This window comes from Mus caroli, unplaced genomic scaffold (assembly GCF_978045245.1).
Source record: "Mus caroli unplaced genomic scaffold, Mus_caroli_1 scaffold_6, whole genome shotgun sequence".
Lineage (NCBI taxonomy): Eukaryota > Metazoa > Chordata > Mammalia > Rodentia > Muridae > Mus > Mus caroli.
In genome coordinates this window covers 27,263,710-27,367,744 of record NW_028227261.1, presented here as the reverse complement: position 1 = coordinate 27,367,744, position 104,035 = coordinate 27,263,710, and the positions used below count along the sequence as shown (strand labels likewise).

The window sequence follows — 104,035 nt, the reverse complement described above, 5'->3', positions numbered from 1 at the left end:
AATATATAATGCATAATATGTGATCTACAATATGTGAGATACAACATACAATGTAATATACAGTATACAGTATAGCATAATATACAATATGTAATGTGTAATATGTAATATATATACAATATGTAATGTGTAATATGTAATATATATACACAATATGTAATGTGTAATATATAATATATAATATAATATAATATAATATATATATATTATAGTCCTTTGGAAGATCAATACAGGATCTTTTTTTATTTTTTTTTTGGTTTTTCGAGACAGGGTTTCTCTGTGTAGCCTTGGCTGTCCTGGAACTCACTTTGTAGACCAGGCTGGCCTCGAACTCAGAAATCCGCCTGCCTCTGCCTCCCAAGTGCTGGGATTAAAGGCGTGCGCCACCACGCCCGGCTCCAATACAGGATCTTAAGTGGAGCTTAACAGGAACGTGAGGCTGTGCCAGGATTTTATTTTTACATGTGGGAGCTCTAGGTTTGAACTCAGGTCCTGATACTTGCCCAGCAAGCACCCTTCCCTGCTGTGTCACCTCTCCAGCCCCTTATTTCATAATTCTTTCATTTTTTTCATTTTTCTTTTTAAGTGTGTGTGTGTGTGTGTGTGTGTGTGTGTGTGTGTGTGTGTGCCTGCTGAGGCCAGAAGCATCAGATCCCCTGGAGCTGGAGTTAAAGGCAGTTGTCAGGTGCCTGCTGTGGGTGCTGGAACCTGAATTCTGGTCCTTTGTAAGAATAATACGGGCTCTTAATTGCTCAATTGTCTTGTTAGCCTCTAGTTTTATGATGTTGATGCTACTTCTCCTCCTCCTCCTCCTCCTCTTCCTCCTCTTCTTTTGATTCTGTGTACCCTGGCTGCCCTGGAACTCACTCTGTAGACCAGGCTGACCTCAAATTCACAGTGCCTGCCTCTGCACTTGAGTGCTAGGATCAAAGGTGTGTACCACACACGGCTCACTTTTATGCTTATCAATATAACCTGAATTTTTTTTAATATAACTTGTTTTTGTTTTGGTTTTGGTTTTGGTTTGGGAGTATTTTTTGTTTGTTGTCATTTGCGATTTGTGATTTAAGTTTCTTTTCTCTTTTTTTTTCTTAATTGTTGTTATTGTTTTAAATTTTATTTTAGGGGCTAAAGAGCGCTTCTCCTACAAGAGGATCTGGGTTAAATTCCCAGAAGCACATAAGGCAGGTTACAATGACCTGTGACTGCAATTCCAGGGGATCCAGTACCTCTGGCCTCTTCAGGCACCAGCATGAATGTAATATACATAAACTCATGCAGGCTTAGAGGCACACACAATTATATATATAATTCTAGACCTTTGAAAGAGCAATACAGGCTCTTAAATGCTAAACTATCTCTCTGGCCTCTAGTTTTATGCTGCTGCTGCTGCTCCTCCTCCTCTTCCTCTTCCTCCTCCTCCTTCTGAGACAGGGTTTTTGTGTGTAGCCTTGGCTCTGTGTGTGTGTGTGTGTGTGTGTGTATGCGCATGCACATACTCATGTGCACACCCCCAGAGACTAGCAGAGAGCATCAGGTCCCCTGTAGCTGCAGTTACAGGTGGTTTTATGTCTCCCAACATGAATGCTGGGTCTAATTTCAGGTCTCAGAAAGGAGCAAGAAGCACTCTTCGCCGCTGAGCCACCTGTTCAGTCCCTTATGTTATTCCTATTACGTGTGTTTAGTTTGAGCATGTGTGAATGTGAATGTGTGTGGGCACACGCATCACAGTGCACATGCAGAAGTCAGAGGACAATTTCAAAAGCTCGTCTCCCCTCCCACTGTGAGGTTTCAGGGACCAAACTCAGGTCAGTAGGCTGTGCCCAGGCACCTTTACCTGGTGAATCATCTCGCTTTCCCTTGTTTTGAATTTTGAGATACAGTTGGGCTATTTAGCCCTAGCCTGGAACATTTTATCAATCCTCCCGCCTCGGCCTTCCAAAGGCTGAGATCACAGTTATGCAGTGCCAATCTCAACTTCACAATATTTCAGTAACTCTGTGACTAAACAAGAGTTTTGTTTTGTTTTTTTTTTTTTACATCGAACCATCAGAAAGCAAAGGGATCATGCAGACATGGTAATACACACCCATCATCCCGGCACTGGGGAGACTGAGGCAAGAAGTGTGCCAGGAGTAGGGGTCCAGCCTGGGCTACATAGTGAGCACTGGATCTGAGTGCCAGAGCTACATAGCAAGTCTCTGCTTTAGACAAATAAACAAACAAATGAAGGTTTCCAGCAGAGCCTGGTGCCCAGGACCTGTGATACCAACTACTTGGAAGGAAGGCTGACTTGGGAAAACCAAAAGTCGAGGTATTCCTGGGCCACAGAGTAAGTTCTAGGTCAATCTGGGTAACTTTGTGCAACATTGTCTCAAACCCAGAAAGTATGGTGAGCATGGTGACACACAGTTGCCACCCTAGCATTTGGGGACAGGAAGCTCCCCAGTTCCAAGTCATTCGCAACTACACAGTGAGTTTGAGGCCAGCCTAGGATCCATGGAGACCTTGTTTCAAAAATAAACAAATAAATAAGCAAGTAAGCAAAAGAGGGCTGGAGAGATGGAGAGGTGGCTCAGTGGATAAGAGCGCCGGCTGTTCTTGCAGGGGCCAGGAGTTTGAGTCTCACTATCAATATGGCGGCTTCCAACCATCTATAACTGCAGTTCCAGGAGAGCTGACATCCTCTTCTGTCCTCTGTGAGCACTGAATGCATGCGGGGGCATAGATATAGATGCAGGCAAAAACACCTATGCGCATAAGTTATCTTTTTAAAAGGTGTAAGGTTGTAGACCAGGGCCAGACCACAATCCAGCTTATACAAAGCTCTCAGGTTTTATCCCCAGCACTGGGGGGTGGGGGTGGGAATCCAGGGGCTAGAGAAGATAGCTCAGTGGCTAAGAGGATCTGCTGCCCTCTATAAGGACCAGAGTTGAGATCTCAGCACCCACGTCAGGCAGCTCACAGATGAGTGTAACTCCAGCTCCAGGGGGCCCAACACCCTCTTCAGGCTTCTGAGGACACCTTTGGAGGTGCGCATACCCTCCTACAGACAGACAGACATATACATAATTAAAACAAATCAAAGTAATAATGGATATTTTTTACAGAAATTAAAACCACTCATAGCTCACGGGCCAAGTAAAAAAATCACTGCTTGATCTGACTTGGTTTCACAGGTCGACACAAACGCTGGAAACAGCCAAAGGCCAGGAAGTGGCTGGTCTGGGAGCAAAGTGGTATCCTGCTTGAAGGGTGGCTTTTTTCCTTTATTTGATTTTATGTTTTAGACTTTTAAAATTTTATGTATTCCTTTTACATCACATATCAGTCCTCCTCTCCTCCCAGTGCACCCGCAGGTTTCTATATTACACATACGAGTGTTTTTCCTGCATGTATACATACACGTGTGTGTGTGTGTGTGTGTGTGTGTGTGTGTGTGTGTGTGTGTATGCCTATGTGTCCTGGTGCTGGGGAGATTGGGTCTCCTAGAACTCCAGGTCAGTGCTGGGAACTGAACCTGAGTCATGTTGGCCTCAAACTCATGGAGAGCTGCCTCCCAAGTGCTGGGATTAAAGGTGTGTGCCACCCCTGTGGCTATCCCAGAAAGTATTTTTAGTAAAGCATTAACTTTTATTAATCCATGAGAAGAAGCAAGAATTATTTTCTTGCCGGGCGTGGTGGCGCACGCCTTTAATCCCAGCACTCGGGAGGCAGAGGCAGGCGGATTTCTGAGTTCGAGGCCAGCCTGGTCTACAAAGTGAGTGCCAGGACAGCCAGGGCTACACAGAGAAACCCTGTCTCGAAAAACCAAAAAAAAAAAAAAAAAAAAAGAATTATTTTCTTATTGATCCTCATTGATCTAAAGACACATACGTTCTCACAGCAGAGCGGAGATGAGGAGGAATCTGGCCTCAATGACAATCAGTACCCAGTGGAGGGGTAGGGACACTGTCAGCCACCCAGAATATGCAGCTTATTGGTGTCAGAAGGCCCAGCTCAGAGGCCAGCTCTGCCCCTAACTCTCAGGGTGACCTTTAGAAGTCTTCTAGTCTGGTCCAAATGAGGACGAAGTGTAAGGTGCTCCTAACCTGGCTCTTTGGTGCCCCCTTGTGGAAACATTGGTGCATGACACCATCTGCTTCCAGTCCTGACCCTAGAGAAACTCAGGTGTCCATGCAGTTCACTTCCAGGTCTCAAGAGGAAGAGAAGGATGTCTCGGTGCCAGAGAAACCCTCAGATTCGTTCCTGTCACTTACTCTAAATCTCTCTGAACCTGTTTCTGTTCTTAGAAAGGAATGAGTGGTCTGAGCCCATAGGTTGGGGTGTGGCTCTAAGCAAAGTTCTCTAGCACGCAGGAAGTTTGGTTGGTTCTACAGCGCTGCCCAGACCCAGCATGCTGCACTCTGCAATCCTGGAATGCAGAAGCGGAGGCAGGAGGACCAGAATCTCAGAGTCAAATGAAGTTCAACAAAACAAAACAGGATCAGCCCAGGGTTTATGACCTAGGTTTAACCCTTCCTGATATCATTAAAAATAATTAATAAGGCTGAAAATTGTAGGTCACACCGTTGACCCCAGCTCTTGAGAGGCAGAGTCAGATGGATATCTGTGGCTTTGAGACCAGCTTGGTCTACACCAGTGGTTTTCAACATTCCTAATGCTGCGACCCTTTAATACACTTCCTCATGTTGTTGGGGCCCCCATCCATAAAAATCCATAACTTTATTTTTGCTGCTGTTGTGAATTATAATGTGAATATCTGTGTTTTCCAGTGGTCTTAGGCCACCTCTACAAACAGCCCTCAAAGTAGTCATGGCCCACAGGTTGAGAACCTCTGCTCTATATGGTGAGTTTCAGATCAGCCAGGGCTAGACAGTGAGACCACCTCATCGAAGAAGAAGAAGAAGGAGGAGGAGGAGGAGGAGGAGGAGGAGGAGGAGAAGGAGAAGAAGAAAGAAAGAAAGAAAAGAAAGAAAGAAAGAAAGAAAGAAAGAAAGAAAGAAAGAAAGAAAGAAAGTCAGGTGGTGATGGCCACATGTCTTTAAGAAAGAAAGAAAGAAAGAAAGAAAGAAAGAAAGAAAGAAAGAAAGTAAGTCAGGTGGTGATGGCCACATGTCTTTAATCCCAGCATTCCAAAGGCCAGTAGATCTCTGTGAATTCAAGGCCAGCCTGGTCCACAGAGTGAGTTCCAGGATAGCCAGAGCTACACAGAGAAATTCTGTCTTGAAAATCAAAAAGAAGAAATGGCACAGTGGTTAAGAGCTCTGGTTGCTTCCCAGCAACCACATGGTGGCTCACAACCATCTGTAATGGGGTCTGCTGCCCTATTCTGATGTATGTGAAGACTCACATAAATAAAATAAATAAAGCTTTAAAAAAAAAAAAAGAAAAGAAAATCAAAAGGAAGGAAGGAAGGAAGGAAGAAAGAAAGAAAGAAAGAAAGAAAGAAAGAAAGAAAGAAAGAAAGAAAGAAAGAAAGAAAGAAAAAGAAAGAAGGGAGGGAGGGAGGGAGGAAGGAAGGAAGGAAGGAAGGAAGGAAGGAAGGAAGGAAGGAAGGAAGGAAGGAAGACTTGTTGGGGTAGGTGGGACAGAGGTACATCTGGACCTCAGAAGACACCCTCAGCTTCTGTCTTCAGGGGCATTCTGCCTTTTGATTGAGACTGTCTCTCACCAGCCTGTCTTCACTATAGAGGCCAGGCTAGCCCACAGGTCTGCACAGGCTCACCTCTCACTGGGAAGATGGAGCATGATATCGCTTTTTTTTTCCCCTGTCTCTTTTTCGAATTTTTGAGGCAGGGTTTCTCTGTGTAGCTACGACTGTCCTGGAACTCTCTCTGTAGAGCGCACTGGCCTTGAACTCACAGAGATCCTCCTGTCTCCACCTCCGAGTGCTGGGATTAAAGGTGTGAGCCACCATGGCCCCACTCACATTTTCCTTTTTTTCCCCCTAAGACTTATTTATTATATGTAAGCACACTGTAACTGTTTTCAGACACACCAGAAGAGGACATCAGATCTCATTACGGATGGTTGTGAGCCACTATGTGGTTGCTGGAATTTGAACTCAGGACCTTCGGAAGAGCAATCAGTGCTCTTACCTGCTGAGCCATCCCGCCAGCCCTACATTGTGTATTTTTTTTTCCCCCTGGGAACACAAGCTCAGGTCCTTGAGGCAGGCGCTTTGGCAACTAACCAAGCCACCTCCCTAGCCCAAGGCTTGGTTTCTCATGGCATTACCAAACTGTGCGAGCTCAGGATCCCAGGGCCCCACTGGTTCCAACATTCAGGAATTGAAGCGGGAACTAGGGCCTTAGGGAGATTAAGAGCTGTGGAAATAGGCTCCCACCGGGGTGGGGTGCCTCTTATCTATCACTCCAACCCGTGGAGGCTGGCATAAGGCTTCATCTGAGGGCAGCATGGGCATTATCTAGTGAGCTCTAAGCCATCCAGGGCTGCAGTGTGAGATCCTGTCGCAAAAGACAAAAACGATCATCTCGCAGGGCAACAGAAGACCACTTAGCATTGAACACACCTCCACACCTCCACACCTCCACACCTCCTCCCTGTCTTGTTTTGGAGGTTAAATCTAGATCCATGTGTGTGCTCAGCAAGCTTAACAGTGAGCCAAATTTCCAGGCCCATCTATTTTTTAAAAAATAATAGTTTTTTTGGTTTGGTTTGGATTTCTGTTCGAAATGGGGTCTCACTGTTGCCCAGGCTGTGTTCAACGCCAGACCTTGCAGTCAGTGCTGGCCATACAATAAACGGCGTTCAAGACATAATCTTTACCCTTTGCAAGCTAACCAAAGGCACTTATTATTGCAAAGATGTTTACACTCTAGTCTGAACAAACCGCAACGGGAATGTGCACAAATTAAGTGTGTCACTGGGGTGAACACGGGCAGTCAATGACTATGGCGGGCGGAGTGGATCTCAGAGTAGGTTACGGAGCTGGGCCGCAGCCAAGGGCAAGGCAGGGCTGCCCAGACCTAATAATGAAAAACAAACTCACATTCTGATATGCAGGAACAAATCTATGGTGCCTCGTTGGCCGGCTTGGATCATGTGGTTCCTGGATCAATCCTCGAAATAGGAAGAATAGTCTTTGGGAAGTCCAAATTACAATCCTGGCCTCAGGGCCACGCCCCCTGGGCGGGGCTAGGGGGAAACTAGGTTATTGGTGAGGCACCATAAAAACCAGCGCTCCCTTGGTTTCCGCCACTGAGAAAGTCCCTTAGACCTGGAAACATGCCACTGTGAAGTGTCTATGACTGACCACAGGCTCCTCAGTGGAAATGCTATTGACATAAAAATACCAACCACAACCCGGGAGGTGGCGCTCGCCTCTGATCCCGGCACTTCGAGAGCAGAGGCAGTTTGATCTCTGATTTTGAGGCCAGCCTGATGTAGAGTCGTTAGAAAAGGAAGCTCCCAAACGGGGTTAATGGGGGGACTTCCTGGGGTCCCCACGGGGAGCTGCGTCTGTTTTCTGGGGGTTGTAATGTTCCTTGGAAAGGGCCACAGTGGTGGATTAGACACATGGCTCAGCAAGCCCCTTATGGTGGATTAAATAAGGGAGATAGGGTCCCCCCAAACTAGCTCTAGAAATCCCCTTTTGTATGTGTATTGTATGTGTCTGCACGGACACACATATGCTCACCATGCGTGTGCAAGCCAGAGGTTAATGTCCGCCCACTTTCCCTTCTTGTTTTTCTCTTTTTTTATATATATCTTATTTTATTTTATTATGTGCACTGTGTGTGCCTGGTGTGAGGCCAGAAGAGGGCATTCGAACCCCTGGAGCTGGAGCTACAGATGGCTGTGAGCCACAAGCAGAATGGATACCGGGAATTGAACCCAGGTCCTCGGGAAGAGGAGCCAGTGCTCCTAACCACTGCGCCATCTTTCTAGCCCCAGGCTGTTTTCCTCCATCATCAACTTTAAGTCTGGAGTCCACCATTTCACCTAAAACGGCTGCCAGCAAGCCCCTGGAATCCACCTATCTTAGCCCTTACCGCCAGCTCTAGAGTAACAGGCCCACACTGCTGTGAGGATTTGACATATGTGCTGGGGACCTAAACGCAGGCAGTCAGGCTTGTGCAGAAAACACGTGACCCACTGAGCCGTCTCCCCAGCTCCACAGACACCCTCCTTGTCAGGTAAAATGACAACTCTACTTTGAAAGAAATAAAATAAAGGTTATTTTTCTGAGCCAAGGATGATCAACCATGGCCCAGGAACACAGGTTCGCGGTGTCCGGAATGGGACTCAACCACCGAGAGGCTGATCAGGATGAATGAATGCTTTCTTTGGTCTTAAAACCAAAAGAAAGTTATAAGTTAACATATTTACCAATCATCTGGGTGAGAGAATCAAATAAGGGGGTGGGTGGACCGCAGCACACCAAGGAGATCTCTTCTGGGTTTCAGACTTTGTTTACTTGGTTTCTTTGCCTTAGGGCTGGTGCAGGCTGGAGGTCTACAGAGAAATTTATCTGTTAAGTCATGGGAATGTCAGGTCAGATATAAGTTAATAGGGCTTTTCAAGGAATTCAAGATGGCTGGTGGTAATTCTTTCTTTAAGAAATTAAAATAGCCTGTGGTAATTTTGTCTTAAGGGTATCAAGATATCTGCTGTAATTTTATCTTAAAGAAATTAAAATGGCTCCTGGATAATCTTATCTTAAAGAAATCTTGACAGTCCGAGGTAATTTGGGCTCTGGATTTGAACGTTCCACATCTCCACAATGTGCTCAGTCTGCAGCTTCTTCGGCGATTTCCAGGTCACACTCTCCACCTTAAACTCTTCACGCATGAGCAATGCTATAAAGAACGCAGTACTATCACTGCGCCCTTCTCCTGGGGTTTCTGTCCTCCCTCCAGTTTCCTTATCCAGCCCTCCTGGGGTCTTGGGCGTTCCCTCTCACTTTATCAGACAAACAGGGAGAAGGCCAAGAAAGGAAAACAAGGACTAACCGGTCAGCTCAGAAGGACATGGCTGCAATGCCTCCCCTTTAACAGAAGGGGGCGCGTCGACCACAGACACCACAAAATGCTCGGCTAGGGAGGTGCTACACTACTCCGGGCCTGACTCAGCGCTGCTGGGTTGTTTGTTTGTTTGTTTGCTTGCTTGCTTGTTTTATTGTTGTTGGTTTGATTTTTAAGACCAGATCTCGCTATGTAGTAGCCTCAGCTATATACCACGCTGGTCTTGAATTCCCAGAGATCAGCCTGCTTCTGCCTCCTGAGTGCTGAGATTAAAGGCATGCACCTCCACACTCAGCCCCTGACCTTGTGATTTTCACATCATTTGGCCAGAGGACAAGGACAAGGACAAGCAATCCAGATTCCAGTTGGGAAGACCCGGGTCCACAGAGGGACAGTGGTGACCCCAGACTGGAGACCTGGGGTTTCAAGATGGTCTGAGCCCCACCTCCTTTTCAAAGCAACGTTGGCTCACAATTAGCTAAGAGCCCCATTTTCTGCCTGAGGGTGCCCAAAGTCTGCTGCCCGGTGAACAGGACTAGGGAAGGGACTCCAGACTGGGCTGCATCAAGCTGTGAAGCCCAAAGGATTTACCTTTTAAATTTTTTATTTATTCGTATGTGTGTATGTGTGCCCCACCACCACCCCCTAGAGTTCACACAAATACAGGTCAGAGGACAAATTCCAAAAATTCATTTTCTCTTTCTACTGTGTGGGTCCCAGGCTTTGATCTCACATCATCTGTTTAAAGCACGTACTTTTACCTGCTGAGTCATCTCAGAGCATAAGAATCAACTTTTTTTTTTTTTTAAAGATTTATTTATTTATTATATGTAAGTACACTGTAGCTGTCTTCAGACACTCCAGAAGAGGGCGCCAGATCTCCTTACGGATGGTTGTGAGCCACCATGTGGTTGCTGGGATTAGAACTCTGGACCTTCGGAAGAGCAGTCGGGTGCTCTTACCCACTGAGCCATCTCACCAGCCCCATCAACTTTTTTTTTTTAATTAGATTTTTAAAAAAAATTTTATATGTGAGTGTTTTGCCTGCATGTAAGTCCATGTACCATGAACATATTCTTGGTGCCCAAGGAGGTCAGAAGATGGTGTTAGATCCTCTGAACTAGAGTTGTGGGCAGTTGTGAGCCACCGTGTAGGTGCTGGGAGAGGAGCAGCCAGAGCCCTTAACCACGGAGCCATCTCTCCAGTCCAGGGACTTGCTTCTTAAGCCATACACACACACACACACACACACACACACACACACACACACACACACACTAGCGAAACCAATCTTCTATTCTCCCAGGTCCCCTGTGTCATGCTCAAATTATCCTCAGCCTTGGGGCTGGAGAGATGGCTCAGCAGTTAAGAGCACCGACTGCTCTTCCAGAGGACCTGAGTTCAATTTCCAGCAATCACATGATGGCTCACAACCATCTGTAATAAGATCTGATGCCCTCTTCTGGTGTGTCTGAAGAGAGCAACAGTGTACTCATACAAAATAAATAAATAAATAAATAAATAAATAAATAAATAAATAAATCTTTAAAAAAAAGAAAAAGATTATCCTCAGCCTCAGTTAAACTATGGATATGGTTGAAGGGTGTATATCTGCCTCACTTCCCCCTGAGAACTCAGACAACACTGTCCCAGAATTCTCCTCTTAGACGCTGAGACCATCCTGGGCCTCTTGCGTCATCCCAGCCTCAGAGAGGTGCTGGGTACAATAACCAGCATATGACACACATGTGCCAGCAGGACAGGAACAGCTCAGGGAGAAGCCTCCCCTAGCTAAAGATGGCAGAAGTGGTGGCCACACACACCTGCCTTGACCACAGACTAGCACTGTGTACTCTAGAACAAGGACTCTGGGCACTGGTGGTCTCTACCCACTGGCACTTTCCCAAGGTACAATCTTGTTATAGCACCCCTGGAGGTCAGACACAGTGCTCCCTACTCTGAGACTCTGGTACCTCACTTGAGGCATTGTGTGCCTGGTATGGTACCGGGCCCCAAGCCAACAGACAATTAGAATCGGCAGAGATGCTGCATACACATGTGTATGTGTGCTTGTATCTGTGTGTGTGTGTGTGTGTGTGTGTGTGTGTGTGTGTGTGTGTGTGTGCAAGTGTACACATGTGAACCTATGTGTGTGTGTGTGTGTCTGTGCACACACACACGTGTGAGTGGTCTGATCTGTCTGGAAGTCAGGGCCAAGGGGACAGGAAGAACATTAAGATACAGCCCCAGCCCAGGGCTGGTGCCCAGATCAACTGATACTGTGTAAGTAGGAGCTAGGGTGGAGTGTAGGTCAAACAGTCTGGGCCCCCAGCCCTCAGAGGCTGTCAGTCAAGGCAGAAGGGCCCTGCCTGCATGCTGGCAGGCACTCCCGGTATTCAGACCTCAGTAACCCTCCGTGGCCAGAGAATATTTTGGGCTGGGGCTAAGCATCATCTGCTCCTTTGGCTGCACTTCTAGGGCAAAGGGGAGCCTGCCAGCCTGTCCGCCGATGAGGGCTTAAGATAGGGACACTGGAAAAATCTGTCCTCTCTGCGCTCTGCTCTGTGTTACCCTCTTCCCTACTTGGACCTCCCTGCCTGCAGCAGCAGCAGCCAGAGCTTGAAGGATTTAGGAGCGCATCTGGTCCACCCTTCCAAGGAGCTGGGAGGACAGAAAGGAAGAGACAAGCCCAAGGTCACAGCGCAAGGCAGCAAGGCAGGAGGAAGGGGCTCGGCACAGTGGCTGAGTCCTACAACCTCAAGAGCTGAGCCGATGAGTCTAAATCCTGGCTGTTTCATGAGCACAGAGCAGGAACCATGTCTTTGCATTATTAGGCCATCTTCAGGACCACTCAGTAAAGGACAGACATGGCTGCCACACGGTTGTTAACTACCATTGTGTGGTAGGGACACCTCTACAGGGACTCCAGGCCTGCTTGTCCCCCACTGTCCCAGGAACATGTTCCTTCCTCCTGATACCTATGTCTTTGTTGACTGTAGAGCCCCTGTAGGCTGCTTTCAGGGACCTCTGAGGAGTCCAGGGCAGCCCAAGCCAGGATGCGAGCTTATGTTCTGCATGTGCTTCCTGGAACACATGTGACCCTGGACCGCTCTGAGACCTCCTCTTGCTGGCCCTCTCCCTCAGGAACACAGCGATCACTCGTCCTTGGGAACCAGGCCTGGCAGCCTCCTGGAACTTCCTGGATTCTTGTAGACTCCTGAGCAGGCTGTTCTTGAACAGAGCACACTTTGAGATGGGAACACTGAGATATCCCTTGTCTACATGGAGAGCAGGGAGGGAGGCCACGGCCCAGGGCAGGTGAAGTTCGATAATTTGTTTGTCTTTGAGACAGGGTCTCACTATGTAGATCTGGCTGGCCTAGAACCCACTTTGAACTCATGGAGATCCCCTTGCCTCTGTTTCTTGAGCACTGCATCACCACGCCCAAGCCAAAAGCTGCTGTTTTATAAAGCATTCGATTTACCTTTCTCCCTCACTTCTGGGTGAACATCTATACCATACTGACAACGTCATATATACAATGTATCTTTGCTCAAAACCAAACCTAATCCCCCTCCTACATCCCTAGAAGCCCCACACTCCTCACTTCCAACTGCATTTCTTCTTTTTCTTCTTGTCCCACTGAGTCCCATTAGCAGTGCTGCTAAACCCCAAAGAAAAACGACTCCCCATCCCCTTAGCAGCCACTAACTGTTACTGGCTCTTCATCTCAGGGAAGAGGCTCATGTGTCCCTCTCCCATCCATGCTTGAACACTGGCTGTCCCATCTTGTATTGAAAGTTTGTGAATGCAATGGCCACACCATGTCCAGAAGACAGCGGTTCACAGCACTCTGCCCCACCCGCTGGCTCTTACTTGAACCCTCTTCTGCACTGTTCTGAGAGCCTTGGGGGGGGGAAAGGGCTGATATAAATATCCCACTTTGGGCTGAGCACTCAATGATCATGAATTATCTGATTGCTCACCAGTTATGAGTCTGTGTGCTGACTGCTGCAGGCTACGGTTCCTAAGCATCTCGGACAGAGCTTAAGGGAGGCGAGGCAGAAGACAGGTTTGCCTTTCTGTTTACTTCTAGTCCAGTATCAGGGGGTTTGATTTTTGCAGAAGAAATCTTTCCATTGGAGAGCTTGGTGAAGGAAAGAGGAACCAGCACGTGTCCCAAGCCTGAGACCTGGTTTCACGACTTTCTGGCAACAGCCCTGTCCCCCAAAGAAAGCTGCCTTTCAGATCCAGACTGGCTGAGCAGCCCAGGGGACAATTGTCACCTGGGAACACGTGGGACCTGGGGATGGGGTGTGAAAGGAGGACAAGAGACAAGATCCCCTGGCAGGGGAAAGCTAAGCTGGTGTGGGAGGCACAAACAGAGAGGACACGGAAGAAGGTCATCCAGATGGATGGCTCAGTGGACAAAAAGCCCTTTGCTGCCCCACAAGGCTGACGACATGAGTTTGGTTTCCAGACCCAGGTAAAGGTGGAAGGAGAGAACTGACTCCACAAAGCTGTCCTCTGTCCACATGTGTACTGGTGCATACGTGTTCACATATACATCATGTGTGTGCACGCATGTGTGCTCACACTCAGTAACGGTAATTAATAATAGCAATCATAAAAATAGTGTAAAAGGACTTAGTGTCTCTGTGTGTCTGTGGGTGCGTGTACCACACAGCACACCTGTGGAGGTCAGAGGATACCTTGCAGGAGTTGGTCCTTGTTGGTCCTTATTGGTCCTGAGTGAATCCAAGGATTCACTCAGGTCAACAGGCTGGGCAGTCAGGATCTCTAAGGGCTGAGTCACTTGGCTGGCCCCAAAAGAAAAAGAAGAAGAAGAAAGAGAAGCAGAAGATGGGGAGGAGCCAAGAGCACAGGGGTTTGCTCTGCTCTGGTCAGTTCATCAGATAGCCAAACACTTGCCAGGAAGGCCCTACGGACAGCAGGGAGGAACACAGACCCACCTAGCTAGAGAATGGCTTCCAGTGAACAGCTAAGACAGAGCCACGGAGCCCCTCAAAGCAGGATAAAGGCCATGACAGTTAAGCTGAGAAACAGGTCTTAACTAAATGAGGCAGGGGCTGGATGGGATGAGCAAGGAGGCCTACAGTGGAACAAAGCACGCTACCCCCTGCAAAGCCCAGGGTTGTGGTGCTGGACCTGGGAGAACCCAAGGAGGAGGGCAGGAGCAAGGGGACTCATGCTATACAGCTAACATGAGAGTCTTGACGATGGTCTTTGTTCCACACTCCCTGTGGGCCATTTCTTGTCTTCTGAGTCCTCAGAGGGCCAGCTTGTTGATGATCTTGATGGCATTTTACAGAGAAATAAACCAAGACCCAGGGAGGTCATGAGGTCCCGCAGCTGGTCCATTGCACAACAGCCTCGCTTTATGGCCCCCATACCTAGAGTGGTATGTTGAGCTCAAGTGCCCTAAAAAGCCACACCCGTGCAGATGACTGAGCCATCAGAACCTGGTGACTGTAGAGGGTTGGAATGTTACAGATCCAGAGCCCAGAATACCTAGGGATTGTTTTCAGTCCCTAACCTCCTTGCAACTATGTGGAAAAATCTCTTGGAATGTAGTCACTCAGCTGACCACCAGCTTCCACCAGGGAATGTTATCGGACAGCACCTGAGGACAGCCAGAGCTTCTCATCTTCGGCCACACCTCTTCGATTTGGCAACTGCCTCCTCCTTAGGACTTTCTTTTGTTCTGTGACTATCACATTATCATGGGTCTGTATAGGGCTAAGGAGGTGGCTCAGCGGGTAAATGCCTTTGTACTGCAAGTCTGATGGCAGAGTCCATCGATAAATCCCAGTATAATAAGACAGAGGCAGAGACAAGAAACCAACCTGAAGCCATCAGGACCACCTCACCTGGAGAATACAGCACAGCAATAGAGGAACTAACTCAAGAAGGTGGATGGATGGTAACATGCACACACATGGAAAAATACATTTAAAAACATTTGGGATAAGCTGAATCCATGTTCCCAGGACCGTGGTTGGTCATATCCAATGTAGAATAAATCACCTCTTCTTTGTTTTAGAGTGGGTGTATGTTGACAATAGCTAGATTCGCTCGCTCGCTCGCTCAAGCATTCAGCCTCTCAATATGTGAGCCCCACTTCCTGCCAGACACTCCTCTTCTTTTTATTTTTTAGTGACTTTCATTTTTATATGCACTGGTGTTTTGCCTGCCTGCATGTCTGTGTGATGGTGTCAGATCACCAGGAACTGGAGTCACATACAGAGCTGCCATGTGGTTGCCAGGATTTGAACCTGGGTCCTCTGTAAGAGCAGCAAGTGCTCTCAACGGCTGAGCCATGTCTCCGGCTCCCAAACACTCTTCTTATGACAGGATTTTATTAAACTAGAAAAAGGAGGGAAGAGAGAGGGAGAGAGCAGGCCAATGTGTTTGGGTTTTGTTGTGTGAGCCACCAAGAGACGGGCTATTATTTCCTGGAAGACACAGTGTCCCTCGTCTCTGAGCTGGGTCTCCCTGAACAGGGAAAGGCACTGTTCTCTTTCTGAGCATCTGCCACTGGCTGCGGTTTCTCCGAAGCACGCACTGTTGAGTACACCTGTGCGCCTTTATTGTCACTTCTCTAGAACTCTTGAGGAACAGGGAAATGGGAAACAGATTTCCTAGTGGCAGAAGGAACTTTCCCTTCCGCCCTGCCTCAGTGCCAATGTTCCCCTACACTGTGTAGGCGTGCGCGCATGTGCACACACATTCGGGAGGCACCTCTGGTTGCTGCTCTCCATTTTTCGCTTGGATCCCTGCTGAGCTCAGCTCAAGTAATAGTTTTTTTGTTGTTGTTGTTTTGGTTTGGTTTGGTTTGGTTTTTCGAGAAAGGGTCTCTCTGTATAGCCCTGGCTGTCCTGGAACTCACTTTGTAGACCAGGCTGGCCTCGAACTCAGAAATCTGCCTGCCCCTGCCTCCCGAGTGCTGGGATTAAAGGCATGCGCCACCACGCCCGGCTCAAGTAACAGTTTTAAAAGGACTATTTAGAGGCGAGAAATGCAGAGATGAGGGAACTTAGTCACAGTATCTAAAGCCGGCTGTATGGCCTCAGTGAGAAACGCTATAGATCCTTTCCTTCTGACTCAGAGTCGTAAAGTAACTTTACGACTGGACAGGAGAAATAAAGGAAATTTCTATTCACTGAATATTAATATGTTGGGATTTCTATTTATTTATGTTCATTTCCCCCCAACCTCCTGCAATGTAAGAATCAAACCCAGGGCCTCATTTAAGCCAGACAAATGTTCTGTCAGTGAGCTGTACTCCTAGGCTCAAGCTCTGAGAATTTGAAGGCCTTCCTTTATGAGGGGAAAGGAGGCTGGGGGTCAAGAGGCTTGTCTCAGTATTCTACACAGTAAGAGGCAGGTCTGGGATGCACCAAGCAGTCCTCTTTCCAAAAGCAGACGTGCCACTCACTAAGAGGGGTGGCAGAGCAGTGGAGAAAGCTCAGACTCACTGTGGCAGGCACAAACACCACCAATGCCAGAAGAGCTCCCTGTTATATGGAGTAGGGAAGGGCAGAAGGGGCGTCTGCATGCCTCTGGGTTGGGGGAGCCCTGGCTCAGCCTCTTTGGCCTCTACCTGTAGGTTCTTCCCCAAGCTACTGAACACTCACACATAGAGGCATCAAGATGGCAGGAAGGCCCCCTCCCCTCTGAAACAGCTGGAGATGAGGTGCATGCTTCATCTTCCCCCTCCCCCAGGGGCCACAGATGAGCCAGAGCTACAGCCCATCCCATAGCTCCCTCCTGATTACTCACCTCTCCTCTTCCAAGGCCCAGCCTGTGGTTGTCATGGAAACATAGAATCACTATAGGGGGAAGATTGGGGGAGATGCTGCTCTTGAAGGGCACCAATGCCTGCCAGATGTGATAGCCACATCTGGATCTAAAAGGGTGAGAGGCTAAAAGGGTGAGGAAAGAGACGAGACCCATCCCCCAGCCTCTGGTGTAATGAGCATAACGGGGCGAGTTGAATGTATTCCCTCAGAGAAGGAAGTGTGAGCCGTACACACTTGGAAGGGAGAATGAGCTGAAGCAGGTGGTGCAAGCCTGGGAAAACTGAGGCAAAGCCTACCTGGGCTATAGAATAAGTTCAAGGCCAGCCTGGGCAACTAAGTGAGATCCTGCTCAAATTAAAACAAACAAACATAACTGAGGGATGGGGATATAGATCTTCATGAGAAAGCATTTGCCTAGCATTCAGGAGGCCCAGTGGATAAATGTGTTTGCTGTGAGCGCCTAATGAACTGAGTTCTAGTCCCAAAACCCAGAGTAAAAGGAAAGAAGCAGCCTGAAAGTTGTCCTCTGCCCTCCACACACTCATGCCTGCAGCTCACACACAACGGTCATGCGCACAAACAACAACAACAACAATAAACCTAGCAGAAGGAAAGAGGGTGTGGCTGGAGATCAACCCTCGTGGCCCAGGCCAGCGCTTTGCACAGGTCTATAGCTCAAGTTCTCAATTCAAGATCCTGTGCTGCTCAGCTCAGGCAGGGCTCAGCACAAGAACACAAGGATAGTCAGCACCGTGTCTTACGGCCCTGAAGCCTAAGACCTGGCTTCCCTTCAAGGCTGTAGGGATAAACATCAGCCAGGTGTGACAGGTGTCTTCTGTCACTCTCCACCATTCCCTTGAGACAGGGTCTCATTAGCAGCCCTGGCTTCCTACTTCCTACTTCCTCCGGGATAGAATTAATGAGGTTAAAGGTTTGTTCTTTTTCTTGCCTACTTTATTTTTGAAACAGGGCCTCTCACTGAACTTAGGAGCCTGCCATTTCTGCTACATGGACTTACCAGCAAGCACCCTTACCCAGGATCTACCTGTCTGTGTGCCCTGTTCAGTGCTGAGGTTACAGCATGAACAACCATACCTGGTTTTTATGTGGGTGCTGAATGTGTGCATGGTAAGCACCTTACCCCACTGAGCTATCTTATCTCCTTTCAGTGGCTATTCTTGAAAGCAAACTGGCCAGGTGATGGTGCACACCTTTAATCCTTGGGAGGCAGAGGCACGTGGATCTCTGAGTTTGAGGCCAGTCTGGTCTACAGAGTGAGTTCCAGGATAGCCAGGGTTGCATAGAGAGACCCAGTCATAGGGAGAAGGAGGAGGAGGAGGAGAAGGAGGAGGAGGAGAAGGAGGAGGAGGAGAAGGAAGAGGAGAAGGAGGAGAAGGAGGAGGAAGAGAAGGAGGAGAAGAAGAAGGAGGAGGAGAAGGAAGAGAAGGAGGAGAAGGAGGAAGAGGAGGAAGAGGAAGAGGAGGAAGGAAGAAGGAAGAGGAGGAAGAAAAGAAAGAAGATCAGGGCCAGGCATGATGGTGCATGACTTTGATCCCAGCATTCAGGAGGCAGAGGCCAGTAGATCTCTGAGTTTGAGACTACCCTGGTCCACATAGTAAGTTCCAGGGTAGCCAGGGGCCAGGGCTAAATAAAGAGATTCTGTAAAAAAAAAAAAAAAAAAAAGCAAACCAGAGGTTTTTTTTTTTTTTTTTTTTTTTTTGGTTTTTCGAGACAGGGTTTCTCTTTATAGCTCTGGCTGTCCTGGAGCTCACTCTGTAGACCAGGCTGGCCTCGAACTCAGAAATCCGCCTGCCTCTGCCTCCCGAGTGCTGGGATTAAAGGCGTGCGCCACCACGCCCGGCTCAAACCAGAGTTTTTAATGTATTTTCTCTAATGATTTCCAAAATATCTCCCATTTCAAAGATGAGACTGATTCCAAGTGACTTAAGTGAACTGCTCAAGACCACACGGCACAGCTAGTACAGCTGAGATCGGGTCTAGAACACAGATCTTTTCGCCAGCAGCTGTCCGCCAGCCCCAGATCTCCAGCGCTACATTCCACACTCCATGTAAGCAGACTGCTCTGGTTCCTGGGTCTCGGGCCTCTCAGGCTTTGAGAGAAGAGGCTCCTTGCCTAAAGCCTGTGACCTTGAATCAGAAACCATCCCATGCCCTCCTTCCCTTGGCACCTGCTCTATCGCTGAGGTCACCAGGGCTCCAGGCCCAGCCCTGAGGCCCGTCCCTGTAGCTTTGGCAGAATTGGGCCTCTCAGCCTTTTGGCAACTGGACTCTCCAAAGGAATCAAGACAGGGGTGAGAGGACTTTACCTCACTGGCCTCCTTCCCAGAACAGCCCATGGGTGGGAGGAAGGAACTTCCACAGGGACAAACAGAGACCCAGGAAGGAGGCGCCTTGCCACACTGCAGGTATACTGGTCAGGCTCCAGAGCTCTGGTGACAGTTCCAGAATGACTAACCTGCACACCCTTCTAGAGGCTGAAGTTCTGTGCATACTACTCCGTCCCATGTAGAGAGCTCAGCAATTCATTTATGTCCCTCTTCCTCTGAATCCCCAAGTCCCTCCTAGAGTCACTCCCAGAGGGAGTACTTTAGCCTGTACCTTGTTCCATGTGGTCTTCTCCAAAGCAGGGACTGCACAAACCAGGAGCTTACTTTGAGAAAGTATCTTGCCTTGGCTCAGACTGGCCCCCAACTCAGGAATCTCTTGCCGCCAGGTGCCCTAATAACTGTTGGCTCAAGCCAGAGCAGCGGCACACAGCTGTAACCCAGGAGACAGAGGCAGGAGAATCTTTAGTTCAAGGTCAACCCCGGCTACACATTGAGATGCTGACTTTGGTAATGATTAAACAGAAACTGCTGAACTAAGGAGTAGGCTCCACTCAGGTTCCCTTACTCACCTGTAAAAAGGGGATGGATGATACCACCTACCAATGAAAAAGTTGAGTGTGACCATGCCCTGAAGTAGGCTACAATCATCAATAGTGGGGTCTTATTTAATAACGTACTTTAAGGTGACAAGCAGTCTAGTGGCAGAAGTCAGGGGGAAAAAACTGACTACTGCAGAGGATCGCGACTTTCCAGGAGTTAAGGTGGCCGAGGCCGGAAGAACCCTCTGAATAGACAAATTGTCTTCGCGGAGTGAAGAACGACCCTGGCACAAGCTCAGAGGTCAGTAAAGCCTGGAGCGCTTTCTGGCAGCGGCGACGGGTGGGACTGCGGAGAAAGGCGCAGGCAGGAGACATTCCGCAGGGAGGGGCTAGCACGTGTGGGGCTAGCATGAGGGAAGCAAGGTCACGTTCTCCGCCAGCAGGTGAGGCGCCGGGCAGCTCAGCCATCCGCGGTGACCAAGGCAACTCTTCTCCACTTGTCTGGGAGGAGCAAGAGGGCTCAAAGGCCACTAGACCATGCTCTCTGTCAGGCCTCGAATTCATTTTTACTTATGGAGACCGCGTCATTCCTCTCCGAGCCTCTGAGTCTCCTCTTCTTCAAGAAGGGGACATAGGGCCGTTGAGATGGGTCATTGGGTAAAGGCCCTTGCTGTCAAGCCTTGACGACCCCAGTTTGATGCGTGGGACCCACACCGTGGAAGGAGAGACGGGACTCCCGCGAGTTACAACGCCCCAGTCTCCCACCCCTTCCCCATAAGTACGCCTACACGTGCATGCACAATATAAGAATAAAACCACAGCGAATTAAAAAACAAGGCGGCAGAAGGATCAGGCGGCGTTTCCCCAGCGTGGCACCAGCTCAAGGGCGAGTTTCCTTTCAGTATGGCCGGGGGATGCTCTACTTGGGTTGTGGGAAGCGCCCCGCAGCCAGGCCAGGGATGGGTTAGATGGCACCAGCAGGACCGCGGGCGCCGCTGACGTAGGCGCCGGGAGGGCTGTGGGGGATGGGCGCCAGCCCTTTGCGGGAGTGCAAGCCCCGGCTTCCTATTTCGGGAGCGAGGGGTGTGGGCCACTTTCATCATGTGATGCGAGGGCTATTTAAAGAGGCTGTCCGGCCGGGAGCTGCGGTTCTCAGTGCCTGCACGCTTCCTCACTCATCGCACCATGGCGGACGCCTTTGTCGGTACCTGGAAGCTAGTGGACAGCAAGAATTTTGATGACTACATGAAGTCACTCGGTGAGCGAACGAATGGCGCAGGATCTAGGGTCAGGAGGGCCGGCAAGGCGGTCTTGGCGCTGAGCTCCCAGGGAGAGTGCCCCATGTGCCTCCCGCAAGCTCCTCGCCGGTCCAGACAGGGAATACTGAAGCGCGGAGGGTGGCCTGGGCTGAAGCCACTCCACTCCACCCCACCCCACCCCGGCCTCCTGGGAAGGGGGTGTCGCGGTCCAAGCTTGGCGAGCCTCGTAGCTGGAGGGGAAGGCGTAGAGGCAGCTGTGGCCGCAGAGGTCACGTAGAGGGATGGGAGGCTTTCTAGAAAGCAATGTGATCTGGAGGTGGAAAGGGGAGGGAAAGAAGGGCGGGAGGCTGGTCGCAGGAGAAAGCAAAGAGGAGCGTGGTGGTCCAGAAATTGAATCCCGAAAGGGAATAGAGCAGATAGGAGTGTACTGTAAGAGGAAGTACCTAGGAGCCTGGAGGAAGACTAAAGAAAATCAGTGAATTCCATCTGGGAAGAGGTGAAGACACAGGCAGTCAGGCAGTAACAAGCCCTACCCCTCCATGTTGGGGTAGTGAAGAGGCCTCTCTCTGGAAGATGCCCTGGGATCAGTCGGAGACGCTGCTGCTAGAGCAGGGCAAGATGACCACTACACATAGGCTTCCCAGTCTACACATAGCACCAGTCGGCCACCCGATCAGTGCCGGGGATAGGGTGAAGAAAGCCATTGCCTGGGATAGAGCAGAGGGTGCCAGAAGGAAGGTGAAGAGCTGTGAAAGGGGAGGTGTGGCTTGGGGCTGGGGAAGAGTAATGCTTCAAAGAACCGCACATGTAAGATCTGGGGAAATTGTGTGGTGTGGACGGTGACACAACGCCTTTAGCCAGCACTCTGGGAGGCAGAGGCAGGCGAATCTCCGAGTTCCAGGCCTGGTCTATACAGAGAGAATTCCAGGACAGCCAGGACTACACAGAGAAACCATGTCTTGAAAAAAAGAAGAGTCCCATGATTTGCTTAATAGGAAACCAGCTTGGTACACATGAGCTCATCACCTCATAGGAAAGCCCAGGATTTCTTTTTGAAGACTGAACTTAGCCTTGTGCATGCCCCCTACTGCTGAGTTATACTCCCTTACCACACACACACACACACACACACACACACACACACACTCTTTTTACTCTGTGTAACAGGTTCTCACTAACTTGCCCAGGTTGGCTTTGATCTTGTAACCTGCCATCTCGGCCTTCCAACTAGTTGAGTACCCAGAACTACCTAGAGTTCTTCCCATTTCAACAGAGGCCTGGGAGTGGGGTATGTCACATGAACCACTTATCCAAGATGGGCTCCAGCCCTTCCTTTCTTGCCTTGAGCTTAGATAAAGACCCTTGCCTGCGGAGTCCCTGGCTAGATCATCCTGGTCTAGGAGGCTGGGGCAGGGGAAACGGGACTGAGTCATGCCTGAGCTAGCTTCCACTCCGTCTTCCCCAGGAAGGAGGGCTGGAATCGGACATGTTGAGGGATGTGTGTAGGTGCCTCTCACCTACTTCCGGCTCTTCTCTGAAACAGGCCCACAAAGCAATTTGTCCTTTTGGTTTGGGGAATGGAACCCAAGGCCCTTTGCCCATGCTAAGCAAGCATTGTGACTGCTGAACAGGGCTCCAGACAGGGCTCCCACCGGCACCTACCCTACCCTGAGGACAGCATAGCTCTCCAGGAGGCAGCTGATCTTGTCTTTTGTTTTGAGACAGGGTTTTACTATGTATCCCTGGCTCCCCTGGAGCTCCCTAAGGAGACCCGGTCCTCTTGTCTCTTCCTCTCCCGCACTGGGGTTAGAGGCATGCGCCCACGCCCAGCTAGTTGGCTATGAAGTTAGGGAGTACTAGAATACCTGGGCTTAGTTCTGTTTCACTGAGCTGCTTTCTTAGACTTCTTTTTGCCTCAGGGCATGTTGTCTTCAGGCCATTGTTCTGTGGGTGCTGACAGAAACCAGGGCCTTGAGCAGGCTGTGCATGGGATTCTCCCAAGCTGCACCCTCAGCTTTAGTTAGGGGACTGAAATTCTATTTAGCCTAAAAATATCGACAGGCTGAAGGCCAGTAAAGTCAAGGTGCACCCCAGCTTCCAGCAGTAACTGGCTTCACTGGCACCCTACACCTATAGGTGGGTCCTGGGAAAACAGCTGGTTCACTGCTGAAGCCCAACTCACCCAGATAGCAGTAGGCAAAGCCAAGTTTCTCACTTCTTGCTGTGTAGCCAAAGCTCTTGACTTATCCTATAGAACCAAAGGTTCTTAGGACAGAGCAGCCCAGCCTAGTTTAAGTGACTTTAAGCACAGATGGTGGCTTGAAGGGTTGAGTATGTTGTTCCAAGAATGATATAGTGAGACTAAAAAGAAAGTTTGGGAATCTATGCCACTAAACTCGGATTATTTATTTACTTAGCCTTTTGGAGACAGGGTTTCACTATAGCCCATACTCTGGAGCTACGCAGCCCAAGCTGGCCTTGAATTCTCAGCATTTCCCCTGCTCCAGTCCCCTGCCTCTTGAATGAGATTCTAGGGGAGTCACCATGCTTGGCCCGTTTGACTTTGGCTAAGACAGCACCGTGTCTGAGCCTCGTTTGTAAACGGAAACTATAAAGCTTAGGTTTAGGGCTGTCCCAAGGATACTTGGCCACCACTTAGAGCTTGTGCAGTGTACACAGCTTGCAGCAGATGCACAATACCATAGCCTTATATTGGGCTGCCTCCTGCCACATCGCTGAGGATGGCTCAGCGTGTGCTGGGGCCAGACGACAGGTAGTCAACCATGGAAGACTCCAGGAAAGCTAGCAACCCAAAGCACCAAAGGCTCGACCTAAGGGGTCTGTGTACTTTACCTGCTTGAGGGACACCTGGGACCTTGCCTGGGACTCAGATCCAATGATTATGTCAGGAGTCTCCCCAGGGACTTCCAAGTCATGCAGTTGTCGCTACTATTTCAGCCCCCTACGTCTGTGGAAGACAAGACTCCTTTGTATCTCTAACCAGGAGGCTTTGAAACTGACGCTGCCACACAGACGGCAGAGAGCACTACTGTCTCAGTTTTCTGGGTGGAAATGGGAGACGACCCTTGTCCTGGGGACTCTAGAAGGCAGTTGACGATCTCTTGGTTCTTCAGTCCTGTTCTGAGTGTTCAGGAGACTAGAAGCCAGCGGGTACCCAGCTCTGGAGCGACACAGTGCTTAGCAGCTTCCATCTGAATTGTGACCCTGTTCACATCTACAAAATCTTCCAGGGACAGGACTGCATGAGGGGCTGGCTATATGCCTCACACCCCTTGGTACCTTCCTTGCCACTGTTGCCGACCCTCCCCTGAATCCACATGTCTCATATTTGACATGAGTTTAACGGCTGCTGAGCTAAGGGAAAGACTGAATGAGAAAACGGCCCCACACAAAGACGTGGGCCACTGTGGATTGCCTTCCCCATGCCTAGGCCACAAACTTCTCTTTGGGTCTGTACAACACGTCTCTACCCTACCTAATGTGTCCTCAACTATCTGCCCCTGCCTTAGGTGTGGGTTTTGCCACCAGACAGGTGGCTAGCATGACCAAGCCTACTACCATTATCGAGAAGAACGGGGATACTATCACCATAAAGACACAAAGTACCTTCAAGAACACAGAGATCAACTTTCAGCTGGGAGTAGAGTTCGACGAGGTGACAGCAGATGACCGGAAGGTCAAGGTGAGTCAGAGAAAGGGGATAGAGGGCACTGGATGGAACACCACAGGGTAAGAGGCTGGCCCTCTTAGCTCCTTGGCTTTTTAACCCCAAGGGGCAGGTTCATAAAGCCTGCTCAGTGCTGTGATGGCCCAGGGACTAAGTATAAGCTCTGGCCTGTGTTCTTCTCACTTTCCTGGGAAGGATCTATCAGCTGTCACTGGAGTGGGCAGCAGAGCCAAGTTATTCTTCCGACCTTGTGCCTCCAGCTCCAGCCAGGTGACCTTGTACACCAAGGTACGCAGTGGCTCTGAGGACATCAGCAGCCATGGCTGTGACCTGAAGTGTTTTAGGAATGATGCCCAGAAGTCAGTGCCCTACAGCGAGGTCATCCTGGCTCTGGCAGCAGAGGAGGCAGCTGGGAACAACAAGCTGAGTTCTATCCACAGGTTTCCTGCTCTGTAGCTCCCAGGCTAGACCACTGACCGGAACAAACTGTTTCCTGTGCCACCAGTTGACAGGCACCTGCATTTACCAACAGGAGTGCTGTTGGGTGTCCGTAGTCTCTTCAAGTATTTATTTAAGGGTATGGGAGGGAGTGTCTACCTCCAGTGATGCTCAGTTATCTCATGGTGGTTATCTTCTTAGCAGCTTGTTCGAAATCTCCCAGCACTGGGCCACGCACAGAACTAAGTAACATCTGTATCTATAGGTTGTCCCTATACCAGTATCTTCTACATCACAACCCTAAAATTCATCTCTTCAGTTCTTTCCTCCTCACAGTTGCCCCCAGAAAGAACAGGGTAGGTACCAACCAGTCTTGCAGTTACAGAGGAGCCCAGCCCAGGACCACACAGCAAGCTGGCCGTGAAGATGGGGAAGGCGCCCTGCTACACCCTGCTCCACCACATGTCCCTACCTACCTACATCCTTGAACTTGCCATCTTCCTTGAGAGACCAGATCTCACATTAAATACAACAGTGGTCCACTGGGATGTCTGAACAATGGGGAATGAAGATTCCAGAAGGTGGAATATAGACAGGAAAGAGACAAGTGACAGCCATCACCTTTCTAGACTCCTATGGACAAATCCTGCTTAGCTCTCCTTCTGACTGCAACTCCCAAATTCCTAAAGAGCAGCTGCCCAACACGAACTAGCTGAGATAGGCTGGCAGCACCAAGGACCGAATGGTCACTGGAGCTAGAGCTAGAGAACACTCCAAGGATACTTGGGTCCTCGGTCCAAGGACCTTGAAATTGCCGCTCTTTCGCCAGTTAAGGGAGGTCACATGATAGAAGCAAAAGTCTAATTTGCCAATATATCAAGGCTGAGCTGCCTGTCATGCGCACTGCCAGAGGGTCCCGCCCCTGCAGAACAGGAAGCCTGGGCAGCTGGGCTGGAGGTGGGCTGTCTGCGTGCTGATCCCAGCACCATCACTGATTAGGCTCATGGTTTGTCCTGGCTCTGGTCACAGCTTAGGCTCTGTCTCTCTCCACAGTCAGTGGTGACGCTGGACGGAGGCAAACTCACCCATGTGCAGAAGTGGAACGAGCAGGAGACAACACTAATTAGGGAGCTAGTTGACGGGAAACTCATCCTGGTAAGATGGGCAGTGACGGGCCTTAAAGCAACAAGTACCACGCCTTCTCCAGCCCGACTAGGACAAGAGAGGCAGGGGTGGGGTCGTGGCTGTGGATTTATACAGGTCTTGGTTCAAGCCTCAGCCTAAAGGCTATCTGACAACACCATAACCTTCAAGGGTCACTGAAATGGGGGCTGCTGGGAGGCCAGTGTATTTAGAGTCCAAAGCACTGGCCAAATGGGAAGAACGCAGCAGGCACCCACAAACACTTCCTCCTGCTTGCTGTTCCCTGGGAAGAGGCAGAAAGCAGGACCAGTAGATCCCAGGCTGGAGAGGAGCAGCTGCCATCCTCTCCCCTCCTGGGTAGAAATGCAGGAGTCTGCAGGAGCAAGTGTGTGCCTGGTGGGCACTGCCAGGGAGCAGCCACCTCCTTACTCACAATTTTGTCTACTGTTCCTGGCTTCCTGAAAATATCTATTGTCTAGCTAGGAGGTGATACAACCAGGCCTGCAGATCTGCTTTGGGACAAGTTTGAAAGCATCCCTGGAATGGTCCCTACATCCTTGTAGGACTGTACCTGGGCCAGGAGCATGGACCACAATGTCAGCATCACAGACCTCGGTGGCTCAGTGGAACCCACTGATTGCATATTCACATGAGACTGGGGTCCCCACTGAGTTAGAAGTAAAGGGCCTAGCTCTGGAAGGGAGGTAACAAAGAGATGTTCACTGGGCAGCTAGAGTAAGGTGAGGCTGTGGCTGGGCTCTACAGTGCCAGAATACTGCATGTTAGGGGAGGGAGGAAAAGTTGGCAGCTTAGCAGTTTCTCAAGGCTCTGTTCTTATCACCTGCTTGTCTGCCGCATGCACCAGGCACCCCCTTAGGCAGGCGCTGAACACAAAGGAGAACAGGAATGTACTGGATCTTGACCAGTTTACCTCCTCTCTCAAGGGCCTATTTCCCCCCCCAAATCTCTAAAATGGTAATTATAACATCTTAAAAGATTTGTATCAGAAAAAAAGTAAAGTGCCTGGCACACAGTAGGTACTCAAGTGCTGATCAGGATGAGGGCGGGGAGCACTCCCTCCCCTGCTCTGCCCCATCTGACCCTGTCTTTCTTTCTAGACTCTCACTCATGGCAACGTGGTGAGCACTCGGACTTATGAGAAGGAGGCGTGACCTGGCTGCTCCTCTGCCAACTGGCCACCCCTCAGCTCAGCACCATGCTGCCTCATGGTTTTCCCCTCTGACATTTTGTATAAACATTCTTGGGTTGGGATTTTTCTGGAGATTCGGGGCATCAGCCTGGACCCAGTACCTACTATGTATGTGGTTTATTTTTTAAAACTGTATCCAAAGGGTGCTCCAAGGTCAATAAAGCAGAACCAAGGCCACCCAGTTGTCTGTCTTTGGTCCTCCTTTCCTGTGTGTCAGGTTGAAATGAAGGCCTATAGGCCTATAGGGAAGCAGCACTGTCAAGGAGCCGAGTGGACAGGCTCAAGGGTCAGTTAAGGAACAGCAGCACCTATGTAATGCCCTTACACTGACCTGCCAAGGCTCAGAGAAGCTAGCTGTCATTCTAGCATCTATGCAAGCCCTCACACTGGCCCGCCCAAGGCAGAGCAGCTGGCTGTCACTGTGCAGCTACTTCACATTCATCCTGCACAGAACATTCCTGGATTTGCTGTATGGTGTGCTGTGGTCACCCTCCCTCTATAGAGTACAGGCTCAGGACATCAAGGTCCAGGTGTGAACAACTGTGGTGGGAGGTGATTGCTAAGAGTCGCCCACGCGTGCCCAGCAAGTCCCCAGGGCTACAAATACGAGGGAAGGCGGTCATCACTATGGACGAGAGGGTTTATGAGTAATCTCAAGAAAGCTGTGACCTGCTGGTGGCCTTGGCTGTGTGCCTCGGCTTGGCCTCTTTCCAGGGTCTTGGATAACATAGTAAGTGTTTTATGTGAACTAATGTGTTAAGTCTGTAAGTCACCCAGGAAGGATTATAGGAATAAAGCCTTTTTGGAAAGTTTAAAACCAAACACATTTCCATTTATGCCAGGAGTTTAAGCAGAGGCTTGAAATGGAACCAGTCACTCACACCATGACAGACAGGAAGCAGAGCAATGACCTTGGCTGCAAATCTCTGGTTCAGCAGTCACTGGAGTACAGGCCCTGGCTGAGGGGATGGAGGCTGCAGAGTCTACCCACAGCCACCGCAGACAGCAGGCAGGTTGGGGCTGCTCTCTCTCTCTCATGGCCAGGCTCCCCTCCACAGCAGCACCTGTGGCTCCAGCATGGACTCCTGCAGAGGAATCCAGCTCGGGCAGTGGCAGCCGGTTGGGACTAGAACCTTCTGCTGAATGAAGACACTGAGTGCATGAATGCAATGGCTGCAGGGGTCGCTTGCAAAGGATCAGGAGCAACAAGGGAAAATCATGTTGGGAGGGGCCCTGCGGGGCCCCAATCTGCTTGCTGCAGGAGGAGAAGCCATCTGAGACCATGGGGACAAGTCAGTGGGTAGGAGGCAGGCCACACTCTCACTAGTGAGTCTTTGCAGGAGTCAGGGCTGCTGCAGCTTGTTCCATCCTCATTCCTTGTGCTTCTTCTTGTGCTTCTTCTTCTTCTTTTTCTTCTTGGTAGCCTTGCTGTCTTTTGATGAATGCCTCGCCTTCTTGCCCGTGTCACTCTCAGAGTCAGAGCTATCACAGTCAGATGACTTCCTGTCTCTATGTTTCTTTTTCTTCTTTTCCTAAAAGGGAAATGTAAGGTTTCAACATCCTTGTGTCTCTAGGTAACATGAAAGCCACAGCAGGTGATCAGCAGCAGGTGACTACCGCTGTGTGTGGTGCAGGCCCACAATTCCAGCAGTGGGAAAGTGGGGACAAGGACATGAAGAGTTCAAGGTCAGGCAGGACTGCACAAGCCCTTGCAAAAAGAAACCCGGGAAAAGTGGTGCAAGCCCGAAACCCCAGTGCTCCAGAGGCAGATCTGGGAGGGCGCACACCATGAGCTCCAGCCCAGCCAGACTAAAATCCCAAATGAGAGGGTACGCTAAGACACGCAACACTCGTAGACTTTTATCCTATTTGAACCATGGTGAAAGTGTGCTGATGTATAAAACACAGACAGACAGACAGACAGACAGACACATACACACACACACACACACACACACACACACTCATACCCTCACTTGTGCATGGTTAATGCCCTGGGACTCCCTGAGGCTGGAGTTAGTTGTGTGTGGTTGTGAGACACCCAGTGTGGGTCCCGGGAACTGAACTCTGTGAACTTGAGTAGCACTTTCCAGTCCAGTGGTTTGTTGTTGTTGTTTTAAAACAAGCATCTCGTCTTTGTCATTTGTCTGTTTTTGAGACAGGGTTTCTCTGTGTAACCCTGGCTGTCATAGAACTCACTCTGTAGACCAGGCTGGCCTGGAATTGAGAGATCTGCCTGACTCAGCTGGGGTTAGGGTGTGTGTCACCACTGTCGGGCTACTAGCAGGGCATGGTAGACCTCAGTGAGTTCTTGGCCAGCCTGGTCTATATAGTTCCAAGATGACCAGGGCCATGGAAAGAGACCCTGTCTCAAAACAAATAAGTTTAGGTCAATCTTTTTAATGTTCAGAACATCAGGGAAAACAAGTATTTTGGGGGGAAGGAGTTTTTTGAAGCAGGGTCTCATGTAGCCTAGGTTTCTCCTTGAACTCCTGATCCCCCTGCCTCAGCTTCCCGAGTGCTAGAACTGCATGAGTGTACTACCATGTCGGCTATTTGCATTCTTTGGAAGAAATATGTATTCCTCTACTGTAATTATTATAATTTATGTGTGCGCATGTGTGCGCATGTGCACTGCACTCCATAGCCCACAACCAGCAGTTAGAGGACAACTTTCAAGAGTCACTTCTCTCCCACCTAGGGATCCAACTCAGGCCTCAGCGTGGCAGCTGCACTCACCTGCTGAGCAACACCACTGGCCCCTCTGCTATCGTTTTCAATAAAAAATATCTTCATAAGAAAGCTGACTTCACACTCACACTAAATAAAATAAATAAATTAAATAAGGGCTTTTAAGATTCTAGATAGTGCCGGGCGTGGTGGCGCACGCCTTTAATCCCAGCACTCGGGAGGCAGAGGCAGGTGGATTTCTGAGTTCGAGGCCAGCCTGGTCTACAAAGTGAGTTCCAGGACAGCCAGGGCTATACAGAGAAACCCTGTCTCAAAAAACCAAAAAAAAAAAAAAAGAAAGCTTACTCGACAGAGCATGGCTTGGGAGGTCCAGAACCCTGGAGGGGTGAGGCACCGCCACAGAGGTTGGGGACAGTCCTGATCTCCTGGTGGCTGCCAGAATGTAGACTGTAGCCCCACTGTGATTCAAACTTGACCTTACAGTGGCCCCACTGATGTGCTGGCAATGGGACAATGGTCTCTCTTCCCCCAAAGGGTACTATGGATCTGTGGCATGAAGGAGCTTCAGGAGGGAGCATGGTCACGTGACCTTCCCTCACCCTCAAAGAAAGGGCAGGAGCAGAATGTGCCAGAAAGTTGCAAAGGTAAACAAACATTTCACATCACTCTTTTTTTCCCACGGGGGGGGGGGAATCCTAAAGTTAGACACACAACCACACAATCATGTCACCAGAGCTAACAGCATAAACCCACAGAGTTGGCAGGCTGGCTCCTAGGCTCCTGTGGGGCAACCTGGGGAGTTCTTCACACTGGATAAGCTGCCTCAGCAGAGTTCCTAAGAGGAGAGGGAGGGAGGGAGAGCGGAGAAGTGAGGCTCTTACCCCTGAAGGCTTTGTAGCCAGCATCCTGCAAGCCTGTTTGTCTGGGCGGGAACAGGACAGCGAGCCAGGTGTCAGGCAGACCTAGGCCTGAGCTCTACTTACTGTTCTGCAGCCTGGCCAGTCATCTCACCTCACTGAGGACTAGCCCTTCAAATGGAAAACAGATAAGAATAGCAGCCACACCACATGCTGTGATGACTCAATGAAACAGTATCCATGATGTGGAGAAGTTAGAAGCTGTCCCAGGTCACAGAGGCAGGGTCGAACCCTGCATGTGGACGGTGGGACGGATGTATCTCCTGAGAGCACTGTCCGTCAGTACGGTGGTCAGAACCGCAATCTTAGAATAAGACAGTTAAATTCCAGGTCTGTCACCTGACTCACCCTGTCGCTGGGACAGGAGACTTATTTAACAGTGTTGACTTTGAAGGAAGCTCTAAGGGTAAGCTTTAAGCCTGACATATTACAGGCACTAAGCAATACCTAACAGCCCCCTCACTTCCAGTGCTGGGGACTGAGTCCACAACTTCATGCACACCAGGCAGATGTTCTACCATAGATTTACTCAGTTCAGCAACTCCTAGGTCTAGCCCTTCAAATGGTCTCCTCACAGTCTCAGCAAATAAGTAGAGCCAACAAGTTAAAGATTTCTTCAAAAAAGTAGAGAGTAAAAAAAAAAAAAAAATGCCTTCCAGACCTGCGTTCCCAAGTTCTAGCAACCGTGGCTAGGGGTGCATCCATGTGACTTCATGAAAGGTGGTGAATCCATGGTTTGGTTTCAGAGCCTGGTGAGGCTCTGTCCCTTCTTAGGCAGGGCAGTCCTGGGAAGGTAAATGAGCTGACATCCCAACCCGCCAACAGAGGCAAACAAGAAGCACATGGCTTCTCTGCCTTGTGTGAGAGTATCCCACAGGGCTTAGCTCTGCTTTTGTTTTTTCAGACAGTCTCACTATTTGCCCTGGCTAACCTGGCACTCAAGATGTAGCTCAGGCTAGCCTCACACTTGAAGCCAGCCTCCCAGTTCTGCTGTGATTACTGGTGCACCCTCTAATGGCCAGTTCTTAGATCTCACTTCCTCCATCTATCAGCCAAGATGGGCACTCACCATCCAGCCTCACATGCCCCATGCCTACTAATTTACCTTCAGGTCATCTCAGAGACGCCAAGTGAACTGATACACGGATGATGTCCACATTTCTGTCTTTTACTTTAGCTTCCCCCCCTGAACCCTAATGTGAATCAAATGTCTATCCCACAGTCTCCTTAGGGTGTGTAACAGGCACCTCAATTCCTTGCCCATCCCTTCTCACAGACTCAACCTCGTCCACGTCTCCTTCTCATCTTCATAGACAGCAACTCAAACTAACGCCTCTCCCCAAGACAGGGCTCGTCCTCTGTGCAGCCCTGGCTGTCCTGGAATGCACTGTTAGAACAGGCTGGCCTCAAACTCAGAGATTCGCCTGCTTCTGCCTCTTAGGCACTAGGATCAAAGGTGTGTGCCACTCCCACCCGGCTCAAACTAAGATCTCGACAGCTTCTCTAGTGTCTCTCACCTTGGATCTTTCAGTTTCAGTCCAATTTTGATGCCGTCGTTACCAGTTCCCTCCCCTGCCATCTATCCGATCTTTCAGTAGACCCTGTCAGCTCTGCCTGCAAACCCACGCATCCTTTCTCACCCTTTCTACTGTGGTCATGCCAGCATGCTCCAGGTGTATTCACCTGGATTAAGTGTCTGTCACCAGGCCTACAGATTCTGACCTTACTTTCTCACTCACATGTTTCCACACAGCAGCCAGAACAATTATCTTAAAAGGGAAGGCAGAGGCAGATGGATCTCTGTGAGTTCGAGGCCGGGCTGTTCTATACAGCAGGTTCTGGGTCAGCCAGTACTAGGCAGTGAGACTGTCAGATCACTGCACTGCTGAAAAGCTCTACTTGAGTGGAAAATGAAGGTCTTACAACAAGCAGCCAGGCCCTCTGCAGTCTCCAGGCCTCCTCTTCTGCCACTCACCCTATGCTACCTACACTGCCTCCGCACTTTCCTGAAGTGTGCCAGCTCATGCCCAGCACCCAGCTACTGCAGTGATGCAGATAATATTTTTATCCAAATAATACTCTTTTTTTTTTTTTTTTTTTTTTTTTGGCTTTTTGAGACAGGGTTTCTCTGTGGAGCCCTGGCTGTCCTAGAACTTACTCTGTAGACCAGGCTGGCCTCGAACTCAGAAATCCATCTGCCTCTGCCTCCCAAGTGCTGGAACTAAAGGCGTACACCACCACTGCCTGGCTAATAATATTCTTTTTAAGACAAGGCCTTGCTATGCAGCCCAGATAGGCCTTGACCTTGACTCCCCAGCCTCTCGTGCTGGGATTACAGGAGAGCACTCATTATTACACTGGCTTCAGATGACAGTCTATAAGAGCAGCACCCTATCTGCAATGGCAATAAAGGGCTGGGCTGTGGCCCAGTGGCAGAGCACTGGCCTAGCATGTGCAAGGTCCTGGGTCCAATGCCACAAAACAACTCCAGAACTCTTTCTCCGTGGCATTTGCACTACTTGTCATATTAACATCACAGTGTGTTTGCTTACATCTCTTCCATTAACTCACATGCAGAGATGGGGATTCTGGCCACTTTCTTCATTCTGTCCCTCAGTGACTGGAACAGAGGTACACACAACAGAAGCTCAAGTACAGTGTGTGTGGACAGAAGGGTGGGAGATGCTGCCATACCACAAAAGTGGATGTAGCGTACCTGGGTGTGATCTCAGCATCTGCTAGACGAAGACAGGAAGACCAGGCGTTTAAGGTCATCCTCCACTACCCTCTCAAAAGTAGGAGAGGGTAGGGAGAGGCAGGAGGATGGCTCAGCAAGATAAGCACTTGCTGTACGAACCTTGTGACCCATGTTCAATCCCCCAGAACCCACAGAAGAGTGCGAAGAGAGAGCTGACCTTATGAAGCTGTCCTCTGACCTCTGACACAGGCTGTGGCACGTGCACGCCATCACACACACCATAATACACTGAAATAATGAATATGTTTTTTTAAAGCTGAAGCACTGAGGCTTCTGAACAGACTTTGCAGGGCATCTTCTGTCTCACAGGCTTAGTATTAGATAGGTTCTTCTACCAGAATGCAGAAGGCAGACTTGGGAAGAAATGGTTCTTCTCAAGGTTAAACAGCTTCCAGCTGCAGTCCTGAGCAGGCTTGCCTACACTTCACTTCCTGTCCTTTGAAGGTCATGAGAGCCAGAGACCTCTCTCCTTTCTTACTGTGCATACCTTGGCTGATTATCTTTCTCCTTAAGCAACTAGGTGAGTGAATGATGTGACCTTACTTCATGTGAGATGCCTACCACATACAGTCACTCCGGTTCCCATCCCTGTTGGCAGTGTGGATGGAATGACCTTCAGATATGTACATGTTCGGTTCTGTACGTGGCCCCAGAACTACGAGTACTGGAGTAATGTCCAAGCCCACACACGGACTCCCAAAGTCCATTTCTTATGAAAAGGAAAGCCCATCCCTAAGGGAACCCAAGGTTTGGTGGGGCAGCAGTAGTGGTGCTCAGGTGAGGCAGGAGGATAGTAAATTCAAGCCAGCCTGGGATACCCCGTCTCCAAGAGGAGAAAGGGGAAAGGGAAAAAGAGATTTAGAGAGTACAAGAACAGATAAAAGGACCCAGGAACCTGGGAGACCTGAACCTGATTTATAAGATGCCGAGAAGTAAGTCAACATGCAACCTAGAAGATAAAGCCTCTGGGCGGGCTCCATGTAAGGGGCCTGGCTTGCTTCCAGCCCTGACGACCTACACGACAGGAAGAGAGAACAGTCATCTCCAAGTTAGTTGTCCTTGGACCTCCACAAGAGCAAACCACGATGTTATTCCTCTCCAACAAAATGAATAAATAATTCATTTTTAAATAAACTGGCTAAGCCATTTCTTTAATCTCAGCACTCAGGAGGCAGAGGCAGGTAGAGCCCTGTCAGGCCAACCACAGTTATAAAGTGAAACCCTGTCTCATAAAACGAAAAACAAAACACACAAACAAAAATGGGCTAGAGGTGATCTTACTGTCATGACAATCAAATGTCTGACACTGTCCTGGACACATGTGAGGCAGGAGCACCATCATTTTAAAATGTTTAAAATACTCCCTTCTCCAGGCACAGCTACAAAGCAACAGCACACAGGAGGCCAGCTGCAGGATCACCAATCCAAAGCTAGCCTGGGATGCAAGCAGCCACACACTGTCTCAGGAAAGAAGAAAAAAGAAGAGAAGGAAGAGGAGGGGGAGGAGGAAGAGGAAGAGGAGGAGGAGGAGGAGGAGGAGGAGGAGGCAGGAACAGCCCTGGGAACTGAATGTGAGACAAAGAATAAGATAAAGCCATTATTGCTTCTCTCTTAGGGGCAGAAACAGGAAGTATGGTAAGTGTGTGTTTGGTCAGAGAGCTCATTAAAGAGATTATGTGGGGGCTGGAGACAGCTCTCTGGTTAAGCAACTCTAGTAGAGGACCCAGGTTCAATTCCCACCATCCACACAGCAGCTCACAACAAACTCCCCATTCTGGTGTCTGCTGGCATCAGGTGTACACACAGTGCACAGACAAGCACGCAGGCAAAACACCCACAAACATTAAATAATAGCAATAAACCCCAAGGGACTGGAGAGCATGGCAGCGTGGTTAAGAGTGTTGGGGTTGGGTGTTGTGGTGAAGAACCTCCAGAGGTGGAGGCAGGAGGGTCAGTTGAAGGTCAGCCTGAACTACATAAGGAGTCTGAGCTCAGTCTGAGCCGCATGAGACCATGTCTCCTAAAACTGAGATTCAATTAGGGACTAACATGTCATCACTTTCTATTCTGAGGGGCTGGCATCACCTCAGAGGGAACACTGCCAAAGATCACAACAATCCCACTCTGCAAATCAAAGAACTGCAGTTAGTTTAAACTTACACAGCCAGCTACAAGTTCCCAAGGACTTCAAACTAGGTTTGAAGTGCTAGGGAGAACCCAGGTTTAGGGACATGCAGAGAATATACAAGTCAATGATTTCCATGCTCCTTGGCTAATTCTTCTAATGGTATAATGGACCCTTTCCCTTACCTACATAACAACAACAACCCTCCATTCATGAGGGTGCCCCTGAGCAAAAAGAGAGTTTGTAAGCCTGACACAAAATGACCACTTAACAAATTTTCAAAAAGGTGAGTGCGGGGGTTCACCTGCAATCCAGCACTCAGCAGGCTGAGGCCAGAGGGCCATTGAAAGTTAAAAGCCAGCTGGGGCTACAGCGTGAAAGTCAATCTTAAAAAAACGCCAAAAAAGCTGGGTGTGGAGGTGCACACCTGTGATCCCAGCACTCAGGAGGCTGAGGTGAACCTCTGGGGAGTTTGAGGACAGCATAGTCTACAAATACAGAGTTCCAAGGCTAAACCAGGACTGCACAGTGAGAGACCCTGTTCTCCCCTACCCTTCAAACAGCAACCACAATAGAACAAAACAGAACAAAACAAAATTCAATAACCAATCACAGAAATATCCTGTAAGTTAAGGAACAACTATCGGCTGACTTTCCCTCCTTCTCTGCATAGAACATTTACATCACAGTTTCTGTCTGTACCACAACACAATCTGCTTATGAATCGCTATGCTCTAAGCAGTGAAAGGAGACAACTCCAGGAGACAGCTGTGCCCGTGCACTGACGGGAGCAGGCAAGGATGTTTTGGTAAAAATTGAAGACAATTTGATAAACACTTTCTAGAATCTTTTTTTTTTTTTGGTTTTTCGAGACAGGGTTTCTCTGTGTAGCCCCAGCTGTCCTGGAACTCACTTTGTAGACCAGGCTGGCCTCTAACTCAGAAATCCACCTGCCTCTGCCTCCCGAGTGCTGGGATTAAAGGCGTGCGCCACCACGCCCGGCACTATCTAGAATCTTAAAAGTCCGTATTTAATTTATTTATTTTATTTAGTGTGAGTGTGAGTAGCCTACATGTGTTTATGTGCACCACAAGCATCAAACCCTCTGGAACTAGAGTTCAGAATGGTTGTGAGCCATCATGTGGGTGCTAGGAATCGAACCCAGGTCCTCTGCAAGAGCAACAAGTGCTCTTAGCTACAGAGCCATCTCTCCAACCCCAAGTGCCCTAAAGTTTTCAACATCTTTTTTGTTGTTGTTTTCTTTTGTTTGTTTCTTCTCATTCTTCCTTTGAGACAGGGTCTTTCTATGTAGCCCTGGCTAGCCTCCAACTCACAGATCCACCACCACTACCCACCCCCCACCCCACGCCCCCCCAAAAAACAGAGACCCAGTCTGCATCCTCAAAATGCCTGGAACTCACTCTGCAGCCTATGCTGCCCTGATCCCTTGGCAATCCACCCTCCTCTGCCTCCTGAGTGCTGAGATGTCAGCCTGGCTCCCTTGATGCTGTAATCTTTTTAAAGATATTCTTTTTTTTAAAATTATGTTTAATGTATCTATGTATGTCTGTGAGTGCAGGGCACAGAGGCCAGAGGCATCAGACTCCTCTGGAGTGAGAGTTACAGGTGACTGCAGCTGACACATGACATGGGAGCTGGAAACTGAACATGGGTGCACTAGACAGCCAGCTCTTACCCACTGAGTCATCTCTCAGACCTCTCCCCTCTTTTGAGAAGAGTAGTTTATTTTCATTTTACATGTATGGGTGTTTGGCTTGCACAAAAGCATGTGCACCACATGCATGCAGTGCCCCTGGAGGCCAGAAGAGGGTCTCAGATCTCCTGGAATCACCTGGAGTTACAGGTGGTTGTGAGCCACCATTGGGTACTGGCAACAGAAGCCACGTCCTCTGCAGGAGCAGCCAGTGCTCTTAACTACTGAGCCTCAACTCAGTGAGCTTAACCCAGGAACATACACAAAGAAAGGTAAGGCGGTATACAGCCTAGAGCTGAAGTTGAAAGTTGGAAGTCTAAGTATCTAATAACAATGAATTAAATGAATGATTATACCTAAGCGCAGAGGTGCACTTGGAAGGAGGACCTAGAGTTTAAGGGCATCCTTGGCTATATAACAAGTTTGAGGCCAGTTTGAGCTACAAGAGAACCTGTCTCAAGAAATAACCCAATCAATCAATCAATCAATGCTCACAGTCATAGCATAAAACTTTATGTGGCTCTTTTGTTTGCTTGTTTGTTTTGCTTTCTAAAAAAGATTCATTTATTTATTTTACATATGTGAGTATCCTGTAGCTGTCTTCAGACACACCAGAAGAGGGCATCAGATCCCATTACAGATGATTGTGAGCCTCCATGTGGTTGCTGGGATTTGAACTCAGGACCTCTGGAAGAACAGTTAGTGCTCTTAACTGCTGAGCCATCAGCCACTTTGTCTTGATTTTTGAGACAGGATTTTTCTGTGTAGCCCTGGCTGTCCTGGAACTCACTCTGTAGATCAGGCTGGCCTGGAACTCTTGGGAATCTGCCATTACATGGCTTTTAACATCAAGCGTTTTAAAAACACTTAAGAATACTTAACAAATTAGGGGTTGGAGAGATGATTTAGCAGTTAAGAGCACTGGCTGCTATTCCAAAGGTCCTGAGAGTTCAATTCTTAGCACCCACATGGTGACTCACAAATATCAATAGTAAGATATAATTCCCTCTTTTGGTGTTCATAAAGAAAGAGCACTCATATATATATATATATATAATATAAAAATAAATAAATCTTAAAATAATAAGAAAAATGAAAAGGTAGAAACTAAACTATACCTATAATGACTATAATTTTATATTATATGTATAAGTATAATCATCTACTTATATTGTTGGCTAAAAAAAGTTTAGAATATGCCCAAACTACCAATAAAACTCTCTCTGAGGCTGGAGAGATGGCTCAGTGGTTAAGAGCACTGACTGCTCTTCCAGAGGTCCTGAGTTCAATTCCCAGCAACCACATGATGGCTCACAACCATCTGTAATGGGATCTGATGCCCTCTTCTGGTGGTCTGAAGACAACTACAGTGTACTCATATACATAAAAATAAATAAATCTAAAAAAAAAAACTGTTGATGAAAAGATGAGGAGGGCTTGCTTTTTTTTTTTTTCTTTTTGTTTTTCAAGGCAGGGATTCTCTGTGTAGCCCTGGCTGTCCTGGAACTCACTCTGTAGACCAGGCTGGCCTCGAACTCAGAGATCCGCCTGCCTCTGCCTCCCGAGTGCTGGGATTAAAGGTGTGGCCACCACGCCCGGCTTGAGGGCTTGCTTTTGAAATTATTCTCTACTTCTAAATGCTTACAGGAAGCATTTGTATTTGAGGCCTACCAAACCGTGACACATAGCAGCAAGGCAGCTCTTACCTTCTTTCTCTTCCTGGAAGAATTCTTTGTGGGATCAGGCTTCTCAAGTCCTTCTGCTTTTGCCTCCTCTTTTTCCTCTTCCTCTTCAGGGATCAGAGAATACTTGGTTCCACCTGGCTGCATGAAACAGTCCTTGGCAAAGTGGCCTGTGGGAAAGAACACACGGGTTAGAGAGGGAAGAAGCCACTCTCCTCGGCAGGTGGATGCTTCCTGGAGGCTCCTGACAGGGCCCTCCAAGTCAAAACATTACTGACTTTATCTGGGGCAGTGTTTCTGCCACCTCAAGGTGGCAATGCTCACTCAACCAGAGCCAGGCGAGCAGCTGGCGCAGGAGCCGTGAGAGTCCCTGGTGCGGCTCTGGAAATGGCAGAAGGCACAAGCAAGCAGGCTTATGCTGCCCTCCCTTAGCAATGGGGCTTATTAATTTTTAAAGATCTCATTTTTGGAACTCGTTCCTGACAATGAAAGGCTGCTCCAGAGAGCAGAATGCTTAACAGGGGGAACTGAATTGCAGGCCAAGGCCTAAAGGGAGAGAGCTGGCAATGTGTGGTACTGACAACCAAGCCAACAGACAGAGACAGGCAGACACCCAGGGTGCCTGAGAAGTGACAGGCTGTCAGGTCTGGCAAGGGCCACAGAGACCGTGAACCCCAAGCCCCTGCATCTGTATCTCAGGTCCTGAGGCCTAGAGTTAAGTAGCTCAGGGCCACACAGCAGCAGAGCCAACACTCAGCTCAGGTCGGATGTCTCCCTGCTTTGCGCTACTTTTGCTGCAAAGCCAACCAACCACCTTCAACTTGACCTTTGCTGACGGGGTCAAACTCTACTTGTTGTTATTCTTGCTGCTCTATGAAGCGTTCCCACTGGGCCTGTGGTATTATTGAGGGTCACTTCTGTTTTTGAGGATGAGGATTTAGTTTTTTTTAAACGCTCTATATATGCACACTTGGGGGTGGGGGTATGTGCACATGCGTGCAGGGGCCCAAGGAGACCAGAAGAGGGCGTCCAATCCCCTGGAGCCACAGGAAGGTTCTAGATAGCTCATTTCAAGAGTAGGAAAGAAGTGCATGAAGGAACGACAGAGCTAAGTGTAACGTGTTTTTATATTGAGCCCAGAAGTTAAATGAAGTCTGGAAAGAGGGCACAGCACAATTTCCCAAATACCAGGGATGCTACCACACACGATCTCCTCCAGGGGACGCCTTCCCTCATTGCTACATTCTCCTTCTCTCTCTTCACTAATAAAAGTAGAGGCTTATAAAACCCCACAAATTCAGGGCTGGAGAGGTGGCTCAGCAATTGAGAGCACTGGCTACTCTTCCAGAGGACCCAGATTCTATCCCCAGCACCAACATGGCAGCAGCTTACAACTGTCTGTAACTCCAGTTCTAGGGGATCCGACATCCTCACACAGACATGCAGGCAGGTGAAGCAGCAATGCATGTAAAGACAACAACAACAACAACAACAACAAACCTCACAAATTCAACCAGGACACAGATCTGCTACCATCACTGCAGAAAGTGAACAAAGCGGCTTTGACTTGCTTCTCTCTCTGACCCCTTCTCCCTCTCTCCCCTCCCCACCCATATGTGTTCCTAGCTGGCCTCTTCTTTTTCTCCTCTCTCCCCTCTCTTTCTCTGCCTCTACTCCCTTCTCAACTTCCCTTCCCATGCCCCCAAATAAACTCTATTCTATACTAAAAATAAATAAATAAGGGCTGGAGAGATGGCTCAGTGGTTAAGAGCACTGGCTGTTTTTCCAGAGGTCCTGAGTTCAATTCCCAGCAACCATATGGTGGCTGACAACATCTCTAATGGGTCCTGATGCCCACTTCTGGTGTGTCTGAAGACAGCTACAGTGTATTCATATAAATAAAATAAAGTAAATAAATCTTTATAAAAAAATAAGTAAAAATGAACAAAGCATGACAGGTAGAATCTCGGGACAGGAGGTGACAAATTGAGGTCACTCTGAAACTGAGAAGACAGCAATCGCTCTCATTATAGCTCCAATAAGGGAAGCCAGGTTGAAAAGCTTTTAATATTTGAGTAAGACTAAAAGAACCCTAAGGAAATAGAGCCAAAAGCAAGTGACAGTCCTCTATCTCTATTACGAAAAGAGCACTCTGTTAGGAATTTGGAACCTAATTCTGAGCTAAAAATGAAGAAGAAAGAAAGGGTCTAACTTGGATCCGTAAGGAACGCATCTCCAAGACACTTCATTTCTGCAGAACAGTAATCGTGCTAGGAGATAAGTGTGACACGGAGCACCGTGTGAGTGAGTGCAGCCAGCAGCTGACTGAAAAACACATGGAGCTAAACTAACGGTCTCCCTCAGCCAGCAGAGCAACCTCAAGGAAAGGAGACAGAAAGGGTAGCTTCCCCTACCTTTGCAGCCACACTTCTTGCAGGTCGTGTTCAGGACAGCCTCAAGGGTGATCTTCTGCCCAGTGTAATCCTGGAAGGACCGTCTGCGCCTCTCTTCTTGCCTGTAATTAAAGACATTCTGACCACTGGTGCTTTTCAGGAGAACTGGGCAGATATGTTACAGCGCACTGCTGTGTGCTGGTTTTGTTTTGGTTCTGAAAAAGGAAAGGGGAGCGAAAGGAGATGTGTTGGACAGAGCGAAACAATGGAACAGCTCCTTTTTTTGTCCCATTTAGAATGAGGCTTTGAATTAACAATTATGAGTGAGCCTAGGTTTCCTTTCAATAATATACAGGAAAGATATTTGAAAGTATAATTGCCAGGCAGTGGTGGCGCACGCCTTTGATCCCAGCACTCAGGACGGAGAAGCAGTTGGATCTCTAAGTTCGAGGCCAGCCTGGTCTACAGAGTGAGTTCCAGGACAGCCAGGGCTACACAGAGAAACCCTGTCTCCAGAAAAAGAGAGAGAAAGAAATAAAGACACACAGGGAGAATAATTACTCACCATGGGAAAACACTCTAAGCTCCTGTAAGTTCATTCATGGATTTAAAAAGCTTTTGCAGGCTTTCTACAAGTCAAGGCTGAGTTCCTTAGGAAACCTTGGTCTTGGGGTTTTCAGTTACTTTCTCCACTCCTTTTCCAGCCCCCTTCTTATTTTCCTAACACCAAGAGCCAATTCTACTTTTCATAAGGATCTCTCCTTAGACAGATCCGCTCTGCAACACCCACCCTCCTTCACTCCCTCCACAATGCACTCGCTACCCAGAGGTCCCAAGTCTCCCTCTTCCAAGTCTCTTCCCGGAGCTCCTCGGCCACAGGTGCCTTTTGTTTATTCCTATCAGACTTCTAATGAGCATTAGCTCCTATAGAAAAGACGCACTTGCTTACGGTAAGTGCACAGCGCGCCTAGTTTCTTTCTAGTCTGAACTTTCCCTTTTAACCAACACAGGGACTGAGTCACAGTTCTCAGTCAGGCCTATGCTCAGAGTGTTCGCCATTCTAGCTTCTAAAAGCACAAATTCACTTTCCTTTTTACAGTAGCTGGCAGTACATCAGTTATATGGTACACCCCTATAATCCCATGACTGGGGAGGTTAAGGAAGAGTTTCACAAGGTCAAGACCAGCCTGAGCAATTTGGCAGGGAAATGTCTTAAAATCAAAATACTAAAGTACCTGGGATATTATGTTAACTTGTTGTTAAGAATATATGTCTAGTATACAAAAATCCCTGGTTTCAACTTTTAGTACCAAAAGGTATACATAACACACACACACAGACAGAGTGGATATTTCCTGTATAATTCTGGTGTTTGTGAAACTCACCCGCATCGTTGTCTATAGTTGTGAGTCATTTATTCTCATTTGTATATGGTATTATTTTACTGTTGTCAAAGACAGGCTAACTTTGACCTCACAGAGATCCATCTGCCTTTGGGGGGCTGAAGGCATATGTCACAATGTCAGAGAAAAATATGGTTTACTAAACATTTTTAAATGTAGCTAGTGTGACTACAGAATTATTGTCCCACCCTATCTACCCCATCAATGAACTGCTGGAGTGCATGAAGGGGCCGATCCTACAGATCCAACACTACAGGATCTCCATGACGCGGCAGCAACAGGATATCCAAGAGGAGTCCCAGGTAGGATCCAGTATTGATGGTGGAGCAGAAGCCAAAGGAGTCAGACCAATGAGTCGTTGAACATTTTCAAGGGAAGAAATGTTGACAAAGGGTTTTCTGTGGGGCACACTGTGACACACTACAGCTTCCAGAACAAGGTTTTGGTTGGTTTGTTTGTTTGTTTGTTTGTTTTCCTTTCTCTTGACGGGGAGGTTGCAAGAGTGGAGGGTGGGTACGAGGGGAGGGGAGGTGGGTGGGATTGGGGTGCATGACGTGAAGTCCACAAAGAATCAATACAAAGTCAAAAACCAAAGCAAAGCAAAGCACTAAACCCTGTGGGGCTGGAAAGGTGGCGCAGAGGACAAGAGCACTGGCTGTTCTTCCGGAGGACTGAGGTTCCACTCCCAGCACCCGCACAGCTTACAGCCATCTGTAACTTTAATTCCGGGGGATAGGACATCCTCTGCTAGACTCTGAGGGCACCACCACACAAGTGGTGCACAGACATATATGCAGACAAAACACCTATACTGATTTAAAAAAAAAAAAAGACAAGACAAAAAACCCAAAAAGGTATTGAATCTCACTTGTTTCTACTTCTGAAACACAGGGGCTTGAGCAGGGACTTCCTCCATGCAAGGTAAGTGCTATACTGGAGCTTCATCCCAGCCCCCTTTCCATGTTAGGCCCATGCTGCACCCGAGCTTCACCCAAGCCCTCTCTTTACTTTTTATTTTGAGACAAGCCGCTCACCAAGCTGCCTGGGCAGTAACCAGGGCTGCAGGGCTGCACCATCAAACCTGGTTCTGAAATTCTACTTAATTTCATTAATTTACATTTAAATACCCCCATGTTATTCGTAGCTACCCAAGTGGACATTGCAGGCAAGCATATAATGTAAGTTCTGAGAATGTCTGCACAGATGTCTGGCTTTTGCTCTGGAAGAATCTAAGTGCACAAAAAGTCAATTTTCTGGTATGAGTTATAGAAATAGGCTCTTTCAAAACATACTGAAGTCTGAGTAACAAAAACCAAGACAGGCATCTGAGCAGTCAGGTCGTCAGGTGTCCTTGTTTGAAGAGCAGAGTTTTAAGGGGTCTGATGTGTTCAAACACATCCTTCTTATAATCAATTCCAGTCCTCTGGGATTCTAACACAGTACACACTCAATCAGACCTCCTATGTCACAGGTGTCACGAGGCCAGTTCACTTTCCATTCCCCCTGCCACTGTGCAGTATCTGTCAGCAGTATCAAAGCTCACCCAAGTACCGGCTCCCTCGGGGGTTGCCACATCTCTCTGTTTCTTCATCCAATCCACCCAGTGCACAGATCAATCAACTAGTAAGTGGTGCGCCCCAGCGTTAGTACTAGTGACAGGAGCAAATGAACAAGAGCATGTATGCCCAGGATGCACAAGGCCTGAGGTTCAGTCCCCAGCATCACAATAAAACAAAAGATTGCGACCCACCCCCACCCATTTCTTCTTTACTCCCAGGAGCTTATAACCTAGAAGGAGACACCCAAGCCATGTAAGTGGCTTAACGATGAGTTTTAAGAGCTGTGAATTATACCTGTCTAGAAACTACCTTTAACCCCTTTCCACACAAAGAGACACCTATTAGATTAAATGATGCTGGAAGGTAAGTGCAGGATAGCACTAGGAAGGCAGAGCAGGCACATCTCTGTGAGTCCTAGGCCAGCCTGGGATACACAGTGAATCTGAGGCCAGCCAGGCTGCAAAGAGAGAACCTGCCTCAAGAAACAAACAAACAAACAAACAGCAGCAACAACAACAAAAAGGGAAAAAAGAAAGGGAGGTGAGACAGGTAGACCTTGATAGAAAAAGAGAGGCTAGTCAACTGGTAGCAGCTGGAAACCAGGCTGCTGAACATAAGAGAAAGATACCAAGTGCCAGGAGAAATAGCTGTAATTGGTCATCTCTCCTACTCCCAGGACCCCAACTGCTATGGCTTCTCTACCTGTGCCTTTCCTAAAGTCATCACAATTGTAACACCATCCCTTCTCCTGCTTTCTGAAAATACCATATCCATTCCTCAGGACCTAGCTCAAATGTCGCCTTCTCTCTGGACATGGGAACCTGAAATGAACTCTTCATCAGCTACACTGTCCCTGCTGCCTTGTCATGTTAGATAGAAGGACAAGAACCAATGCTGTGCTGAAAGGAACGTGACATCGGGTACTACAGGGGACGAGGAGGGTAAGACAGACCGCCGTGCTCATGAGCCACACACCGTCTTCAGGCTCAGTACCGGGAAAGCAAAGAGGCACTCAAAACTAAAAACTACAAGTATCTACACTGTGTTCATGACAGTGAAGCCATTAAATGACTACCTGCTAATATGACGTTTCTTAAACTACTGTCGCTTTTTATTTTATTACAGTTATTATGTGTGTGTACACATGCACTTGTGCCATGGTACATGTGTAGAGGGCAGAGGGCAGTTTGTAGGAGTCAGTTTTTCCTCTACTAGGTGGGTCTCTCTGTAGGCCTTTACCTACTGAGCCATCTCCTGGGCCCTCACTCTGTCATATTTAAGATATGTAGCATTACTTTTGTTTTATAGGGGAAAAAAGCTGAGGTTCACCATGATTAAGAATCTGCTCAAAGCAGGCTCTGCACCTTGCCTGGGCAGCAGGGTAGAGATGGCCCTGGTGGCTGGGGTTATGGGTGAGCCAGCCCTGAGAGCAGAAGACTTGCAGGGCTGACCATCTCAGATGCCTCTCAAACCCAGATCCAGAGCTCTGGATTGGCCCACCCCCACATCTATCCCATCGATGAACTGGAGGATACGAAGGACCCAGGTTTATAGATTCACAACTACACGATCTCCACGACACAGGGCAAAACCAGGATGTCCAGGAGTCCCATTAAGGATCCAGCATTGATAGAGTAGCAGAAGCCAGAGGCCTTACACCAGACATTTGTAAGCAAAGAAGTGTGGACAAAAGGGTATACTGTGGAACACACTGACACACTACAGCTCCCATGAGACATTTTTTTACTCTGTTGGGGGAGAGGTTGCAAGGGACGGGTCTGAGGGGTAAAAGGAGAGGGAAATGAGTGGAATGGATTGGGGGGGCATGATGTGAAAATCACAAAGAACCAAAGAAAAATTGAAAAAAAAAAAATCTGCTCAAAGCCAGGTGGTGGTGTAAGTCTTTAATCCCAGTACTTGGGAGGCAGAGGCAGGGGAATTTCTGAATTCAAAGTCAGTCTGCTCTACAAATCCGAGTTCCAGGACAGCCAGGGCTACACAGAGACACAGAGACACACTGTCTCAAAATACCAAAAAAAAAAAAAAAAAAAGAAAGAAAAAAAAAAAAACTCTGCTCAGGCTCAGCCCCTTGGCTTGTACTAGAAATAGTCTCTATATAGAGACACAGCCTGCAAACAGAAAGTCTTTCCTTCTTATCCTTGTTCTTTTTATAAAACTTGTTTTATAGTTTAGCATTATGAGGTTAGCTTTGAGAAATCCACAGGTTTTTGGTGAGTCTGCAGAGCGTGGGGTTCTGTGGAGAGAAGGTAGTTTTATGACAATATGATCAGTCAGTGCCAGGCTTTAGCGTTTCTACGTTGAGTTATAAAAGATCACCACCACAACTGAAGTGTTCTACAAATACATCAATATTTAGCAACTAAACTACAAAACTGTGAAAGGCTAAGTCACCCGCAGTGGCTGGCAGGACACGTGCTTTAACACCCGGTCCTATATGACAGCATCTGACCTGCATAATTTGCTACACAATCACGGGTTACTTATCTCCAGCCACAAACTAGGAATTGGAAGTGACACAGAAGACCGTCCTTACCGTACAGGTTACTGTGAGCATCAGAGACATGAGGCCCGCCTGCCTTATGTCTGGTACATAGATCTTTTCAGTCACCCCTACCTCCCTACTTCAGAAAAAATTCCTTCATAGCTGAAGCAATTTTTCTCAGAATGAAAAATATGAGGGCTTCAATTTTTCTTCTGCAATAAAGATCTCATTCAAATTATATTCATTATTTTTTGTGGTTGTGTTCCAGAGCCAGGATCTCACTATGTAGCTCAGGCTAGCCTTTAATTACATATTCTCTTGCCTTAGTCTACCAAAAACTGGGATTACAGGAATGTGCTGCCACATCTGGTTTATTTATTAATCAATAATGTCACTGTCAGACAGGAAGAACATGTTTAATATCAAAATCAACAAATCATAACATAGTCAACTCAAAGATAAATGTGTGATTGAGTTGACTTGCTTGATGCACTAGAAACAGTTACTAAGCCTCTCAAGGGTCGTGAGGAAATGTACAGCTTGATAGAACTGGGTCTCTCCTCCTACCTCTGCAGGGGTTGCAGGGACTGACTCAGATCGGCAGCTTTCCACAGCCAAGGCCTTTCCCCAGTGAGCCTCCCCCAGTGAGGGCTCTCAAAGACTAAGCAAATTCTGGCTAGAAAGTCAATAAAGGGTCAGACACACTGATCTCAACACCTGGGAGGCAGAGTCAGTGGATCGCTTGAGTTAAAGTCCATCCTGGTCTACAGAGTAAGTTTCTCAACAGCCAGTGCGTATGTTGAGAGACCCTTTCTTAATGACAGTAACAACGACAACAACAACAATACTAACAACAACACTAACAAATCAATAAAGGGAATATGGCAACAGCAATTCTCCTGGAATCGAAACATTTCTTCCTGGGGTACATAGAGAGAGACACTTTCAAAAAACACATCCTTCCCCCTAAGACAAAACAAAAGCATTTGCCATACAAGTCTTCGGAGCTGAGGTCTATCCCTGAAACCTGAATGGTAGCAGGAAAAGAACTGTTCCCACATATGCACCCCGCAATAAAGAAATGGATGTCTTTTTAATTTTTTCTTAAAAATAAAATTCAATACAGGATTTGAGTCAGATAGCAAACTTCCTGAATCTCCAGACCCCACCCTTAGATCAAGAGACAACCTTCCACTCTGAAGTGGAAGGTGCCGCGTTCACAGATGTAGGAGCCTTTTCCTCAGAGCCAATGTGGAAAGGAGCCTCTTGGGAGAGGCCATGGCAGCACCTCAGGAGCTGCTGGCAGACAGGGTGGGGACAGGACGAGAGGAGAAAGAACAAAGCTGCTGAGAGGATTCCTATGGGGTCCTTTCATCTTCAGCTCCACACAGCTGCATGGGGCTGCATGGGGTTGTGTGGGGCTGCGTGGGGTGTGCACCCCTGACATCCAGCATGCAGGAGCCTAAGGTAAGAGCACTGAGATTTGAGGCCATACACTCAAGAAGCATGGGTCTACCTATAAAAAAGCAAAGGTCACCTACGCTGTGACACTCAGTCACACCACCGCCACCAACAGCAGCAGCCCAACCTACTCTAGTTCACTGCCATCTGTATGTGTGGGATTTGAGCTCTGCAAACCCTTTACCTACTCAATGACAACGTTGTTGGGATCGAGGTCTTTCCCAGTTCCTTGGTTGACAACTTTCATGGAGAGGGACACTTTTATTCTATCATTTTTCATCTGAAAAAGACAAAAAAAGAGTCACCAAAACCCCCGAGTGTGTGTGTGTGTGTGTGTGTGTGTGTGTGTGTGTGTGTAGGGGAGTGTTCATGTCAGTGCATGTGTGTACAGAAGCCAAAGGTCAACCTGATTCATTCCTCGGGAACCTCTACGTTGTTCTTTGAGACCTGGAGCCCCATTCAGCCAGGGACCAGCAAGTCCCTGGAGTCCTCTATCTGCATGTCCTCAGCACTGGGATCACAGGAGTACAGCACCACACCTAGCTTTCCACTCAGGTGCTAGTGTAAGTGAACTCAGTCAGGACTTCGTGCTTGCATGGCAAGCATATACCAGCTGAGCTATGTTCCCAAGCCCCTTGAATACCTGACCACTGATCTGTGACACCTCAGAGCCCAATCTGCAAACACCAGAGCAAAGACTAACCTCCAAATGACTAAGTACTAAGCTAAGAACACGGGTGTGTGTGTGTGTGGGGGGGGGGGGGTACAAGAAGTAAAAAGGGCAGATGTAACGGCTGAAGAGGTACAGGAAATGGTCTTCATCCATTCCTATCTTGGAGGGGTCAGTGAAATGGCTCAGTGGGTGAAGGTGCCTGCTGTCAAGCCTAACATCGTGAGTTCAATTCCCAGAATTTACATGGTGCAGGGTGAGAGGAGACTGCAGCAAGCTGTCCTCTGATCTCCACACACACTGTGGCCTGCATGTGAGGACAGGCAGACAGCAGACATACACACACTCTCCTGCCTCAGCCTCCTGGATGCTAAAGTAACAGAAGTATGACACCATACTCAGCTCTGGCTCCGTCTTACAGCTACAGAACCTAACACATGGAAGCACTCAACAGTTTTCAGATCCCTGCTAGTGTCCCTGGCTTTCTGCCTGCCATTCCCTCGTAGACCACGGAAGGCATGCCACGGAAGGCATGCACCCCCGTGCCCGAGCTGCCCATCTACTCTAGGAGAAATGGCTGCAGGTCGTGTGTCTTTTTCCTTCCGGCCTAAGATGAAGTACAGGTGACAAGTGCTCTCCACCCCTGGAGAGGGGTGAAGAGGAATTCTCCACCCCTGGCTCTTTTCTATCTAAGCCTCAGGAGGAGAGTCCCATGAACACACACTCCCCCACTACACTTCTGTACTTCATGTTCTTTCTCCCAGGCCCGAAGGACAGACAATCAGAAGATTCAAACTTAAGACAGATGACTGGGACAAGGTTTAAAAATAAGGACGTCAGCCATCACGAACATTTACACACCATCATGAACTCCAATGAAAGCCCAGCATTTTATAAGCCTTTCAACCACGCGAAGGGGCAGGACACTTTACCTCTCGGCCAATCAGCTTCACCCACACTTTGTCTCCAACATCTACTATCTCAGAAGGCTTATCCACTCGACAGGACGACATGTGAGTTCGATGGACCAGACCTGAGGTGAGAAAGAAAAACACACATTTATACTCCGAATGCACAGGTAGGAAATAACAGGGAAGATTTTAAACTTCTGATGAACATTTTATATAGATTAAAACTACAAACTAAAACAATTAAAGATCAGCCTTTAACCTAGTCAGCCAACCAACACTGCTTAAATTTTACTTTACTTTATGGGTATGGGTGTTTTGCCTGAGTAGATATCTGTACATCATGTGTGGCTACCACCCAGAGGCCAGAAGAGACCTTCTGGGACTGGAGTTACAGACAGCTGTGAGCTGTCACGGGGTGCTGGGAATCCAATCTTGGTTCTCTGAAAGCATAGCAAGTGTTCTGAACCACTGAGCTGTCTCTCCAGTGCCAGTAAACGTTGGTTCAATAACTGCTCAGACAGAGACGAGCTCAGCAGTGGAATGTGCTTTGTATGCACCAGGCTGGGGATTCCATTCCTAGCACCAAGAGATAGGAGGAAAACTAAAAATACATAACACAGTGACAGCAACCACAGAAAGAGTGAGCTGAGCTCTGTTTTCTGTGGTACCAGGGATTGAAGCGGAGCCCCGACATGCTAGGTGTCCATCCTGCGACTGAGTTTACACCCCCAGTTCCTCAAAAGATTTACTTCTAACTATGTGCATATGTGTCTATATGCCAGGAGTGTCTGTGTGTGTGTCTTTATGTGCAGGTACCTACAGAGGCCAGGGGGGACAACAGAGCCCCAGGAGCTGGAGTTACAGGCCATGGTGAGCAGCCAACATGGGTGCTGGGAAACAAACTCTGGTCCCCTGCAAGAGCACCAATTGCGCTTAACTGCTGAGCCGTCTTCCCAGCCCCACTCCCACAGTGTAGATAGAAATACAAGTTGGTAAATCCTTTCAAAGCAAGGGCTTCCTTCTGTAGTGCTGATCCTTTATTCTTCAGACCTGACACACGCCAGTCACATGCTTCCACCCCTGACCAAGGCCTTCAGACCTTTGCTAGAAGAATCTCTGGAATTGTTCCCAAAGAAAAAACATCCATAGAGGCAAAGCACCCAGGAGCAAAAACACTGTAGGTATTACTATCTATGAATGTTAAAAATGAAAGAACTGTAGCCTCCTGCTGCTGCTAGTGATGCTGGTGGTGACGGTGGCAGCAGCCCACGCCTTTTATCCCAGAACCTAGGAGGCAGAGGAAAGGGGATTCTCTGAGTTCCAGGAGAGCCAGGACTACACAGAGAAGCCCTGTCTGGAAAACAAAATCAAAAACAAAATTAAGAATTGGGGTTGGAGAAATGGCTCAGCAGTTAAGAGCACTTATTTCCAGGACTGGAGAGATGGTTCAGTGGTTGAGAGCACTGGCTGCCTTTCCAGACCCTGGTTCAATTGCCAGCACCCACATGGCAGCTCACAATTGTCTCTAGCTTCAGATCCAAGAGATCCAACACCCTCACACAGACATATACGCAAAACACATTCTGTGCGTTCATGCAATGCACAGAAAATATAATTTAAAAAAAAAAGAGCACTTGCTCTTGCAGAGGCAGGTTTGAGTCCCAGCACCACATAACGGCTCACAATCATCTCTAACTCCAGTCCCTAGGGGAGCCATGCTTTCTTCTGACTTCTGAAGGCACCAGATACGCACATGTTCCCCATATATGCAGGCAAAATACTCATTTGCATAAAATAATACAGTAAGTAAATTTAAGAAAGAATTGTATACAGCGGCTCACACTTGTTAGTCCAGTACTCAAAAAACTAAGACAGGAGGATCACACCTGCTAGACCAGCCTGGTCTCCATAGTGATCCAAGGCAGCCTGGGTTACAGACTGAACCCAGTTTCAAAACAAAAAGAACAGCAGAATTCCAAGTCCACTTTAATAACTAATAATTGGAGAACATCTTGGCAAACAATGGTAAATCAGTCAAATGAAAAATAATTACAGTTGATGTTAAGTGAAAAAAATAGAAAAAGTACTTTTTTTAAAAAAGGTTCTCACTGCGTACATAACCTTGGCTACAGATCTCAACTACAGGTCTGTGCCACATACCCTGGCATAGTACTATTTTCAACATTAAACTGGCAACAATGTTTAGAAAAACAATAACCAATATTGGTGAAAACAGAAAAATAAGAAACATTATTAAGTTAGAATGAACTTTTAGAAGTTATGTATCAATAACTATCAAAAATGAGAAGTCTGGGGGAAAGAAGGAAGGCAGCACAGGTATTTAACATGTATGTCCTGAGTTTGATCTGCAGCACCACAAAATAAATGTTAAATGTTAAATAGTTTTAACTTTGGCTGGACATAGAGATACACAGCTCTTGGGAGGTGGGGGCAAGTGGATCTCTGTGGGTTCAAGGTCTACGTAGTGAGTTCCAGGTCAGCCTAGGTTACAGAGAGAGAGGTGTCTTAAAACACAAAGCACACTGGGCAGTGGCACACTTAGAAGGCAGAGGCAGGCAGAGCTCTGAGTTCAAAGCCAGCCTGGTCTACAGATGGAGTTCCAGGACAGCCAGGGCTACAGAGTAAGACCCTGTCTTGAAAAACCAAAGCAACAACAACAACAACAAAAACCCCACAAAGCACAAAAACAACAATTTACATGCTCTTAACAACCAAGCCATCTCTCCAGCCCCTTAAATAATTTTAGAATGCCCCTTTCCTGCTGTTGAGGGTGAATTACTTTAGAGAACAACCTTCTCTCTATATTCCAAGGTAATTCCCTGCTGCGGGCCCAAGACAGTTTAGTCAATCAAGGAACTCCATCCTCCTGACCATAACAATTGGCTGGTTGGGTAGAGACACAAACCTCTTACATCAATCAATCATCCTTCTCAAAAGCACACCCACTAACTACAAAATGCTGTAAATACGTAGCCTGACCAGTAGGTGGCAGGAGTCTGCCAGGGAAAAGTAAACACAGATCAAGAGTCTGAGCTAAATCATCTGTAATCCAAGCAGGCGGGAGGTCAGAGCTCGAGGCTATGAATGGAGATCCCTTCTTTAAAGGCAAAACAAAACATAAATACCTGATACATCTGATACTAGCCGAGGAAGAAACTAGAAGTCCTTGGCTTGCAATATCAGCCAAAAACACGGGTCTGCCCCTTTGCACCAGTCCTGGCTGTCAGTCTCATTATAACTACGCCTAGGAATCCTGCCCAAGAAAATAATCAGGCTGGATTGTGCTGTGCACCCGGGCTGACCGTTAGCCATGCAGACTCATCTACTTGCCTTAGTTGCTTGAGTAGCTGCGGCTACAGATGCAGGCTGCCGTGCTGGCACAACGCATCATGACAGGAGACTCTACAAGCAAACTAACACCCAACACAAGCACGCCAATTGCATTAATCCCGGTCTGTTGCCAGAAGAGGCAGCCCAACATGCCAGTGATTTATTTCATAGTGAAAATGTGTACAGTACTGTGAATATCCAGCATTTCCTATGGCAAAATAAAGTACAATACAAAGTTACATAGTGTGACTACAAATGCTAAAAAGTGCATCTTTAAAATGTTAAGGAATTACTCGAAAAAATGCTAACAACAGATCTAGTATCTGTGCTGGCTAGTTTTCTGTCAACTGAACACCAGCTAGTCATTTGAGAAGAGGGAACCTTAACATGAAAATGTCCCCAACACACTGACGTATGGATCCAGCCAGGTGGTCCTGGATGCTCTAAGAGAGAAGGCTGAGAGATCCACAAGGAGCAAGCCAGCAAGCAACACTCCTCCATGGCCTCTGCTTCAGTTCCTGCTACCAAGTTCCTGCCTTGAGTTCCCTCAGTGACAGAATGTGACCTGAGAGATGTAGGCTGAATAAACCCTCTCCTGGCAGGCACATGCACTTGAGAGAAAGAGGCACATAGATCTTAGAGTCCCAGACTGAGTTTCAGAAAGCCAGGGCTACACAGAGAAACACTGTCTCTAAAAACAAACAAACAAACCCGAAACCCCCTTGCCTCCCTAAGAGCTTTTGCTTTGTTGAAAGCAATATTACAGACACTCTTTCACTTATTTTCAGTAAGTTGAGAGACTTCTTAGTTTTGTTTTTGAGACAGGTTCTCACTATATGAGCCACGCTGGCCTCAAACTTGTGAAGCCTGACTCAGACTCTAAGTGCACTTGTGGACAAGCCCTCCCTCATCTGGCTGCTGAAGGGTCTCTTCCTCTCTAACAAACTGCCCCCCCCCACACACACACACACGTATTTGCACATGCCTGAAATTCAGGTGTTTATCCCTTCTATTTGAGGCTTCTATTAGAAGCTACCATTTTCTTTATCCGTGGCCAATGGGTCTCTTACATCTAAGACAGGTGATTCTATGGATTGGCATTTCTTCTCCAAAATGCTTACTGCATACATATGTACATATAATGTAGATATAATATAAGCTATGTTTTTAATTAGGTCACATATAATCTCCAAACTGGGTATAATCATGCATCCAGGGCTTTTGTATTTTTTGAGACAGGGTTTCTCTGTGTAGCCCTGGCTGTCCTGGAACTCACTCTGTAGACCAGGCTGGCCTCGAACTCAGAAATCCGCCTGCCTCTGCCTCCCAAGTGCTGAGGTTAAAGGTGTGCGCTGAGCAGCTTGTCTGTCTACTCTAGCAGATTCTCCACACGCAGACACATAAACGTCTTACTTTCCTCCGAAGACCGAATCCTGAGGCGAGCACTGTTCCACCCAGCTTTACTCTCGGCTCCTGGGCCTGCATTCCTGACGTGAAGCCACAAATGCCCAAAGGACATATCAAATTCATCATCATGTTCAATAAACTCAACATGACACTTAAACAGAGTGAGTCCCAACTGAATGTCTGTCAGCACGAGGAGAAAAGAACACAGCCCTGACACTGAGAGAGAGAGAGACAGAGAGAGAGAGAGCAAGCGCACATGAGTACTTATTACCACTGCCTAGAATGTCTCTCCACTGTTTTAGACTCAACGTTAATCTCTTTCACAGCTTCCACTGGTAAGAGGAAGAGAAGGTAAACTTGCCAATTCACAAGAGGCCAGGTACAGCCAGAGCTCGGCAGAAGGAACTCTGCCTTATCTCTGGGTACTGCTCGGCGAGTCGTCTCCAGTGAATGGCGTGTGACAATTACACTTGCAGAGAAGTTAGTGTTTTCACGCCCTTTCTCCCTTGGGATTAGATACGGCCAGACATTCACTAACATGATATTGCAGGCAAAAATGGATCAAGGATGGATGGAAGACAGTTCTATTGATCAAATGGATCAAGGATGGATGGAAGACAGTTCTATTGATCAAATAACCAGAGTCTAAGATATGCACATCATCCCATTCCACAGACGAAGAAACTAAAGACTCAAAACCAAATGATTTTCCCAAGTCAAGAAACTGGTAAATGCCTGAGCTGGGACTTGAACTCATGTGTTTACGCAACAAGACTCACTGACGTCCAGCATCTCTCCAACACTGTACTAGGCCCAGAGCGATCTGAACAACTGAGGTGGATTCAGGGCGGTCTTCATTACCTTCCTCACACATGCTTTCATTTGCTCCTGTGTGTAATCGGATAGGGCTCTACTGCTCCTATGACAGCCACAAGCAGCACTGCTATTTTACATTTCATGGGTAAAATAAAAATCAGCAGCTACAGTACTGGACTGCAGACGTGGTAAACTATAAACATAAAGCTATATTTGGCTGGGTAGAATGACACTTACCCATAACCTCATCATCTAGGAACCGAATGCAGGAGGAGGATTGTGAATGCTAGTCCAGGATACAGTGTGAGGTCTTGCCTTAAAAAATTAAAAATGGCAGCAAGCTGGCTCAGCAGCTGACTGACTGCATGCTTGAGGACCTCAGATCAATCCCTGGAACCACACAAAGCTGAATGCAGAGGCTCACATCTGTAATTCCAGCACTCCGACAGGGGAGCTGCCCGGAAGTTTACAGGCTAACCAGCCTGGAGTATGCAACCAGGCAGAAATAAGAGGCAGGCAGCATCACTAATGTGGAAAAAGAACTGACTCCTGAAAACTGCCCTCTGACCTCCACATGTGCACCATGACACCCAAGAATGCCAACAACAATAATAAAACCTTAAAATACACATTTGTGTATGTGCGTGTATGTGCATGCATGTGCGTGCAGTCTCTGACCGGGCAGTCACAGGAAGAATCCAGTCATGAGAGTAATGAGAGGACTGGAACACTTGGTCCCAGCCATCCAGCTCCCACAGCCGGGAATGCAGGAGGAGTGGGGAGCGAGTGGCTTTAGGACAGTCCCCGCACACATCATGGAGTATGCAGTGCTGGACAGAACAGATTCAGGAGCCTTCACCCCGCTCCACTCAGCCTGCCCTGTGTCCCTTCATTGTTTGTTTAATCCTGAACTGGACTTATTGTAAACCAGCAAGGGGGAATAAATGCTTTCCTGAGTTCTGTGAACTTTTACTTTGGTGTTTTGCTTGTTTGAGACAGTCTTACAGTACAGCCTTGGCTGGCCTGGAACCCACTATGTAGATCAGGCTGACCTTGAACTCAGGTATCTGTCTGCCTCTGCCCGCTGACTACTGAAATTAAAGGCGTGCCTCACTATGCTCCGCTCTTTCTTTTTTTTTAAACAGAGTTTCATGTAGCCCAGATTGGCCTCCCATTCGTTACGTAGACAAGGCTTTCTGGTCTCCCAAGTGCTGGAATCATAAGTGTACACAGTACCTGACCTACTCTAATTACCGAACTTAAGGAGGGGTCACCCCTCTAAGTTAGACTGGCTGACCATCGTTAGGGGCATCTGAGAGGCGCTAAGTTCGTGGGACAGAACCCCTTTAACTATAGGACCTGACATTAATTCAGGGTTGATATGTCAGAATTGAATCAAAAGTCGTTGGATAGCTTGTTGGTGTCCAAAATAAGTGAAAAACTGGTTTGTGTGGCACAACTAATGAGAGCAAATCTGTAACAGTCCCACCAGCACATAAACTTCCATTGAGCAAAACTACAACAGGGGCAAGGTTAGGGCCAGGGAGAGGGTTCAATGGGTAAGGCACTTGCCACCAAGCCTGACGACCTGAGTTCAAACCCGGAACCTGCAGGGTGGAAGGACAGTACCTCCAAGTTATACTCTGACCTCCACACAAGTGTTATGGCATGTCCCCAAGCCCCATTTGCATACATAAAACAAACAAACGAATGTTAAAAAAGAAAGACTAGTTTTGATCTGAATACCCATCTTTAACTTGATAGTAGTTAAAGGATTCTGAAGACAGACTCTGAGAAAGTAATTCAAACTAGCATCTCCCTGAATGAAAGGCGTTACGTTCTGATCAGACCACAGTTAACTCATTGCTCAGAACTCCAAGGCGGAACCTAATGATATCCCCCTTTAGAGAGAAGCTAGACACTGCAGGGGTGTCAACTACTCGGTTATCCACCACACCTATGCAAGATGCTAGGATTAGAGCTCCCAGATTCTACCTAATTATTTGGCTTCCTGAGCTCTCGCTGTGAGTCTGCCACAGCTGTCAGCTGACAGATCCACTTGTTAGCTGTCAGCCACTATCACAGGCATTATCTGACAGGGAACAACTACGAGCAGGTGACAACTGACTGCTGAAAGGTAGCAGGCTTTTCATCTCCACACTGTCCCCAAAGTGTCACATAAATGCCCACACGAAATTGGTACCAGCAGCCATAGCGCATACACTAACAAGAAGATCTGTCTTTAGGCAGGAAGAGGTGTGGGTTCTGAGGGTGGGGTGAACTCCACCTCCCCAAGTCCCAGCCAACATAAAACTCGGAACTTAATTACAGACTGCTGCCTGCCAGCTTGAAAACCACAGGCAAGCCACTTAGTGCAAGGATGAAATGCACCACACAGTTGTCGCCAAGGCTAATGGCACAGTGTTATAAGCCACAGATCGGTACAGCTTTCTGACAGAAAAAGCTATGAAAGACTCCAAAAAGTGAAAAATCCCTTCCTCTGTATGCCCTTCTCTCAGCAAGCCAACTCACCACAGGAGGCCACTGGGGGGAGTTTGTTCTATAGTCTCTGAACAGACAGTCATTTAAAATACAGAGACACAGTACATACTTTCTATAAGGGTAAGTAAGGGCACACACGTACCGCATGAATGCTCTATGACTGGTTTTTAAATTCTTATTATTTTAGAGTCTTCCCATGTCAGTAAACCAAGATCTGCTTGTTTGCTTTTTTTGTGTGTGGTTTACTTTATATTTTTGAGACATGGTGTACTGCCTAGTTTTGTGTCAACTTGACACAGGCTGGGGTTATCACAGAGCAAGGAGCTTCAGTTGAGGAAATGCCTTCAAGAGATCCAGCTGTTGGGCATTTTCTCAATTAGTGATCAAGGGTGGAGGGTCTCTTGTGGGTGGTGCCATCCCTGGGCTGGTAGTCTTGGATTCCATTAGAGAACAACCTGAGCAAGCCAGGGGAAGCAAGCCAGTAAGGAACATCCCTCCATGGCCTCTGCATCAGCTCCTGGTTTCTGACCTGCTTGAGTTCCAGTTCTGACTTCCTTTGGTGATGAACAGCAATGTGGAAGTGTAAGCTGAATAAACCCTTTCCTCCCCAACTTGCTTCTTGGTCATGATGTTTGTGCAGGAATAGAAACCCTAAGACGCATGGTCTCTTACTAGATTGCTTTGGAGGGCCAGGAAGTCACTGAGATCCCCCTGCCTGTGTTTCCTGAGTGCTAAAATGAAAAGTGTATGCTACCGGGAGCTGGTGAGATGGCTCAATGGTTAAGAGCACTGGCTGGGCAGGGCAGTGGTGGCGCATACCTTTAATCCCAGCACTTGGGAGACAGAGGCAGGCGGATTTCTGAGTTCAAGGCCAGCCTGGGCTAGAGTGAGTTCCAGGGCAGCCAGGGCTACACAGAGAAACCCTATCTTGAAAAACAAAAAAAAACAAAAACAAAAAAACAAAACAAAAACAAAAACCCAAGAGCACAGGCTGCTCTTCTGGAGGTCATGGGTTTGAATCCCAGCAATCACATGGTGGCTCAGTCATCCAGGATGAGAAACAAATAAAAAAGAGCCTGTTGGCCAGAGCAAAGGAGAAAAGGTGGGGGGTTGGGGGGAGGAAAATAAAGAAAAAAAGAAGAAAGAAAAAGTGTATGCTACCATGCCCAGCTTTTAGTTTTCACTGGCTTGCTCTTATTATCTGTTTTTACTAACTATGGGTGTCAAGGACATACACGTGCAGGTCTGAGAACTTGCAAGAGTAAATTCTCTCCTTCTACCACAGAGGGTCAGCATTTTGAACTCGGGTCCTCTGACTTGGTGGCAGGTGCCTGTATGCACTGAGTCTGTTTTGGTTTCTGTGGCAGGGTCTCATGGCCTGAGCTGGTCTCACAATCACAATACTCCCATCATGGACCCCAGAGAGCTGGAACTAAAGACATAAGCCATGACATGCAGCTTTGTTTCAGATCCTAAAATTCCTTCTTTCAACCACTGGGTCCTCCCCAGCTCCACGTTCAGCGCCCTGCCTTAGTCTCTCCTGTGGAATGCTCCACTGTCCACGTCCAGAGCCTCTTTCTTTTCCTCATCTTATAGTCTGTGAGACCAACCTACTCTTCCAGGTGTACACGTGCATGCAGGAGCCACAGCAGGACAGCGGGTGTCTCCCTCCAGCACCCTCTGATGCCCTGCTGTGAAGCAGTGTCTCTTACTGAACAGGACAGTCGTGCTTTAGGCTGGGTTGGCTGGCCAGTGAGCTCTCGGGGTCCACTGTCTCTGCCCTCCAGTGCTGGGGTTACAATGTACCCAGTGCTGGGGTTACAATGTATCCAGTGCTGGGGTTACAATGTATGTGGTGCCTGGCTGTTTATGTGGGTGCTGGGGATTGAGCTCAACTCCTCAAGCTCTCAGGGCCATCTCCTTAGCTCCTCTGTTGTGGTGGTGGCTTTAAGTTTTTGAGACAGTCTCACCATGTAGTCTTTGACTGTTCATCAACTTGTGGCATCCCTCCTTCCTCTGCTTCCTGGGTGCTGAGGTACATACAAGCCTGAGCCACCACATACTGCTAAAATGCTTCTTCAGTCTCCTTTAAAAACACACATCAATCAGTGCCCAGTTACTAGAGGCCGGTAATCCTAAGATCAAGGCCCGGGCACTGTGCACATACACAGGTGCATGCACATAAAACTCTCTATCCCTACTGCTACACCGAGAACAAAGTAAAGTAAACAAGCAACTATCTGGAAAATGTAGGTCCTAGAGGGAGGATGTGGGGCCAGTGAGTGCGGTGGAAGTGCTGAATTCCCCATTAAGGGCTCCCACCTTGCTTCCGACAGCCTGGGATTTTGATAAAAGCTCCATAGTCTGTCACCATAGCAACCTATAAAGACAAAATAAAAAATCAATGTTGCACAACCGAGAATCAATCTTTTCTCTTTATTGTTTTTGACAGAGGATCTCAGGCAATGCAGGCGGGCCTCCAATTCACTGTGTAGGCAAGGCTGACCATGAAGTTAAACTATATTCTTTCCAGAGCCACCGTGAAGAAAGGGTTATAACCCTAAAATTCTACTGTCTTGAGAAACAAGCCATGGGAAAGTAAGGATAAAACAGTTTCAAAAAAACCAAAACAACAACAACAACAAAACAATCCAAAACCAGTACAATTAAGAGAGTACAACAAGGTGGAGCCAGAGGGCTTTAAGAAAGATAGTAAAGGGGCCGGAGACTTTCCTTCTTTAGATAAGAGCCTGCGTTGGCCCTGAAACTTGCTCTCCTCATAATGTGAATGATGAACCCGAGGCTCAGAACTCCCTCTTGTTCTTACAGAAGACTCAGGTTCAGTGCCCAGTACCCACACAGTGGCTCATAGCCATACATAACTGTCTATACCTCCAGTTCCTGGAGACTCAGTGCCCTCTTCAGGCCTCCAAGGGTACTGCACGCCTGTAGTGCATAGGCACACATGCAAAGGGAAGCAACCATACACATAAAATAAGGATAAATATTTTTTTAAAGGCAAGAAAAGGCGTTAGACCAGACGTTAGCAACGAGCTGGCCCAGTCAGGCCCAGCAGTGCACACCTGCATGACCAGCATGGGGGAGGGGAGGCAGGGAAGAAGGCATGGAGCAGAAAGCATGCCTTGAGTCCATGATTACTAGCAGAGTGGAATTCTGTCTCAAAATCAACAAAGACTTTAGCTGGTCTAACCCTCTCATCTTTTCAAATGAAACGAGTGAAGGCCAGAGATACCAAGGACTTACCCCAGCTCACAAAGTAATTTGTTCCGTGTGAAAATGGTCCCAGATGAAAAGGTATTTCCTTTTTTATTTTAAATTATATTTATTTATTTTATGAATTAGTGTTTGCCTGCATATATGTATGTGCACTATACACATGCCTGTTGACTAGAAAGGTCAGAAAGGACACTGGATGGCCTAGAACCGGAGTTATAGATAGTTATGTGCCACCATGTGGGTACCAACTGAAGAACCTGTGTCCTCTGTAAGAGCAGCAAATACTCTTAACCACTGGGTCATCTTTCCAGCCCCAAGTCCTCCCATTTTTAATAAAAACAAAAGCAAATGTCTTCCTCCTGTCTCAGCTAAAGCACTCTGACATTGCTCTCGGATTCTGAAAGACAAGTTGAGCAACCTCACACTGGCATTATTAAGGAGCACAGTTATCGGAAAAAACTTAACAGCAGCATCCAGAAGTTATGGCCCAAACCACCTTGCTGCTGTAAATTAAGACAAAATAACTTCTCAGTCCTGAGACCCCAGGGCCGCATTATCGTCTTTAGAGGCTATAACAGACCTTAATTTTGCTTCTCCCAAAGGGACAGGTTAATGAGCTTCAGAAAGAAGCGTTCGAGCCTTCAGTGAAGCAAGGTGCTCTTGCCGCCTTCCAGCACCAGGTGTCTCCACCTCTGTGTCTCCTAGGGTGTCGTCAGAGTGGAAATTAACAGGATGGCACCTGCCGCAGATAAGCACACAGTCTTCCTGGGGTCCCAAGAATAATCACTCAAATGACTCAGGAGGATGAGGGGTGGGGGAAGAAATTCAGTCATTATCTCAACAGAAACTCGGGCCTTGGGTAAAATGACTTTCCTTCTTTAGATAAGAGCCTGCGTTGGCCCTGAAACTTGCTCTCCTCATAATGTGAATGATGAACCCGAGGCTCAGAACTCCCGGTCCCGCGTTGGAGAGCAGTGCATTCAGGCACAGAGCATTCTTTAATCTGACTCCAGCAGTATTTCTACCATCACTGATTACCCTCCGGCATTTCCCTTGTCTGTGGTGAATCTAAGACAAGCCCTAGCTCCCACTGCTATCCTTTACACCCCTGCCATGTTTAATAGACACTGGCAGCAAGATCTCAGAGGACAAGAAGAAAATGGATCTCATCTGCTCAGTCACTGCACACTGCCACCATCCCTGTTATGCCCGTTAAGAGATGAATCCTAGAATTCCAGCTGGACCGGTTTCTTCAAGGACAAGTCACACTATCAGCCTGAGGGACAGCTGTATTCCATTATTTATGTAGCAGCTATGTATGCCAGATACCAAGCCAGAGAGTAGGAAATAAAAACAACTTTTAAAAAACAGACGCCTCCTGAGAGGTGACGACGGCTCACACCTTTAGTCTCAGCACTAATGAGGCAGAGGCAAGGAAATCTCTCTGAGATGGGAGGCCAGCCTGGTCTACAGAGCTAGCTCTAGAACAGTCAGGGCTACACACAGAATTCCTGTCTCAAAAAGGAAAAAGTAAAGCCTAAGCTGTGTGTAAAATAAACTGGATTTCCAAGATAGTGCATTCCAAGCAGTTAGCAAAGTCAGACTGCTACTGCGGCCAACGCTGGAGCAGAAGCATCGTACACCCTGACCTAGCAGCCCTCTCCACTGCCGCTCACTTAAAACATCCTCTGATGTGGCTTCCGGCTCCTTCATATGTCAGTGTGATCCTGCAATCAATCCCAGCTAGATTTTGGAGACAGCAGACTTGGAAGATTTAGAACACAGCCTGGTCATTTGTTAACCACTGGGTGATTACTGGGCCTGAGAAGAGCCTTCTTACCCGCCAAAAGAAGTTACTCATATGGATAATTCATAACCCTCGGTGTGAGTGTGGTGAGTGTGTGTGTCTGTCAAGCTCTCGAGCACTCCTCACACACTAACACACTTTAGAAGCTTAATCTTTTTTTTTCTTAAGTTTGTTTCAAGTTTGTTTTTAGATGGGGGCTTACTGTGTAGCTCTGGCTGGCCTAAACCTTACGATGCACACCAGGCCCATCTTGCACTCAGAGAATAGACTGCCTCTACTTCCCAAAGGCTGGGATGAACACCTGGCCATTGTTTTCAATCTTAATGTAAACTGGTCCTCCATGTAAATATTAGCTGATAAACTCATTCTGTAGACCAGGCTGAACTCAAACTCACAGATCCACCTGCCTCTGCCTCCCAGGGGACTAAAGGTGTAAACTTTTCTTTTAATTGGTTTGTTCAAGACAGGCTATCACTCAGTAGCCCAGGCTAGCCTAAACAGATAGGATCCCCTTGCCTGCAATTGTCAAGTTACAGTCAGCAGACTCGAAGCATGCACTGACATCACGCACCAGTGTGTCTGGAGAACCTTACACCGGGTGCTGCTGAAAAAGCATCAGGACTCTGAAGTTCTTCAGCACTCTGGAGGTAGTAGGAAGGGAAGCACAAGTTCCAAGCTGGCCTGGACTACACAAAGACTTCTAGACTGTCTAGACTGTTGTCAACATGGCCCAAGCTAGAGTCATCTGGGAAAAAGGAACCTCAACTGAGAAAATGCCCTCACCAGACTGGCCTGTAGGGGCATTTTCTTGATTAATGATTGATGTGGAGTGCCCATCCTACTATGGGTGGTGCCACGCTTAGGCAGGCAGTCCTGAGTCCTATAAGAAAGCAGGTTAAGCAAGCCCAGGGGAACACACCAAAAGCAGCCTTCTTCCCCGGCCTCTGCTTCAGTTCCTATTTCCAGGCTCCTACCTTGACTCTCTGCCCTGACTTCGTTACGGCCTGTGATGTAGAAGTAAAATAAACCCTTTCCTCCCCAAGGTTCCTCTCAAACACGAAGAAAAACTTCAAGGCTGGATGTGTTGATGACACACACACCTTTAACCCAGGAGACAGAGGTAGGTGGATTTCTTTGAGTTTGAGGCCAATTTGGTCTAAATAGTGAGTTCTAGGCCAGCCAGGACTACAAAGTGAGACCCTACCTCAAAAAATTTTTTTGAAAAGCTGTGAAGTTCTGTCTCCCCTCAGATCATGTTTCATAATGATAGCCCATAAAAACATACATTAGGCCAAGTGTAGGAGTTCATGCTTGTAATTCCCAGCATGGGGAAGGCTGATACCTAAGTACTGCTGATACTTGAGGCCAAGGCTTGACTACAGAGTAACTTTGGAACCAGACTAGGCCCGGACTAGACTTTGGAACCAGAGTGAGGCCCGGCTTCAAAATTAAGCAAACACAGAGCTGTCAAGTGGCTTAGCAGGCAGAGCTTGCCTCCAAGCCTGACAGCCTGAGCTGAACTCCTAATCCTCCTGCCTCCATCTCCGCAGTGCTAGGATTACAGGCTCACAGCACCACACCCTGTTTTTGTGGTGCTCGGGACAGAACCCAAGGACCTCCCGCATGCTGGGCGGTCACTCTTCCAACTGAGCCACATTCCGAGCCATAACTTGTTTTGGAATGATATTCTGGGTACAGAGCGATGAACAGATTGGAGAGGGGCTGCAATAGAAGCAGGCAATTCCAGTCAGAGCCAAGCGAGAGATGCAGACTACAGGGTAGTGAAGGCATGAATCAGCACGTAGACTGGAGGTATGATGAGGACTCTCGAGGGAGGTAAAGAGGAAAGGGCAACAGCGAACCAAAGGATGAAATCAAGTGCCATGACCAGAGTTCTAGCTTTGGCAACAAATAGATAGCGATTCCTTCTGCTAAAATGACAAAAAGACTGGTAAAGAGACCCATTTTGTGAAAAAAAGAGAAAAAGTTTAAAATGTAAGGTAGAGATGCTGTGAGGTGTCGAGTGAGTTCACAGAGGTCTGTGGCCTAGAGAAGGTCCGTGACAGCCTCTAGTGGAGTAACCCCAGACGCTCTCCTCCCTCAGACGCTTCCACACTCTCTAAAAGGGAAGTTTCAAAGCGCAAAACATACCTCTCCTTGAAAAATAGTATACAGTGCAGGCAAGTTCTCCATGGTCTCAGGCCTTCCTGAATTCATCCTTAACAGTCTACGGCTCCTCCATCTCTCTTCCGCTAAAGCTAATTCAAACGTCCTTTCAGAAAGAAACAACAATTAGAGAGACATCTGTATTAAAGAAGGAGGGGCTGGGGATATGGCTCAGTCATAGAATGCCTACTGTGTAAGCATGAGTTCAGATCCATACAAATCCAGGCGCAGTGGCAGGAGTCTGTAACCACAGTGGGAGGGGCAGCGACAGACGGATCCCAAGTCAGACCGGATAGCCTCGTGGGTGACTGTGTTTCAAAAGGTAAAGAGGCCAGGCCTGGTGATGCGCACCTTTAACCACAGCACTCCGAAGGCAGAGAAGGTGGATCTCTGTGAGTTCCAGGTCATCCCCATGATAGCCCAAGACACACAGTGAGACCCAGTCTCAAACAAACTCCACAAAGGGAAGGCGAAGAGTGATCAAGGAGGACACTGAACATCCACCTCTGGCCTCCAACATGCCCACACACGCATGTACACCCGTGCACACACATATATGAACACATATATAACACATACAAATAAGGAAATAATGACTGGGTTTGGGTATGGAGGTCATGGCAGAGGTTGTCTAGCATGCAGCATGACCCCCCCAAGGTTATCCCCAGAAACATGCAGACAGGCCATGGGTAACCTCCCAAAAGTAATAATGTCAGGCCTCACAATGGACTATCATCTCATCTCAGCATTCTAACTGTGGGACATCTGGGAACCTGGATGCCACTTCTTTGTGACTTGTTACTTACCCAATCACTAGTACTCTTAGTCTGCGCAGGGGATTTGGTTATTTGGCTAGTTCATCTGGGATGCTGCCGTTGCTTTTAATTTTACTTACATTTATTTGTGTCTACGGTGTATGGGCATGCCTGTATATTGGTGTGCATGAGGGCACTCCATCTTTTTCCCTTGACACAGGATCTCTCACTAACCTGGAGCTAGCCAGGCAGTCAGCAAGCACTAGTGAACCCTGTTCCCTCCACCACAGCCCTGGATTCATACACACAAGTAACTATGGCTTTCTATGTGGACTCTGGGGTTTTGAACTCAGGCCCGCACACCTCCTGCACAGCAAGTATCTTTACTGGATGAACCATCTTCCTAGCCTAGTTTTGTGGGGTGTTTTTGAGGCTAGAGTTTTCCTGTGTAGTTCAGGTTACCCTTGAGCTTGTGAAGATCTTCCTGCATCCGCCTCCTCAGTGCTGGGATGACAGGCATGTGCAACCATGCTTGGCTTTGCTTAGGGTCAGTTTTGTTTGTTTATGATAATGGATATCAAATCTAGAACCTGGTACATGTTAAGCAAGACTTGGTGACAGAACTGCATGACTGTTTTGACATGTGGTCTCACTGTATTGCCCAGTTCTAGACCCCTGCTGAACTGAGATGAAGTGATTTTCCTGCCTTACTGTCCTGAATCACTACTCCAGTGGCATCATCCCTGCGCAGTGCTCACTCCTTTTATCACTACTGCTGTTACTCATTTGTCATGCAATGACTTTGGAAAGAAAGGGTACGTGTGCCTAGATCTCAGAAATATCAGAAAGAGAGGTCTCAGGCCAGATGAGCCACAAGCTAGCCAAGGTTATACAATGAGACCTTGTAAGAATGGTAAGAAGACAACATTTACCAAGCATTTACTATGTCCAGGTACAATGCTGTGTAGGGGACATAAAATATAGCTTCTATTCTTATGTACATTAATGATGAACAGCTTCTAGGAGTCAGATCACTAGGCTTATGCTAAAAACCTAGCAATGGAGCTGGGTGTAATGACCTCTGCCTGTATTACCAACAATCCCTGCACTTAGGAAACAGTCGTGAGTTTGAGGCTAGCCTGGGGTACACAGAAAGTCTGAGGCCTATGATTGGGGATATAGCTTAGTTATAGAAAGCCTAGCATGCCTGAGTACTCAGGTTGGGGAGAAAGAACAGAAAGTTTGAAGATAGCCTGAAATGCACAGTGAGATACACACACACACACACACACACACACACACACAGACCTAGCAACAGTAGAATTTGATCCCAGAGTCTAATGCTCCTGGCCAGGCCTGAAAAACATCAACAACAGAAGTCTTAGCTGGGTACTGGTGTTGTACTCCATTGATCTGAGCACTCAGGAGGCAGAGACAGGCAGATCTGAGTTCAAGGCCAGCCTGGTCTACAGAGCAAGTTCCAGGACAGCCAGAGCTGCACAGACAAACCCTATCTTGAACCCCCTCCCCCTAAAAAGTGAGGCTGAGACAGGTAGATCTCTGAGTTTGAGACCAGCTTAGTCTACACAGTGAGTTCCTAGCCAATCAAAGTTATATAGTAAAAAAAGGAATTTCTCTTTCTTTATTTGTGTATGTGTGTGTGCGCGTGCGCATATGTGCCACTATAAGCTAGAAGAGAGCGCCAGAAGATCCCCTGGAATTGGAGCTAAAATTGGTTGTGACTACTCAATGTGGGTGCTGGGAACTGAACCCTGGTCCTTTGAAAGAGCAGCAAGAAGTCTTAATGGCTGAGTGTTTCTCCAACTTTTCTATGTGCTTTTAATTTTAAATGCACACCTTTCTATGTGCTTTTAATTTTAAATGCTGGTGAGAAGGCTCAGTCACAAAGACTTGCTTTGTAATATGAGAACGCGTTTCCATCTCCAGCACCCAAGTATAAAAACTGGGCCCAGATGTGCAGGCTCATAATCTCAGCGTTGCAGAGGCAGTGACTTGAGAATCCCTGGGGCCAGGTAGCCAATAAATCTAATGGAAGCGGTGAGCATCAGGTTTAGTGAGAGATAATATCTTAATAAGTAAAGTGGAGAACAACAGAAAAATACAATGTCAATCTCTCATCTCCATACATGTGCATATATGCACACCTGCACACAGGAACATGTACACAGGATAGAGGCTGATCTGCCCATTCTAGAGAAATGACTGAGTGCCCCCCTCTCCTATTTCCCAGCCATGCGGTTTCATCTCCAGACTTTCCCTTCTTTTGCCCAGCCTCACATGGCCGAACAGGTGTTATTAATTTGAACTTCATGGTTCTATTATGAGGCCTTTACTAATCACCACCACACTTAAGAAGTTAATTAGCCAAGTATAGAATCTATAATAGCACTGGAACACCCAAAATGTGGGCAGACATCCCAGTTCCTCTCCACACACATTAGTCATGGAAATACACAAAGTGGCTCCTTGCAGAATTAGGCTGTTAAAGCTTCAGCAGGTTAAAGCACCACTCTTCCAGCAGATTCGGGTTCTATTCCCAGCACCCACATGGTGGCTCATAACAGTATGTAACTCCAGTCCCAGAGGATCTGATGCCTTCTTCTGGCCTCCTTCAGTACCAGGCTAATACACAGTATACATACATACATTCAATCAAAGCATTCATACACATAAAATAATAATTCTAAATAAACCTAAATAAAATTAAGAAGAGCAATATCTAATAACACCCACCCCCAATCTCTCTCAAGACAGATTCTCTGTCTCGAGAACACTATGGAAAACACAGACTAGTTTTGAACTCACAGAGATCCACCTGCCTTTGCCTCCTGAGTGCTGGGATTAAAGTAGAACACCACTCCGCCCTGCCTTTTTTTTTTTTCATTTGTTCTACCCACAGAACAGAGGCCTTAAGCAATTTTAAAATTCTTATTTGGTGGAAGAGGTCTTCTTGCAGTGCTAAGGACGGAAACCAGAGGTCACATCCCCAGGCCCTGGCTCTGTGAGCTAGAATCTCACTATGCAAGGGCTAGAGAGAGGTGGCTCAGAGGTTGAGAGCACTTGTTTCTTTTTGTGATGGTTTGTATATTCTTGGCCCAGAGAGTGGCCCTATTAGGAGGTGTGGCCTTGTTGGGATAGGTGTGGCCTTGCTGGAGGAAGTCACTGTAGGGGTGGGCTTGGACACTCCTCCTAGCTGCCAGAGAGATTCAATCTAGAAGATGAGGAGGATATTGAACTCTCAGCTACTCCTGCACCATGCCTGCCCTGATACTGATGTACCAAACCTCTAAGCCTGTAAGCCAGCCCCAACTAAATGGTGGCTTTATAAGAGTTGCCTCAGACATGGATGGTGTCTGTTCACAGCAATAAAACCCTAACTAAGACACGCTTACAAAGGACTTGGGGTTAGAGTTTCTAGCACTCCCATGGTAGTTCACATGCTAGCACTGGGCATTCCTAAGGGACAAATACATACATGCACCCGGGAGGCAGAGACAAGTGGATCTGAGTTCAAGGCCAGCCTGGTCTATAGAGTGAGTTCCAGGAGCTCCAGTTACATATTGAGACCCTGTCTTAGGGGGAGGGGGGCGGGGAAGAGGATGAAACAATGTGTCACGCTAGCAGCCTGATATGGGTTGAAAATCCCAATGTTGCCCAGGCTAGCTTTGCTTTTGAGACCTCCTGTCTCAGCCTCCAGTGTTGGGACTAAGAGCATCATGCAATCTACCACCAAATCCTGTCCAATTTACTCCCCTGCTATCTCAAGATACTGTTAAACCTGTCTTCAGTCACAGTTCCAGCTTGGCTCTCACTGGCATTGCTGATCAGAACTACTGTTCATGCTCCCGAAATGGTCTACTTACTCCCAGTAAAACTCTTATCTCTCTCCAATCTCATCACACCACTAAGCCTGAGGGATCAAGTCCTCTTCTGCTCCACATTCTGGAGGAGAGAGAAAACTTTCGCTGGCTTCCTATTAATTTTAAAGTAAAAGCTTCAACTTCCTGCAAATCTTCATGACTTCCAGGTTCATCCCATACCATTCTCACTTAAGCTAGGGCTTGCTCGCTCTCATGCTCGCTTTCTCTCTCCCCACACACACCGGCTCTTTGTGTTTCCGTCATCTTTTCAACTGATAGAACCTGCTGTTCTGTGCAGAACGTTCTCTCTTCCCCTAATTAGAACCGTCCCATCAGATAGGAACCGCTCAGACGTCTTTTCCTTTAAAAAGCCTTCAAGCTTATATTAGTAACTCACAGCATGAGGCATCGCTTGTTTAGATAGTCTTCCGATCAACTGGTTTTTGTTTAACATCAAATTTGTTTAACACGTTTCCCACACTCTGGGGTAGAGGACCATATTTCTTCAAGAATGACCCCCAAACGCACTGCACAATAAATATCATTTGAACCACTTTCGAGAAGACCTGGCACGCAAGCATGATTATTCTATTTCTCAACTAAACTGTGCTTTGGAAGAACCATCTGATACTTTCCTCATCACTGGCTGTCTCGGGGACATAAATTAAAGCCCTTTAAAAAGACGGCTAAATCGGTGACAACAACTAAGTCCGCCGCCTCAGCCAAGTCCGGCACTGAAGCCTGAGGGCCAGGACTCGGGCCAGCACAGAGCTGGACGCAGAATTGGCATCCTGCAGAGCAGCTGTCAAGGGATAGCGGCCTGAGGGTTCGAGTCCTGGAGCCAGAGATGCCAAAGCTCCGCTCCAGCCTACTAAGGGACTTCTCTTTCCGGCGACACCCCCTGCCACCCCATGCTGCTAAGGCTGATAGCTGAAAATGGCAGGCTCAGGCCTATCACCGCCTCGCACCTTCCAGATTGGAACAGCCACCCGCCTGATTCCCCACACACTCACTCCGCGTCCGCGCCTAGCAGGACAGCCGCTTCATAGCTAGGAACGCCAAACCTGCTCCGCTCGTTCTCACCCACAATGCACTGCGCGCCCGAGGGGGCGGGGGAGAACGCCAGCTCCGCGACCCAATCCCAGAGTTGCCTTCTCGTGACGTCATCGGAATGGGACCAATCACAAGAGTGTATTCAGAGGGCGTTGCAGAAGGAAATGTTGGAAGCCAATTGGTTGCTCCTCTCCGGAAGTTCTGGAGGAAGAACTCAGTTGGAGCCAATTGTGCGGCGCCTCCGGTCGGCGGCGCGGTTAGTGGCGGCGCCGAGGAGAGTGGCTTCCGCCATGATCGAGCAGCAGAAGCGTAAGGGCCCGGAGCTACCCCTGGTTCCCGTCAAGCGGCCGCGACATGAGTTGCTGTTGGGAGCGGCAGGAGCCGGCCCCGGAGCCGGGCCGCAGCAGGCGACTCCGGGGGCATTGCTGCAGGCGGTAAGTGGGGAGGCATCCCGCCTTTGGCCCTCCGCCCCTCTTCCTACGGATGGTGTCGCCTCTGAGGGAACGGAAAGACAGTGAGCCTGAAGTTAAAATAGGCCTCGGTGAAGGTGCCTGGTGTTCTGTGTGTGGTTCATACGTGTTTCGCTAGTAGACGCCTGTTTTCAGCCCTTCAGTGGCATTGAATCATTTAAAACCTTGGCCTCAAAATCAAGACCCAAGCTTCCGCATCCTAAATCTTCAGGGGTTTAGCATAAAAGAAACATTCAGGAAAGTTTGCAGAGTGGACGAATGAATGAGAGGGGAGGCAATGGAAATGAATGATAGCTCGCTTTACTACCTGGTACAACTTCTTTCTTTCTCTGCATTTATAATTGTAATTAACACTCGTTGGATGTTATCTTGGATGTTTTACGTGTGAAATTTCCGTTAACCATGACTGGAAGAAGCTGTTACTTTGCAAATAGGGAAGGCAAACTTTTTTGTATCCAGAAGATCCATGGCTCCAAGCCATCGTAGGCTATTTATTATGGCAAAATCCTGTTGAAAGAGAGAAGAGAACTGTGTAACCATGATCTTTTTTTTTACCTTCTTGTTAAAACTGTTTTTATGTCATCTGACATCACTGCAGGTAGAGCTTAATTTAGTATTCCTGGTTTTTGTCTTTGAACCAAGGATTGGTTATTAATCCAGTAGCCAGGGGAATCATGGAAATATTAAGTCACATGGTATACTCTGCTGAAAACAGTATGTTGGCTTTCTATTGTGCGTTTTTTTAAAAAATCAAATTCTCTGTAATAATCCCCCTCCTTACCTTGTTCACCTACCAGCTTTCTGGCCTGTCACTTGGCTCAAGACACCGACCTATAATGTTCTTTCTTTGGTGCATTTGCTGGAATGTTCTTTTAAATGCCCACATGGTCAGCTGTTTGCTCTTTCAAATCTTTGCTCAGACACCAGGTTTTCAGAGGGGCTTTCCTGACCACTGTGTTTCAAGTTGGAGTGTCCTGTAATCTGGAACCCATACTGTTTCTTCCCATGGCACACAGCACTGGGTGGCTCTGTTTGCCTTTCTCTCACTTTCCACTAGAATGCAAGGTCTACTGTTTTACTGAGTGCTGTTTTCTCCAGTGCCTAGATATATTAGGCGTGTGTGTGAGTGTGTGTGTGTGTGTGTGTGTGTGTGTGTGTGTGTCATATGTGGGGAGGGGGGACTCAGTGGCCAGAAAAGAATGTTGGATCCTCTGACCCTAAAGTTACAGCCCTTGAAAGCTGCCCATTGTGGATGCTGGGAACTGGACTTGGGTCCTTTAGAAGAGCAGTAAGTGCTCTTAACCACTGAGCCATCTCTTTAGCCAACATGTGACACTTTTTGAATAAATATATTGGATGAGTATGATCTTGGTACATTATTTGCATTTGTGGATATATCAAAATGAAACCCATCGCTTATAGATAGTACGTGATAATAAAAATAAGTAAGTCTGCCGGAATCTGCTAAAGAGATCTCAGGATTATTGGTAGTACAGTTTTTCCTATTTAATGAGTAAGATTGCCTAGGCTTATTCTCCAAGATCATAATCAAATCTACTTTGCTAAGCCTGGCAGGCACAATGATACACACTTGTACTTAGGAGGACTGAAAATTTTAAGACCATCCTGGGCTACATATTAAGACCCTGCTCATTCCCCCAAAATCTATTTTGCATAATAAGCTGTAACCATATAAGGTTTTTCAGAGGCTAGCAGGGTGAACTTGAGACAGGAAAATGGTGACCAAAATGAAGAATGTTCCTGTACTCCCAGGGCTTCATCTCTCTGGGGAAAAAGAAAGGTGTAAGCAATGATGTGAGAGAGGGAAGTTCAGGTAGTGATGGGGCTTTGACCATGCGCGAGCCCTGGAGCTAGTGGAGTACTGGTGTGGGGAGGTGGGGAGGTACCTCACTCAAAGTAGTTTAGTTTGAGTGATGAAAGACAGACTCTGAGGAGGAAATATTTAAAAGATACAAAATAAGGACGGTCTCTTGTGAAAGATATCTTTCTATGTTAAGATCCTTAAGCATAAGTGGATTCAACATGATCAAGCAGTCAGAAGTCGTCTGTGGAACAGAAACAGCCTTAGGGAGGAGAGGGCACATTGGGCATAGGCTGGACTGTCCAAGGGATTGTCAGAGAGTTCTGTGAGCAGGGGTGCTATCCCTGACCCAGATGAGATGCGCTGCCCCAGCTTTCCTTTGCCTGTGGACAATGGCTGCCTCACACTTGTCTTTGGTTTAGGGACCGCCAAGGTGTTCTTCCCTTCAAGCTCCAATCATGCTGCTCTCGGGACACGAGGGGGAAGTGTACTGCTGCAAGTTTCACCCCAATGGATCCACCCTGGCTTCTGCAGGATTTGACCGGCTAATACGTAAGGCACAATTTTTGAACTGGAGTTGCTTACGGCTCTCTGCTAATAATGATCTCTTTAATTTTGAGTGCCATAGAAGTCCTCAGACATCAGTCTAAATTGGCAAGTTAAACTACAATCATGCTAAAGCAGGGCATGTGTAAAATAAAAGGAAGGAAATGTACTAATTGGAAAGTAGGTTGCTTTGGTTGGACTTATATATTCTTCTTTGCTCTCTTTCTCTTCTTCCCCTCCCTCCCCTCCTCCACTCTCCTTCTGTCATGCTTATGTAGCCCAGGCTGACCTTAAACTGGCTATGTAGTCAGAATGACTTGAATTTCTAATCCTCCTGCCTCTGCCTCCCAAGTGTTGGAATTACAGGCCCATGCTACCAAGAGCGCATATATATAATTTTTTAAAGATGTATTTATCTTTTATTTATATGAGGACACTGCAGCTGTCTTCAGACACACACTAGAAAAGTGCATCAGATCCCATTACAGATGGTTGTGAGCCACCAAGTGGTTGCTGGGAATTGAACTCAGGTCCTCTGGAAGAGCAGTCAGTGCTCTTAACTGCTGAGCCATCTCTCCAGCCCTCATGGGGACAACTCTTGAGCTGATTTAGCAAGAGCATCAGTTTGGCTTTAATGGGTGAATCTGAGTTCAAAGCCAGCCTGGTCTACCGAGGGAGTTCCAGATCAGTCAGGTCTACAGAGAGAAACCCTGCCTCAAACAAACAAAACAAAAAACCAAAAAAATCAAGCTGGAGAGATGGCTCAGCAGTTAAGAGCACTGGTTGCTCTTTCAGGGGTCCTGAGTTCAATTCCCAGCATCCACACGGCAGCTCACAACCATCTGTAACTCCTCTTCCAGGTGATCTGACACCCTTACACAGACTTATTTGCAGTTAAATCACCAGTATACATAAAATAAAAGTCAACTATTTATAAAGCTAAAGAACAACAACAACAAAGACTTTTTACTGCTCTTTCGGAAGACCTAAGTTCAGTTCCCAGTACCTGACATCACAACTATCTGTAATACAGTTCCAAGGCATACACACACACACACATATCTGATTACTACGGCTATGTTCTGACTGTCCCTCCACTTTCATATACATCAGTAAATAATAAATATTTTAAAGAATAAGTAGAAATGAAGCAGAGGTACTATACCCTAACAGCCCTCTTTTCAGACGCTTTGTAGATTCAGAGCATATAAGAAAAGGTACCAACTTTTAAGAAATTAAAGCTTAAGGGGCTGGAATAATACCTCAGCAGGTAGTGCAGATATTGCTCTTGTAGAGGGCCCAGGTTCAGTTCCCACTAGCTACATGGTGGCTTGCATTCGTCTGTAACTCCTGTTCCAGGGAATCCAACTCCCTCTTTTGGCCTTCATAGTGTTCAGACATGCATGTGGTGCATATACATACTCGCAAGCAAAATACATAAAATAAAATAAGCAGATCTTGTCTAATAAGGCTGAGAAAACCCTGAGTTTAGTTTTCAGAACCCGTATAAAGTATAAAGCCAGGTAAGGTGGCGTGTGCTTGTACTCTCAGCTCTGGGGAGGTGGACAGGTAGATCTAGGGCCCATCAGCTAGCCAGCCTAGTCTGCTTGCCAAGTTCCTGACCTTGAAAGATGGTACCTGATGGACAATACCGAAAGTTGTCCTCTGTCTTCTGTTCCCGTGAGATTATTTTCTTCCACACCTGCGTGCATGCGCGCACGGACACACACACACACACACACACACACACACACACACACACAGGCTGTAGTGTCAGGAAAACCGATCTAATTGATGAACTAGTATTGTGCCATGGGTGTATAATTTCAAAAAGACTTCGGGTATTTTCCAAGTAAGGTTTTTCTGGCTGCTGATGGCTTTCCGTGTCTTCCTCAGTGTTGTGGAACGTCTATGGAGACTGTGATAATTATGCTACGTTGAAGGGACACAGTGGAGCAGTGATGGAGCTGCACTATAACACAGATGGCAGGTGAGTGAGTGGCCCGCAGCTGAAGTGACAGCTGCTTCCCACAGTATTGCTTAGCAGCCTTTACACGTCAGCCCTGAGCTCTGTTGCTTGGGAATCGTTCTCAGAAACTGGTACGTATTAGCGGGGCACAGTGTTGTAATCCTGTAATGTCAGACTGAGAAAGCTAAGGCAGGAGAAGCACAGTTTGAGGCCCACAGGGGCGATGCAGTGTATACTTAAGAGCACATCACCATTTTCTCCCACTCACCAGTGCTCAGGGCAGTCCGTTTATGAGACATAAAGCAAATGTAATTTGAAATAGCTCTTTACGTTTTTATTGCCTGGTATTGTGGCACATGTCAGCTCTCAGGAGGCAAAGGCAGGTGCGTCTCTGAGTTTGAGGCCAGCTTGGTCTATAGAGTTTTAGGGCAGCCAGAGCTACCTTTTATCTGTTATTGTGTGTGCTGCTGATGTTTCTGAGAGTGGGGTGCATGGATGCAGGTCAGGACGGCTTTGGGGCGCTAGTTTTCTTTGTTTGCCTTTATGTGAGTTCTAGGAATCAAACTGGCAAATGCCTCCATCTGCTAAGAGATTCAGAGGGTTGAAGTTAACTATTGTTATCATGAAAGTAATAAACAAAAAATTAAAATAAAAAAAAAGCAAATAGGGGCCTGGTAAGATGGCTCAGTGGGTGAAAGCATTGACTGCCCTTCCAAAGGTCCTGAGTTCAAATCCCTAGTTACCACATGGTGGCTCACAACCATCTGTAATGAGACCTGATGCCCTCTTCTGGGGTGTCTGAAGACAGCTACAGTGTACTCATATATAATAAATAAATAAATCTTTTTTTTTAAGCAAATTTTCCACATTTTACCTCTCCAAAGATAATTATATTATAAATTTTTCTGAAGTTCTTTTCTACCAAAATTGTTGAGTTTTGACATATTAGGGGTTGTGTGTGTGTGTGGAGAGAGAGAGAGAGAGAGAGAGAGAGAGAGAGAGAGAGAGAGAGAGAGAGAGAAGCCAGTTTGGGGCGTTGGTTCTTAGTTTCTAAAACATGAGCACGGAGATCAGGCTTGGTAGTGGGTACCTTTACCTCTGATCCATCTCACCAACCCATGATCTTTTCTTTCCTTTTTAATTATTATTTTTACCTGTCCATAGCCCTGTGTTCCAAGATAGATAGACATTATACTAATAGCATATGATGGCATTTTGGAGGTAGGGTGTGTCTGTGCCCATACATAAGGACAAAAGGACATCAGGTGTCCTGATTTACTGTTCTGTACATTTCTCTCTCTCTCTGTCTCTCTCTGTCTCTCTTGCCTTGGCTGTCCTGGAACTCACTTTGTTGACCAGGCTGGCCTCGAACTCAGAAATCTGCCTGCCTCTGCCTCCTAAGTGCTGGGATTAAAGGCACGCCTGGCTTTCTTTTTCTTTCTTTCCCTTTTTTTTTTTTTGGTCATTACTCTTGAGACCAGTTCTCTCCCTGAGTCTAGAGCTGAACTGGTGAGCAGCAAGCCCCAGTGGTTCTCTCCTGTCTCTGCAGAGCTCTGTCAGAGAGCTAGGGTTGCAAGTATGTATGGCCATACTCAGTGATTATGTGGAGATTTGAACTCTGGTCCTCATACCGGCTAAGCCATCTCCATCTCCACGGCCCCTGTTTTTTCTCTCTGAATCAAAGTCTTGGTCATTTACTCGGTCTGATCTTAAATTTGCCATCCTTCTGCCTCGACTCCTGAATAACTGGAACTGGGAGTGTATGACACTGCACCTGGCCTGTTTCACATTTCTGATCTCAAACTTCACAATGTTGCATTTATTACATTGTGAATTAAGAACACATTCTAAGGAGCTGGAGGGATAGTTTAGAGGCTAAGAGCACTTGCTGCTCTTGCTGAGGACTCAGGTTCAGTTCCCAGCACCCACATTCTTGTCAACAACCCTAAGTAACTTCAGTTTCAGAGCATCCAGTGCTCTCTTCAGGCCTATAGGCACTGCACACACATGGCACACACTTAAAAGCAACATACCCATTGGCATAAAATAGAAAGAAATGATTTTTTTCTTCAGCATTATAATTGTGCGTACTCCATTCCCAGGTCTTGGGGTGGTGATGGGGCAGGAACGTCTTGAGTTCAAGACCTGCCTGGGCTACATAGCATGGTCCTGTCTCGGAGAAAGAGAGAGCAGTGTGAGATCAACTTTAACATAGAAATCATTCCCAGAGACAGAACAAAGAATTGGAGTTACTCACCTATTAAATCTAGAATTACCACAGTCAGCCTCACCGTAACCACAGCAGGTGGTGCTTAAATACTTCATCTTAGAGGGCCTTGTATCCATATGTATCTCAAAAGGGGGAAAAGGTGAGTTGATAAACCTCTGTATTGTTCCTGTGGTGTGGATCAGCCTGCTACAGAATCTAGAAGGTGAATAGGATGAGGCATACTGTGGTCATGAGCTAAAGTCACAGTGCAGCAGGCAGTGAGCTGAAAGAACCTGACACGTTTTGGTTGGGGGAGGAGAGAGATGACTTTTGCCTCTTTTTTTTCTCTCTCTCTCTCTTGAGATTTATCTTTTTATGCATTTAGGTGTTTGCCCTTCATGTATGTCTGTATACCACATGCATGCAGTACTTATAGAGGCCAAAAGAGAGCATCAGTTACAACCGGTTTTGGGTCATTGTGTGTGTCCTGGGAAACCAACTCAGGTCCTCTAGAAATGCAGCCAGTGCTCTTGACTACTCCGGTCTCTTGTTGTCTTATTTTGTGTTCTCTTTCTAGCATGCTCTTCTCAGCATCGACAGACAAAACTGTGGCGGTGTGGGATAGTGAAACTGGGGAGAGAGTGAAAAGGCTAAAGGGGCATACTTCCTTTGTGAACTCCTGTTACCCAGCCAGGCGGGGCCCCCAACTTGTCTGCACTGGCAGTGACGATGGTACAGTTAAGGTGGGTATTATTTTTCTGTGTCACTCGCTGTCTAAGGTGGCATAATGTAATCTCTATCCTGTCTTCCTGCCAGTATTCCAAAGCACGCTTAAAATTTCCTAATTAAAATACTACTCTGCAGAATTCTATGGAATATATTGCTACTTCTCTGCAGAATTCTATAGAATATATTGCTACTTGGAATCAATGGGCTTTGTGGATCTGACTCATGGCTCAGTGATAAACTGTGTGACTTTGAGCAGCTCACTCTCCAAGCATTACAGTCTTAGTCTTTTTAGTTCGTTGGGGTTTTGTTTGTTTGTTTTGGGGTGTTGTTGTTGTTGTTGTTGTTTGGTTTTGTTTGTGGTTTCTTTTGGAGACAGGATTTCTCTGTCTACTCTGTGTAGATAGGCTGTCCTGGGACTCATTCTGTAGACCAGTCTGGCCTCATGCACCACCACTGCCTTGTGGACTTTGTTAACCCTTTGAACTTTATTAGTAGCAATATAAGTGCTTACAAGGTTCTTGTGAAATTACAGATATCTAAAAGAGGTCAGCAAATGATCTCAGTCACCTACTTATGCAGATCATTTAGTTGGATGGTTGCCAAACTGTGTGTGTTAGGATCACCTGAAGAACCTACTAAAAATACCCAGAGTAGAACTGGTGTACTGGCCAACCTCGGCTACATAGTGAGACAGTCTCAAAAGACAGTTAATAACACTAACACACCCAGAGTGGTGGGGAAAGTCAGAATGGTCATCCTGAGCTGTCTAGCCAGACTCTGTCTCAAGAAAAAGAACTCAACAAATGAATCACAAGTAAGCAAAAATTAATCAGAACCTGGTTCAGTGAGTCTAAAATGGCCATGAAAATATTTAAAATGTTACCCCACTGAAATTTTAGAACCCACTGATCTTATGCAGCATGCTCATTTTACAGACGAAAAAAATGGGGCCTAGAAATAGGAAGGGGGAAAAACAACAATCAAGATCTCTCCAGGCATGCTGCTTCCTAATACCAACTGAACCATGCGCTTCTCTGTGCCACTTTCATGCCTGTGTCTCCTGATACCATGTCCACACCATGCACACACGCGCGCACACACACACACACACACATGCTACTACTCCCCCTTCTCTGGCTGCCATGTCCTGGCCCCTTACTTTTTATTTTATTTTTTAAGATACACCTATTTTGTATGTGTGGATGTGTGTGGATTTTATTTGTCTGCATGTTTCTATGTGGACAACATGTATGCCTCGTCCTCCATAAGAACAGTAAGTACGGGGCTTGAGAGCTGGCTTGCCAGTCAAGAGCACTTGCTGTTCTTGTACAGGGCCCAGGTTTGATTCCCACATGGTGGCTCACAGCCCTCTGTGACTCCAGTTCTACGAGATCAGGTGCCTTCTGACCTCTGCTGGCACTTGAGACAGAATCTCAATAAGTTGTCCAGTTCAGCCCTGAACACCTTCTGTAGCCCAGGCTAGCCTTGAACTGCAGCATTTTAAGTAGTTGAGACCATAGGCCTGTCTTAATTAAAAGTTTCTATTGCTGGGATGAAACACCATGACCAAAAGTGTGCCCTTTGTCCTCATGTTTAAGTGTATAATTACTGTGTATGTCTGTGTGTGCCAAGTCCATGCCGTAGATCCACAGCGATCAGAAGGCATTGCACCCCCTGCAACTGGGATTACAAATGGTTGTGAACCGCCATGTGGGTGCAGGGACTCAAACCCAGGTCCTCCTCAGTAGCAAAAAGTGCTCTTACCTGCTGAGCCATCTCCCCAGCCCCATCAAAGTAATATTTTGTAATATGGGTAACATCTCATGTCACTTAAAGATTCTGCTTTTGCATAGTTTTTTATTTTAAATTTATTTGAAGACATGAAACTTTTTTTGTTATGGGAATGGGCTCTTGGGATAGGGTCTCACTAGATGGTAAGGAGGTCAGATCAGTGTGGCTGGGAGGAGGGCCCTCCTAAGGACAACAAAGTGGGGAAGGCAAAGAGTTGAAGGGAAAGTGGGAAATTGGCTACATGCACAGAGCCAGATCAAATATGTAAAAATATTTAGAATCACAAAAAGATATCTCACTCTCAAGAAAATGGAGTTTTTGGTACAAAAAAAAGGGAGAGAAAATTAAAACGAGTCCTGTGGTACTTATGTTCAAATACGATCAGTGTGAACTCTCATTTTCTTTCTGTAAGTTGGTAACCTTAATTGGGTTCTTATTGAGAATAAGCATTTTTGGATAAGAGACAGTACTCCAGAGGGATCAGTGTGAGAACTCCCAGTCTGCTGGGGAGTGAGTGTAGCGCTGAGGAGATAGTGCAAGTGGTGTGGATCTTGCCCTGGGTTTGATCCCTAGTACTGCGTGAATTAGGTTCGGTGCACACTGTAATCCCAGAGCGGGAGCAGTGAACACGTGAGGATCGGAATTTAAAAGTTACCATCAGCTACTTGGCAAACTTGAGGCCAGCCTAGCCATTTTTTGAAAATACAAACAAAAAGGATGTAACTCTATGGGTGTGCAGGCATCTATATTCTGAAGTAAACACATATTGCCCAGCTTTAGAAGAAACCTTAGGAGCAACAAGACCCTACTTGACGTAATGACGTGCTGACAATCACCCAGGGCCTTCTAGCATTTTATTTTTGTTTTTCAAGACAGGGTTTCTCTGTATTGCTCTAGCTGTTCTAGAACTTGCTCTGTGGAGTACACTGGTCTTAAACTGAGGCCTGCCTCTGCCTCCTGAGTACTAGTATTAAAGGTGATCGGGAAGCTGAGCAGTGGTGGTGCCCAGCACTTGGGAGGCAGAGGCAGGCGGATTTCTGAGTTCGAAGCCAGCCTGGTCTACAGAGTAAGTTCCAGGACAGCCAGGACTACACAGAGAAACCCTGTCTCCAAAAAAAAAAAAAAAAAAGTGATCGAGAGCTTCACACACCTGGCTTGCTTATTTATTCATTCATGCATTTGTTTATTTTAAAGTTGTGTCTTTATCTTTAAATACCATTTGCCAATAAACAAAACTTGGGCTCTTAGATTAGACCTAGTCAGGGAAAGTGCTTTAAGATGAGCCTAGGAGCTGGAGAGAAGACTCAGCCATTAAAGGCTAGCACTGTAGCCTAGCGGCCGAAAATACAGGATGGGCCTAGAATACCTTGTACTAGCATTTCTAGGCGAGGAGTGCATCTGAATGTTACTAGTAATGAGGCAGAGCTGTGACCGTTTGTATTAACATGATAAAGGTTTCTGTGATGGCCACCAAAGAGAACAAGTCTTCTGTCTCACTGAGGCAACACCAAACCAGTCAAATGCAGAGAGGGAGATTTCTGTGGTCTTCAGAAGTGCTGGGGCCACAAAAGTCAAAGAAAATCTGAGAGAGAGAAAAGCCATGACAAATTTGACACATAATTCCAAGCTGACTTTTAAGGGGGTGGGGTGGCAGCATTGTTAATGGTTAAGCTTGAACAGCGTTTGTCAACTTAATTTCTTCATTTTGATGGCACATTGAGGAAACGTCTTTGGGACAAGCACTAGGGTGTGTTCAGGAGGATAGGGCATTAATTAGGTCAGCAGCTTGCTCTAAATGATTTTAGGGGAAAAAAGGGAAAAAGTTTTTACAACTTTTTAGTAAGCTTGTGATTATTTCAAGATTTTTTTAATCAAACTTTAAGTTGCTACCATACGTTTTAGGTTAAAGGCAGATTGGTGCCGGGCGTTGGGGCCACGCTCCTGTAATCCCAGAGACAGGAGGCTGAGGCAAGAAAATGGTGAGTTTCAGACTAGCCTGGGCTCCAGAGGAAATCCCTGCCACAAAGAAAGGGGAGGGAGGAATAAGGGATAAAGATTATTTTGATCTGTGTAAACATTTTCTGTTGAAACAAAGATTGAAGAAAGGTTCGCCTCTCTGGGAACTCAAGGCCTTGGCTTCTAAGCCAAGGAGTCTGGACTTTTCTGGAGGATTATACATACAGCTAATGTCTGTAGGAAAACTAGGAAGTACTGTTTTCTATGGATTTTTTTTTTTTTGAGATAAACTTAAATTCACCCTGAAATCTTATACAGTAAGAGCAAGACTCGGTCTGTGACTCAGTGTAGAGACCGTGCCTGGCATACACAGAGGTATCTAGTATTTAAGTAAAGGAAATAAAAACTAAAGTGACTGATACCCAAACATTTCATCATCTCCCAAGAAACCCCAACCCCTTTAAGAAGTCGCTTCTGTTTCCATCCTATATTCAACTCCCGGCTACTGCCATTGGATCTAATTGCCTGTTCTGGGCGTTTCCTACAACTAAAATGAGACCAAGCTACAATCTTAGTGTCAGGGGAAGATCTCAAATTTGAGGCCAGCCTTGGCTGTCTTTCTGTACAGTGTGATCTATGATGGCTGTAACAAATGACCTGTGATAGCTGAACCTTTGGATTCTAATGAGTGAGCTTATTAAATACAGAAAAAGCAAACGGAAAAGAAGAAACAGCATGTAACAGACATCCTCGAATCAGTTCATAATGGCCATCAGAGACCTGAGGTGGCCTGCCTGAGAAAGAGACAAGGGAAATCATCAAATCCAAGCTCACATGACGGCCCTGCAGCAGTGGACTGGGGAAGTTGAGGCAGTCTGCTGGAGTTCATCCTGAGTGTTCTCCTACGGCTGAGCTTCTGGTTCCCACGATGGGCATTTTTATACCATGGGATAAACAGTAGTGACCCTGTTGGCATTGGTTACCTTCTCGATGTCCTCAAGGCACAGGATCGGTCCTCTTAGCTGCCTGCTATCTCTCCATCTCCACATTACAGAGCCAGCTTGACTCAGGATGGGGATTTGGAGGAGACAACAGAAGAGTCCTCCGTTTCTGGAGTCCACTTACCCCAAGCACACTGCAGTGTACCAATGTAATTTACATGACAGCTACATGGTACAGCAGACTCATCATCTTTTCCAGGCTAAGAAAACATGGTTTTTGTGCAAGCATGGTGAGCAGAGCTCAGACACCCACCTCGAAGTGAGAAAGATGCTGAGCCTGGTGGCCTGCTGTAATCCCAGTGCACTGGCAGCAGAGACAGGAATCCATAGGACAGGCTGGCTTGCCAGACTAGCTGAAGTGACGAGCTTTGGGCTTAGAGACCCCACCTCAGTGTGTAAGGTGGAAAGGCACCCAGTGTCAGTGTTCAGCTTGTGCATAAGTGCTTGTGCACTACAAACACGTATACAAAGACCTTGTTTCAGCTGAGTGTGGTCTTCCACTTCTCTGGTCATGCTGCTTGGGAATGGAGCAGAAGGAGAAGGGATTCTTGGCTTTTTTTGTTTAGTTTTTTGAGGCAGGGTTCTACCGTGTACAGAAGCCCCACCTCCCTGTGTAAGCCTCTTGGGTGCTAGGATTAGAGATGTCTGTGGTGAGACTGAGTCTGCACTTTGTGACCAGGCTGGCCTCCAAGTTCAGATGACCGTACTGCGTACTACAGTGCCTGGCACTTTTGGCTGTGGTTAGTTAGTTGATTGGTTTCAAGACAGACTTACGCCGGGCGTGGTGGCACACGCCTTTAATCCCAGCACTTGGGAGGCAGAGGCAGGTGGATTTCTGAGTTCGAGGCCAGCCTGGTCTACAAAGTGAGTTCCAGGACAGCCAGGGCTATACAGAGAAACCCTGTCTCGAAAAACCAAAAAAAAAAAAAAAAAAGACAGACTTACTGTGTGGTCCAGACTGGCTTGAGATTGGAAGTGCTCTGCCTCCCTCAGCCTCCACAGTGCTGAGCTGTAAGCATGCTGCACTGTCCTGTGTGTGTTTGTTTTTCCCACATAGGGCTTCTCTGTGTAGCCCTGGCTGTCCTGGAAACTCACTCAGTAGATCAGGCTAGCTTCAAACTAAGATCCGCCTGCCTCTAGCCCGCAACCCTGGAGTGCTGGGATTAAAGACACGCACCTCTACTACCCAGCCCAGTCTGTTTTTATTAAAGTAGCTGTCCTGCTGGGCATGCTAGCCTGGGCTATGGGATGAGTTCCAGGTTAGCCAAAGCTACATAGTGAAACCCTGTCCCCAAAAAACTAAAATAAAAATAAAATCATGATCATAGTATCTTTTTTGTTAGGTTTTGTTTGTTGCTTTTGGGTTTTGTTTGTTTTGATTTTTTTTTTTAAGCATATTCTCTATGTAGCCCCAGCTGTCCTGGAACTCACTATATAGACCAGGCTGGCCTCAACACAGGGTCCTGCCAGCCTCTGCAGTGTACTACCATGCCAGAGTAACTGTTTTTATTTGCATTTCTTTTTTTAAACTATCGTGTTGAGCTTTTCATGTTCTTTTGCTGTGGGTTGGGCTTTGTGCTGCCTAGTTTTCTGTCAGCTTGACACAGCTAGAGTCATTTGGAAAGGGAGGCTTGGTTGAGCAGATGTCCTTGGGAAGTGTGCCTGTAGGCAGCCTGTGGGGTATAGCTCCTTGATTGATGACGAGGCCTTGCCTCCATGTTCCCAAGCTGCTTGGGATCCTGCCCTGCTTTCCTTACTGATGAACAACTACCAGGAAACATAAACTGACACGAACCTCTGCAGGTTGCTTTTATCACAGCAACAGAAACCCTGACTACGGCGGTTCTTTTGTTTTGAGGCAGGGCCTCAGCTAGGCCACCCCAACCCCACCTTGCACTGTACTAACTTTTCTTCCTGCCTCCACCTCCTCAGGATGTGTGGGGTGCATGCCTGTGCTACACTCACACAGGTGAAAGCCACAGGTCAGCTTTCAGGGTTTTCCTCTTTTTCACCTACTCTGTGAGACAGTCTCTCACTGACCTGGAGCTCATCTGTTGAGCAACTGTAGCCAACTGCAAGCCTTGTGATCCTGCACCATCTCCCCAGCACTGGGCACTGCCCTGCCAGCTTGCTCCTGGGTCTTGGGGGTCTATCTGAACCCAAGTGCTCAGGTATCTAGCAAACACTTTTTTTAATCTAGCCTTTTTAAATTTTTCACCTGTTTGTGTACTGGGGGAGGTGGGGCATGCATACCATGCTGTGCATGTGGAGGCCAGAGAACAGCTTGGAGGAGTCAGTTCTATCCTACTGTGTGGGCCGCAGGGATCAGACGCAGGTCCTCAGGCTTGCTGACAAGCAGCGTTACCTGCTGAGTAACGCTGCTCTTACAGCCCTCTTGGGGGTTTGATCTCACTCTGGCCCTAGTGTTCTGACCTAGGATACTCTCTGGTCTTACTGGTCCATATCCCATCTCTTGTTTATTCCATATTTACCAGTACTAAAATACCGTGGTACACATGCCACAGCTTGCCTCAGAGTCTTTTGTTAAAGTGAAAATAAGCAATGTGTACCATCAGTTGATTTGCTGTTTGTATTGTGTGAGTCTTATATGCATATATGTGTCTCAAAATTAAGGTGACGACCAGTAGAGGGCATGCATCCTTACACACATGTGTATTCAGACACACACAAGCACATATGCACTTGCACTGTTTTTTCAAGCTTTGGGAGGTTTTTGAAGGGGATGGTTTTTTGGTTTGGTTTGTTGGGTTTTTTTTCTTTTTAATTCAGGTATTTGAACAGGCTGCTGTGTGGCCTAGAGAGCCTCAAACTCTTGAGCTTAAGCAGTTGGCTTCCTTCAGCCTTTCAGAAGCTGAGAACATAGGTACACATTGTTTATTCACACTTTAACAAAAGGTCTGAGCTTAGCTGTGGCATGTGTCTTTGGTACCAGCTACTTGGGGGTGGGGGCCTGAGACAATAGGAATCCTTGAGGCCAGGAGTTTGGGGCCCTATGTAGCAAACTGTCTCCTTAGAAAGACAGAGAGTGAAAATATTACTAAAATGACTTGTTCCAGCAGCCTTCCATTGTGTGAGAAACTGTGATCTCACTTCATGGGCTACTCTTGTTTCATAATGAAAGCACTGAGGATGCTGTGAGATCAAAACAGTGTAGTTACAACCTTGCTAAGTCTGCATCATCTGGCGTTGCTGATGGAATGCAGAGAACGGTTTAGAAACTTAGCTGAACACACACGGTCCTCTTTCTTTAGCAAGCAGGAGGAACAGTTTGGGCATCATCTAGGTCTTATTTGTTCCTGACACTTACTTATATATGGTTTGTCTTTACGTTTTACATACTGGTTTTGTTTGTTTAAGATTTATTTATATTTATTTTATGTGTATAGGTTTGTTGTCTGCATGTCTGTCTGTCTGCACCACTTGCATGACTGATGCCTTTGGAAACCAGAAGAGGGAGTCAGATCCTTTGGAATTGGCTGCTATATGGGAGCAGGGAATCATACGTGGGTCCTCTGGAAGAGCAGCCAGTGTTCTTAATCACTGAGCCATCTCTCCATCCCATGTTCTGTTTATTTGAAAGTTTATCAGACATGTGGCCTTGTGGGCAAGCTTGGCTGTTTAGCAATTTGCTATACTAGCTTGGGTGGGAAGGAGGTAGCGTGGTGGACTTTGGTTTCAGGTGAGGAAGAGCTGCACTGTGGAGCATTAGCAAGAGTGTAGTGTCTCCTGCTCATCTGAGGCTGAGTGGAGGATGCGCTGTGCCTGCTGTGGCTGCCCTGAGAACGGTGTTACTTACGGTGCTTGTTTTCTGCTTTAGCTTTGGGACATCCGGAAGAAAGCAGCTGTCCAGACATTTCAGAACACGTACCAGGTGTTGGCTGTGACCTTCAATGACACAAGTGACCAGATTATCTCTGGTGGAATAGACAATGACATCAAGGTATATTTGTTTATCTTTCACCTATATATCAGAAGCTACTCTTTTTTTAAATGTTGAAACCGCAAGAGGTTGGCACTTAATGACAACTAAAAGGAAGAAAGTGAAATTTACTTTCTTTCTGTGCTGTTCTAATCCTAAGTAAAGGTTGCATATAATAAATAAATAAATGTACTTCTCTTGCTCTGTCCTCTCGCTCCCACGCCCCCCCACCCCCACCCCCCCCACACACACACACATGCTCATGTCTGGCCTCTACTCCTCTGCTCTGTCTTTCTCTGCCTTTCTCTGTCTCTACTGCCCTCTCAACTCCCCTCCCCATGCCCTGAATAAACTCTATTTATACTTTAAAAAATAAATGCTACCAAGGGTCAGGTGATTAGTATGAAGTGTGAAATCCTGGGTAGAGGGAACTGTGAAAAAGATAAGTGTATGGCCAGGCCTGGTGAACACTCATTCCTTTAACATCAGCACTCAGGAGGCAGAGGTAAATGGATCTCTAGGAGTTCAAAGCCAGCCTGGTCTATGTATTGAGTTCCCAGACAGAGTTACAAAGAGAGACCCTGTCTGAGAAGAGAAGAGAAGATTCATTCCCTGACTAGACATTGTTTATTCTATTGTTTATTTAAATTATACTTAATTTTGTATGCAAAGGGCATAAAACAATTTGCAGTCAGTTCCCTTCTACCCTCTGGGTCCTGGGGATTGACCTCAAACTATCAGATATGGTAGCAGGTGCCTTACCTACTGAGTCATCTCATCCTGCTAAAGACTTTGAAAACTGTTTTGAGCTCTCTGGTCTAATGACAGAGGGATTAGTTTGTGACTGTCTACCTTCATCCTTTCGTGTGGCTCTCTTTGACACTGTGGAAAGGAAGTTTCCTAAGCTTGTCCAAGAAGAGACAAAAGACATCAGAAAGGCCATGAGCGTTTGGTGGTACAGTATCACTTGGGCTTACAAGGAACTTGTCTTGGGTTCTAGACCCAGCCCTACCATTTTCTAGCGTTGTGATTGCCACCTAGTCTTCAGCTCCTTTAAGCCCCAGTTTTCTCGAGTGAGCTGCTAAGGTGGCGAAGACTCAGTGTCTCCCCATGGTGTTGGGAGGTTCAGCCCTAGACATGGCAAGTGCCAGTTTACAGGCAGTTCTGGGGCTGCACTTGCTGTCTGCCTCTGCATCTGCCTATTTTGAGTCTGTGAGGAGCTCAGAGACTATCTTGCCCCCAACCCCTCTCTCCTTTGCTTTTACACACGTGCCCACACAGGCATCTTATGTAGCCCAGGCTTCAGATCTGAGTCAAGCTTTGTATGTAGTTGAGGATGTCCTTCCCTGCTCCTCTTAGTAGAGACAGCCATGATGAAATGCCAAGAAAAAAAAAATAGATGGCTGTAGCTGCAGTTCAAAGGGTAGAGTGCTTCCATGGCATGCACAAAGCCCTGAACTTTATCTCCAGCTTCAAATACAACTGGGGGGTGAGGCCTGCCAGCAATCCAAGCAGTTGAGAGGTAGACATAAGATCAGAGGACGCCCTTCAACATCGTGTTGCGGTCACTCTGGATTATACCTTCACAACAGTACATCGTGAAGGAAGTTGGTGGTGGAGATGGTGATGGTAACATTGTCTCCAGTATGTGAAGAGTAGACAGACAGACAGAACCCAGAGTTTGGATCCACAGTCATACGCAAATTTATAAAAAGCACTTTGAAAAGTTTTCGGTACTATTTAATTTCTTCCTTCCCTTTCATTCTTCAGTTCCTTGTCCCCTGGTTGTTTCTAATAGCGGGACCTCTGCTACTGTGGATCTATAGCTGCAGTTCTTTGAAAGGTCACCTGTGATGGTTAGTATTGTCTCCTTGACAGGTGGGTCTAGAATCTCCTGGGAGACTAATTTCTGGGCATGCCTGTGAGCGATTGAAGGATTGGTCACTGTAATGTAGGGTACCATTCCCTGGGTCTCAGCCTGCAGGTAAAGAAGCTAGCAAGCTGAGCACCAGCATCCTTGCTCTCTGCTTTCTGACTGCTGACACATTGCAACCAGTTGTCTCATGTCCCTCACTCCCTCACTGGGAGTACCCTCAGATCAGGAGCCAGATTAACCCTTCTGAAAATTCCTTTTGTCCTGTTAGTTTTACCAAGCAACAGGAAAGTAGCTAAGACATGACCTGTTACCATTCCAGAGGCAAGGGATATAAATTTACTCCCTCATGGCCATGTGGTGAAAGGAGAGAGCTGACTTCTGTAAGCTGTCCTCTCACCTCCATGAGTGTGGGCACCCTCTCCAAATAAATGAATAAATACATGTAATGCTAATTTGGTATGTACTTATTTTATGTTAGTGCTTGGGCTGGAGAGATGGCTCAGTGGTTAAGAACTCTGGCTGGTCTTCCAGAGGTCCTGAGTTCAATTCCCAGCAACCACATGGTGGCTCAACCATCTGTAACAGGATCTGATGCCCTCTTCTGGCCTGCAGGTGTACATGCAGGCAGAGTGCTATACACACCGTTTAAGAGATGTTAATGCTTACCTAGATAGTGGCTCACATCTATAGTCTATAGTGCTAGCCCAGGGAGGCTAGGGCAAGAGGCTCACAAGCTTGAGAGCAGCCTGGACAACATAATAAGACCTTATCTCCAAAAGAAAACAAAAAACTGGTATGTAACCAGAGATGGCTCGGTGATTAAGAGCACTGGCTGTTCTTCCAGAGGACCCAGGTTGACTTCTCAGCGCCCACAGGGTAGCTCTCAACTGTTTATAACTCCCGTTCCAGGGGATCTGACTCCCTCACACAGACATGCATGTAGGTAGAACTATTGGATATAAAATAAAAATAAATAAACTACAGATAACCAGAGTGTAGGACAGTTTCCACCCAAAAAAAGTTTACATTGTGCCCTTTATGCCGTGTCCCATCCTAATGTCTATCAGCCATTGTGTCTGTCCTGTACTTCCTTTTCCATATATGGAGTATATGAGTGTGTACCTTTGCGGGGACTGGCTTCTTTTTAGTTAAGCTACAAGAATTTGATTCTTCTATCTATACCACAAGGACAGACAGACAGGCTTAGAACCATCTCGTGTTAATGACATCTTCTGACTACAAACAACATGACTGCTGCTGCTGGTAGTCTATGAACCTTGTTTAGTATAGGTCTGAGGTCTGTCAGGTCCTTGTGTATCAGTTTCCTATCTTCTCGGAAGACAGCACGTTATACCTTCTTGTAGGGCAGGTTCTTTGCAGAGAGTAAGTCCTTGCCATTGAATGTTGATCTGTGCCAGTTTTGCTTTGAAATTTGAACTTATCTCAAATATGAGGAATGTACAAATATAGTCCAAGAATATTGCATTTAAATTTAGCTCTGTATTCTAGAATATCCTTCCTGTGTTTCTGGAAAGCATCCTGATTCTCATAGCCATGCACTCTTATCTTTCTAAGCTAAGTCTTCTGGTTTGGGGATCACAGTAAATCTGTACCTCTGACTGGCCTTGAACTCTAGATAGTTCTCTGCCTCTGCTTCTTTTTTTTTTTTTGGTTTTTTTCGAGACAGGGTTTCTCTGTATAGCCCTGGCTGTCCTGGAACTCACTTTGTAGACCAGGCTGGCCTCGAACTCAGCCTGCCTCTGCCTCCCGAGTGCTGGGATTAAAGGCATGCGCCACCACGCCGGCTCTGCCTCTGCTTCTTGATCCTGAGATTAAAGGTGTTCACCACCACACCCAACTTGTTTTGTTTGTTTAGTAGGTAGGTTCTGACACTTGCACCTTCCTACCTGCACCTTCTGAGAGCTAGCGTTACAGACATACATTTAAACACTCAGTGGGTTTGTATGTGCATGCGTGTGTGCGTACATGTGTATATGCATCCTCCGGAGGCAGAAGAGAGTACCTGAACCCTTAGAGCTAAGTTATCTTGTGGCTGCTAGCCCCCCAGTGGGGTACTCTGGAACAGTGCCTGCTTTTAACCGCTGCATTTTAACCCCTCCAGCCCCACTATTCAGATTTCTTACATCATACATGCATTACCCAACTTCTTTCTGAAAAAAAGTAATTGCCTTCATTTAGGAGATGTTAGTTATTTTATTCATTTAGAAAAATTACATGACAGTATTAAATGAAGTTTTTTGTGATACCAATGACCTTCACAAAATGGCTAATCTTTTTTCTTGTGACATCCAGGCTATTTTTGTTAGTGTTAATGTTGATTTTTACATATTTGCTTAATCGCCTATTATGTAAATATTTTTATATTTTGGCTTGAGTTATTTTTAGGAAATGCTCAATAATATTTAGAGCCTGCCATGTCCCAGGCATATGCAAAGCATTCTTATTTGTAATCTTTAGAATGGAAGAGCACTTGCCTGGTCTGCCTGAGCCCCTAGGTTCAATCTCTAGCACCACAAAACATATAAAAAACAGACAGACATGTGCAGAAGATGTAGATACTGTTGAGACTGAGATGTGCTTCACTGGTGCTGCACAGAACCCTGGACTTTAACCTCAGCTACAACAAACAGCAAAGGACAGGCACCTACATATTCTGTGTTTGTCTGCAGAGGAGGCTCAGAAGGGTTCTTTGCATAAATATGCTTTTCCTTTTCTTTTCTACATGTATGTGTGCATATACACATGTGTATGCACTGCTTCTATATTCATATATGTGACATAAGATGGAAAATCTTACACAGTGTTTCCAGTTTCTTGTTTACGTTATATAATAATTTCTTTCGGGCATTGTGTTCATTTTGTCTCATTGTCAGTTTTCCCGAGTGTCCCTGGTTGGCCTGGAACTCCCCGCAGTTCTGCATGTTTCCCAGGTGATGCTCCTGAATACGCCACTGTGCCCAGCCTTTCGCACTTTTATTAGTATGAGGTTTTTTTAATTTTGTTTTGAAACAAAAGTACATTATATAGTTCAGAGTATCCTTGTTTTTGATCCTTCTGCCTCTCCCCACAAGGTATGCTCTTGACTTGGAGTGGGGGTGAAATGGTCTCATGGCCAAGTTACTCTGGAACTCTGTGGTGTTCAAATTGATTTCAAAGTCCTCCTTCATCTGCTTCCTGAGTGCTGGAATGAGACATAAACCACTAAGCTGCCATCTGGTTTTATGTAGGTTTTTTTCTCATTTCTTAGATTTTTTAATTTTAAATGATGTATATGGATGTTTTGCCTCTGTGTGCGTGTGCGCGAGTCAAGTACCAAAAGAGGCCACTGGATCCCCCTTGGAATGATAATTACAGTCAGTGACCCGCTGTGTCGATGGTGGAAACCAAACCCAGATCCTACACAAGATCAGCAAACATCCTGACCCTCTGAGCCTCGCCTCTACAGACTCATTTTGTTTGTGGTCTGTTTGTTACTGTTTTTAAGGCAAGGTCTCTCTCTGTAGCCCTGTTTGTTCTGGATTGGCTATGTAAACCAGGCTGGTCATGAACTCAATGGAGATCTGTCTATCTCTGCCTCCCAAGTGCTGATTAGAGTCCTGAGCCACCATGTCTGTCCCAGCTTCTCTGCTGTTTTTCTCATTCCTTTCTTTCCTTTTCTGGGACAGTGTCTATGTCACTCTAGCTATCCTGGTGCTTACTATGTAGACCAGGCTGGTCTCAAAATCACAGAGAGCTGGGATTAAAGGTGTCTGCCACCATACCTGGCCTTTCTCTGCTGTTTTTCAGTTTGAATCCTGAATGAAGTTTTGCATTTTTTACAGGTCTGGGACCTACGCCAAAACAAGTTAACCTACACCATGAGAGGCCATGCGGACTCTGTAACTGGCCTGAGCTTGAGTTCTGAAGGCTCGTATCTCCTGTCCAATGCAATGGACAACACAGGTAACTTTGGACAGCAGCTCTTCTGGGGCCTTTAGCATTAACTGTGTGCGGTGGGAAGTGGTGCTGCTGCTCAGCTAGTTAAGCTGCCGGCCATCAAACGTGATTGCTTGAGTTTGAGCCTTGCCTCTGCTCCCGAGTGCTGGGATTAAAGGCTTGTGCCACCACGCCTGGCCCAACAAGTCTTCCTAAGCACTGGGCTGGCTCTGTAGCCCCAGGCCTTTTTTTTTTTTTTTTTAACTTTTTTTCCCCAAGATTTATTTATTTTATTAATATGATTACACTATAGCTGTCTTCAGACACACCAGAGCAAGGCATCAAATCCCATTGCAGATAGTTTTGAGCCATCATGTGGTTGCTGGGATTGAACTCAGGACCTCTAGAAGAGCAGTCATTGCTTTTAACCCCTGAGGCATCTCTCCAGCCCAGAACTTTTTTTTAGTTAAAAAAAACTGATTGCCATATTTAAACTTTGATGGACATGACTCTGTCAGAGAAATCATTTGGGAAATATTTCTTTGACTTTGGGTTTTCTAAGATCCAGGCAGACCTTAAAGTCAAATTTGCATTGAGCATCTTGCTTCACTCCCCACCGCCCAAAAATGGTGTGTTTTTGAATGCCTGTGCAAATGCGTGCGTGTATGCATGTATGTGTGCGTGTGTCAGACAGACAGATTTAACTGTATTCTGCTGCAAATCCCCAACTGTTTCTCATCGGTCCCTCCTACTTCTTCAGCTCTCCTCTGTGCCCTTAGCTTAATGAGAAGGACCGACCGTCATGGTGGCCCGAGCTTTAGTGTAGATTGTTCCCACTGGGAGAAGGAAAGAAGGAGCCTTCGCAGTTAGTATTGTGTCCTGTTGGGCAGTCCTCCTCCCCCAGAAGACAGTTTTGTTATTGACGTGGAAGCTGCTGGCCCTGGTTGTATTTGCTGCTTGACTGGTTTGGATTTGCTTTGTAGTTCGTGTCTGGGATGTCCGGCCATTTGCTCCCAAAGAGAGATGTGTGAAGATATTTCAAGGAAATGTCCACAACTTTGAAAAGGTGAGTAGGGCTTGCCACAGGGGTTGGTTTTACTGTGCGTTTGATTTGAAGAAACATTTAAAGCGGTGCTCAGGATAGAGTTGTTGACTCACTAAGAATGATTTAATTTTTTTTTTTTTTTTTTTTTGAGACAGGGTTTCTCTGTATAGCCCTGGATGTCCTGGAACTCACTTTGTAGACCAGGCTGGCCTCGAACTCAGAAATCCGCCTGCCTCTGCCTCACAAGGGCTGGGATTAAAGGCGTGCGCCACCACTGCCCAGCTATGATTTAATTCTTCATCAAAGCTGCCCTTCCTCCTGACCAACTTCCCATGTGCTCAGATTACAGGAGCTGCCCCCAGGCCTGGCTCACAGTTCTTTTAGCCAGAAGTAAAATTAGTGTGGTGTATTAAGAAAAGACAATCTCACAGATAGCCAGCTCTGGGGCCCATTCTCATTCATTCCTAGACTTCTAACTTCAGTACCTCCCTGACCGGGCATTCATTCCTGGCCTTTAATTCCTTGAGAATCTCAATCTGTGGCCCAGGCCCCCGTCGCTGTTACCCAGATACCAGCTGTTAGAGCTCAGGGTCTGTATCTGTTCCCCTTACATGGAGACGGCTCGAGTTCAGGAGCTTTTTCTCTAGCCCTCAGGTGTCCCAGGCAGCTCCTTTGGAGACAGCTTCTCTGTCGAGAGCTTGTTAGAGATGTCAGTGGCTTCCCTTCAGGAGCTTACCAATACTGCTTTACTTTATAAATGAATTTTATTTCTGTTGTGTTTGGTGGGGTTTTGTTGTTGTTGTTTGTTTTTCTTCTTCAAGATAAATAGCAAAGAAAAATAAAAACAAGATAATTTTTTTAAAATATTTTAATAGAATCAAGGTAGATGGAGCTAAGGGAGCCTTCATTTAAAGGCAGAACAAATTTTTGTCGACAGATTTGTTCTTAATAACTAGATTAAGCATCTCTGCATCTAGTGTTTATGTGTTATAAAATTACAAAGCAGGCTGGAGAGTTGCCTCAGCAGTTAAAAGCACTGGCTGCCCTCGCAGAGGACCAGGGTTTGCTTCCTGGTAACCACAGAGCAGCTCACAATTGTCTGTAATGCCACTTCCAGGGGATGTGATGCCTGTATGGACTCCTCAGTCACACATGTGGTGCCCAAACATACTTGCAGATAAATCACCTAAAATAATACACTTAGATTAATAATAAATAAGGAAAACCAGGCCATAGTGGCTCATGCTTTGATTCCCCCAGCACTCGAGAGGCAGAGGCAGGCAGATCTTTATGAGTTTGTGGCCAGCCTGGTCTACAGAGCAAATTCTAGGACAGTCAGGGATGTTGTTACACAGAAAAACCCTGTCTAGAAAAACCAATAAATAAATAAAAATTTTTTTTTTTTTAGAAATAAGATAAATATTTAAAGACAAATAAATGAAATTACAAAGCATGCTGTTTTGAGTAGCAGTGTGAGGGCTGACAACAGTCTGGTAGGAAATGAAGTCAGTTGACCTTTGTGCAGCAAGAAGAGTTTGGCACATTGATTGTTCATGGGTTTTCTGTTCATTCCAGAACCTCCTGAGATGTTCCTGGTCCCCAGATGGAAGCAAGATAGCAGCTGGCTCAGCAGACAGGTAAGGATCTCTCGGTGTAAGGTGGGATCGGAGTGGCTGTGTGGGCCACACATCTAACGCCTGAGTGTGAAGGCAATGGGTACAGCTGCCCACGTGACTGAGGGCCTCTCAGAGATGAAACCATATGAAGATAAAGGGTTATTATAACACATGTTAGACAAACAGAGTTTTCTGTTTGTTTTTAGGCCTAGAGAGTTGACTGTGTTTATATCTGTTGGAGACTCGTGATCTTCCCAGTGTCTCTGCTTTCTTCGCATCATCCATACATTAAAGGCTGTCCTCTCATGCCTCCCTCTCTGCTCTCTAGAGTGTCTACCCAGTAACCACTCTGCTACTTCTCTGAGCTATCCATGGTGCTCCCTCAGTGCTCCCTCCTCCCTTCCCCCCTCCCCCTTCCTCCCATGACACATTGCTCTTTGCTTCATATTTTAACTTTTATTAGTATTTTACCTCCTTACATTTAGCCAGACATGTTAGGACATTCCTGTGAATGGCTCTCACAATCAGAGGCGATCTTTTGACATCCTCTGTAAACCCAGGGTACTGCTAGTAGATGCTTGAATTCCGACTTGCTGTTTCAAGGATGAATTCCTAGGTCAGAGGTGACAATCAAATTCCACCCTCGTAGCCGGGCGTGGTGGCACACGCCTTTAATCCCAGCACTCAGGAGGCAGAGGCAGGCGGATTTCTGAGTTCGAGGACAGCCAGGGCTACACAGAGAAACTCTGTCTCGAAGGAAAAAAAAAAAAATTTCCACCCTTGTATCAACCCAACATTTGTTCATAGCTGCCAGTGTTAAAGATGACTCAGAGCCAGATCCAGGCTCAGTGGAAAGTGCCAACATCGCTGAGGAAAGTGGGCTCGGTAGCTTCCATCTCTGCCAAGTTACTAGACTTTCCTGAGTGTGGCTCAAGGCGTTATGTGAACGGGAAAGAGGGCAGATTCCCCTGTCAGATACAGGTTGGCTTTGGTGTCTGTGGTGCTGTGCACTTGGGAGGAAATCAGATGGAGTAGGGATTCTGAGTGCCAAGGACAGAGATTGTCCATGACTCCTGGAGGTTCAGTGTAGAGGCCTGTAAGCAGAGCTCTTCCCCAGCTCATAGCTTTCAGCACAGCTCAGGGTTCCCTTTGGGAACATGCTTAGAAACTTTTTTGGTTTTGTTTGTTTCAAGACAAGGTCTCGTTATGTATTTCTGGTTGTTTTCAAACTCACTGTGTACACCGAGCTGGCCTTGAACTCAGAGCAGGAATATGCTAGCATGCCCAGCTCACATCTGATTTATAATGTCTTCTCGCTCCTCTTCCTCCATACCAATCCTTAAAAGAGGACGCGTGGCTTGGTCAGAAGGAAAGCCTGCCTCCTTGCTGGGCTTGGCTGGATTTCACAGGCCACTCCGATAGCCTGAAGTCAGCAGTCAGTTCTGTTATATAAGTAGCCTGGATTCTACCAAATGGTAACATGCCCGAGTGTGGGGAGGACAAGAAACCCCTTTCAATTTAGCGTGTAATTGGCAGCCATGAGGCGCAAGCAAGGCCTTGAAGTAAACCCTTGGAGATCTAGGCTTATGCTGGTTTCTGCGAACTTGAGAGATAGTATCCAAATCAGAGAACCACTTTCCAGCTGTGCCTGGGTCTGGTGGGTTTCCCCTCTGCTCACAGATCACTTCCTTTTGTGCACTCTAACTTCTGCCGCCCTGTTAACAGGCACCAGCCAGGCAGGCCAAGAGGATTCAGGTCAACCACATGACTTCATGTGGTTCTAGCTGTATAGCACATATACTCATAATATCAATCATTAATCCTATGTGCCAGACACTTTGCATATATTCTCATTTTTCTCATAAAGCTATACTCTTTTTTGGTTTTTCGAGACAGGCTCGACAAATTAGATCTTATGTACCCCAGAGTGGCCTTTAAATTCCCTGTCCTGCAGCTGTTCCTACCAAGTGCTGGGTTTATAGGCATGTGCCAATATGCCCAACTATTCCAAATCTGCTACCCAGTTACTCTGGAGCCTACCCTGTGAGAGCATAGGATATAATTAATAAACCCTGATTATTTACTGAGTATAGAGGGGTTTAGAACATCTCACAGTGTGTCGTAGGCTGGCCTCAAACCCATAGTCCTCCTGGCTTCCCTCTTCCCAGTGCTGGGATTGCAGGTATGATCTTTCTGTAATTGCAGAATTCTGTAAATAGCATAATCAGTCATGGGCTGTATTAGTTTTGTTGAGACAGGGTTTCTCTGTGTAGCCCTGGCTGTCCTGGAACAAACTCTGTAGACCAGGCTGGCCTCAGACTCATAGAGATCCTAATGCTGGGATTAAAGGTGTGCATCACTGCTGCCCAGCCTCAGGTTTCTTGGTTTGAAGTTGGTGTAGTCCTAGTTTCTAAAGCTCAGAGCATCCTAGCTCAGTAACCAAGCATTTCCATTTTGCTTCCAGCCCACATGCTCTGACCCTCTGTGTTTGTTGTGGCATCTTGCAGGTTTGTGTACGTGTGGGACACCACAAGCCGAAGGGTCCTGTATAAGCTGCCTGGTCACGCTGGCTCCATCAATGAAGTGGCTTTCCACCCCGACGAGCCCATCAGTAAGTCTACATCTGCCCTAACTGCTCCAGATGGGAAGTGACCTCTCTCCAAGACCTTAGGGGTACAGAGGCAGGCAGGAGTCAGTTACGTAGATTCCAGTGTTAACACTTGGGTTTTGAGGGCTTATGGGGTGGGGGTGGGGCTGGGACAGGCGACCAAAAAGAAGGCAGTTGTCAGCATAGAGGAGACAGCAGTACTACACTAGCCTAACCGTTGCTTTTACATGAGTACTCAGATGGACCTAGAAGCCTTTTTAATTTTTCCAGGGTGGAGCCCTGGCTTTCTTCCTGCCTCTGCCTCCCAAGTGCTGAGATTAAAGATGTGCACCACCATTGCTAAGTCAAACTGAAAGTCTTTTTCTGCAGCTGGGGACTCACTATGTAGTCTTAGCTGATGCTCACTATCTGTCCCATGCTGGCCTCACTTGAGTAATCCTCCTACCTCAGCCTTCCAAATCCTAGGCTCTTCAGATGTGAACCCAACACTTAAACCACAGGAGGGGACCGCAGGGAGAGTCAGTATGAAGCAGTGTTAACAGTTTATTAAGAATGAGCCTGGGGCCTGGAGAGATGGCTCAGCGGTTAAGAGCACTGACTGCTCTTCCAGAGGTCTTAAGTTCAATTCCCAGCAACCACATGGTGACACAACCATCTGTAATGAGATTTGATGCCCTTTTCTGGTGCGTCTGAAGGAAAAAAAAAAAGAATGAGCCTGGAGGTTGGAGATATGGTTCAGTGATTAAAAGCACTGGCAGCTCTTCCAGAGGTCTTCCAAAGGCCATCTCACCAGCCCCACGATAGTCTCTTAACACAGGGCTCTAGAGCCCCGAGGATCCCCCAGCCTTCATTGTCTCCTCTCGCTCTTTCTCTCTCAGTCCTCTCAGCATCCAGTGACAAGAGGCTGTACATGGGTGAGATCCAGTGAAGATGGGGAATGGAAGGCTCCCGGCTCCCAGCCCTGAGGCTCAGACTGCGGAATTGGCCAGAGTCCGATGGTGTCTGGGCTGACCTGCCTCAGATGACCATCATTAGCAAGCAGCTGGAGGTGATGGCCGTATTCCAGCAACCACTTGTACCACACTCACCAGAACAACTGTGGCCTCTGGTACCGCCTGCCAGATTTCAGGGATTGCTTTCTTCTCTTTGAAAAATAAGATTCCTTCAGAAGGACAAACATTGGATTGATATTTCCTGTTTTTTTAATCTAGGCTGGAGACAGGGAATGTCAATTAAAATTTGTTAGTTGGATTTGTTTTCTGTTTTATTTTTAAATTGAGTAACTGGCTTGTATGATATTTCTTCCGGTGTTTGAGTCATTTTGTATTTGTATTAAAAATCCAAACAGATAACCTTTTTACAAAAACCTTGTGACTTGGATTATTGCTGTCTTATCTCTGAGGCATGACTGCTGTAAGTCAGCAAGCACACATCCAGGAGGTACAGTCCATTTGCATGGCAGTGGTGCGCCTTTTCGTGGAGCTCTGTTGGTAGGTTTCTTCACTCCTGTAAAAATGGTGTTCTGTAGCTGAGCAGTGGTGGCGCACACCTTTAATCCCAGCGCTTGGGAGGCAGAGGCAGGTGGATTTCTGAGTTTGAGGCCAGCCTGGTCTACAAAATGAGTTCCAGGACAGCCAGTGCTACACAGAGAAACCCTGTCTCGAAAAACCCGAACAAAAGAAAAAAATAAATAAAATGGCGTTTTGTAATTGTCGGGAGCAAATACTTCTCTGTAACTGGAAGCAGAGCATCCCAAAGGTCCACAAGGACCTGTGTCCTGTGTGGACACGTCTCTAACAAACCGGTCCTGGAGTAGATAGGAGTGTGGCAGCCCCAGCCAGTGCCCTTGGCCAGGATGCTGCTTCCTGAGCAGTGCACGAGAGATGGTGTCCGATGGGCTCTAGCCATGGCATTTTCCAGGGCTTTTTATGATCCTGCTTTCTTGTCTAACTTTCCTGCTCCAACAGATGTTGAGAAAGCTCTCATGGGTCTGCTACTAGAAACTTCTGTCTCAAAGCAGAAGTCTTCCTATCTGAGCATGTTTGGCTTTAGACTTTTAGCTTGTGATCTTAAATCATATTTATCCTAAGTTACAGAGAAGGTGCTACCCTGGGTTAAGAGCATAGTCAATCAACAAACACCTGTTATGTGACAGGCAAAGTCATCACTGCTGAGGACAGAGAAAGAAAGCATCCTGTCCTTGCCACCATGAGACGTGCACAGACCAGTAGAGAACATTGTCGGAAATAAACTGCTTTTTTTTTTTCAAGTGAGCACATGCCAGAGATTTATTTGACTTATTAATGAGGAAGCCAGCGGTATGGGAAGGCTCTCAGAGCAATTACGTGTAATACAGTGAATGAAGTTTGACTAAAGCACACTGGAAACACAGGAGGAAGCGATTTATTGTGCCTGCAAGAGGACAGGAAGCATCAGAGATGCTGTGGTTATGCTTGGATGGGGCAGAGGATGCAAGGAAGACTGTCTAAAAACAGACGCGATCCTGAGGGTGTGGCGGTGTAGCTCAGTGTGACTGAGATGGGGACAGCAAATGGAAGAAGCCAAATCCCAGAGAGCATAAACGTACTTGCTTGCTCCTGTGGATTGAGGTTTCCCAAGGTGTGTTCCACATACGCAGAGTTTAAGATCCCATTGTCAAACACATCTGGGAAAGATGGGGTTAAACAGCGTGGAACTCATTTCATTACTTTGAGCCTTTACCATACAAAGGATTGTGTGCTGTTAGATCAGGTCAGCCATGGTGCATGCCTGTAATCCCAACACTTGGAGCCAGGGGTCAGGAGAGTCGAGTTCAAGGTCATGCTCTGCTACATAGCTAGTTGAAGGCCAGCCTGAGTTTGGTCCCCAGAAACTGAAGAAAAATCCAGATGTAGAGGTGTAAGATGCAAAATGGAGACAAAGGGGATTGTTCAAAAGCTCATAGGCCAGCTATCCTGAAGCACCCACACAGCATGACAAGAGATCCTGCCTCAAAACTAACACCTTGGAAGAAAAGAACCATCAAGCAGAAACATAACTCAGACATCACATTGGGGCCCCGAGCACTAATTAATTGTGTATATGGCTATGGTGACCTCCAGGAGAAATGTGTCCCCAAAAGGCATTCAGCCTTGTCTTCATAAGTCACAAGTAGCTTAAGACCCCTTTTTAAATATAATTTTTCATCTGTGTGTGTGTGTGTATGTGTAAGTGTGTGTGTGTGTGATTCTGTGTGTGTGCACTATGTGCATTCAGTACCCACAAAGGCCAGTAGAGGACGTTGGATCCTGGGAAGCTGTAGTTGCAAGCAGTTTTGAACTACCTGATGTGTGTGCTAGGATCTGAACTCAGCAAGTGCGCCCAAGTACAGAGACATCTCCAGCCCTCTAACCCTTTTCCTACCAGGTCCACATGCCTCAGCCCAGTCCCTTCTACTAGAGTCATTGTGTGTGTTTATAAACATGGTGTGTATGTGTGGCACGTGTGACGATCAGAGGGCAGCTTGGCGAAGTTGATTCCCTCTACCTTTACGTGGGTTCTCCAGGTTAGGCTTGGGGTCACCAAGCTGTGTGTGGGGGTGAACGGGATACATAAACGTGTGGCGGTCAGAGAGAACTTAGAGTTGGCTCTCCTACCATGTGGATCCCTGCGGTCAAACTCAAGTTGTCAGGCTTGAGAAGGCCTTTACCTACTGAGCCTTCTCACCAGCCCCTGACACTGCACTTCTAAAGGCCTGCCAGCCCCTTGAGAGTTGGCTGGAGGGTGTGAGGCCTCTGAGACTGCAGGTGTCTCCTCTAACTTCAGCCCCTTCCCAGGAGCCATTAGCAGGAAATGGCAGTACCACTTAGGATTGAAGAGAACAGAAGCCCTAGCCTGGGAATAAAGATTTAAGCATAAAAAATCTCCAGGGGGTGCAAATTGTCTCCTCACTTTGGGAGAGATAGATTACTCCCGAATGAGTAATGGCATCTCTGGCTTTCAGTTAATTTCTCTTTATGACTTCAGTCTCTAGCACTTAATACCATGGGCACTTAAAGAGACAAACTTCTTTTTCACTGGGTGGCTTGTTGTGGGCTGAATTGTGCAGGAGGTGGATTTTAAGTCACTGTTTTGAGCCACCCCAACACACACCTGCAAACCCAGTTCTATCCCTAACCCCTCCCTCCGCCCCCAAACAGCTTATTTACAGATAGTTCTTGAGAGCACAGCCCTGTCTTCCTGACTTCCTCTGGTTGTACAGAGACAGTTGACCCCTTCAGGGAGGAGCGGTGAATCCTTGGGAAGATCAGTGACCTGCGTCTGGGATGAGTCCCCTAAAGAAGGAGTTCAGTCATCCTTTGTCCCATGTAATCAGATGACAGGCAGAGATGCTGACTGATCCAGAGCCAGCTGTTAGATGCTTCTACACATCAAATCCACAGTATTCACTAGCCAATAGACCCAGAGGCCGCCTGCTGCTGCTGCTGCTGGTGGTAAAGTGTGTGTGTGTCTGTGTGTGTGTATTTTTGTTTGTATTTTGGGGTGAGGGTGGGTTTTTTCAAGACAGGGTTTTTCTGTGTAGCCTTAGTTATCCTGGGACTCACTCTATAGACCAGGCTGGCCTCCAACTCAGATATCTGTCTGCTTCTGCCTCCTGAGTGTTGGCATTAAAGGCGCGCACCACTACAGTCTGGCCTGAGCCTGGAGTGAAACTGAGGTAAATATCTCTAAACAGTTTGGGCTGTGAGAATTTAAGCCCTAGGGAAAAACTGTCAGGAACATGGGTTGACAGGACTTTTAAGGGATTTGGGGTGGACTCACTGGGGACTTGTGGATGAGACCCTGGGTTTGATCCCTCGCAGCAAAAACCCAAAAACGAATCAAGAGCCTGAGACTAGACAGTTAATATCCCAGGCCAGAGTGTGCTATGGGGGAGGGGTGGATTTAACAGGGCAGCCTTTCTGTGTAAAGCACTATGCTCTCAGGAGCTGTCTCCACCTACCCCTGCATAGAATGTCCCTTCTCTGCAAGCATCCTGAGTGAACCCCTACCCTCTGCCTTGAGCCCCGGGCTGTACCAGACTCCCAGGTTTCAGGGGGTTTTCATTGCACTCCGAAGATCACCTAGACTCTAGCATTGCTCTTAAACCTGGGTCAAGTTCTTCCTCTAGGGAACATTTGATGATGTTTGGAGACACCTGTGGATGTCTGGTAAGCAGGGACCAAGGATACATGAAGAATTTGCTGCTCCAGAAAGTCATTTGTGATGCTGTTGAGAAAACCTGCTTTAGAACAGTGATAGTCATTCATTCATTCATTCATTCTGTTGCAGTAGAGGTGACT

General features: G+C 47.0%; 3 protein-coding genes across 7 annotated transcripts; 2 read left to right on the top strand and 1 right to left on the bottom strand.

Annotated features, from left to right (window-relative positions):
* The first annotated feature begins 20,817 nt into the window (after positions 1–20,817).
* On the top strand, positions 20,818–27,615 carry Fabp3 (fatty acid binding protein 3). The gene is made up of 4 exons (XM_021159459.3): positions 20,818–20,958; positions 24,490–24,662; positions 26,139–26,240; positions 27,347–27,615. Exons 1-4 carry the CDS (start codon positions 20,886–20,888, stop codon positions 27,398–27,400), a joined length of 402 nt encoding a protein of 133 aa, XP_021015118.1. The 5' UTR covers positions 20,818–20,885; the 3' UTR covers positions 27,401–27,615.
* Positions 27,616–28,237: 622 nt separating this feature from the next.
* Zcchc17 (zinc finger CCHC-type containing 17) lies at positions 28,238–71,247 on the bottom strand. Of its 5 annotated transcripts, XM_021159455.3 has the most exons (8): positions 71,161–71,247; positions 65,497–65,617; positions 60,624–60,681; positions 50,247–50,347; positions 48,833–48,924; positions 41,740–41,840; positions 39,350–39,495; positions 28,238–28,970 (listed from the first exon to the last, which is right to left on the bottom strand). In XM_021159455.3, exons 2-8 carry the CDS (start codon positions 65,560–65,562, stop codon positions 28,809–28,811), a joined length of 726 nt encoding a protein of 241 aa, XP_021015114.1. In that variant the 5' UTR covers positions 65,563–65,617; positions 71,161–71,247; the 3' UTR covers positions 28,238–28,808. The 5 variants fall into 5 exon arrangements, with proteins under 5 accessions (XP_021015114.1, XP_029331925.1, XP_021015115.1 ...); XM_029476065.2 differs by lacking the exon at positions 60,624–60,681 and having other exon boundaries at positions 71,161–71,244; XM_021159456.3 differs by lacking the exons at positions 65,497–65,617; positions 71,161–71,247 and adding an exon at positions 62,119–62,216.
* Positions 71,248–71,378: 131 nt separating this feature from the next.
* Snrnp40 (small nuclear ribonucleoprotein U5 subunit 40) lies at positions 71,379–99,965 on the top strand. The gene is made up of 10 exons (XM_021159454.3): positions 71,379–71,634; positions 73,915–74,044; positions 75,935–76,028; positions 78,794–78,959; positions 87,532–87,654; positions 93,352–93,472; positions 94,429–94,511; positions 96,066–96,127; positions 98,614–98,717; positions 99,593–99,965. The coding sequence occupies exons 1-10, from the start codon at positions 71,491–71,493 to the stop codon at positions 99,640–99,642; spliced, it is 1,077 nt and encodes a 358-aa protein (XP_021015113.2). The 5' UTR covers positions 71,379–71,490; the 3' UTR covers positions 99,643–99,965.
* The last annotated feature ends 4,070 nt before the right edge of the window (positions 99,966–104,035 follow it).

Excerpts from the sequence above, each read along its gene's own strand:
- Fabp3 (XM_021159459.3), top strand. The coding sequence starts at position 20,886 with ATGGCGGACGCCTTTGTCGGTACCTGGAAGCTAGTGGACAGCAAGAAT. Across the intron at positions 20,959-24,489 it reads TGACTACATGAAGTCACTCG|GTGTGGGTTTTGCCACCAGA; the intron begins GTGAGCGAACGA and ends CCCCTGCCTTAG. Across the intron at positions 24,663-26,138 it reads CAGATGACCGGAAGGTCAAG|TCAGTGGTGACGCTGGACGG; the intron begins GTGAGTCAGAGA and ends CTCTCTCCACAG.
- Zcchc17 (XM_021159455.3), bottom strand. The coding sequence starts at position 65,562 with ATGAATTCAGGAAGGCCTGAGACCATGGAGAACTTGCCTGCACTGTAT. Across the intron at positions 60,682-65,496 it reads ATACTATTTTTCAAGGAGAG|GTTGCTATGGTGACAGACTA; the intron begins GTATGTTTTGCG and ends TTGTCTTTATAG. Across the intron at positions 48,925-50,246 it reads TGAAGCTGATTGGCCGAGAG|ATGAAAAATGATAGAATAAA; the intron begins GTAAAGTGTCCT and ends TGTCTTTTTCAG.
- Snrnp40 (XM_021159454.3), top strand. The coding sequence starts at position 71,491 with ATGATCGAGCAGCAGAAGCGTAAGGGCCCGGAGCTACCCCTGGTTCCC. Across the intron at positions 71,635-73,914 it reads CGGGGGCATTGCTGCAGGCG|GGACCGCCAAGGTGTTCTTC; the intron begins GTAAGTGGGGAG and ends TCTTTGGTTTAG. Across the intron at positions 78,960-87,531 it reads GTGACGATGGTACAGTTAAG|CTTTGGGACATCCGGAAGAA; the intron begins GTGGGTATTATT and ends TTTCTGCTTTAG.